Raw genomic sequence first — 144,179 nt, forward strand, 5'->3', positions numbered from 1 at the left:
AATTTTATTGATTTGGACAGGAACAGATAGACATTTGAACATTTTGGTTTACTTTCAAAAAGTACCATAACAGTGTGACTTGCCGGTCTGGTTTAGAAGCCAACGAATATGAGCGCTCTGACTGAAATTGCATAGTGTGGGAGACTTTCCTGCTATGCAAGCTCAGTTTGCATGGAACCCTCAAGGGGCCAACTTGAAGCTATTTTTAAGCGTTTGTTTGGAGAGGGGGGGTTCCCCCCGTGTTTGTTTTTTTTTAATTTCCCCAGTGTTTTTTTTTTAAATTTGCTTCCCATCTCATCTTTGTAAATCAGCTTTTGATTCCAGCTAATCTGCTTGAAAAAGGCTGTTTAAGGTACAGCCTTCTTTCAACATGATTGAAATAAATGTTTAATCTCCAGTTGAAAAGGGTTTGATTTGATTTTTGGAAAGAAAGTATCTTTAACCCCTTAAGGACACATGACATGTGTGACGTGTCATGGTTCCCTTTTATTCCAGAAGTTTGGTCCTTAAGGGGTTAATCTCACATTGGAATATTCCATATAATAAGAGACAGTAGTAGTAAGGCAGTTTCCTCTTTCATGTTCATCTTCACCTCCTCAATAGTCTGCTTTACTGCTTTAAACGAGGCATTACCAGTGAGAATTATTAGATAATCATGTGTCTTCAGAAGTCTTCTGTTGCAATCTCTTCATTATTAAAAGACTTCTTGTTGTCCTTTCTTGTCAGCCAGATGTTGGTTGTATTCCACATGATTTCATTTAGACACACTTCCCGGTTTAGGTTTTTAATCTAATTTCCCATCTCCTCTTTCTCTGCTTTCTTCTACACTTAGCCTAGCTCACGGTTTATCTCAATATTTCTCTGTCTGTCACTATACTATATATATATATATATTTTTTTTTTACTCTGTTCTAACCCCGTCCAACTTCATTTAGCATTGTGTATGTCTGTCTCACCCATTTTCCTGCCTACTCTTTATATTTCAGTAATCTTTCCCGTCCCCTTTTTTTGTCTGCTATCTAGATATTAGATCATATCATATCTCTGTTACATATATGTATCATCTGTTCCTTTATTGTTGATACATTGTCATGGTTTGGGTGGGAGGGGCTCAGAAGGCACGAGACTGCAAAAGGGGTACTGTCACTTTAAGGAAAGTCTTATTTGTTTCAAAAGCATCAAACAGGTATGGGAATCCAAAAGTTGAGGTCATGCAGGAAAACGTTTGGTCGGTGCAGAACAGGTTCAGAGTTCATACCAGTAAGAGTCAGTGCACAGAGAATCACTTAATGGTTGTACACAGTAGGACACAATTCTACAGATAGGAGCTCCATTACCATACAAGCAATGAACTGAAGGTTGGGATGGTTTTATAGGAAGAGAGAGGAGTGACATGCCCACTGGGGTGGGTCCAGTACGATTTACATTGCGGGGAAGTGAAATGTCCCTTTCTGTATATGGTGCCATACTGCCATCTCCCTGAACATGAGCACCAGGTACATGTCATCCAGGATTCCTCCCAGGCCTTATTCTGCACTTCCCCTGCCTTCCTGGAGTCAGGGCCGGCGCTTCCTATAAGGTGAACTAGGCAGCCGCCTAAGGTGCCACATAGTAGGGGGCGCCCTGCGCCTCATCGCCGGTGTTCTATCAAATTTCCCTACCTGTGAAAATTCTCTACCCTCGTCACTTCCGGTGAGGGAAATCAGCTGGATCCTGTGTTGCACATGCGTGCTAGCACTCCTGCTACTCCTCCACAGCAAGGTCCTGGAAGGTAAGTAATGTCCCGTGTGCCTAATCTTAGAGAATGTACTAACTATAATCAAAGTGTAAAACTACTAGCGTTACTTACCTTCCAGGACCTTGCTGTGGAGGAGTAGCAGGAGTGCTAGCACGCATGTGCAGCACAGGATCCAGTTGATTTCCCTCAACCGAAGTGACGAGGGTAGGGGATTTTGATGGAACACCAGCCCTTCTAATGCTGCAGCCGCCTGAGCGCTTTATAGAGAGCCTCAGGCGGCTGCAGCACTGCCTCTCTCTCACCTCCCCTTCCCTGTGTAGCGTGGGTGGCTGAGCTCCTCTCCGGTCCGCTGTACAGGAACATCTGTTTCTGTACCCAGCCGGACTGATAGGTAGTGCTCACTCAGTGTGCACTTCCTATCAGTCCGGCCGGGTACAGGAAACAGAAAATCCTGTACCGCGGACCAGAGAGGAGCTCTGCCATGCTACACAGGGGAAGTGAGAGAGACCCACATGGGGGGGAGTGAGGAGAACCTACATGGGGGGGGGGGGAGAGGGTAGTGAGGAGAACCTACATGGGGGGGGAGTGAGGAGAACCTACATGGGGGGGGGGGGAGTGAGGAGAACCCACAAGGGGGAGGAGGAAGAGTGAGGAGAACACACAGGGAAGGGGAGGGGGAGGAGAACACAGGGAGGGGGGAAGAGTCCACCACTGAGTGAGGGGAGGGGTGAGGAGAATGCCATAGCCATATGAACTAACATCAGTGCTGCACACAGTGTGTGTTTAAATTAAAAAGCCTGCAGGGACAGGCTATAGACACCAGAACCACTTCATTAAGCTGCAGTGGTTCTGGGGACTATAGTGTCCCTTTAATGTGAGGTAAATTAGAGATTAGTGCCACGAATAATATACTAGATTGCCTACTTACAACCAGATGAGGATGGTGATGGGCTCTGGCTGCAATTTGGCTCCACTGGTCTGGTGTAGAACAGGATCTCTGGAGGCTGTTTGTAACTGTGGTCACAAAATTCAATGTTCTGGGAGAATGGGAAGCAGCTCCATTTTTTGGGACCCCTTACACAGTTTAAGGTCGGGGCCCCCAGGGCCTGACGGTGAGTATGCCCATAAGGCCCACCCATAAGTCCACCTACATGTTCCACCCATGACTTTGCTCACAGGGAGTGGAGTGTGTAGGGGATGTTATGTGTTATTGTAAAGGATCTAATGTGTGTGCTTATGGAATGTAGTGTATAGGGATACCAGTTTGTGTGCAGTGGAAGCACTGTTTGTTTTTGTGTAAGGGATAGAAGGCAGTGTGTGTTTGTGTATAAGGGATGTATTGTGTGTTTCTGGTTGTGTGTAAGGGACGCATTGTGTGTTTCTGTGTATGTGTGCAAATGATGCATTTTCCTTGTGTAAGGGTGGTCTCTTTTCCACCCCCCTCCCTTAGTGGTCTTTGCTCTCTCCCCACCCTCCCTTAGTGGTCTCTCCTGCTCTCGGTCATAGAGATTTTCTCGTATGCCAATAATATTACGGAGGAATATCCTGCTTGGGGAAGTGTCCCCAGCAGGGCCAATTGCATTTGAAAGGGGTGGCAGCAAGAGAGGACCTTAGAGTTGGTACTACAATGTTGTAACTCCCACCGACTTCCGGGAATGACCGCGCTGGAAAGTGAGGAAGATGGTAGGTATTAATCTAATACCTCCCAAAGCGAGAAGCGTTGGAAGAAAGGCCACAGGTGCAGCATTCACCTTTCATAAATGAGCATTGTCTTCCATTTTGCACTTTGCATAAAGCAATCCGGAAGGACATTCTCTTGGCTGTATGATTAAGCACAATTCCTATAGAATCATAGCACCACACGCACTGCAATGGACTGTGGTGGCTATGACACTTTGCAATCTCTTTACAAATTTTAGGCCAACAGAGACGAGCAGAACAAAAACATTCTGACGCAGATGTGTTGGATGTTTTATATCCACTTCAGCTAGTTTTTCATAAAATCTGAAATCCATCTACAATTCTGCACAGATTTCCTTATAGGATTTTTCACTAAAATGTGAACTTTTAGGACATGAATGTGAATTTAACATTTTAGACCAAAATTGCATAACTGAAAACTGGGGTGGGGGGAGAAAAGAAAGAAAGTACACCCTCTTTGAATTCTATGTTTTTAACTATCAGAACATAAGAACAATCTGTTCCTTAGCAGGTCTTACAACAACTGGGTAAATACAATAACACATGAGGTATTAAACAGTATCATGATTTATTTAATGAAAACAAAGCCATGTGTGATATTATGTTGTGATATCTAAAACTATAGACTTCAAAGAGAGGGTGTACTTTCTTTCTCCAGAGACTGTATGTTTTGAGCCTAAAATAAGCTAAATCTGTGACAATAACGGAGTTAGATGATCCAGATAAACCAAGATATTTTTGCCCACATCCTGTAATTTCTACTCTATTCAATACACATTATGCTTAAAAGATTCCAGCTTTGTCACCAACAAACACCTATTTCCACAGGTTAACCTAACGGTTGCCGTGGTTACACCGCGTTCTACACAACCGGCAGTTCCATCGTGCAGAATAAGCATGGTTCTATTTTTTTTTTTTTTTGCCACCGCTAAGATGGCCGCTTGGGCCCACCACACGTGACAGGCAGCATGCTGTGACGGCCATCTTGGAGGTGGCGAGCTGCTTGTTCTCCTTGGCTTGTTTCTATCGGCTGGAAATGGACGCGAGCAGCGGTATAAGCGCCGATCCGGTGTTTAGGATCACTGGCAGCGCGTCACCCTTCGCTGCGGGCCCAGAAGAAGTTCTCCGGTACCGCTCACCTCTCGTGTCTCGATATGCCAGCAAGGAGATGGCCTTCAACTTTAGTGACAGCAAGAAATTCCAGACTTGGAGGCGACTCTGGCTGTGGCTGGCACAAGCCCAGCGGGTAAATAGGGCACGGGGGCTGGGGCAGTAAGGGTACTGGTCCTGGCATGGGCAGTCTGTGGGTAATCTGTGCAGTCTGCGTGTGAGCTTCATGGTATCTGCAACACCTGCCTGAAATAATAGCGTTGTGTCACTGCTGGGATATTAGTCCAGACTGACTTTGTGACTGATTTCTAAAATTTATGCAGGGTTATTCATTTAAAGCGGCACTGTCACCCCCCCCCCCTCCTCACAACACCTTTAACCCCTTAAGGACATATGAAATGCCTGACATGTCATGATTCCATTTTATTCCAGAAGTTTGGTCCTTAAGGGGTTAAAAAAAAATAAAAATTATTTTATAACGGTAGAATGTTTATGAAACACTCATATAGACTGTGTTGGAATTTCACCTGACAGCTGAAGGGAATTGGCTTTATCTATAGAGGGTCTTGCGGCATCCTCTATAGACCTCAATGCTGTACTCTCACGCATGCAGTGAGTCTCCATGGCAGAGATCATCAGTCTTGATTATTTCAGCCAATCCAGTGCTTTCCCATTGGAAAGCATTGGGAGGCAATTGCTCATTCACGGGGAAACTCTGCAACAATTGGTATCTTCTCATAGGATGAATGCATCTCTGTGAGGAGAGTTCAGCATCTCCATGCAGAACGTGGAGACGCTAAAAGTAGGTGCTGCAAACTGTGCAGCACGGGACTAGGAAGCACCTCTAGTGGCTTTGAGTGACTGCCACTAGAGGTGTTACTAGGCAGCAATGAAAACACTACCTTTTCTTTGAAAAGGCATTGTTTACATTAAAAAGCCTGCAGGGACATGCTATAGACACCGGAACCACTACATTAAAGGATCACTATAGTGTCAGGAAAACAAAGCGGTTTTCCTGACACTATAGTGACCTGAGGGTGCCCTCACTCTCAGGGTCCCCCTCCCGTGGCACTGAAGGGGTTAAAACCCTTTCTGCCACTTACCCTAATCCAGCGCCGGGCTCCCTCGGCGCTGGTGACCTGGGCTCCCCCGCCGACGTCAGGTCCCTAGTGGAGCGGAATGCACATGTGCGCAAAGTGCCACGCACGCATTCAAAGTGAAATGCTTTCCTTCAGCTTCATTGAGCTGAAGTGGTCTTGGTGGCTATAGTGTCCCTTTAAGGTATAGTGATTCTGGTTACTATAGTGACCCTTTTTAAAATAAAGAATTTTACTTGCCTGGAATCCTGCACTGGGCAAAGCTCCCAGTGCTACGTGGGAAGCCACGCCAGGTCCAATCACAGGCTTTTCATAGAGAAGCCTGTATGTCGACCATTTCGCCGACTCAGAGCGCTTACGAGCAGTCTGAGCCAGCGAGAGGAGGGAATCCTATTTTTCAAAGGAAATCCTGTTTTGGCAATAGAGATATATCGGGGAAGCACACAGTGGTTGGGAGGGAGGAAAGAGAGCAATCTTCGCCTTGCAGGAGAAGATATTTAAATTTCTACACTTTACATTTCTGGTTTGCCAGTTTCACATGTGCTGGGTATGTAATGATGCCCCAGCACACTCGGTTACTCAGAATGTGCAGTGTTTCAAGTTGAAACATTGCACATACATACTCCTACCACCATCACCACTTCATTCTATAAGTGCCAGGAATACAAAGCTGTATTCCTGGCACTATAGCTGAAGATAGATACAGGAGAAATATGGCAGTACCCGCAAGGGAATGAATCTACTTCAGCTTCTCCCCTAGCTGTCACCAGGGGTGTCACCTTCAGGGATCTTTGGAAAAATATATAAACTCTCTGCTATGCTGCTAGAAATCTGTGCTTGCAATCATACTTTAGATTTCCCTGCTGCTTTCATTATTTTTATCTAACTGCCCAGACTGCACCACTCCCTTTAACACCTTATCATTTTCTCATTGGGTTGTACACATTGAGGTTCGGCTCACACTGTGCTGTGAATACGCTTGCACGGTTCCTGGACTAGTTCAGATTGCTTTGTTTTTATAGCAAAATGAAGATAACATTAATATATAGTGTTTAGGATGCCTGGATTGTTTAATCCTATAAAAGTCCATTTTTTTTCTACTATATTACTAGCCAACTGTGTGCCGTATTCTCCCTACATGTGTTTAAGTTTAAAAGTTTGTTGTTCATCCCCTACATTTAAAGGAACACTATAGGGTCAGGAACACAAACCTGTATTCCTGACCCTATAGTGTTTAAACCACCATCTGGCCTCCCTAATATAGTAAAATCTTACTTGTATTTAAGTCTGCAGCTGCTTTCCAGTAGGATTGGCTAAAATTATCAAGGAGGCAGATCAGGGGCAGAGCCAGCACAAGTCAAACACAGCCCTGGCCAATCAGCTTTTCCTCATTGAGATGCATTGAACCAATGCATCTCTATGAGGAAAGTTCAGTGTCTGCTAGCAGAGGGTGGAGACACTGAATGACAGTGCTGCTCACAATGCAGCACTGCACCAGGAATTACCTCTAGCAGCCATGTGAGGATTGGCCACTAGGGTATCACTAGGCTCTAATGTAAACACTGCATTTTCTCTGAAAAGACCGTGTTTACTGCAAAAAGCCTGAAGGAGATGATTATACTCACCAGAACAAATACAACTAGAAAAGCTACAATTTCAGGGGAAATTGTGTGAAGTGTTCTTACCTCCAATAGTCTACAACTGGAGTGGGCGGAGTAACTGTTTTTATTTATTTAAATAGCACATTTAATTGCAACGTTGTTGCCCAAAGTGCTTCACAGTTGCATTAAAACATACAGTTATAAAAACATTAGCAGGTGTACAAATGGCCATGTCTATGACATCACTTTCTGCTCCAGCCTGGCACAGGTCAGAGTATTTTGGCGGTTGCCATCTTCAAACAGTCGTATTTTAAGAAGAGCTTTATATTGTGAGAATCAAAAGACCCAGACCTACATTTTGCATAGTATGTCTCTGAAGTATTAAAAATAAAGGCACAGTCGCAGTTTATAAATTGCCCTTCAAATTTAAGCTGCCTGGAGTGGAGTTTCAATGTATGTCAATGGACGGCGTGAGTTGCAAACAAATGGTCATATTGTGAAAACTATCAGGACTATGGCTTAGCTGTGGACATTTTTAGTGGCAGCAGGGATAGCTGAACGGTTTGATATAAGATTTGTGTAGGTGGCCCTGCAAAATGAGTGGTGGCAGTTTAGAAACCATGTCCTGATTTTTCAGCTTTTGCCAGCTCCCACTCTAGTTTTGAACCTTTTTGCCATTCATTCCTATGGGACCAATTTTGCCACAAGAACGACGATATTCCGTAAACCATTCGGCGAAACGTTCCACAAAGTAATAGCACACCAATTGGGAACAATCCGCACATTTCGGTATATTACTGTCTATGTAGTGTAAAAACTGTGGGAGGAGTTAGGGTGGTAAATTTGTCTATAATAATAATAATAATATATATGTGAGATAACATTAAGTGGTCTTGCTATGCAAGAACACTTAATTAGCTGTAGTTGTTCTGATGACTATAGTGTCCCTTTAAAGCGTATGTCACTTTTTAGTATTTCATAAAGATACATATTGCTTATGAAATACTGATCAAGAAAGCATTGGAATGTCATTGAATAATGAAAAATACATTTAAAAAAATGTAAATAAAATCTACCTTTGCTTCATGTAATGTATAAAACTCTAAGGGATTGTTAAACCAGTTTTTATGGAGAATTGACAAGGGAATTACAATATTAGGTTTGTTTGTAGTTTCATCCCAGATGATATTTATATTTTGAGTTGCTATATAATCAGATTATTGCAATAGAGTGACGGAATGGTTCCTTTATTGCAGCGGCTTTGTATTTTTATACAAGTTGGGGGTGGAATTAGCAGTAAGCTATCTCTAGTTACAGATTGGCTTCTCCAACCTCCTTAAATACCATCCTTAATGCCCCACTGTATTTTATGTATCTTTTGAAATTGCAATACTATATTCTTTATATTCCATTCATAGAAAAGTAAAAATTCTAAATATTAAATGGGGTCTGTTTTGATATTTAGAAATAATAGGTATATTGAAATGGCATGTTAGAAAAAGCCAGATGTCCATATCAATACTGAAGAGAGCAGGCAGAATATTCTATATTATTATAAGAGTATATAAAATCCCATTGTTATTGCAGAGCCTGGGACTTCCGATTACCGAGGAGCAGATCCAGGAAATGGAGGCTAATTTGGAGAACATAGATTTCAAGATGGCAGCCGAGGAGGAAAAGAGATTGCGCCATGATGTTATGGCTCATGTCCACACTTTTGCCAACTGCTGCCCCAAAGCAGCACCTATAATTCATCTGGGGGCCACCTCCTGCTATGTGGGAGACAACACCGTAAGTGTGACATCTTGACTATGAGGTCAATATACTGAAAATATAGTGAGCATTCACTACTATAGATACTCGTGTAAACAAACCATAATGGTCCAGCACCTTCTTATTTTTAACTCACTTTGTTTTGTGAAGTCAGGCTGTCTGGACATGGACACTTGCCTAACCTCTTGGACATATTTTAAAAGTACACACTGGGCACTAAAAGTGCAAGCATTCATCTGTGAGAGCCTTCGATTTATAATAATAAAAATAAACAATAAATAAAGGATATGTACACCTGATCCATTTGTAGAAAAGTAGATTCTCACTCAGCTTTAAAAACAGAGCAGAATCTCTTAATGAGTTTTTCATTTACTTCCACAACTCGTTTTTATTCTTATACAACACTAATGGAAGTACAGGGCTTGGAAATCTCTGACGTGTCCTAGACAATTATGGGATGACTATACGTAAATAATGATCGGGCTCTTAATGATAATCACAGTTTACAGACTCTCTCATTTTCTCCTTTGCCATTAGGATCTTATTGTTCTGCGGGATGGATTTGATCTGCTACTCCCGAAGGTATGGATAATGCCCGCCTTACAAAGGTTTTAAATTGCAGACCCTGATAAATGAGATGTCATGGTTTATGTGTGTTCTTTAAATGTACCTGTCATCTCTATTTTGTAGCTTGCTCGGGTTATAAGCCGCTTGGCTGACTTTGCAGAAAGATATGCTGACCTCCCAACACTAGGATTCACTCATTATCAGTGAGTATAATGGCACTTGGGGAAAACACCAGTTTGTGTCACTTGGCTTTTAGCAAAACACATTGTTCTTGTACTGATCAAAGGATGGAATGTAGATTTGCACAAATATTATAATCATACAGATATAATAAATCACTTGCTAAGCCAGATGGGACAACTTAGATGGAAAACTGTGTTTTTTGGGGTTATTCACAAAGCACGCTTCTATTGTAAATGTGTTGGACAGATTTGTCTAGTTTAAATTTAAATATTTTATATTCCGCTCTGAAAGCAATCCTAAACTGATGCCCTTGTGCACCCTCATACATCTGGTCTGAGGTCTGTGTGGGAGGAGGCAAGTAGAGCTTGCATGTTTGTCAGCCTGAGGAGTTCCCTAGTTAATTTATAAAAGTGACGATTTTTCATAGAAAGCAGCATTTTATAAACTGGGGTTAAACTAGGGTACTCATCAGCCATAAAGCACTCCAGCAAACTTTTGGGATGTTGAGTGGCGATTTAAAGTGTTACCCCTCCAACTAAAAACAGTAACCCTTCCTGGCATGGCCCCCCTCATAAAAGCTAAAAATCAACCTCAATCCAGCCCTGAAGCCAAGTTCTCCCAGAAGCCTGATCTTCCTTGTGTGATATTATTTCCACTTGGGCAACGCAGAGAGGGGCGGCGCCATCACTGGTTGCTTGCTATGCTCGTTGATGACACCAGCCAAATATCCTCATTTAATATTAGCTAGGCTGAAGGTGTCTTAAGTCTCCCTCCGGCAGCTGTGTGCTTTATCCAGACTCCAAGCGTCATAACCACTTAAAATCACTGAAGTTGTCATGGTATTTGGAGAAACACTTTAAGATTTAAAAAAAAACTCCTTTCTCCACTGTCACGTGTGTAGCTGTCCATATATGGATGTGTCTCTCTCTCTGTGCTGGTCAGCTTCTGGAGGGATAGCCATTTTAAAATCTGTAATGCTTCAGTATTTTCAATGGGCATGTACTGATATGAAGGTCAGATTATAACATGCCCCTCTCTTTGCAGGCCTGCCCAGCTGACAACTGTAGGAAAACGTTGCTGCCTTTGGCTGCAAGACTTGTGCATGGACCTACACAACCTGGAACGCGTCAGGCATGAGCTGAGGTTCCGTGGAGTGAAGGGCACTACGGGGACTCAAGCCAGCTTCCTACAGCTCTTCGAGGGAAACCATGAAAAGGTGTCATAGTGTTTAATTTCATGAAGAAATTAATCTAACTTCACATTGATGCAAAGGGAATTTCTCCATGTCTCTTGCAGTGATATTCCCTTATTATTCTGTACAGTTATTGAGCACTTTTGTAGGGACATTATGTAATGGAGGTAGTGGTAGATACATTTTTATTGGGTTCAAATGTTACTTTCTTCACTTGTCAGAGATTAAATAACCTGCATGGTCATGGTACTCTGCCACCTTGTGGTCACTACAGCCAACATCCAGACATTTTTTGTTGGGTTTCAAATCCCATGCATCCAAGCAGTGATTCGACAGCTCCTATATACATATAAATGCCATATGAATGTTGCTTTTGAAAGTCCATAAAACAACGAAGATTATTTTATGCCACGAATATACTTACCTTTCCTTAATACTTGCAAATTTGTAAGCACAAGCAATGTAAACAGTTACGTCCTACTCTTAAATAACCTATCCAATGGATGAGCGAAAGGGAGATCAAATTAAATTAAAGAACTCCCCCAAAAATGTAATTGCACATTTTTGTGGTGAAGAAAAAGTATGAACCTAAAGTAATTGCAAACATTCAAGCAGTGTGTGCAATCTTATATAGAGTGTGTGTGTATATATAGAGTACACTATATAGTGTGTGTGTGTGTGTGTGTGTGTGTATATATATATATATACACACACACACAAATACACTAATATAGAATAGTAAATAAATTCACTTACTAAAGGAGATGAGTTGCTGAGTTCTTTTTTTATTTATTTATTTTTTCACTATGTGGAATTCTCTCCCCCTCTCTCTCCCCCTCTCTCTCCCCCTCTCTCCCCCCCTCTTTGTTTTGAAATCCTGACACACTGTTCATATGAGAGAGATTTAATCCTAATGCTTTGCAGGTATATATACTGACTGAGATTTTTGGATTATCCCTTTGTTGCATATTCTGTTTAATTTAGAGTTTCTTATCTCTTGCTATATTAATAATATAGCAGGAGATAAATTCTTAATCAAACATGCATCAAAGGAGTTTAAACATTAGATGTCACTTTATAGAATGTGTTTACATGAAGGGAGGTTTGACTCATACCTCTTTAATGAACTCCTGCTAAACCCAAAGGCTACATTGTATTAGGGACTGCCTTGTAGCCTGGGCACTGTCCGAATTAACCATTTACTTGCACTTTAGCAGATTGTAAACCCAGCAGGATCCAGTTCTGTGCTGTTATGAGCCATCTGTTGCAGTGCATTTTGTTAACATCCCTTTTGATTGACAATGGTGTTTCTGTTGCATATTCACTCACCTGTGAAATGTTTTAAATCCATTTGAAAAGCATAAGGAGACCTTTTAAAAAACCTCATTCCTTGTTTGTCTGGTAGGTTACTTGATGGAGAGAAGTGAAGATACGCACCATGGTTATTGCATTATTTTCTGCCGTTTAGATATTGAGCACAATGTCATTAAGTCTGTGTTGTCTTTTCCACCAGGTGGAAGAATTAGATAGATTGGTGACCTGCATGGCAAACTTCAAAAAGTAAGTAGAAGCACCTATGTGCCCTGTGGGGCATGTAAGACAGTTAAGCAAATAGTCCTGATTCCATCCCACCCTTTTATATGGAAAGGGTTTTTCAACAAATATATATTTTCCTTAAAACCTAATTGACAGCTATTTTTTATTTTTTAATATATATGTAATCGGGTCCCACCCATCCCCTTTTTGGCTTGACACAGACCTCTTGGCAGGTCAAAACATTGCTTTTCGTTTTTGTTCCTTAAAATTGGCCTCTGGCTTGAACATCCTGAGTGCCTGGATATTTTCTGTTTGTTGCCACCCATCCCTTTTGACACATAAAAAAATATACTTTACATTATTGAGCATGTTTTGTGTTTAAATCATAAGAAGATCTTTCCTTTAGAGCATACATGGTGACCGGGCAAACGTACAGTCGCAAGGTGGATGTCGAGGTGCTGTCTGTACTGGCCAGTTTAGGAGCAACGGTGCATAAGGTAGGTGAATTGATCTGATTCCTGTTATTATTATTATTATTATTATTATGGAATTGTTCTTAATCAATACAAGTTTCCTTATCTGTTTAGCACCTGTAAAGTAATATATGTAGTTATGTTCTTTTGTTTTTTTAAAACCTCATTCTAAAAAGATAAATAAGAAATAAGTAATTAAGATTACTCTGGTTTTCAAGAACGTCCTGGGGATCTTACCTTAGCCCAACATCCAGGGGTTGTCAATTTGAAGAAATTATTTCTATGGTAATATTCAGGAATGCTAATTAGTGTTTGTGAGAAATGTGATTATTTGGAGTGGATTTACACGTACTTATTAATTTCTACATTTTACCAACCATTGCTTCCTTACTATTACAAGTTAATCACAAATCGGTATCATCTCCGCTTACCATTCTTCTAAATAGTAAAAGGTGAAAAATTAGAAAATTAAAAGAACATGACGTCCCTGCTTGTTTCTCCCACTTTCCCAGCTGCGGCCCTCAAGAACAATATCTCTGAGGCCGGCAATCTTTGAGAATTAGAAGGTCATTGTGTATTTGAATTGCTGTAGAGCACTTTTCTGAGCATGATTCAGATTGCAGCAGACTCTGATCCTTTAGTCCTCCTGGACATAATGACAATCCCACCACAATACTGCTCAAGCAAAGTTCATGTATGATACAGCGCATTCTAGATGATTAGAGAAGTACGATGATGTAATTTCCCACGCTAGAGGTCTTGGATCCTAGTCAGTAGGAATATAAAAGATGCGTAACATTCTTTTGAACCGGCCAAACTGAGAATTGACCTGAGCCATTCAATTGAAGTCTGGTTGTGAAGGAACACTCTGCTACTTCTCTGAAACCTTCTAAAGATTGAGCTCACCTCCCATGACTAGGATAAATAGTCTCCTGCCTGGCAGCTCTCCCAGCTGTAAAATATTATTATTATTTTTTTTTTTTTTTTTGTGTGAATGTGAGAAAGGCTAGCCCTGTAGATTAGTTCTGACATGGATATGATAAACAACCTCTGATTTGAAACTTGTACATATAAGGCGTCATGAAGCTGGACCGAGAACAATGAATTTTTTGAGCTGCTGTTCATTTTGAAGTCCAATATCTTTAAAACATCGTTATACATCTAGAGCCAGGCAATTAAAATTTTAGGCACTCGCTGAGTATCGACACTGCAATTACACTGAAAATAATAGTAACAAACAAAATTACTTCTAATAAGGGCGAAAGGAGGACAACAAATTGTTAAAGGTATATTTTTCTTTACGGTTATAGTCTCCACACATCACTTGCTAGAAAAGTCTTATCCATGTGTGTTTTCTAAGCACACAATTCTGCCAGCCTCTTGATTTATTGATCAAAATATATATATATAAAGCATAAACAGAGAGAGTCATTTTAAGTCACCCTCTGTTTCAGATATGCACGGATATCCGTTTGCTTGCCAATCTGAAAGAAGTAGAGGAGCCTTTTGAGAAGGACCAGATTGGTGAGTGCAGTTGTAATACTTACCTGGTGTGTCTGTAGGTATAAGATATAGTATTGCAGAGTAAACGTTTTCGTAGATGTGTTAAAGTATAAAGGTGGGATATAATGTCTACCTTTCATGGTGTCATGGAGCCTTGCTTTGCTTTGTATTTAAATGTATGCCCTAGTGAATAAGGAGGATCTGCCCAGTTCCTTTCATCGAATAGCATAAGTTTTAGGTAAAACAGGATGAAAATTCCCCTGGAACAAGGTACATAAAACTGGGTCTGGTAAACTCACCCAAACCACTTTGAAGTTTGACTTTGTAAATAGGCTCCTGTCCACAATCAACACATGTAGAAGGCTCACCAGATTAAATCATTGTGTGTAAAACCGATTAGCACTGTTCCACTCTGGCAAACTAGGGGATTGTAAATTAGTTGTCAGAATGAAATGTATACCTGCCACTATCTCAAGGAAATAAATGGCCAAACTTGTTTTCCTGACACTATATAACCTTTAGGTCCCCCCCTCCCGCTGGACTAAAGGGGTTAAAACCCCTTTAGCCACTTACCTTAATCCAGCGCTGTGCTCCTTCGGCGCTGGTGACCTCTCCTCCCCCGCCGACGTAAGCTCCCAAGTGGAGCGGACTGGGCATGCGTGGCAAGAGCCGCGCGCGTATTCGAACAGTCCATAGAAAAGCATTTCCCAATGTTTTCCTATGGACGTTCTGCACGCCGAATGCGATTTTCACGCTGACATGCTTCCACATCTACGCAGCCCCTGCGGACTAAGTCCCTCCAACTTTTTATTTTTTATTTTTCATGCCTTGACCTTCTTGTGACAAGCGAATGTTAATAGTGGTTTTTACAGCGTATAATGTAATGCTAAACACACACCTTACTGTTAAACCTATACCGTTCCTCTTGCTTATACAGCTATGTGCATGTAAGGAATAACCGTACTACAGGAACCTCATCTATGGCTAGCCAACAACGTAGGCTGCATAACACACTGTACATAGCTTCTGACCCAACCGATAGATAATAGGCAGCGGGCGATTTACTAGCGGAAGGTTTAACATATGTTGGAAACTATTTCTCGTGTTTGTATTTGTTATATCACCTGTGGCCTGTTATTTTACTTTTTATTCCCTATTTACTAAGCGGTTCAATGGAGGCATTTTGTGGCCCGCCTCTCTAGCAATGCCAATCCACTTAGGCTGCCTAAACTACCCTCTGCAGGACTTCTTAGCCTGCGAAACTTAATTACTAGCATACATTGCATATTTAAGCTTATACTAATCTATTCAGATTGTTATGCCAAATGCAGCCAACCACTAATATAACTAACATATATATTACGTAGTAACATCAGCTTGGACAACTAGCCTGCACTGTTCTCTATTACCATTGTAACCTGTATTACACTACTTCAGTTTTTTCATTATATTAACAGTCAGCCTTGATAGAACTCTGTGTTAAATGTTAAAAAATTTAAAAATGTGCAAAGTTTTTCCACTACCTACTTGATATAACCGTGTGTTCAACTTTACATACCCTGACTATTGTGGCACAGTGGGCTATTTGTGAATTTCCATGCACAAATAAAATAAAGAATTAAAAAAAAAAAAAAGCGGCATGGAAGCATAACGTTAGATGGCTCTCTGCCCTCTTCATAGCCAATGAGGTTGTTCAGGTAGCCAGAAGTTCTCCAGTTCGACAAATGAATTATAATTTTGAAGTACGGATGACTGTGCCTATATAATCCATTGGTGTTTATGCTCCTTCACTTTAAAAGATAATTTATACTATCATACTGCACCCTTATGCATTGTAACAGTAGTCGTAAAATGTTCCTATTTAAAAGTCTAAAATGTCCTTTTAATGACAATTCACTGTTTATTTCCGTGAGCTAATCATTGCTCCCTTTCCAGGATCTAGTGCAATGCCATACAAGAGGAATCCTATGCGGTCAGAACGTTGTTGCAGCTTGGCTCGTCATCTCATGACCCTAATCATGAACCCCCTCCAGACTGCCTCTGTGCAGTGGTTTGAACGCACACTGGATGACAGCGCTAATAGGTAATTCAAAGTAATTACTGTTCATTTAATTATGTCCACCTGTCTCAGGCTTGCTAGTGACTTGTGTTCCTAAAAGAAAAATGGAACATTATTTCATAAGGGGGAGGATGGGGACAATAATAGGAGACTATAGACTAAACAACACGGTTATCTGTCATACCATAATGAGTTTTGTTTCTTCCCAACAGGCGCGTGTGTTTGGCTGAAGCTTTTTTGACTGCCGACATTGTTCTCAGCACTCTGCAAAACATCTCCGAAGGATTAGTGGTATATCCAAAAGTAAGCTTATATCATTATGCACCCAATTGGCAAGAAATTGCGAGAATAATTTGTCGCTGATGATGACATTCCTTTAAAGTGTTGTTTTTGTTGTTAATGTTTCAGTGTAGATAGTTTATTTGGTTGTAAATACCAAGGATAAGCTAAGGTGGGTGTCCTGCCCTGAGATGCCTCCCTTTGATTGATGCATATCCAGTAGCCTCAACTCCTACTTATTCCTATGGCGGTGCTTTGCAAGGCCATCTAGCTAGTTACATGCTCACCTCAAGTGGTTGTAGTTGAATATAAAGGTACAGGTGATACAAGTAAAAAAAAAAAAAAAAAAAGCTGTGGTTCTACCATAGAGAGAATGGGAAAAATAGGTTGATTAAATATAACCTTCCTTACAGTGAGTCTGTCATCCACAAATCGTGTAGATGACAGGTTCAAATCCAGGTGTGTGTTTGTGTATAGGTATGTATGAATATATAAAATAAGTAGAGGGTGTAGTGCCTTGATGGATTTTTTTTTTTTTTTTGTAATTCTTTATTTTTGAGTGCATAGAGAAAAAACGGTTACCAGTGCGTTTGACATGCCCCAACAGCATGTGCTCGCTATTTAACAGTTAACATCGGTAAACAGAGGCATGGCATGGAAATACAATGCACATTTTTATATATTATGACATGAAGGCTAGTTGTGACTATAGATGGTTATGAGTTGAGAAAAGTAAATGTAAATGTAAATAACAACTTAATATGTAAGTAGTTAGCATGATACACAGATTATACCAGTTTGATTTTATGTATAGTAAGATGCCTGTCCGGTACAGCTGTCTAAGTATTAACAAACTATAGGCTGGCATATGCAAGAAAATAGGTTAAACAGGGTAAAACAATGTTTCTATGATGTCTACATGTTAGTTGCATCGCTTAATGTAAGATTGCTATGTCTGGACAAATATGGAGAACAAAGACTCATCTTAGCTTAATATGCGGTCCTCAATTTTGGCTACGGGTGATGGGATTGTGAAAATGAAAAACACTGAATTGGAGGTAGGCTGAACATGAGATGAGAAGTAAGAGCATAGTGTCAGCAGTTCAGGTAGGGTTTGATGCATGTCAGTTAGACAAAATAAATGCATAAAATAAAGCAGTAACTGAAATACAGAAAAGTTCACCCTATCCCCAGTTTCGTCTTCCATCCTACTTGGCTGTTGAATGTCCCAGTGATCCATAACTTGACACTCTGTATGCTCCAGGCTTCATTGGGAACCCGGTTCAAGCTTGGCAGGCTGCGTGTATCTCGGATACCGGTATGTCGATGCGGTTTGGTGTTTGCTGGGACTTGAGGTTTCTCCCTCCGTAGGTGCGCTTTGTGCTTTGGGGAACACCCCTTTGATGCTCTCAGCTTCGTTGTGGTGCGGTGGGTGAGCAAGTGTAGTTGGGGTCGGTTGTTCGCGCCCCTGGGCCTGGATTGAATCTCCCGTGAAGAGGTGGGTGTTTGCTTGAGGTTGGGGATCGTTTCTGCGGTTTCCTCCTGCTCGCCGCTTTGCGCAAGAGGGGAGCGTGCTTACTTCGCCGTTGAGTGGTTGTAGGCCCCGTCTGAGCTGCAAGCTGGCGCTGAGGGCCGCGTGGCGTTTGTCGAGGCGGACGGCGTACAGTGAGTGGTCGTGGGGCGCTTTGTTGCAGCCTGAGTTAGAGCTTGAGCCAGAAGTTTAGAAAAATCCTGTCAATGCTGGACAGGGCGCTTAGTGGTGTCGCATGGCTGTCTGCTGGCCGCCACGTGGTCTCCGCCATTTTAGGTTGGCCGCTCACCTCTCCAGCCCATGTCTCGGTTGTTTCTCTCGTGTTGGAGGGGACCCTCATGGGTGGTCCGGGATTACCCCCGCCGGACCAAAGGGGGGGGTTGCGGGGTGTCCGCTCGTGGCAGTTGGTTCCAGGCTGGGAGATCGGCCGCCTCTCCCGCCCGGTGCCCACCAGGCCACATGTCCTCACGGGTGCATTCTGCCGTCTGTAGTCCGCTCACAGGCCGCATCACCGGTTTCCTGTAAGGGTAGAGGACTGGTAAGTTGCTTGGGGTCCTGTGGTGTGGCTTGTAGCGGGACAGGGGTGCCCTTTCAACCATTTTTCCCAGGATTAGTGCGGAGCTCTAGTTAGGCACGTCTTCCCTCCATGACAGTCAGGCCCCGCCCCCCTGATGGATTTTCTTGATGTAAGTGTAGTCTCAAAGGTAGTGGGATATGTAAAAACAGAAGAATACAGCAGAATATAGTGCAGTACATCAGTACATCTTGCGTAAAGTAAGAACATAACAAATAGAATTTCACTTACAGTTTGTAGAGCAAAGGTAGCTCTATCTGAATGCGCTTGGGTGATACAATCCACTAGGGATATTCTGAAACATTGACAGTACCTTTGCACTAATAAAGGATATATTGCACAAGACTACAAGCTCTCTGAGTGCGTTTCTCTGGAACGTTGTATTGTGGCACGAAATAACACAGAAGCAATAACAGGACAGGAATGTGAGTGCCAAGCCCATGTTGGATGGATATATATTATATAGATATATATTTAATCTTGCTCTGCAAAGAGTCCCTGGAGTAAGGGTTTCCCTTCAGTCACTTAAGCTCTTCTGCCACTGCCGGCCGCAAGCGGGGGAGACCTAATGCGCACGCGCAAGAATAGCCGCGTGCGCATTATACCTCCCTATAGGAAAGCATTGCTTTCCTACGGGGATTCCGGCGACGCTCGGCGTCCTCATGCAGAGCGTGGGAACATCATTTAAAACACTTTTCGTGCTCTAAGAACACGGAAGCACCATCTAACTAGAGGTTTGATTAGCTCTGTAATCAAAACACTGCGGTTTCTCCAAACAGGGCTAAGGGAGAGGGGCAAGGCACCAAGACCACTCCAGTGTACAGACATGGTCTGGGTGCCTACAGTGTCCCTTTAATTTGGGCAATAAAGTATCCATGTACTCATGGTATCTTGTATATAGTTCCAGGATCCACTTGTAGAAAGGTCTCTCTTTCTCTTAATAAGTCACCGTGTTATGAACTGCACATCTCTGGAAAGTAGACCACTGAAAATCCCACTGATGCAACAATGGGTCCAGGGTGGCCAGACCCTTTGTAGATACAGAAAGAAAATAAAGGACCACTTCATTTAGGTTAATCCTCTCTGCAGTGCTTAGATCCTCTATTTTCTTTCTTTCTCTCTCTCAATTAGCGACTTCTCAGGATATTTACAGTCAATCTCCGAGAACCCAAAGCCAGAACCATGGCGCCCTTCCCAAGATGTCAAGACTTCTCTCAATTCCTAGCATGCAGATGCTATGTTATTTGGTTCTGGGACAGCTGCTGTCTTAGCAGTTAAATCCGGAAGGTCAAAAAAAAAAAAAAGACAGAATAACTGTTCAACTTCCTATTTGCTAGCACACTGAAATGTCATGCTTTTTAAAGAGTGTGACAGGTGTGCTTTAAGGGTAGGAAGAGAATGTGGGTAGCAACTCTTTTGAAAACACTTGGAGGAGTTGTTCCGATAGATTTATTTATTTAAAATTGATTTTATTTTTCTCATGATAGACCTAAAGTAGGGTGGTGCACTCATTTATCAGAAACCTCCCAGAACATTATTTTTAGAACTTGTGTTGGGGACAGTGTTTACATGTCTGAATATCAATCCGCTTTGCCCAGCAGTTCATTCTCATTAAGATAACATTAACAGTTATCTGCAGGTGAGCCATTAACTCCTTAGAATTAATGTACCGACAATCATTTAAATGGAAGAGAGAACACTACAGCATGTGACCGTTTTACCTTTAAATCACCTCCTATTTCACCCATTCTGACGCAGTTCCGAGCATATAACAAAATGGTGACAAAGTAAACATGAATGGAAATAGTTAAAGTGCATGCTGCAAAAAATCCAAAGCAACGTTTTACCAACTGCCCAAGAGCGACCTCCTGTAGTAGTTATAGTGCCAACATGCCTCTGTTTGTGTCTCCCATCTCTGTGTCAAACTGTTTTTAAATGCTTAGCCAATAGATGTCATCTAAACTTGAAAAAATAGATACAGTGAATTCGGAAGAGTAACTTCTGCAATAGCAATATACCAAACAATGGGCAGGTACGCAGCGGATCCTCCTTTTTTATCTAAACTGCTTGAAAACGCAGACTGTAGTGGTTATGGTGCTTAGGAGTTAACATTTGGTATCTACGGGCATTACAAGAATCTGATTCTTTCTCTTGGGCTTAAGTGCATTTTATTAAATGTATTTATCTTGTTAAAGGAATGTCTGTGATTTCTCATTCACAATTAAGTGATATTTTCATGTATGTACATTACAAAAAGTATTTCAAGAAAAAACATTGCTTAAAACAAAACAAATAAAATCTTCATAAGAGTAGTTGATTGTCGTGTATTACAGTCTGACATATGGTGTGGTGTTTTTCCTCTGTTCTGAGTTGGTATTGAAGCAGTAATGTTGGGCTATAAAATATGAATGATATTTCTCAGACCAAAATAGCATCTGTATAGCATTGCAAGAGATTATTTTGTTTGCAGCTTGGTTAACATAGTGGAACAACGATTGATAGAGCTATGAGCTGGGAAAACAGATTAACAATTTAACTTTTTATTCACTATACTCTGAATTGTAGTGAATTGATATTCAAATTGCAAAATGTAGGCAAAAACAGCTGTTTTGGAAAACATAAATTGGCAATTCCTCTGTAGTACAGCTTGGCTATTTTATTTTAAATGTTGCTGTTTGGATTTTCATTTGCTCTGTATCAGAGTTACGTGAATACATGCACACTGGGGCGTTCAGAATCTCAAATATGTCTTGGGCTGCTTTCATCTAATAATTACAGCATTTGGGATTTGTTTTTCCAAGATCTTGTTGCTGATGCTAACTTTTCTTGGCAGGTAATTGAGAGGCGAATCCGTCAGGAGCTGCCCTTTATGGCCACTGAAAATGTGATTATGGCTATGGTGAAGACTGGAGGCAATAGGCAGGTCGGTTCCATGCGGAGCGGTTTTTAATCTTTCTCTCCTTTAGAATCGTCCACAAAGAATAATATTTAGCACTTTTCAAGATCAGAATGGCTTGAGCCATCTAGTTTTGCCTTTGTATGAAACATTAATTGAGCACCCTCCACAGTGGGGCAGTCTTAATTCGGCTTTATTTATATTTACTGTTGTAGCCTCTAGGGAGGTAATTAAAATATAGAACACAAGGTAAAATTACCAAATGTTTTTAGCCATTGTATTTTGCAGATTTTCTGTGGACACCTCAAAAACGTCATGGTATAGATTGTTTCTGCAAGGATGTTACTTTGTCACAAAAGACCACCAAGGATACATTTTATGGCCTCTCCCACATCTATTGTCTGAAGCTTCTCCCAAAACCCTCACCATATTCCATGCCCTATGTTAAACCCTAAGCCCCAACATGGTCATGGAATCCCATTAGGACACCAAATCTTTGAAAGGACCCACAGTATGTTATTAATTAACATGCACAACTTCTGCATTAATCCCACACTACACTACATTAACAACACACTTGCAGCATTAAACCTGCTCCCACAGAAGTTACCCCCACAATGACCTGTATAATTAAACCCAAATATGGAACATTCAATAATCATTGTGTAATAGGAGCAGTTAAATCTCACTTTATAGTACAGGACTTGGAGCTACCTATGATATGATGCCAAAATAGGTCCTCCCAGTCCCCGAGCATGCAGCCTCTGCTTAACCATCATATACTGAAGACCTGTCTTTTTCACTATCCTCTAGGACTGCCATGAGCGGATAAGAGTGCTTTCTCAGCAAGCAGCTGCTGTCGTGAAGCAGGAGGGAGGAGACAATGACCTTATTTTGAGAATCCGATCCGATCCCTACTTTGCCCCGATACATTCTCAGTTGGAGCAGCTGCTTGACCCGAAGTCCTTCATTGGCCGGGCACCTCAGCAGGTCAGAATCATGATGCAGATTTTGTTATTGTTTCTGCAGCAGACATAAAACATAATTTAAAAAACAAAACATAGGTAAAACTTGCCAAAACAGGTGAACTTATAGCCATCACAAAAAAATGCATGAGTATCAAAATAACTTTGTGTTTTTAAAATCAATGCATAAAATTATTATTTCTAACTTCTTACACTGTACGTACATTGTAGTTGGTCTAAATTTTATCCTTACAACTAGTTGAAGGATTGTGGTGTTTTCGCGTATAGCAATTTACATCCATACACACAGGAAATATAAAATGTCAAAAAGGAAATGGTATAATTTCAGTTCAAACTTTCAAAACACATAAAAATCACTGCTTAAAATTATACATAGTTTACTTATAGACATAGAGCCGGAATGTGGGGTCACTTACCAAAATAGTTCAGATGTGGCTCAAAGGGCGTTTGGCATGGGGCTGTAAGCAATGTAAATCAGAACTGTGGGAATGCAGGTTGCCCTACACTCCACCAGCACATATACAGAATAGATTGTTAATTTTACCTGTGCTGAGTCTGCTTTAATTGTCTTGTTAGGTGCGGAAGTTTTTGAAGGAGGAAGTGATTCCCTTGCTTACTCCCTACCAGAGCAAGATGGATGTGAAGATTGAATTGGACCTGTGAAATGTGTGAATCAGAAATATTTATTTTGGAAATAAACTGATGGATTTCAATGCTTTGTTTGTTTGAATATTTTGTTTTCTGAAGTCATGCCTTCCGCTCTTACAGAAAAAATAAAAAAATCCCTACAAACACGTGACTTTGGTACTCCCGAAGAGTACAATGGTTTGATGTCCAAGTTCTGAACTAGAAGTAGTCCTATGGTTTCTTTTGAAATATGTCACAGGATATATGTGTAAAAGAATAAGTATTACCCACGTTGTAGTATAAATAATTTTAATTTAAAATAGCATTGGTTCTTGAATTCTAATGTTCATAGTAAATGGGTACATTTTCCCCATACATGTAAATGGTTGCTCTAACCCTATCAAACGTATTTTTCTTTTTTTTACTTAAAATGAAGCCTGTGATTGGACCATTTTATTTTCACCTGCTCAGAAGGCATGCATGTGCTCTGAGCCTGCAAAAGGAGGGAGGATTTAAAAATATAGACAAAGCGCAAACAATTATTAGAAATTACAATATGTGGTACAACTCAATGCTGCTCGACACATGAAAGCTGCTTCCTATTTCACCTTGAAAAAACGAGATTGGAGTAGAACGTGTCAGCGCTTCATGAAAATCTATCCTTAATTAAAAAAAGCAAAAGTTATTAAATAAAGCTACAGGTTGTTGTGGGTATAGTGCAGATGAATCTCCACAATGATGAGTATTTTGTAGTGGAATCAAGGATTTCGGCAATGGCAAGAGGGAACTCGTGTGGAAACACTGCACATACTGACTCCGAAAACCATGACCACTTCAAATCACTGACGTGGTTGGCGTAACCCTTTAAATTACGTTATTGTCCTATTCCCTTTCAGAGTCATTCATGTGTACACTTTGTACATTATTTTTTTATTTTCATGAATTATATGGCTACATCTAAGTCCTGTCCAAAGCACACTTCAGAATCTCTATTTTAATTTTTCTCTTTCCAAATCATCATAACTCACTGTAAGTCCTGCATATCTGTTTAGCATCAGCAAGTAAATCTATAATCAAACAACATTTCTTGTTTGTTTTATTATAGATTTAGGAACCAACCGCATTTTTTAAAAATGCGTCGGGCACATTACTGTATGATGGTAAGTCATAACATGTGGTACAATTTTCCCATTATTTTATAACAGAACAAACTGTGCATATAACTCTGAACAAAATGTGCAGGTATACTTGATCAATAGTGATATATCAAATACAAAGTCTAAATAGTGTGTATAGCTGATGACTGCTTCCACACTGATAACTGCTTCTGTCTGCTCTTTATGTCTCAATTTCCGTGCCACACAGGTCAGGCACATGTGCACATTGGTATTTCCTCCTGATGACGTCTCAAGTAGTGGTGCCCAGGGGAGCTGTACATGCATGTGCTGCCATGGGTGGAACGCAGATTAACTTTATGATCTTTGTGGAGTCAAAAACCATGAAGGCATGCAGTGTCCTTTGTGAATTGAGGAATCCGCTCTAGTGGCTGCCTGGAAGACTGCTACTAGAGGCTATCTCAGCCCTACAATGTAAATATGGCGGTTTCTCTAAAACTGCAAAGTTTTACATTGCAGGGTTAAGGAGATCTGGGCACTGCATCCAGACTACTTAAATGAGATGAAGTGGTCTGGGTGCCTATAATGTCCCTTAAAATATCTGTTTATTAGTGAGCCGAGTCTGACAGCTGACCAGACCAAACGTATTCAGCGAGAGCTCCCGTGTCTGGCAACTACTTGAATTGAGCTAAAGGCACAAAGCGATAATCGAGACCAGGGACCACTGCTGCACACGGCGGTACATCACACAAGCACCCCCGATTCTGGGCAGTCCGGCCCAAGGCTTGCGGCCTACACTTAAAGGAGCCAGGGTGAGACGGCCAATCCCCTGGTTCTCTGATAAAAGCGGAGACCCTTGATCCGTGCCTCCTGCCCCCTTTGGACCGGGGGGGGGGCTATCCCGGTTCCCACTGTTGGTCACCACTTCTCACCAAGCTGCAATGTCTTCTACAGTGAGCCCACCTGGGCCGAGAGCCGCCAGAGACTCACCCTGTAAGCATCATCCATGGAGACAGAAGATCCAACGCCGCATGCGGCGAACACCCCGGAGATCCTGCTGCAACCTGCAAGGGAAGGACTTGGACTCAGCTATGGGCACCTGAGTCAGTGGTATAGCGATGCAGGTACTCGCCACAGCCCGGGGCATGAGGGTTGCCAGATTTTCTCTTCCCGCTCCCCCCCACCCCCCTGCGTACTGACCCTTAGCCACACCGCAAGTTCCCAAGCCTAGGAGTGGGCTGATGCTGAACTTTGTCCTCCGGAACAAGGACTTGACTCAAACTGCTTGACCACAGCTTCAAACCCTTCACTCTAATGTCTTGATTTTAGCTTGACTCTCGTTCCCATGTCTCATGTTTTAACCATGTATTCTATTTATTATATTGGTTTACCGGGGAGAAGGCTTACCAGAGCTTTACCATGGCGCCCATCCGCCAATAGTGTGCCCACTGTCATGACTCATGCCCTCCACATTTACTTGATTACCCCAGGCATCGTAGTTATGCCTACCCCAGCATGCCCACTACCGGGGAAGGTGTGGGGCCGCATTGTTTACCCTCACAAGCTGCCCAGCCCAACATTCTGTAACCTCACTGCTGTCACACAGCCATAATACCTTCCTGGCTCCCCTAGATGCAGCAGGTGGCTCTAAACTTGGGCAGCTTCACCGTTATCTTCAGTAAGTTTAAGTTAACGTTAAAGGGACACTATAGTCACCTGAACAACTTTAGCTTAATGAAGCAGTTTTGGTGTATAGAACATGCCCCATGCAGTCTCACTGCTCAATCCTCTGCCATTTAGGAGTTAAATCTCTTTGTTTATAAAACCTAGTCACACATCCCTGCATGTGACTTGCACAGCCTTCCATAAACACTTCCTGTAAAGAGAGCCCTATTTAGATTTAGGCTTTCTTTATTGCAAGTTCTGTTTAATTAAGATTTTCTTATCCCCTGCTATGTTAATAGCTTGCTAGACCCTACAAGAGCCTCCTGTATGCGATTAAAGTCCAATTTAGAGATTGAGATACAATTATTTAAGGTAAATTACATCTGTTTGAAAGTGAAACCAGTTTTTTTTTTCATGCAGGCTCTGTCAATCATAGCCAGGGGAGGTGTGGCTAGGGCTGCATAAACAGAAACAAAGTGATTTAACTCCTAAATGACAGTAAATTGAGCAGTGAAATTGCAGGGGAATGATCTATACACTAAAAGTGCTTTATTTAGCTAAAGTAATTTAGGTGACTATAGTGTTCCTTTAAGGCTGCTATTCGGGTTTCTCATGATAAGTGACTACAGTAGGCATACACAATATTTTAGCCTACTTCAGATTACCCCACTAAAGTCTACCCTTACATACTACTGTGATTGGTAGCTATCTCATGCTTGGCTACTTTAGAATATTTAAGCGTGTTATAGCGTGCTACATTATATTTAAAAATGTGCATGTCTTCTCTAGAGCTCCTGATGTTACGCACGACGATATACTTGAGGATTGCTGTTGGGGCACCCCGAGCTTGTATTTATTATTATTCTGCACAAAAAACAAAACAAAAAAACACAATCTGTTTATTAAAAAAAAATAAAAAAATGAAATAAACATAGCATATGTTATTAATTACAGGCTAATTGTCAGTCTTCCCATTTGGTCTACGTCAGGGCTGCCCTACTTTTATAGCACTGTGCCATATGTCAATTTTAGGCATAGTCATTCATGCTTTATTTAACACCAATAAGGACATTAAACATTTTAGGCAATTATAATTTATGTTTATAACACTAATAAAAATGCTTTTAAACAAATTCCTAAACTCTTTTTCTAACTTGCAGGACAAATTATTATTTTTTTTTTATTTTTAATTCTTTATTTTTGTAGTGCATGAAAGTATAACAAGAGGGCTCGTCATGCCCCAACAGCATTGACAAGTATATAATCAGACATTTGTTAACAGTTGGTCAGCATGAGGAAAGATCGGCACAATTTTTATATAACATAAACAGATTTAGCGTTCCTGTCTAAGCGATCTATGCATAACATGCTTGTTGGCAGGAACTTTTCTAAAAATGCTTGAGAATTACTAAACTAAAAAGTTACCGTAGTAAGATAATGATAAATTCAAACAGGCTCATATCTAAGCAGGTTAGGTACACAAAATGCTATGATGCTCGGTAAGTTAAGCTAGTGAATCCACACTATACACGTATGTTGTGTCACGTTTTTAAGCTTTCAAGATATGAGAGTAGTCGATTGAGATGTATTGGTTAAGCATATGATTGAAGACAACATCGCTGGTCTGTCAATTCAGTCAGCTTGTGGCGTCTTAAAATAGTATACAGTTTGTGTGGTGTAGACTTAGATTAGTCGCTATATATAAGTAAGTTATGTATGCGCGGCATAGGCTAGGGTACCATTTTTAAAATAAAAGTTACAGTTACAGGCGAGAACAAAGCAAAACATTGTGTGGTAAAGGGAAGCAGCACAAACATATGGTGTGGCACAAGAACATGCTATGACACGATATTAGTATTGAAGGAAAAAACTGTACCATCCATGTTTGGTGTAGTGGTTGTTTTTTCCGGGCCAAATAAAGTAAGATAACTAAATCTCACGTGTGCTACGAGGACGATTGTGGGTTGTTATCTAGGGGTATGTTACAGAGGGGTATCTCTACTCTAGTGGCAGGAGTTGGAGAGGCTTGTTTAGGTGTGGGAGAGATTAAGCTACCAACAAAACGTACTAGTCGCCATGCTTGTGAGATTTTGTGAATGGGATACTATTATAATGTAATCAGGCGAACTGTGCCACTGGGGCCTACCTCGTATTTTTAAGTATATATATGTTTGTCAGGCTTTAGTTCCACTGGGAATAAGTAAAAAACAATAAAAAGAGTAAACTTGAGAACATATCATGCAGAAAGAAAATAGTAATACTGCATAAAAACAGGCATTATAAACATGCATAGTGAAGTCTCTAGCTTAGTAGGGACTTTACTGATCAATGATCTGTGTCCAGTCAGCCAATTCCCAAGTCTGGGAAGCAGAAACCCTGAAAGTGGGGGTTCAGTGAGGCGGCATGCAAGACTTCCCTGGGTGTGAGTCCCTCTCCGGCTTGTTTTCTCTGCATGATCTTCTGTGCTGTGGCGTGGTATTTTGCTGTAGCCTCGGGTTGCACGTGTTTCAGTGAGGCTGTCTCCTGTGTAGCGGCACGGCGTTCAGCCACTGCCTGGGAGAGAAGAGCTGTGTCACGCTGGTCCAAGGGTCTTTGCTGAGGTGAGTCGCTGGAGTTTAGGGGTTGCTTGGTGTCCCGGCTCCTGTGTGGGTGGGAGCGGGTGCGTGCGCCCAGGTTGCTTGGTTTGGTTTCCCGCCGTGGCGGGTTTTGGTGCCTGCGTGGTCGGGTGATCGCTTTGAATGCCTCAAGTGAGAGCCCATAATGGCGTCGGCGGGTTGGAGGGCGGATCCACGAGGCCACCACTCACGCTGCTCGATTGTAGGGAATTCCCCGATCACACAGTGCTGAGCAGAGGGCCAGACAGCGTCTGTCGAGGGCTTCCAGGAGGTGAGTGGCTGAATGGGTGCCTGTGTTCTGTCCCTTTGGTCTCTGTGGAGCGGCCATCTTGAGTGTGCCTTAGCAGTTCAGTACCACTGCAGGCTCTGCAGCCCGTCTGCTAACTCGTTCCGCCTGTTTAATGGGGGACCGAGATAACCCCCATCGGTCCGGGGGGGTGGGGTGGAGGGGTAATGGTAGATCAGCAAATCCGGTGGGGGGGGGGGTATCTGGTGCCGGAGAGGCCGCCTCTCCCCAGCTCCAACACCAGTAGGCCGCACCCGGCGTCTCGCTCCCCTGACTCCGACGGGCTCCAGAGAGGTATCTCTCGATTCAGGAGTGCACCCCCGACATGGGTAGTGCACCCCTATGAGTCTTTGGGCTATATAGCCGTCGATTATGCCCGTTATTCTGCTCGCCTAGCAGGAGCTCTTGTCCCCCACGTCTAGACAGCTATGCGGTCAGGCTCCGCCCCCCCTTGCAGGACAAATTTAACCTTTCTCCTCTGGAAATATTAAGATATATAGGGTTAAAAAATGTTCTTTCTTCAAATTTGCCTTTACAACCAGATGTAATAGATGTATTACACAATAATCAATTTAATTCACAATTAATTGCTACAATTAGCAAAACTTTGGATAAGGATAATATTTCAAATCAGATTGCTCCTTTTTTGTCCCATTACAAACTTGGTATTATGCCTGGCATTCTACTAGGAAGACCATGCATTGTATCAACCTACACAAACAGAACAGAATTTCAAGCTGACACAAAGATGGTATATGGTCCCTGCACACCTTGCAAAATTTCGTTTCAACTTCGATGGCGATGTAAAAAACAATCTGGACTGGCACACAAATCCATATCTGGTGTGAATGCCCAAATCTGGCCCCCATCAAAAAGCTATAGAAGAACATCTGCTAACTATCATCTCAGTAGAACATATCTTAACTGTAAAAGGCTTTTTATTCTACGTCGACCTACCCGTTACGTGCAGACACAACAAATACCTTTGTAGGAAGTATTACTTTACAGAGAGGGTAGTGGATGCATGGAATTGCCTTCCAGCTGAAGTAGAAGAGGTTAACAAAATGTGGGAGTTTAAGCATGCGTGGGATAGGCATAAGGCTATCCTAGCTAAAAGATAAGGTCAGGGACTAATTAAAGTATTTTAGAAAATTGGGCTGAATGGTTCTCATCTATCGTCACATTCTATGTTTCAATGTATTAATGTCTTTGCAGCAGTTAAAATGTGGCAAGCCAGATATTGGAGAAACAAATCTATCCCAACATAGGATGAATTAAAAACCCAAACAAATTTTCAATGAGATGCAGAAAAAATGTTCTATGATAAAGAATTAAAGGCATTATATATATATATATATATATATATATATATATAAAATAAAATTTGGGACCCATAGATTTATTACTATAGACCCAACATTACCCTGTGAATGAATTTAAACATATAAAGTTCCTTCCCCTTGTTGGCCATCCTTAATATCTGTTTTTGACATTTATACATTTTCTTTTCTTCATCTTTCTTCGCTAATGTCTAAAATCCGTCCGAAGTATGTTGTTTAATCCGTCCGAAGTATGTTGTTTTCTTAATCTTCTATGTCTATCTAAATATATCCCGCAGTATGTGTTTGTCTTTTAAAATCCCTTATTAATACCTGTGGGATATCTGAAGTATTGTTGTTCTATATATATATATATATATATATATATATATATATATATATATATATGAATGTTTTTTTATGCTCACATTAATGTGTGGTTTTATGTTTGTCCTCATATATATAGAAAATTAATAAAGATGAAATTTGGGGGAAAATGGTTTTAAACAAATGGTAAGTTAATAGAAAGGCTTAGAACTTTAACCTAGAATTCGTGCGATACTCCAAGAGCGCATGTTTGACATCACAACACAAATACACCCCTCAAAAATGTTTGTGAGGGGTGTAAAAAAACAACTTTCCTTCTTGCAGGGTTACTCGTTTTTCAGCTGCCATTTTTGTAATTGGACCTAGGACTCAGTGGTTCAGGAGAAAGCAACTGGGTCTAGTCCAAGGGTAGGAAACTCTCTGTGCTCCAGATGTACTACATCTCCTGTAATGCTGGCAAAGCATCAGGGGACATGTCCACAACATCTTGAGTGCCGAAGGTTACCTACCCTGGGTCTATTTCCTTACTATACAACTAGGGAGTAGTGTGCTAATATACTGAGCAATTGGCTGCCGTCTGGGGTGTACAGAGCCTTCAGGCAAATTAGTCATGGCGGTCTGTGTTTCTTGCTGCGATTGAGTAGTCATAGTTGTGCAGAGGATTGTCCCAACTGGTCCACAACAATAGGGGGCTTTGCCACCAGTGTAGGCACTGTGCTTAGGGATATTTTTGCCAACTACAAACTACTGCTGTGGGGCCAGACACAAATTCAAGAGGATGGGAGATGGGAAAAGTTAGACAAGTACGTTTAGCCATTTTAGCGTATTAACCCCTTAAGGACCAAACTTCTGGAATAAAAGGGAATCATGACATGTAACACATGTCATGTGTCCTTAAGGGGTTAAAGGGACACTATAGCCACCAAAAGAACTTTAGCTAAATAAAGCTGTTTGGTGTGTAGATCATGCCCCTTCAGTCTCACTGCTCATATATCTGCCAATAGGGAGTTTGTTTAAGTCACTTTGTTTATACAGCTCTAGTCACACCTCCCTGCATGTGACTTGCGCAGCCTTCCTAAACACTTCCTATAAAGAGATATCTAATGTTTATACTTCCTTTATTGCACAGTTTATTTCATTTAGAATTTCTTATTTCATGCTCTGTTGATAACCTTCTAGACCCTGTGCAGGAGCTTCATGTGTGTGATTGAAACTCAATTTGCAATACAGAAGATAAAAACATCTAAAGTAAGTTACATATGATTGAAAATTAAATATTGTTTTTTTTTAGCAAACTGTGTAATTCACAGCCAGGGGAGGTGTGGCTAGGGCTGCATGAACAAAAACAAAAGTGATTTAACGTGGATGGCAGAGTAACGCAGTTTCATGGAGTTTGACTCTGTGAAACTACGCTGGACGTCCTCACACTTTGCATGAGGACATCCAACGTGCTTAAAACCCCCCTATGAAAGGATTGATTGAATGCTTTCCTATGGGGAAGGTCAAAGGCACTCACAGCTTGCCACGCATGTGCCTTAGGTTCCCCCTATTGGCTGATGTCAGAGGAGCGCAACTCAGAGCAGAGGGACATCAGTGCTGGAATCAGATAAGTGTTTAATGGGATTTTTTTTTTATCTCTTTACATGGCCGGGGGATTCTTTGTATCCTTAACACTATAGTGTTCATTTAAGCTAAAGTTGTTTTGATTCCTATATTATCTGTTTAAAGGGATACTGTAGTACCAGTAATACAAAGCACTCCTGGCACTACCGATCCCTCTTCCTCCCCGCTCCTTCACGCCCAACTCAGTAAATAAAGCTTTAAAAACCTTTTATTTACTTACCTTATCCCAGCACCGAGGGTAGTCTAAGCTACGCATCCTCTTCAGTCCCGCAATGAGCGGGGTCTATGCACATGCGCGGCAAATGCCGTGCGCGCATTAGACTTCCACATAGGATTCAATGCTTTCCTATGGGGAAAAATCTGACACTGGAGGTCCTCATGTCCGATAACGGACCAAAAGTCTGTTACGATTACGGAAGTGACCCCCAGTGGTTGTCTGGTAGATAGCCACAGAAGGCAGACTTAGTGCTGCAATGTAAACATTGCAGTTTCTCTGGAACTGCAATGTTTATCATTGCAGCACTCGGTGCAAAAGGGTCACAGCACCCAGACAACTTTAATTAGCTGAAGTGGTCTGGGTGCCTACAGTGTCCCTTTAAGTCCTGTATTCAATCCACACCTCATTGGTTCTCTACACCCCTGTGTTTACACATACAGGTACTACACACATTCATATTTACACTATATACACAGTATTGTCACTTTTCCATTCCTCATTTCTGTAGACTTTGTGTTTTTTTTTTCCAAGGCCTGTTGATCTCTGACAAAACGTCTACAACTTAGACATAGTAATGTGCATGAGCAGTTATAAACATGTTGCTAGCAATCTGGCTGCTATCAGTCATAGCGGGAGGAGTTCCGTAACAAAAGACCAATACACCCCCTGCTGTTTCCCCTCTCCCTCCCACCCCCTATCCCAAGTTGATGAAGGGGTTAAAACCCCTTCAGAGACTTACCTGTATCCAGTGCCGATGTCCCTCGGCACTGGGTCAGGGTACACCCACGCTCCTCCCTGGCGGGGGAGACCTATTGAGCATGCGCGGCCGGCGGCAGGGGAGACCTAATGCGCATGCGCAGCAATGCCGCACATGCGCATTAGATCTCCCCATAGGAAAGCATTGAATAATGTTTTCAATGCTTACCTATGGGGATTTCAGTGACGACATTATAACACACTTTTTGTGTTCCATGAACACAGAAGTGTCCTCTAGTGGCTGTCTAGTAGACAGCAACAAGAGGACGACTTAACCCTTCAAGGTAAATATTGCAGTTTATGAAAACTGCAATAATTACACTTGCAGGGTTAAGGGTAGTGGGAGTTGGCACCCAGACCATTACAATGGGCAGAAGTGGTCTGGGTGCCTAGAGTGTCCCTTTAAAGACTCAAATACATGTATCTTATTGCTTTTTCAGAACCACTTCAGATTTAAAAATAAAAAATAAAAAAGGTGTGTGTGTGTGTGTGTGGAGTTATTATTTATTAAAAATAAACAACTGCTATCCAATATAGGCAACATTATCTTATTTATAGGGCCCTGTCATTAACAGCAATGGACTCCATTTCCCGTCATGCTCTGCCTGCGCGCACGCGCAGTGTCTCCCGTCGGCGCTGATGTCGGTCCCTCGCTGGCAGGTGCTTGCCGCGCATGCGCAGTGATGACGCACGGAGAGTCTGGAGATACTGGGGACCGCCGCTCAGTGCCAGGAGAGAGCGAGAGGGAGAGCGCGAGCCGGGCATCGAGAGACAGCGACCGGGAGACACCTGCCCAGGTAGGTACCGCTCCCCGAGCTCACACAGGAGGAGGGGTGGGTGAGTGGGAGGATGACGCTGCCAGGGTCACTGAGCTACAATAAGAGATGCCCGGATTAAAGCCTGCAATGCCAGCATCCCTCCTACTCCATCACCGCTCTATTTACTAAACTGCGAATTGTGACCGTATAGAATATCCACCTGCAGAATACTGGCAGAATGTGTGCTAATTGATATTAATTAATATAACTTCCCATTAATCCGTGCTGGGCTATTGTGCATACTTACATTGTCATATTAAAATAAAATAACCTGTCACCATCACTATAATAGGATAATGTCTACCTATCAGCATAGTGCTCGCCCCCTCCTCCTCCTCCTTTAGTTTTTTTGTCATTTGGATTTTAATTCAGTAGAATTCGGTGTTTAGTGAATAAGCCTTTTATCATTTAATTCCCTAGCCTTCCTTGCACGAGCATGGTGGGGGAATCTAAGACATTATCCAATGGGGTGGACACAGGATAGATTATCTGCTGTTGGAGAACCACAACTCCCATGATGGTTTGCCAGCCATAAGGGTGATAAAACAAATATTGGGAGTTGTAGTTCCACAACTGCTGGAGGGGTCTGTCCTAATGGAACCATGGGTAATTAATAGATTTCTGTGTGAAGTAAATATATGGAGACTGCCCTCATCCTTCTGTATATTAAGTGGTTAAATTGCTGCAAAAAACTACAAATTCTCTGCACAGGTGGATTATTGGGGATCTACTAAGGGGCAGCATGAATAGACAGAGGGAGCCATTGAGTTAGGAAAATGCAATGCTGATCGCAGAGTAATTAAGGTGTGTGCTTGTAATGAGGTTGTGTACAGGGTGAGAGACAGTTGTGACAATACTGCTCTTTTATTTGTGAATTCTTAAAAAAGGCTGCATCAGGGAGCCAATGATTTACACCCTTTGAGAAACAAGGGCATGTCTTCGTCTTGGATTTTATTTATTTGGCATTAAGGAGTTAATTTCATACTGGCTTGCAGTAAACATGCTTAATAAAGATCCCTAGAATAAATCAAGTACCATGGGGGAAAGGTATCAAGGTCACACCGTTGTCATTTAAAGGGCAAAGTGCAGAGAAAGGAGGGGGGAAAAAACAACAACAACAACAACAATAATATTGTATTGGTTCCCATGGCGATTGCTGCTTATTTAGTAATATGCCCCAGAATTGCTCCTGCTTTTATAGATCTACCTTTATATGACTTGGAGCATGACCGGCACAGACAAATGATAAATGGAGATGATCTGTTGCTATATCGTTATTATTTTATATGTTGCAGCTATGGTTAGAGTATTACCCATTGTCATCATCTGCTCTCAGTTCATTTGTATTGTGCAAGTTCAGTTTAGGCATCCTTTTGTCTTGTGAAATAGAAAATGGCTTTTGTGTATGGTTTAGTTTACAAATTAAGAGTGGGTGTGTATATTTAAATACTCTTATGAGTGGCTACATGATATAGGGCAGGGGTGTCCAAATGGTAGATCCCCAGATGTTGTAGAACTACAGCTCCCATGATGCTTTACGTGCCTTTAAAACACCTCTGGAATTACAAAGCATCACGGAAGCCGTAGTTTTCAAATATATGGGGATCTACCTTTTGGGCATCCCTAATATAGGTGTAAATAATATAAGTGGACAGAAATTGTAGGACTGAGTACAGGGCAGAGGTGGACAAACCCCAGCTGTTGTACAACTACTATTCCCATGATGCTGGGATGCACTATGGGAATTGTATTTCTTGTACAGCTGGATATCTTTTGTTTTCTCCTTTTCTCCATGTAATAATAATTTACGTAGGCACAGATTGCGCTGTCTAGATGTGTATTTAAACATGCCTTTTAAAGACAGATGGAGATGCATTGTCTAGCAAACCCTAGAGACAGCGGAACTTTTTTTCCAGTAATTTACTAGCACAGTGTCCAGACCCCGGCTAGTAATTGAGGCGTTAATAGGACCTCTGCCGTGACGTGCGATGTAGGAGCAGTCTGCTCTTGATGTGCGACTGAGAGTGACTCATATTTTAATCATTATGACCATGGTCTGTTTAACCCCCTTCAATGCCAGAGAGCCACTCTATTGCAAGTAACTGAGCGTGATACAGCTAAATTGTAATCTGGTTTAGTAACCTGAGGCCTCTAAGTGCAAATGGTTTTCTTTCCTTCTGCAATGATATATTTATATTGTATAGTTGTAAGATGGGAGATCTTGATGGACGCATGTCTCTTTTCAGCCGATATAACTATGATATCTGTTAGGACTATTGTGATAACAATATATTTGCCTGCTCTGATCCTCACCGGGTTATTATTCCAATTATGCACTTGAGCATGTTCTTAAACTGGAGACTACTGGCTGTGCCATTGTATGAAAAGTGCTGACTGTTGCACACATTAGGCAATGTTGCATTTTATAAGAAGAATCTTTTTTAAACAGCAATATAGTCACCAGAACCAACACAACCTAATGTAGTGGTTCTGGTGTCTATAGCATGTCCCTGTTGTCCTAGCACTGTAAACACTACCTTTTCAGAGGTAAAAAAAAAAGTCACTCAGACTAGAGGTGCTTCCTATCTCAGACACTGAACTCTCCCTATAGAAATGCATTGATTCAGTGAATCTCTAGGAGTAGAGGTTTATTGGCACTGTTTTGCTGCGCATGCGCAATAACCACCCAATACTTTCCTATGGGAATGCATTGGATTGGCTGAGATCATCAAGACTGATGATCTCAGCCAGCGGGGCGGAGCCAGCTGCAGAGGAGAAAAGGTAAGTAAAATAACCTTTTCACTCCACGGAAAAGATATATGTGAATCTAAATAGCCACTCTAGCACTATAGTGTCAGGAATACATGCTTGTTGGTCATAGGAAACCGGTAGCCATAAACTGGAGCCAAATGCAGAAAGATAAGTCCTGCGCTCACTCCCATCACTGGGCGGCTGCAAATGACTACAGTACACATCAGCCCCAATATATAGTAAAAACCAAAGAAAAACAAGTTACCTGCGCTCTATCCTTAATCCCTATGTATTTTTAAACAAATGGAGTTTTTTTAGTTGCCTCCAGTGGCCATGTGAGGATGAGCCCACCTGCCAACGTCAGACCTAGGGGGGTCTGCCTTGACGTTGGCAGGTGGGCTCATCCTATATATAATGTAACATAAGGATATATTAAATATTTGCTTTGCAGGCTGTTCTAGCATTACTTACTTTCTACACCTCAGTTCAGCACTCTCATTCCCAGAGGATCCGTGGGTACTAAACTGTTGTAACACCCACTGACTTATAAAGCAGGCAAGCTGACTTCACCATATTCCTCCTGCAAGCATGAGAAACGTTTATTGGTGGGAGTAGAACACTGATGGAGAGTAAGAGAAACACCTGGTGGGAGGGTACTTTTGGTCTACAGAGTCTCAGATCTTCTGTGTTGACGGCATACAGAGCTAATGTTGAGGATTGACTGACAGGTTGGGGAAGGGAGCACATTTTTAAAATGCAATACCTGAAAGCATGTTAAATACTAGAAAAACGTATAGATGTTAATTCAAGCCTAGATCGTGCTGGGTGTAAAGGTATATTTTGAAGTGATGACTTTTGCCCAATCCATTGCTTCTCGTGAACATCATTGGTGGTTCTGGCTTACCTTCAAGTGTTAAACACGGAAGGAGTGTCCATGGTGTCAGTCTCCTGGCTCTCCTCCTCTGCATGGGCTGATGAAGACGCTTTCAGTCTTTCACTGACCACCTGTTGTGATGTTTTTACTCTCTATTCGTAATGGGCAGCCATGTTAACTGACACGCTCAGCCTCTGAATGGCCCCCAAGCCAATGCTTCCCTGTTGGCACAGTGTCCGAGAGGAGAGAAGTGGCTTTGTGAATGCTACAAGACATGTTTGAATTACAGGAACCAAAGTTACTACTTTCTGTAAGTTGGTGCTTTCGAAATAAAAACGTTTACTGCTCTATTTGCTGATGCTAAAATTGGTCTGTTTACTCATATGGCGGTGTGAGTCACACTGAAAGCTTTTGGATGTTCACTTAATTTTTGATGTGGCCTTTACATTAGACATTTTCGATCAGTATTTCTTAGAATGTAATAACTGAAGAAATATCATAAGGTGCAAGATTCTGGTATTCACAATGTGAATGTTAGAGGGAGTAAGACAAAGTGAATAACAAAAACAAACTGGAAAAAAGGAATTCACCAAATCCTATAAAAGATAAATAAAATACACCATAAAATATAGTGTGGGTATCCAGGAGCTAAAATAAAATATAAAGAATAGAATTCAGATAGTAAATAGTTAGTGCATACAATCATCCAAAGTAATATGTAACCCTTGATGGAATATCCATAATATAAAATAACAAGTCCAGAATAAAATAGGAGTCCAAAATAATGGGCAAATCTTATGTGAAGTACCTATAGCATAAGTAACCCTGCTTGTGAAAACAACACCGGGCTGATGGTGCTTATGTCTTATCCTAGACTTTTATCATGAAAAGATATAAAAGATGATTCAGATCTATACCAGAGCAAATTAATATAAGGAACTAATTGTTCAAAATAGACTTGCAGTGGTGCCACAGTGTAGGATAAAACAAGTCACTTGATTAATGAAAAATGGATCAATTTATTGATTAAAAAATATGTTCCAAGTAAGAAATAGCGATTAAAAATCAGAGGATAGCAGATAGTCCAGTATATAAGGAGTAAAATAAGCAAGTAAACCTACAGTCCAGACCCTGATGGATGAGGATTGTGTGAGTGAATCTTTCCTCTGTATCCTGGCAGCCGGTGAGGGCGGCGTGCCTGTCACCGTGCGCTATTTTACTCCTTATATACTGGACTATCTGCTATCCTGTGATTTTTATCGCTATTTCTTACTTGGAACATAGTTTTTAATCAATAAATTGATCCATTTTTCATTAATCAAGTGACTGTTTTATCCTACACTGTGGAACCACTGCAAGTCTATTTTGAGCAATTAGTTCCTTATATTAATTTGCTCTGGTATAGATCTGAATCATCTTTTATATCTTTTAATTATAAAAGTCTAGTATAAGACATAAGCACCATCAGCCATGTGTTGTTTTCACAAGCAGGGTTAGGGTTTCTTATGCTATAAGTACTTCACATAAGATTTGCACATTATTTTATTCTGGACTTGTTATGGTATATTATGGATATTCCATCAAGGGTTACATATTAATTTGGATGTTTGTATGCACTAGCTATTTACTATCTCAATTTTATTTTTTGTATTTTATTTTAGCTCCTGGATACCCACACTATATTGTATGGTGTATTTTATTGAAGAAATATCATGCCCACAATTGTAGCACAGCAAATATATTTTACCCGATTGGTATTGAAGGAAAGCTAACCCAGTTGATTAGCAGTGAAGTTATAGTTTGGTAGAATGATATCTGTGATGCAGATTGTTTATTGGCACAGCCATTTAACTACCTGAAGAATTTTGCCTCCATAATTTGTTACATTAGAATGCTCCATCCTATATTTCGGTGAACAATGGATGTGTGTCCTGCATGTATTCGTTAAGACCTTAAAGGGACACTATAGTCACCAGTACAACTACAGCTTAAATAATTTGTTTTGGTGAGTAGAATCATATCCTTCAGGCTTTTTGCTGTAAACACTGTCTATTCAGAGAAAATGCTGTGTTTACATTACATCCTAGTGATAACCACTCCTCAGATGGCTGTTAGAGATCCTTCCTGGGTCATGGCTGCCTAAAATGCATCCAAATATTCAGTGTCTCCTCCCTCTGCATGCAGACACTGAACTTTCCTCATAGAGATTCATTGATTCAATTCACCTCTGTGAGGAGATGCTGATTGGCCAGGGCTGTGTTTGAATCATGCTGGCTCTGCCCCTGATCTGCCTCTTTGTCAGTCTCAGCCAATCCTATGGGGAAGCACTGTGATTGGATCAGGCCACCACTTCTGGTGATGTCAGCAGGCTGCTTGTTTTTTTTTTTTTTTAGGCATGCAGAGTTACAGCTTCTGGCTTGAAAACAATAAGATTTTGCTATATTTATGGAGACATGAGGGGCCCGCAGGGGCTAGATGGTGGTTTTAACACTATCAGGTCAGGAATACATGTTTGTGTTTCTGACCCTATAGTGATCCTTTAATTACAGTAATTAACTAATATGGTTCATTGACTAGAGGCAAAATTAATCTTAAAAATGTGTTAGGTGAAAGCAGTGTATATTTCTTTTTAAAATAACAGCAATGTTCTTGTATTTATTAGTGATCACACTCCAGTATCATTGACGTGAATTTAGGAAGTCTAATTCACTTATGCCCACTTATTATATTATGTTATATTGTTATTAGAGATAAATGAAGAAAAAGAAATTATAGCATATTGCAGCTGGGCACGTATAAGGTTTTAATTCACAGTAATTGTTTTGATTGAAAACAGTAACAGATTTAAAAGTGACGTAAATAGAATTTTTAGGTTGGATGAGTGAAGTAAATTACTGTTTGCTTCTCTGCCAGAACATTGTGATTTTTCAAAGAAAGTCTGCCTTATCACTCCCCATCTTTGCTTTTTTCCTGACATCAATCAGTTAAGTCAGGAAGGAAATTGAGATCTCTCTGTATTCCTGATGACCGCTAGGGTAAATTCACATAGTGGAATATACCGGAAGCTCACAAGGTGCTACTATGTCTCATGGCAAGGCTGCTATGCCATAAACGGTTCTGGCACAGCAAAACCTTGTAGGATATTAAGCCTGAACTCTCAACCTTTAATAAATAGAAAAATAAAATCAAAATCAGAACAATTTAATTATCATAACCGTAAGTGCTCTCAGATTTGATCTATGACTTCTTAACTAAATTTGTAGTTTCTTCCTTTTTAAAAAAAAAAAAAAAAAAAAAACTATGACAAAAATGGAATCAAACTTTTAAAAGTTAAAAAACCTTTAATGGCAATGTGTTATACACAGAGAATATAATCTCAGAAAGGGTCGGGCAACCTTTGATGCTCCTGTTGTTGTGGACTACATCTTTCATCTCCCCTGATGCTGTGTTAGCATTACAAGTATAAAAGCATTATGGGAGATGTGGTCCACAACATCTGGAGTAAAGTAGAAGTTTGGTCAGTTAGCTGGGTATTGTGAAAAACTTGTCTAATTTCTATATATATATATATATATATATATTTTTTTTAAATTCTTTATTTTTGACAGTGCAGTGAGATGTATACACATTTCAAAAGGCATGAATATATATATTACTAGACATACATTCAAGTAAGGTAAAGAGTTATTCATACTGCACTGTTTTTTTTTAAATAAGTCAAGAAGAACATAGTATAGGACAAACGTGTGAGGGTCTATATATATTTTTATTTTCCTCCAGCTGGCCAATGTTGGTCTAAAATGTTCAATTTTGTTGTTTACGGTCCACTCAGTCTTCACTTAACCCCTTAAGGACCAAACGTCTGGAATAAAAGGGAATCATGACATGTCACACATGTCATGTGTCCTTAAGGGGTTAAACCCCATATGTATAGTGTGGGATGAATTGTGAACTGGAAGCTAAAACCAATTGCCTAACATCAGTGTCAGTCTATTAGTATGTTTTGAATAGGAGCAAATCTCAGTAGCATGTTTCCATGTCTAGTGCAAATCCTCTGAACAAATGGGATGAGGACCAACTCCATGTGAATGTTAGTGGGTTAGGAAGAAGATTACTAAGCAGGGTCTCCACTACTGACCGTATAGTACCTACTGATTTTGTTTTGAATTATCTATATGATGTCTAGATTGTTTAACATGTGTTTTATCTCTTAATTGCTAAATAAACCCAACAGTAAAATTCTAAACCACTGCGGCAAATGTTCACGCAGTTGAGCTAATATTAGTAATAAATGTAATTCAAAAGAGCTAAAAAAAAATAAAGATTTAAACCGAACGTTATGACCACTTTACTATTGAAGTGAAGTGGTCATGGTGCAAGGTCTCTATGTACATAGTGTTTTTTAGTAGGAAATGCTGCACATACGTATATATTTTATGCTGCTGCTAGTGTATCTCCACCTCTGACAGCCTCCATTAGACAGCCCAGAACTCTTCTGTTTATATCCCATGCATGCAGGTTCATTTATTAGCTAAGAGCACTTGACCACAACCCTGAGCAAATGAATGAACGGGAAGATCAGAATCCGGCTTCTGCAGATCAACCCCCAGCACACGTGACGTTGGCAGCCCAGAACGGAGCAATGTCAATTCTGTGCATAAATTACGTCTGTTGTCAGTGCAAACCTTCCTTTTTTTTTTTTTTTTTAACATTCTAATTGATAGGGTGAACCTTTCCCCATATTCCCAGTATGGCACATTACACAGGAAAGGTACCCCTTCTCTTAACAAGGTTTTAGTAACCTCTTAATGATTTGTTTGCATTTTACTAAATGTATAAAAATTGGAGAGAATATTTTCCTTTCATCTTCCATTTACGCCACCCTTTACTTCTCTGCATTTACTTTACGTGCTCACTGCTATGCAGAAAAGTGTTTCCTTTACCAGCAGATGGGCGTTGCTTGCAAGTAAATTCTCATTATAAATAGTTTCATGGGTTTGAGTGAATGATATTCATGTGAAGGCAATAAGTTGCATTTAGTATATTCGAGCTGGCTGTGACATTGAGATGTTTTGACTTTGAGTTTTGCAATCTGTGCAAGGCACAAGTTGCCATTCAAGAGGGGGACTCACATTATCAACTCGCTGTGCTCTAATGTAGAGTATTTCAAAACATACATAGCAAAATTGTTAAGTTAACACATCCAGTTATAAAGAGTTTTTTTTAATTCTGTGTCTTTCATATATGAGCAGGTCAGTGAAAGACGGACTAATTTACTAACCAGTGCGGCTAATCCTGGTATAGAATGACACAATTACTCAACCAAAACGTGGGTATACTTAGACCATTGTGTATTATTTGCTAATATTATATTGTGAGCGTCTTGTTGGTTTGACTGACATGGAGCATTGTGCCTGGTTTATACTGACATAGGTAGTGTTTAAAGAACCTGTAGGAAGTCAGGTGACTAATTTTCCTTGCAGAGACCACAAAGGGCTGTTTTACTGATCCGTAACAATTGTAACATAGCTTTTTTTTTTTTCTTCTTCTTCTTGAGTTCATATAACATAAAACTGTAAGAACAGTCTTTACGTTAACATTTAAACCAAAATGTGCTATTTTGGATTTATACCTGTCTGAGTTCCTGATATCCCAAGTTAAACTTTTTTTTTCATTTCAATGATGACGATTATGGTGTAAAAATAAAAGTGGAAATCTGTAGTTATCTTTCAGTAACCTCAAATTATTCCCTACTTGCTTGAGGTAATGTTGAGAAAGCACCAAGGGGGTGCAAAACGCATCCAGAGCTTTATTACTCGACCTTTTCACTCTGGTAGCTGTGTGGGTGGTCTCTCCCCTGTCTGGAAGCTGCAGGTTTTTCGCTATATAATTTTTTCATTTTTTTTTTCCCCTAAGTTCGCTGCTTATACAATGCCACTTCAACACACCATGTAGTTTGTATGATAAGTCATACTTGTACAACCTGCAGTAATTACGAGGGCTGCCATGACAGTTTGATGCCATGTACTTATAGTCTACATATATTGTTTACTAATGAAAGTGATTTTTCTTTTTTCTTCATATTTCTGGTTTTCTCTGTGACTTTTTTGAGGATTACCCATGTTTGTGCGGACTATTGTTTGTCTTATGGGACTTATTGTTTAACATTGTGGAAAAGTCCAGCACCAGGGTTACATCTCATTCCCCCTTTTTTTGCATCTTTTAAAAAACTACTTTACTCAGAGATACGGCCTCCCTTGTGAATGGGATGACATATCACATTTGCTAATCTATTTCACATCGGCATTTTGCTCGAGGTAAGCTTACTCCCACTTGGTTTCAGGCACTGATAGATAAGACTTATTCAGACAGACCTGGATGATGCTTTATCTTCAGAGAGATTATATTCTTTTCTTTTTAAAATCAGTCTCTACTATGTGTTTATGGTTATCTATTGCACCAATCCTAATTGATCATATATGTATTTTTTTTGTCGAGTGGCCGCATTGTCACCTTTTATTTTTCCTTTTCTGTGCTTGACTCATTTGATGGAGACTTTGTGTATCTGTTTCACATATCTGTACTTTTTAGTTTTTTTTTGTTTTGCACATCAGTGGGGAAAATGCTGTGCTGCACTAATCAAATGGTCTCTGACACCATCTAATTGAGTAACCAAGTTTGAATTTGCTATTGGGGCGGTAGCACTGCTGGAAGGCAGCCTGTAAATCCTGATAACCATGCAATGTAAACATGGCACCCAGACCACTTCATAGGGATGACGTAGTCTTGGTCCCTATAGGTTGCCTATCATGATTTTACATTGTGAGTGGAATCATTGAATAATCACTGGTTTGGACAAAATGGCAGAATTTAAAGATGAATGGTGAGATTTACTTTCTGAACCTGTCCATCGCGGACGCCGGCATTTTCCTCTATCCGGTACCCTTCTGGTGCTTCAGTGCCAGGAGCCGATGTCACTGCTGTATTCTCGTGCATTTGTGAGATTACAGAATTGAGGTCTATGGAAGATCCCGCGAGACCGAGGGATCCTCCATGGACACGGCAAATATCTTTGCAGCCATCAATGGTGACGGTTGGGAAATTAACACTTCTAGACGTCGGTAGCTTCGCCCATTATCTAGAAGTGCTAGGCGTGGGAAAAATACTGAGACATAGTACTTCTTCTTTTGACTGGGTTGGAATTTCAGTGAAATATTTACGGTAATTCTTAACGAAATACTTATGTGGGGGTGACATTGTTGCTTTAATATGAGATCTAGATACGGATTATGAATCACTCATTGATAATATTACGTTCGCTCTTAATTGAAATCAAAGTACTATCTTAATGTATGATGTGTGTAGTGACATCAATGAAGAATCAGACAATCGCATATACATTTATTAGTTTTTATTAATATACCGCAATATACAGGCAGAAAGTTTAACATTCCTGCAATCCTCATGATTAATAAAACCTGGTTGATGCAGAGGAAGGCAAATAAAACCCCCGGTAGATGATGTCAAACAGGGGGAAAAAAAATTCCTTCCTGACCCCATTTATGGCGATCAGTTTAATACCCTGGACCAACCACCTAATATGTTTAACTGCATATTGCTGAATATATTATACTTATATGCAAATCAAATGGATGCAATTCAGATAAGAAGGATCCTGCTCATAAAGCTTACATTCTAATATGAATAGTACAATACAGAGAAGGAAGTCCCTGTTCACAGAGCTTACACTCTATCAGCTGTACAATACAGAGGGGAAGGTCCTTGCACACACAGTTTATACTCTATAATATCAACAGTACAATACAGAGAGTCCTTGCTCACAGAGGTTACACTCTAATATCAGTAGTACGATACAGAGCGGGAGGTCCTTGCTCACAGAGCTTAAAGTCTTATACGAACACTACAATACAAATAGGGAGGTCCTTTCTCGCATAGCTTACACTCTAATATGAACAGTACAATACAGAGAATGAGGTCCTTGCTCAGGGAGATTACATTCCAATATCAACAGTTCAATATGGGGAAAGAGGACCCTGCTCACAGAGCTTACACTCTACCATTAGCAGTACAATATAGAGTGGGAGATCCTGCTCACAGAGCTTGCACTCTAATATGAATAGTACAATATATAGGGGGAACTCCCTACTCACAGAGCTTAAACTCTAATATGAACAGTACAAAACAGAAAGGGTGGTCCTTGCTCACAGAACTTACAATCTTACATGAATAGTGGAATACAGATAATGAGTCGCTGGTCCCTTGTTCGTGGTCCCCGGACCCTGGTTTCGTGGTCCCTGATCCCAGGTTTCGTGGTCCCTGCTCCCAGGTTCCCTGGTTTCGTGGTCCCCGATCCCAGGTTCCCTGGTTTCGTGGTCCCCGATTCCCAGGTTCCCTGGTTTCGTGGTCCCCGATCCCAGGTTCCCTGGTTTCGTGGTCCCCGATCCCAGGTTCCCTGGTTTCGTGGTCCCCGATCCCAGGTTCCCTGGTTTCGTGGTCCCCGATCCCAGGTTCCCTGGTTTCGTGGTCCCCGATCCCAGGTTCCCTGGTTTCGTGGTCCCCGATCCCAGGTTCCCTGGTTTCGTGGTCCCCGATCCCAGGTTCCCTGGTTTCGTGGTCCCCGATCCCAGGTTCCCTGGTTTCGTGGTCCCCGATCCCTGGTTTCGTGGTCCCCGATCCCAGGTTCCCTGGTCGCTTGTTCCAGATCCCTGATCGAGGTCCCCGATCGTGTTCCCGGTCCCCGATGGCGTTCCCGGTCCCAGGTCCCCGATCGCGTTCCCGGTCCCAGGTCCCCGATCGCGTTCCCGGTCCCAGGTCCCCGATCGCGTTCCCGGTCCCAGGTCCCCGATCGCGTTCCCGGTCCCAGGTCCCCGATCGCGTTCCCGGTCCCAGGTCCCCGATCGCGTTCCCGGTCCCAGGTCCCCGATCGTGGTCCCCGGTGCGTCCCCTGGTTTGTGGTCCCAGATTCCCTGGTTTGTGGTCCCAGATTCCCTGGTTTGTGGTCCCAGATTCCCTGGTTTGTGGTCCCAGATTCCCTGGTTTGTGGTCCCAGATTCCCTGGTTTGTGGTCCCAGATTCCCTGGTTTGTGGTCCCAGATTCCCTGGTTTGTGGTCCCAGATTCCCTGGTTTGTGGTCCCAGATTCCCTGGTTTGTGGTCCCAGATTCCCTGGTTTGTGGTCCCAGATTCCCTGGTTTGTGGTCCCAGATTCCCTGGTTTGTGGTCCCAGATTCCCTGGTTTGTGGTCCCAGATTCCCTGGTTTGTGGTCCCAGATTCCCTGGTTTGTGGTCCCAGATTCCCTGGTTTGTGGTCCCAGATTCCCTGGTTTGTGGTCCCAGATTCCCTGGTTTGTGGTCCCAGATTCCCTGGTTTGTGGTCCCAGATTCCCTGGTTTGTGGTCCCAGATTCCCTGGTTTGTGGTCCCAGATTCCCTGGTTTGTGGTCCCAGATTCCCTGGTTTGTGGTCCCAGATTCCCTGGTTTGTGGTCCCAGATTCCCTGGTTTGTGGTCCCAGATTCCCTGGTTTGTGGTCCCAGATTCCCTGGTTTGTGGTCCCAGATTCCCTGGTTTGTGGTCCCAGATTCCCTGGTTTGTGGTCCCAGATTCCCTGGTTTGTGGTCCCAGATTCCCTGGTTTGTGGTCCCAGATTCCCTGGTTTGTGGTCCCAGATTCCCTGGTTTGTGGTCCCAGATTCCCTGGTTTGTGGTCCCAGATTCCCTGGTTTGTGGTCCCAGATTCCCTGGTTTGTGGTCCCAGATTCCCTGGTTTGTGGTCCCAGATTCCCTGGTTTGTGGTCCCAGATTCCCTGGTTTGTGGTCCCAGATTCCCTGGTTTGTGGTCCCAGATTCCCTGGTTTGTGGTCCCAGATTCCCTGGTTTGTGGTCCCAGATTCCCTGGTTTGTGGTCCCAGATTCCCTGGTTTGTGGTCCCAGATTCCCTGGTTTGTGGTCCCAGATTCCCTGGTTTGTGGTCCCAGATTCCCTGGTTTGTGGTCCCAGATTCCCTGGTTTGTGGTCCCAGATTCCCTGGTTTGTGGTCCCAGATTCCCTGGTTTGTGGTCCCAGATTCCCTGGTTTGTGGTCCCAGATTCCCTGGTTTGTGGTCCCAGATTCCCTGGTTTGTGGTCCCAGATTCCCTGGTTTGTGGTCCCAGATTCCCTGGTTTGTGGTCCCAGATTCCCTGGTTTGTGGTCCCAGATTCCCTGGTTTGTGGTCCCAGATTCCCTGGTTTGTGGTCCCAGATTCCCTGGTTTGTGGTCCCAGATTCCCTGGTTTGTGGTCCCAGCTTCCGTGGTCCCCGACCCCAGCTTCCGTGGTCCCCGACCCCAGCTTGCGTGGTCCCCGACCCCAGCTTGCGTGGTCCCCGACCCCAGCTTGCGTGGTCCCCGACCCCAGCTTGCGTGGTCCCCGACCCCAGCTTGCGTGGTCCCCGACCCCAGCTTGCGTGGTCCCCGACCCCAGCTTGCGTGGTCCCCGACCCCAGCTTGCGTGGTCCCCGACCCCAGCTTGCGTGGTCCCCGACCCCAGCTTGCGTGGTCCCCGACCCCAGCTTGCGTGGTCCCCGACCCCAGCTTGCGTGGTCCCCGACCCCAGCTTGCGTGGTCCCCGACCCCAGCTTGCGTGGTCCCCGACCCCAGCTTGCGTGGTCCCCGACCCCAGCTTGCGTGGTCCCCGACCCCAGCTTGCGTGGTCCCCGACCCCAGCTTGCGTGGTCCCCGACCCCAGCTTGCGTGGTCCCCGACCCCAGCTTGCGTGGTCCCCGACCCCAGCTTGCGTGGTCCCCGACCCCAGCTTGCGTGGTCCCCGACCCCAGCTTGCGTGGTCCCCGACCCCAGCTTGCGTGGTCCCCGACCCCAGCTTGCGTGGTCCCCGACCCCAGCTTGCGTGGTCCCCGACCCCAGCTTGCGTGGTCCCCGACCCCAGCTTGCGTGGTCCCCGACCCCAGCTTGCGTGGTCCCCGACCCCAGCTTGCGTGGTCCCCGACCCCAGCTTGCGTGGTCCCCGACCCCAGCTTGCGTGGTCCCCGACCCCAGCTTCCGTGGTCCCCGACCCCAGCTTCCGTGGTCCCCGACCCCAGCTTCCCTGGTCCCCGATCCCAGCTTCCCTGGTCCCCGATCCCAGCTTCCCTGGTCCCCGATCCCAGCTTCCCTGGTCCCCGATCCCAGCTTCCCTGGTCCCCGATCCCAGCTTCCCTGGTCCCCGATCCCAGCTTCCCTGGTCCCCGATCCCAGCTTCCCTGGTCCCCGATCCCAGCTTCCCTGGTCCCCGATCCCAGCTTCCCTGGTCCCCGATCCCAGCTTCCCTGGTCCCCGATCCCAGCTTCCCTGGTCCCCGATCCCAGCTTCCCTGGTCCCCGATCCCAGCTTCCCTGGTTCGTGGTCCCCGATCCCAGCTTCCCTGGTTCGTGGTCCCCGATCCCAGCTTCCCTGGTTCGTGGTCCCCGATCCCAGCTTCCCTGGTTCGTGGTCCCCGATCCCAGCTTCCCTGGTTCGTGGTCCCCGATCCCAGCTTCCCTGGTTCGTGGTCCCCGATCCCAGCTTCCCTGGTTCGTGGTCCCCGATCCCAGCTTCCCTGGTTCGTGGTCCCCGATCCCAGCTTCCCTGGTTCGTGGTCCCCGATCCCAGCTTCCCTGGTTCGTGGTCCCCGATCCCAGCTTCCCTGGTTCGTGGTCCCCGATCCCAGCTTCCCTGGTTCGTGGTCCCCGATCCCAGCTTCCCTGGTTCGTGGTCCCCGATCCCAGCTTCCCTGGTTCGTGGTCCCCGATCCCAGCTTCCCTGGTTCGTGGTCCCCGATCCCAGCTTCCCTGGTTCGTGGTCCCCGATCCCAGCTTCCCTGGTTCGTGGTCCCCGATCCCAGCTTCCCTGGTTCGTGGTCCCCGATCCCAGCTTCCCTGGTTCGTGGTCCCCGATCCCAGCTTCCCTGGTTCGTGGTCCCCGATCCCAGCTTCCCTGGTTCGTGGTCCCCGATCCCAGCTTCCCTGGTTCGTGGTCCCCGATCCCAGCTTCCCTGGTTCGTGGTCCCCGATCCCAGCTTCCCTGGTTCGTGGTCCCCGATCCCAGCTTCCCTGGTTCGTGGTCCCCGATCCCAGATCGTGGTCCCCGGTGCCAGGTTCCCGAGCGTGGTCCCAGGTCCCCGATCGCGGTCCCAGGTCCCCGATCGCGGTCCCAGGTCCCCGATCGCGGTCCCAGGTCCCCGATCGCGGTCCCAGGTCCCCGATCGCGGTCCCAGGTCCCCGATCGCGGTCCCAGGTCCCCGATCGCGGTCCCCGATCCCAGATTCCCTGGTTCGTGGTCCCCGACCGTGGTTCCCGGTGCCAGGTCCCCGATCGTGGTTCCCGGTGCCAGGTCCCCGATCGTGGTCCCCGGTCACTGATTGTGGTCCCAGATCCCCGATCGTGGTCCCCGATTTCAGGTCTCCGATTACAGGTCGCAGATCCCTCCTGGTCCCTGATCATGGGACCAGGATCCCGGCTCTTGCCTTATAGGTATGGGGGGTTGGGGGGGGGGGGCAAGGGGCTCTGCCTGCAGGGGGTGGGGCCCATTCACGTGGTCATCTCCCCCTATAAATACCCAAGCACTGCAGTTGGTCAGTGCTTGGTAGTTCTTGTGCTTGCCTCAGTCTCATAGCTTCCTGGTTCTCGTTCCTGATCCAAGGTTCCTGATTCCTGGTACCAGATCCTTGATCCCTGGCTCCTTATTCCTGCTCCTGGCTCCTGATCCCTGATGAAGAATAGAATACAGAGAGTAAGGTCCCTCCTCGCAGAGTATTTTCCCATATGAAACACAAAGCATTTTTTTTTTTTTTATAATTCTTTATTTTGTCAATGACAGACATATGTGGGTTATGCAGTTATATGGCTTGCGCAGAAGCCTCAATAAAGTACAAGTGGTTTACATAATCAGCCATTTAGATCATACGTATTAAACATCTGTCTGTCATCGTTTTTCGATATTATAGTATGAACAACACTTAGGAACAGTGATAACTTTAGCTTACAACTTTTGACCAAATAACAATTTTACAACATTAACGTTCTGTTGCAATGGTGCGGGTGTGTTGAACGTATAGGCCGAGTTACCGGTGAGTTCGGCCTGGAATTGAGGGAAGGGGTGGTGGAAAACTGTTGGTCGGAAGGAGGGGGGGGGGGGGGGGAGGAGGAAAGGGTGGTCTTGGGCGTCACTCGTGACTACTTAGTCGTCCGTGTAATTATCCCATGGTTCCCATACCTTTGTGAATGCTTTCATGGTGCCTCTCGTTTGGGCCGTTAATTTGTCCATGAGATGGCACTCTTTGATTTTGTTGAGCACCGTGGACAATGGTGGGGGGGTGGGCTGCAACCAAGTTTGGGCCAGTGCCTTTCTTGCAGCTAGCGCTATCTTGTTGAGTAATTGTTGTTCTTGTCTGGGCAGATCGTCAAGGGGTCTGGCTAGGAGGAAGGTCCAGGGGTCTAGGCCTATTGGTCTATTTAAAATCTGCGATACAAGCTTCTGGATGTTTTCCCAGTACATTTTTATCGTGGGGCAATACCACCACATGTGTGCATAAGTCCCCTTCTCTCCGCAGTTATGCCAACAGAGATCCGTGGGTGTTTTCTTCATGTGATAGAGTTGGACCGGGGTAATATACCATCTGAGCATCGTCTTATATGCCTGTTCTTGCATCGTTACACAGATGGAGGTTTTGGCATTAGCTTCCCAAATATCTTGCCAGTCTATACCCTCTAGGGTCTCCCCCAAGTCAGTTTCCCATTTAACAGTGTATTGCAGGGTCCCCCATTCCCGTGTGGTGGAACAGAGGTGGGAGTACAGCTGGGTGATTAAGCCTCTTTGATATTGTTCCGCTAGGCAGATGCGCTCAAAGAAGGTTGGAGTGGTTTTAGCGGCGGTTTTCACCGTCGCTTGGGCTGCGTAGTGTCTGAGTTGTAAATATCTAAAGAAGTCGGCTGGCTTCAAGGTTGTTCTGGATTGTAGATCTGGGAATGCTACTATCGTGTCGCCGGTGTATAGTTGGTGCACCCTCTGGAGTCCTGCGTGTTCCAGGCCCCTAAAGTCCCGGGGTCTCATGCCTGGTGTGAATGCCCTGTTACGGTAAATTGGGGTAAGAGGGGAAGTCGCTGTGGTGAGTTCGTATTTGATGGCATAGGTGTCCCATAATTGGATAGAGTTGGTGATGGCCGGGCACGCCGTTCTCAGGAGCGCTCTGTGCTCCTTTGGCGTCCAGATGTAGAATTGTGGGAGGTCGGATCTCATTAGTGCTGATTCCAGATCTACCCACCGTCTGGTCTCTGGGGGGGTGTGCCATAGGGCTATTTGTGCCATCTGGGCAGCTATGTAATAAAAGTGAAGGTGGGGTAGTCCTAACCCTCCTCTCGATCTGGGGCGATACAGTATGTTGCGGGCTACTCTGTGCCTCTTATCTTGCCATATGAACCTGTCTATTGCTCGTTGTAGGGGGATGAGGTTATGTTTCGTGATGGGTACGGGTAGTGCCTGGAAAAGAAATAAAATTCGGGGCAGGACATTCATTTTGATTGAATGTATTCTCCCTATCCAGGATATGGGTTTATCCGCCCAGGTCTCCATGTCCGAGATGAGTTTTTCTATCATAGGTGTGTAGTTTAGTCTGTGGAGTGTAGTTATGTCTGTCGGTAATTTGATGCCCAGGTACGAAAGGCATGTTGGTGTAATACGTATGTGGTGTTCTGAGGTGATTTTGTTTAAGTCCGGTTGTGTGAGGTTTATTGGGAGTGCACTGGATTTTCTACGTTCACTTTGTATCCCGAGACCGTCCCGTATGACAAAGCATTTTTTTAATGAGACTCTTCATTTCTTCTCCTCCTCTCCTCCATGTCTTACCTTCCAATGGGTCTCTTACCGTAAATAGACTTGTATTCTCTACAGTTCGATTTAGAACTGCAATATTTCCACGCTAGAAACCTGTTTGGAAACACACATTTTTTATGCTTTCCTCAGAGATGAATCTTAAACCAACTGACTGGTAAATTTTTGCACTGAATGATGAAACAAAGATGATCTGGAACACTTGAGATGGCTCCATTGTGATGTCATCAACCTCTCAAACCTTTTGATATGATGTCAAAAATGGCTGTGTAACTAACTTTTTGTATAGTGAATTATGCTGATAGCTTCCCTCCTACATCTCAAATTATAATGTTTTTTTTGTTTTTATCCATATAAACTGATCCAGAAACAGAATGAAAATAAGTAAATAAAGAACATTTTCCTTTGTTTTAATTATTTTAGGACATTTAAATTTAACACATCTAACAAACATCTTCATAAATGTGTGTTGAAACCTCTAGTGACACTTTATATACACTTAAATGTATACACTTTATATACACTTATATATATATGTTTACAAGTAAAATAATGCGAGTATAACTTTAAAATTCTTTAAAAATTAAAACACAACGCATGCTTTACATGTATGTGATTTATCAAGTTTATATCGAAGTATTTTACACGAAAAATATGGGTATTGTCCTGGGTGTTATCATTGCTTTTTAAAAACAACAAATTGTATTTTATTAGAGTTTGGATACTCTGTGGTATGAAAGTGATAACATTTTTCTAACAATAAAAATCATCTGTTAGGGCTGCAATGTTGACTATATAGCAGTATTGCAAATAATGACTATGAGCAAACGGCTGTAAAGAAAACAAAAACATTTTACAGTAACCTAAACTATGAACAATAATCAGTAACATTGCGGAGCCAGGAGGATCCGCCATTGCAGAAAGTGCTATGTGTTTCGTTTGTCTTGCCCTGTAGCTTGACAGCTGCGAAAGATCCAAAAGAGAGAGAGAGAGTACGGCAGCTACATAACAGAAACTAGGAATGTCTCTTCGTCAGTGTCGGCACATATAAACTTTTCTTTGGCCCCTGGTTGCTTTTGGGCTTACGCTGTGACTGATTGCCTTCATCCCTGGGTTCACCTTTGTCTGCCTCTGGTACGTTCAACTGTCAGAGGAATACCATTTGGTCATCTGTGGAGGACAGGGTAAGCATCTGGTCTCCCCGTGGCTCTGTCAGGGATCCATCTGCTCCCCACCTGTATCTTACTCCTGCGTCCCTTAGTTGTTTGGCAATTTGTGCCAGCTGTCTCCGTTCCGCAAGTGCTGTGAACGGGAGATCCCCATATAAGGCCACAGTGCTATCCTTCATTTGCACAGTGCCCAAGACTCTGGAGCGGGACATGATAGCGAAACGGGTCGTCACGTCCTTCATGACTGCTATAGTGTCTCTGGGTGCATCTCTGGCTGTTGCAGCTTTACGGATTCTGAACGCAGAAAGTATCATGTTTGGCTCAGTGCCTCCTTTAAGGCCCATTGCGGACATTAGGCGGTAGATGTAAGGCATCCCCTCCGACACTTTCAGGCATTCCTCAGAGGCGGATATTCTGCCTTCTGCGCTGTGCCTCCATTGTTGTGACAGTCCGCGTGAGTTTCTGCCTGTGAGGAAATATCCCACATTGAGTCCTGTGAGTGCTGTTGTTGGTGCTCCCTTGCACTTTCTCGTGCTTCCACTGCTGTAAGTCACTGTTGGAGATTCCCCACCTCCTTCTGAGTGCTTAGCAGGTCAGCTTTACATACTTCCTTCATTTCTGTTTAGAGGTCTCTTAGGCCACTTTGTCGCAGGGGCTGAAAATGGACCACCGCTTCCGCCGAAGGCAAGGTCTGACTCTCCCTTTCATCATGTGAGTCCTCTGAGGCCTCCTCCTCACTGGGAGCCTCGGGCGCCATCTTGGCGGGAGCCGGTGGATTAGGCCTCGCAAATGAGAGCCGAATATCTGACATTTTGGGCGTCTCAGGAAGGCGACATTTTTCATTTTTGTGCCCAATTGGTGTCGCTGTGTGGGAGGCGTGTGTGTGGCCGGTTATGAGAGCTGTTTATAGGGTTATAGGCTTACTTTATTGGTCGCGGATATGGAGTTCCACATACACACGTCTTACTAGCAAGTCATGTCCCCCTAGCATTGCTTTTAATGTACCTATGACACTGGGGAGAAGCTTCCATTACCCACATTCTGGTAACTGATACCTCATTTCATGCTTGACTGAATTTAATTCCCCATAGCCTAGCCCATGTGGGCAAATCCAACATTAATTTACATGAACAGATTAGTGGACATTTTTCAGTTATATGAAATGCTCAACATATGAAGATTAAAGCCTCTGCTGCCAAAGGTGTAGTGAGTTTTGTCATGCCTAGGGCAGCACAAAACCAGGATACACCACTGCTTGCAGCTCCGCCGTGTCTCCTCTCTCGAACATGGAGCGTTGCCGCGGTTACCATGCCAATGCTCGGTTCTCGTGAGAGTGAACTCTAGCCCAGGAGCTGCAGGCTGCAGGTTCACTCCCCACTAGAACCGCCAGGGATTCTCCACCGGACCACCAAGGCTTTACAATTGATATCCCCCCTCCCTGGACAAAGGTAAGAAGGGAGGGGGGAGGGGGGATATAAAGCATATTTTTTTTTAAATTAAAAACAAAAAAAACCACATTTGTTTTAATCAACCCCTTCCCCCAACTACACACACACACACACACTGCCCCACAGACCCCCATAAATACACTTCTCCCCCATACACACACTGCCCCCACTGCACCCCCCCCATAAACATACTGTCTCACATACACACACACATACACACACACACACACACACTGAACTCCTCACACACAGCACCGCTCACACATGCACTGCCTCCCGTACACACACACACACACACACACACACACACTGCACACCTCATGCACACTGCCTCCCATACCCACCCTGCATCCCTCACAAACTCACTGCCTCCCATACACACATACTGCACCCCTCACACACACACTACTAGAAGCCCTATCCTGGTTTGACTATTTATTCTGGGAGGGCGCCACGGCACTCCTGGCACCATAACCACAACAGAGAGCTGTAGTGGTTATTGTGCCTGGATTGTTTCTTTAAATAATCTATGAGTACCCCTCCCGAGAGAAGGCTCTGGATCCGCCCCTGCACTGGACGTTTTAATACTATGCATGAGTATATCCAGCGTCACCGGAATCAACATAGAAAAGCATTGTATAATGCTTTCTTATGGGGGAATCTTAATGCTAGCGTGGCCATTGCATGTGCATTAGGTCTATGCTGCCGCCTGATGTTGGCGTGGGAGGAGCAGAGGCGGACCCGAGCCAGTGCCGAGGGACAGCGCTGGACCCAGATAAGTAACAAAAGTTGTTGGTTTTTTTTAACCCCTTCTGCACTGCTGAGGGGGGGAGGGAAGGAGAGGGGGAAGAGAATGGTGGGCACTATAGGGAGCTATAGTGCCAGGAAAACTACTTTGTTTTTTTGCACCATAGCTTCCCTTTAACCCCTTAAGGACACATGACATGTGTGACATGTCATAATCCCATTTTATTCCAGAAGTTTGGTCCTTAACCCCTTAAGGACACATGACATGTGTGACATGTCATGATTCCCTTTTATTCCAGAAGTTTGGTCCTTAAGGGGTTAAGGGGTTAAATATAAGGTTAGGGGTAGGATTAAGTGCAGTATTAGGGTACCAGGTATGCATCCAGGGTATCATTGTACTCAAGGACAGTAGCCAAATACAAATGTGGGGTATTTGCAGTAGTGGGATACATGTGATCTGTGAATTTCCACAAAATACTTGTGTGGGGGGAAAACACACAAAAAATTAGCTATTTTAACCTAGGTTTGTGATTAAAATGGTTAAATGAAAAGTGATCTTGTTGCATAGGCTGAGGGATGTACTTTCTACAAATATATAGTTTGTAAACCGAGGTCCCACTGTACTTTTGTATATTGATTTTGGATCTATTAACTACGTTCAAAGTTGCCAAACTTTTGCTTTAAAACCGTAATTCACCCCTTGCAGTATTTGTTCTATAATTTCTAAAACATATAATTGAAATCCTGGACATTTTGAGCTCTTAAACATTCAGAACTAATTAATGAATCTGTTTTGAGTTTATTTTAATTGTCCGAACACATTTTATTAAATGTAAAACTGAGGGAAAAAAACTTTTCCATGTCCCTTTATGTTATGAGTAAAGACTTATTCTTCAAAGTGAATCTTTTATACATCCTTATTGTTGCAGCTGACCCAAAAAGAAGACTACCATTCTCCCATCTACATTCTCCCTGTGTTAAAAAAAAAAATCTTTAATTTATAATACCCATATCACAAAAGCTCTTAATGTGTAATCCCGTTACATCATCCAGGTTTAGGGAGTGTTTGTGATCTAGAAGCCAATCTCGGCCCCCCCATTGATTTCTAAAGGGACAATGCCTTTATCACATAAATCCTGCTGAGCGTAGCTTTAAAAGATCATGAGATATGCAATTCTTCTGTCACAAGGAATTTCATCCACGATAACATGATATAAAGCTACTTAGCCGTCTCTTTAGAGCCCTTGTGGAACTTCTGTTAACAAGCTTCTGCTAGTAGCTTCATTCATGTTTTTGGTGAATGAAAGTACTGAAAGCCATGAATGTGGTGGCAGTCCATTCAGAAAGAGGCCATGTTGTTTATATTGTTAATCTTGCGTCATTCTCATCCCCATCCCGAAAAGGGCGTATGTACAGAGATGCTTCACCCTGCTTGAGTGTATTTAATGCTCTCGGACAGTGGGATAGATAGTCCCTAAATTTTGATTGCCCTGAGATTGTAAATAAGTAAGCATAGATTCGGGAAAGGCTTGCTGTCAGCCTTTTTATATAAAAAATTTAACTTTATTACAAGCCAACAGGTGACATGCCACTTTCTGGCAGCAGTATATTCTGAAATATGCCCTTTCAGTCTTGCGCTAGATCCTGATGGTGTCAGAGCAGGGTGGCTTATCAATCTCTGCCTGTCTACAGGGCATGGAATTATCCTGCATGTTACCTGTTGTCATTTTTACTTTGTGGACAATGGAGATAAATTGGCTTCCCTGCATCATGTAGGAGGTATTTAAAATGCAACATTGACAGCTGTATCTTCCTCAGATATTCCCTGTCCTGCAAAGAGAGATGCAACAGATAAAACAAAGCATGTCCCATTTACTGCCACCTGTTAGGGCAAATGGCTAAAGTGGGAATGTTTTACCTTGTTATGCCCATTCCCACCTTTCTCCAAAAACTTGCATAAAGCAACTTGTCTTACCCACGTCTATTGGAATGCACTGCAAGTTAAAATCGAATTTCAGTTTTAGCCCGAAACGGCCAATTTGGAAACATTCTCCAAGATGGCCTTGCTAGATATGTTGCCTAAAATTTTGAGATTCACTTTGAAATACCAACAATTCAAACAATCTGGCCTAAAAAAGATGTTCCATGGTTTAGTGAATGTCCCTGTGTGAGTTTCCTTTAAAGGCTACGATGACGTGACAAATACTTTGGCTAGTGAGTCTAAAGGCTTTGGATTTACCAAGGGCGGCCTTCATTGTGAACTGGTTAAACTGCAAATAAGCTGCCTTAGGGAAGGGTGTGTGGAGGAGGGGGAGCCAGGTCCTGTCTGACAGGTGGTGTTTGAGCTGAATTTAATTTCCTTTTCTGTGTTGGACTACAGGTGTTTTCCCAATATCTGGCCAACTTTGTAACTCTTCAACTGGATCACTTTTCTGACTCATTTCAAAATTAAGGTACTTTGTTCAGTAAAGCTTCAGGGCTGTAATTAGTAATTCTGTAATAATGCAGTCATACAAAGGACTAATATAAAAGTGACAAAAGCCTGCAAACATAAATTTTTTTTTTTTTTTTTACTTTAAAGTTTTTAAAATAACAAGTTATTACTGATATTTTGATCTAGATGTGGCAAGTGTGTTTGTCACCACTAAATGCAGCGGTCATCATTCAACTTTACAAAAATGTATTTTTATTTATTTTTCCTTTAATTGTTTTATTTATATCAACAACCTCCATGATTGAAGTAGGTTTGTGGTCCCTTGGATCACAGTGCCAGGTTAATATAAGGCAAAAATAATTTGTATCCTTCTAAAATATTTTGGAGTGGTTTGCTGCCAATTTGCTGCATTGTATACACAGTAAGCCTAAGGCAAGTGCTCCCCAGCAGAATGTTGAATGGATACAACTAAAATAAAGGGAATTAATTACTGAGGACAGGTCCGATGGGATCCCCACCCTGGTTAATTAATTCCTGTAAATTCCTTCCTCTAGTTGTGCGTTGTGTATTGAATTAAGATGATGTATTCATGTCTTGCACTGAAAGGGTTGACGAAGAGCTGTAGGTTTTTCTGCAAGGGAAGAAGGGGGAGGAGAGCAAATATTAGGAGCTCTCACACCAGGATGTACAGCTGAGGGAATGTTTTCCTGTGTTGTTATTGCAGGAGCAAAAGGAGGAAAGAGGGATTTGAGCATCAGGCATTTGTGATGGGACATTAAAGCAAAGGTGAGCATGGATCTAAGGAATCTAAGGAAGTGAAGGGGGCACTTTTTACCTTATGCAATTACAGCACCTGCTTCCCACGTCACCTGTGTAAGCATTGAGTAGCAATGGAACCAGGAGCACCTGTTCGTGATCAACGTACTCTACTGTTCCTCTCTTTCGTCTACTAACTTTCCTTCCGTTTCACTAGATTTTCAGCTTCAAGGGTAAATACTTACCATCTGATTGTTTTGTGGTCTGTCAGTGATTTTTCTTCTGATTGTTGAGAAAACAAAAGTTTGCAGCTGCTAGTTATCGACTATTACATTGTGACAGCTGCTGGATCACGTCGCCCTAAAATGCTTTCATGGGGGCGAGTTGAACTCTATAAAGCTATGGCTATGCAGGCTAATCTCTTCTGGACCGCACCTGTCCTACCTGTGAGTTTCCAAATTAGTTCTAATGACACGTCATTGACTCCGCTCAGGAGGCTTGTTACCACTATGTAGAGTTACAGCCTCGAGCACCGCTTTTCATTTATTTAATTTTTTAGATGTGCTGCATGTGTACCATGTGCGTATACTTTTTCCGTTCACCATTATTAATATTCACAGCTGCAACAATCCTATCTAATTTACGTAATGGCAGCCACTAAAACAAGGATATATCAGCAGCTGCTTTGCTTGCTGTCCGTAACATTTGTCGTAATAGACGTATAAATTTGGAAAGCAATGCTCTATGTGAAATTGTAAAAACTTTATTTCAATACAGATTTATTTGTATTTTCTACTTGTATCTTTCTGTTGTCAGGGTTAAACTCTACTGAGTTTTTTTGTTTTTTTGTTTGTAGAAATTCATCATGGGATTGCACATTTAAGGCCAAATTGAGAAATTAATATATATATATATATATATATATATATATATATACACACATTTTTTTATTTGTCAGTTTTGTTGTAAAAGTTACATTTACCTCAAATGTCACCATTTAGTGGATAATTTCCATCAGGGTTATTTACTCAAGTCTACATTGTTTGTTTTACTTTTAGTAAATAGCCAAATTAGGAGATTTCCCTCCAGCAGCTATGTTTGCAGTATGACTATGATGGCCTTAAATATGATATTCACTTTGTACCCAAAACAATTAACACTTCTGTTAATAATCCTGGTTAATTCTTAAAGAGGCACCTTTCTCTTGAAGTATGTCAAGGAAGTGCAAATGGAATTTTAACATTTCCATAGTTATGTTTATTTAAACTGATTTGGAAAGGAAGATGGCCCTGTAATTCTGAACTGGATGTTTTGGTTATTTTTTTTATTTTTTTTTTTAGTTTAGTCTTAAAGTTGCCTAAAGGCCCATCTTCGGTGCTGTTGTATATGTACTTGTATCTTTAAATATACGTTCCCTTTGAGAATTTCATTATGCTTTGTCATTGCATACTCTTTGTTTCTGTAGTTGCACTTTTAGGACTTACTTTTCCCATTGCTATTTATGTTAGTTTGTCGCAGTAAAAGATTGTGCCGTGTTCTCTAAAGCCCTCTGTAATCAACGCGAAAGCTAAACTGGTTCAGGACAGGCAACAGCTGATAAACGTGGGCCGATGATACTGGTTTATATCTCCCACACCTCTTTTCATCTCTGCTTACAAACACGTTTCCAAGGAGATGATAGACCATCAAGAAAAACCAGTCTGACTGTTCTTAAGAGCATTTTTTTGATTTTATAGCACTGTCTTGTTTTTAACTCTTTCCACTAACATAATATATTTCATGTCTGTTCCCTTTTTCCTTTTTTATTAATTATTTTTGTTCTTTATTTTATTCTTAATGTATTTTTATACTGGATACTGACCAGACTGTACGTCTGCAGTGAGGACAAGTAATGCAGAGATAGAGGGTCATTGTGCTGGTTATTAGAATGGCCAATCTTAACAGATGACTCTGAAACGATGTGATTAAACAGAACCCTATAAAGGTGAGCGGAAATAGCCAAAGTTTAAAAAATAAATGTAAAAAAAATCCAGAAGTACGCAGACTGCACTGGTCAAGGTCGTGAGAGGCAGGACTGGGTATCCACACAAAGCAAAAAAAACAAAAATGCACTAGAATACAGAACTGTGGTATTGGGCTATGAAAATCATAAGTGGGCCATAGGAACGCAACATAATTGCATTTAAATATCGAAGTGTTCTGTGGAAATTTGGCCGTGCAGGAAAACATTTTTGTGCATGTGGGGCAGCAATCGGGGCTGCCATTTTTATGGAAGTGAATTTTGGCTTTATAAAGACATGCAAAATTAGCACTGTCCGGAGGTCTGCTAGAGGTAGATGCTTCAGTTGGGACACTGACCTATATGGTTTAGGTTTTTTTTGTTTTTTGTTTTTTTTTACATTCTTTATTTTTACAGTGCATATCGAAAATAACATACAAGCATGAGGTACCCCGACGGCAATCCTCAAGCCAATTTGCAACACATATAACAATGGGGTAGACCAGTATGCATGCACAATTTTACATTTTTAGTCTCTTATAATAGGTTATGTCAAAACAGGATAGTTCGATGACTTAGATAACATTATAACATTTTGCCATTGTGGAGAAACAGGTATAAAAATTAAAAGTAACGGCTAAAATGATAAGTGGCATAAGTGAGCGGGTCGACATTCAGTATTGTTGCGACATTACAGTGTAGAATGGATTGTTCTGATAGCCCTATTGCAATTTCAGGATCTTAAGTCAGGGCCCTAGGTAGGGTGTTTTACAGGGAACTTCTCTGCTTGTAGGCGCTATAGTTAAAGGTGTGAGTGTAGTGTAGTAACATGTAACATGCGATAACAGTGCAGGAGCATATTGCATAATAAGTGGACACAGTTAGAGAGATGTGCTCATTAAAGTCAAACAGAACAATTAGATTAGTTAACAATATTATCAACGGAAGCTTCAGGTGCCTGCCTTAGAGTTAGTGGAAGTGCATCAACATATAGGCGCGTAACTTATAGGTTTAGCTAATACTCGGTGGGGAATCAGTGTTGCAGTTGGGGCTATGGTTTCGCGGTCCAGGCAACACATTGGGTTTGTGGCAAGTATGTCTCCCCCTAGCCTGGCTAGTTGTAGTGCGATACCTTAGGTTATAAGAGATGGGGAAAGTAAAAATGAGGGAGGGTGCCCCCGGGGGTGTGGAGGGGCTCGTAGGATAGGGCCCTCCGTGAAGATCCCTGGGTAGGTTCTCTTCTGAGCCCCAGGGATCTTTGTCCAAGCACGTGTGGCCAGGTTGTATAAAGTAAAAGGGGATAAAATAATGAAGTAAAAAATATGAAATATAACTGCCTGCTTCAGATGATAGCTATCTCTGCCTGTGAATGCGTTTCATGTCATCCCATGAGCCCTACCCAATGCACCAACATCAGGCCTCCGTGGGCGCCACCTACCACACCAACATCCGACACCTGGCGAAGCCCCCCACAATGAGCTCCCTGGTACAGCGGGCACTCGAGGGACCCCCCCAGTCCATGAGACCTCTGCACCTCCACTGTCCCGGTAGTGTCCCAGTGTGTCAGACGTGGCACCCCCATGGGCTCCCTTAATCGCCGGCCACTTCTTCTGAGCATAGTCCATGCGGCCACCGGTCCGCCGCGGCCCCCCACAGAACAGCCCGGTCAGGCTCAGCCACCGAGAGCAGCCTCTTCCAGGTCTCCGGATCTCCCTGGGGTAGGGGTCATCACTGTCTGACCAGGACAGCTTGGTAGTCTCGATTTCACCCCCCGTCGGCAGCCCCCCGGTGTGCCTGCGTGATGCATGAGCCGTCTCCTGGGTGAGTATCTCGGGTTGTTGTATCCGTTTCTTGGTAAGGCATGTAGGGGGTTATAGCTGTGTGAGTACTGCCTCCTATGCAGTGGCTGGTGACATGCGGGAGCTGCCTTCCACTTCCCTCCACTGCAGGCTGATGATCCTTAGCTTGTATGTGGCATCCTGCAGTGTAAATCAGGAAGCATGTGTAGTGAACTGGTGACTGGGATAACCCCCCCCCCCCGGTCCGGGTGGGGGGCCGCAGCACAGCTTCTCCGGTCGCCTCTTGCATGTTGGGGGGGACAGGCGCTGCTAAATAGTGTGTGTTCATGGAACATAAGCAGGGCTTTTCCAGGTTTAGCAGTAGGCCGCAGGTTCGTGCCGTCTGGTAGGCCCAAGCTTTCAGATTTCTCCTATTTATAGGGTCTGCGGCTGCCGTTTGGGCTCTGCGTGATGCTGGCTGGCTTCTCTAGTCAAATCTGGTATTTTATCTGGTCTGTTTGTGAGCTGAATATCTGTATTTTTTCGGGCTTAGGACCGGAGCTGCATGAGATGGCTTCCTTTCAGCTCGACGGTCCGGTCCCGCCCGCCAACATATATGGTTTTGATCAAAGATAGTTAAATGGTTGCTCCTGAGGTCTTGCTAGGAGTCTTCCCCTAGGTCAGTGGTATAGCAGTCACGGAAATTTTTATTGAAAGGGACTCAGTCACACAAATATATTTAAATAACTAATATATCCCTTTACCAGTAGAGCTTATTAAATGGTTTACTCTGCTAAACCAGATCATGGATTCTGTAAACGATATTAAACAAGTTATAAAGATTTCTAAAATTTAGTAAACATTCAGCATCTGTAACCTGCTTGGAAGCAATATTTTGTAACCACTAAACCCTGAAATTGTTATACTATAGATAAATAATTAATAAAATCTTGCATCAGTCTTATGATTCTATATAGAAATTCTGTAACAAAAACTGTATAAACCCAAGCAAGATATTTCTGTTTTTCTGAAAACTTGTAGACAGTTACCGAATGCATGGACGGGTACTAGAATACTTGAACAGTTGCTAATTAATTTCCTCAGCCTTTAATCTCCGGTAATATGAAATGCACATTTCCATATTGTTTTTTTTGTTTGTTTGTTTTTAAAAAGTTAATTTCAACTATGTTGGAATTTCACTAAAATAACAACTCAGTCAAAATATGTCATAAAACAAAGTAGGGACTACTTTGTTTTAGTGTTTTTCCTATGCTTTACAAAAGGCAAAGCTACCTTTTTGTTAAAGGACCACTATAGGCACCCAGACCACTTCAGCTCAATGAAGTGGTGTGGGTGCCAGGTTCCTCTAGTTTTAACCCTGCAGATGAAAACATAGCAGTTTCAGAGAAACTGCTATGTTTACACTGAGGGTTAATCCAGCCTCTAGTGGCTGTCTCACTGACAGCCGCTAGAGGCGCTTCTGCGATTCTCACTGTGAAAATCACAGTGAGAAGATGCTGGGCGTCCATAGGCTGTCTTATGGGCGGTTTGAATGTGCGCGCATGCGCATTCGTATATGAAGTCGGCATGGGGAGGAGAGGTCGTCAGCGCAGGGGGAGCCCGGCGCTGTTGAAAGGTAAGTGGCTGAAGGGGTTTTAACAAAAAATAGAAATAAAGGGGAGAAGAAATAGGTATAGGGATGCTCAAAAAATCACCAAGTGTGTCTCACTCCAGGGAGGGGGGCTCTGAGGGTGGGGGGGACCTAATGACCCTATAGTGCCAGGAAAACGAGTTTGTGGTCCTTTAATCCTTGTCAAGCCCTTCATAGCTCATGACAGCTGAGGGTATAAAGGCTCTTTCTATGGAGGGTTCCGCTATCTTGTGGGATCAGTGTTGTAGTCTCACACATGCTTGAGAGTACAGTGCTGACATCGGCTCCTGGCAGAGTAGTTGCCGGTAACTTTAAATGACATTTTTGAAGATGAAGATGGCGACGCCGCGAGGGATAGATTCAGGTGAGTAAAAACTATCTTCCCTTGCATCGCCAGGCCGCTGCAAAGCAAACTGAGCAGTCACCATCTGTGATATTGGCAAAATAAGGTGATAGAGCCACTTTAATTAAGAACTTGTGGAGACAGTATGTTGTTCTATAGTGATCAAAGGTCCTATGTGACAGAATCCTATGTTTTGTATTTACAAATGTTGTGTGTATGTCTTTTATTTTGTTTTTGCAACGCCTGCATTCACCTTGAAGCTGCTTTTACCTTTTCCAGTGTTTATTTAAACATTATTGTGGACTCAAGAAATGGAAGGTGATAAATGTTCCACCTAGGTCAGCAATTGCTAACCATAGCACTACAGGTATATGTAAACTACAGGCAAGTTGAACATCCGGTACCACCAAAATTATCATGAAAACTCTTAAGGATTTCTCCACTAAACCTCAAATTGTAGTGTATCGAGGACCGAATTGAAAACTTCTGCCCAAAATAGTATGACTATAACTGAGTTGGACAATTCTTATAAAATTACTTCTTTGGCCTATATTTTTAAGTTAGATTTGGGGGTTTATGGGGTTATTTTTGCATTACCGTTATACCAGTCTTGATAAAGTTTAACTTGTTTGTACGTACGGTATGCATGAACTCCATTGACCTGATGACTGTTCCCCGCTTCCCTCTACTGTAAGTTCCTTTGATATTTGCAGGCTGTTATTTTGCTAATATGTTGCTCATTGTCCAATTTGCTACAGTGTTTTTAAATTGCCTATAAGTAGGTGTATACAATTGATTTCATTCAATTCACTCAAGTGCACAGTATACTACTGGAATGGAGGCTGGTTTTTGTTTCTTGTTATGAACTCTTGAATGGACAGACTATCCCTTTTTAACTTGCAGTTTGGTGGTTTGATGTTTTGTCATTTTACCGAGCACAAACCTTGTTGGCAAAGTGCTTTTTCACATTGCTGAGGGATAGCAGCAGTGTATTTGCAGTGCTTTTATTTCAGCATCAACAGTAACCAGCATTATATACAGTTGCAAGAAAAAGTATGTGAACCCTTTGGAATGATATGGATTTCTGCACAAATTGGTCATAAAATGTGATCTGATCATCATCTAAGTCACAACAATAGACCATCACAGTCTGCTTAAACTAATAACACACAAAGAATGAAATGTTGCCATGTTTTTATTGAACACACCATGTAAACATTCACAGTGCAGGTGGAAAAAATGTGAGCCCTTGGATTTAATAACTGGTTGAACCTCTTTTTGGCAGCAATAACTTCAACCAAACGTTTCCTGTAGTTGCAGATCAGAGGTGCACAACGGTCAGGAGTAATTCTTAACCATTCCTCTTTACAGAACTGTTTCAGTTCAGCAATATTCTTGGGATGTCTGCTGTGAATCGCTTTCTTGAGGTCATGCCACAGCATCTCAATCGGGTTGAGGTCAGGACTCTGACTGGGCCACTTCAGAAGGCGTATTTTCTTCTGTTTAAGGCATTCTGTTGTTGATTTACTTCTATGCTTTGGGTCATTGTCCTGTTGCATCACCCATCTTCTGTTGAGCTTCAGCTGGTAGACAGATGGCCTTAAGTTCTCCTGCAAAATGTCTTGATAAACTTGGGAATTAATTTTTCCTTCGATGATGGCAATCCATCCAGGCCCTAATGCAGCAAAGCAGCCCCAAACCATGATGCCCCCACCACTATACTTCACAGTTGGGATGAGGTTTTGATGTTGGTGTGCTGTTCCTCTTTTTCGCCAGACATAGTGTTGTGTGTTTCTTCCAAACAACTCAACTGTGGTTTCATCTGTCCACAGAATATTTTGCCAGTACTGCTGTGGAACATCCAGGTGCTCTTGTTTTGTTTTGTTTGGACAGCAGTGGCTTCCTCTGTGGTATCCTCCCATGACATCTATTCTTGTTTAGTGTTTTACGTATTGTAGATTCGCTAACAGGGATGTTAGCATTTGCCAGTGACTTTTGTAAGTCTTTAACTGACACTCTAGGATTCTTCTTCACCTCATTGAGCAGTCTGCGCTGTGCTCTTGCAGTCATCTTTATAGGACGGCCACTCCTAGGGAGAGTAGCAGCAGTGCTGAACTTTCTCCATTTATAGACTATTTTTCTTACCGTGGACTGATGAACAGCAAGGCTTTTGGAGATACTTTTATAACCCTTTCCAGCTTTATGCAAGTCAACAATTCTTAATCGTAGGTCTTCTGAGAGCTCTTTTGTGTGAGGCATCATTCACATCAGTCAATGCTTCTTGTGAAAAGAAAACCCAGAACTGGTGTGTGTTTTTCATAGGGCAGGGCAGCTGTAACCAACACCTCCAATCTCATCTCATTGATTGGACTCCAGTTGGCTGACATCTCACTCCAATTAGCTCTTGGAGATGTCATTAGTCTAGGGGTTCACATACTTTTTCCACCTGCACTGTGAATGTTTACATGGTGTGCTATTAGTTTAAGCCGACTGTGATGGTCTATTGTTGTGACTTAGATGATGATCAGACATTTTATGACCAATTTGTGCAGAAATCCATATCATTCCAAAGGGTTCACATACTTTTTCTTGCAACTGTAGATGAGTGGGTTTCAACCTTTTTTCACTTGTATCCCTTGGTAGCCCATTTCCATAAATTGTATCCCTCAGCAAAATGTTTGTAATTAATATAGTTGCTATTTATTATTATTATTATTATTATTATTATTGCCATTTATATAGCGCCAACAGATTCCGTAGCACTTTACAATATTATGAGAGGGGGAATGTAACTATAAATAGGACAATTACAAGAAAACTTACAGGAACAATAGGTTGAAGAGGACCCTGCTCAAACGAGCTTACAGTTTATAGGAGGTGGGGTATAAGACACGTTAGGACAGGAAATATCAATCAAATAGGGTGGGAGTGAAACAGAGCTGGAGGAGAGAGTAAAGCACTGCCCTATAGGAGAGAGCAAGAGACAGGTATGTGAGGTAGAGTTTACTCTGGGAGGCCATAAGCTTTCCTAAAGAGATGGGTTTTAAGGCACTTCTTAAAGGATTGAAGACTAGGGGAGAGTCTGATGGGGGTAGGCAGGCTATTCCATAGGAAAGGAGTCGCCCTCGAGAAGTCCTGCAAGCGTGAGTTGGCCGTACGGGTGCGAGCAGCGGTCAGGAGGTGGTAACGGGCAGAGCGGAGGGAACGAGGAGGGGCATACCTATGGATCTGTGAAGAGATATAAGATGGGCTAGAATAGTTCAGTGCTATTGTTTCAAATGTATAAGTTTTTCTCTGCCCCAGGCTTTCCCAGCTCCTCATTTGCCCCAGGCTCTCCCTATGGCTGGCTTCAAAGTCCAACGTTTATGGCATTAGCAATACTTATTTATTTACAGTGGTCTGCAATTGAATTAACTTTAATGCAAACCGAGAAGATCCTTCCGCACACAGTTTGCCTTAAAGCAAATCCGGGACTCTACATGCGGCGCATGTCAACAACAGTATGTGACGTGACGCACCTTGTGCTGAAATCCTTCTCCATATGAGCCCCTCCTTCCCTGGAATAGCAGGAGGTTGTCGTAAATTGCATCGGATTCTTTAGTGCTGAGCCTTTGCCAGAATGGGAGGCTGGCTGTCTCCTTCCTCGGCCAGACCATGTCCAAAATGACCGACCATTTATTCCACCTCTGGTTGCGCCATTACAGGGAACTGATCCGTACCTCTGGGGGTACACGTACCACATGTTGGGAAACCACTGATATAAACGGAAGGTTCTTTAGTTTTCTTTATGTACTCTGAATATTTCCCATGATGCTATCTGCCAGCATGAAGGTGGTCTGAGTACCACAGGAAATCAATCCACATATCTCTGCAGTTTGACTGAAGTTTGAAGATCGTGCCGTTCTGTGTGTGTTTTCGTTCAGGGTGATGTTATCCATTGTTGCGGTGGGTGCGGTAGGGTGGGTTCGGGCAGTGGTATTACTCGGGTTGTTAGGGAGAGTGGGGGGTTCTGTTCCGATTGTCTGTCAGTCGTCTTCTGTCGTCTGGAGTATGTGTTCTGAGTCCTATCTGTGTTGTGGTGTTCGTCAGTGTCAGTTCTGAGTTCTAGTTGGAATCCCTCCTTTGCTGTCTCTAGGATCCAGTGCATCCATATGCTCATGTAGGTCCTAGGGGTAGTATTGTCCGTCATGGTCAGCTCCTCTATCGTCCTGAGTTCCTTTATTTGGCTAAACCAGGTCGAGAGCGGGGGTGTCACTGTTTGTTTCCAGAATTGGGGGAGCACTCGTTTTCCCACATTAAGTATTCTAATAGTCATGGACTTTTTGTATCTAGAGTGGGGAACTGATGTGTGGTGCAGGAGCATCGCTGCCGGTTCCAGGGAGGGGGGTGCATCCGTGAATTTCTCTAGCATTTTGTGTATCCTCTTCCAGTATGGCTGGATCAACGCGCAATCCCACCAAATGTGTTTCGTGGTGCCTACCTCTCGTTCATAGCCTGGAGTGGTCTGGGTTTATGTGGTGGAGGAGATGTGGTGTCCTATACCAGTGTGTTAGTAGCTTATAGGCTGTTTACTGTGTGTGGAACAGTGGTGTGTGAGGTAGCAGATGGATTCCCAGTCTGCTGCCGAGGGCGGCCTCCCATTTTCCCATGAAGAGGGGTGTCTCGGATGGGGTTTCTGATTGTAGCATGGAGTATAGGAAGGACACTCCATGCGGGAGTGGGTCTGGGTGTGAGCTGACCACCTCTATTGTGGTCCGGTCTCTGGTGAGTGCCGATCCCTGTGGCAGGGAGTGGACAAAGTTGGTTAGTTGGGCGTACCGAAAGTGGTGCATAAAGGTCGGGGGCGTCTCTCCTAACATATCTGTTAGTGTTTTACATTTCCCTCCTTGGAGGATGTGGTGTAGGCGTGGGGATTTGTCTGGGAGGATGTGTTTGAGGGCTCTTGGGTCTAGTCCCGGGGGAAAGTCCTCGTTGTGCGTCAGTGGCAGGAGGGGGGAGGGGTATGGTGACATGTTCCCCTTCCTCGCAGCCCTCCTCCACACTCTCAGGGTGTGTCTCGTGTATATAGACATTTCGCCCCATTCAGCCGCGTCTCGGCCCCAGGGAAGTCCTGAGACTGGTCTGCCTGCCTCTGTTTCTTCCACCATTTTCCATAGTTTGTACACTCCGTCCTTAGACCATTCCATTATTCTCTGTAGGTGTGTGGCCACGTAGTACTGGTGAAAGTCTGGGAGGGCTAGTCCCCCTTTGTCTTTAGGTCGTGTCAGTGTGGAGAATTTCACTCTAGGCCTCCCCCCGTTCCATACGTATCTTGTCATTTCTTTTCTGAGTGAGTTAAAGAAGGGGCCTGGTATTACGATGGGAATGGCCTGGAGGAGGTATAATAGGCGTGGGAGAAAGTTAATTTTTATGACCTGTACTCTCCCGAGCCACGAGATGTGCGGATAGGACCATTCCCTCAAATCTCTTTGGAACGTGTGTAGTATGTCGGCGAAATTGTCCCTGAACAGGTCTCTACTCTGCTTGGTCAGCCAAATTCCCAAGTATCTAATTTTATGTTCGGCCCATTGAAAGGGGAAACTACGTCGTAGGGGGTCCGCGCGTGTGGTGGGGACGCTAACGTTAAGGATGTATGATTTACTGTAGTTAATTTTCAGGTTTTATATATCGCCAAATATCCGCAGGTCCTTCTGGATGTTCGGGAGGGTGATTTCGGGGTTGGTCACCACAAAAAGAAGGTCGTCCGCGTACGCTGCAACTTTGTGGTGTACTTGGCCTGTCGTTAGGCCTGTTATGTCTGGATTGTGTCGAATGTGTGTGAGAAATGGTTCCAGGGCGAGAGCGATCAGGACCGGGGATAGGGGGCACCCCTGTCTTGTGCCGTTATGTATGGTAAAGGCTTCAGTCAACGCCCCATTGACCAGCACCTGGGCCTTTGGTTCTCGGTATAGCGCTTTTATCCAGTGTCGTGTGTGTGTGTGGTCCCAGCCCCATGTGGGCTAGCGTTTCGAAGAGGTATACCCAACACACTCTATCGAAGGCCTTCTCTGCGTCCGTGGACAGCAAAAGAAGGCCTCTGTCTATTTTCCTACCTCCGTGCATGAGGGTGAGTGCCCTGATGGTGTTGTCACGTGCTTCACGCCCCGTCACAAATCCCATCTGGTCAGGGTGGACCAGAGATGGGATATGTTATGTAAGACGCATCGCCAGGATCTTGGCCAGTAGCTTAATGTCACAGTTAATAAGCGAGATTGGCCTGTAGCTCCCGCAGTGTTCCCTGTCTTTGCCGTCTTTGGGTATAATGGTGATGTGGGCTGTTAGGGCTTGTGTGGGGATGTGGTTCCCGACTCGTATCGCGTTGAATGCTTCCACCATGGGTGGGTATAGGTCCTTGGCGTAGGTTTTATAGTATTTTGCCGGTAAGCCTTCCGGCCCTGGGCTTTTGCCTGGTTTAGTGAGTTTGACCGCCAGCGCTAGTTCCTCAATTGTGATGGGTTCGTCAATTAGTTCTGCGACATCTGCATCCAGGGTCGGTATCGGGTGCTTTGTCAGGTAGTCTCGAACCGAATGACGAAGGCGTGCCTTTGCCAGTTCGGTTTTTGGTTGTGGGAGTGTGTATAGCTCTGTGTAGTATGCGCGGATCGTTCTCATGATATCAGTCGGGAGACGGTGTAGGGTCCCCTGCTTATCTCTAATCCTGTCGATGTATGTGTGTTGTCTGTTTCCTCAGCATCGCAGCAAGGAGCTTGCTACACTTATTCCCATGTAGGGTAAAGAAGGCCTTATGTCTGAGTGCCTCCCTGTGGTGTTTGGAATGTAGTAGGGTCGCTAGATCCCTCCTCAGTTGCAAGAGTCGGGTTTGGTGTATGTGGTCTGGGTCTCGCTTGTTTTGTTCGTCCGTTTTGTGTATGTCGTCCAGTAGGCCTGCTAGTCGGGCTTCGGTTTGTTTCTTTAGTATCTCCCCCTGTTGGATATAATTACCCCATATCACGCTTTTGTGTGCTTCCCAACGTATTGTCGGTGATGTCTGCTCCGCCGTGTTGGTGGTCAGGTATTCCCTAATTTTGTCGCCTATGAGGGTCGTGACCCCCGGATGGGAGAGTAGGTATTCGTTGAGTCTCTATTTCGGGGATGTGGGGCGGAAGAGTGGTGATTTAAGTTTAAGAGATACAGGGGCGTGATCTGACCACGTGGCTATTCCGATCGTTACGTCGGTCACCAGTGGGAGGTCGTAGTGTGTGGTGTATATGTGGTCTATTCAGGAGTATGAATTGTGCGGGTGAGAAAAGAAGGTGAAATCTCTTACGTCTGGGTGATGGGCTCTCCAACAGTCGACCAGGCGGTGGTCACGGAGTAGGGAATTAATGCTCTGGAGTTGTTGGTTTGGGATATGGGAGGCGCCTGTTGAAGTGTCTCATGATGGGTCTAAAGCAACATTAAAGTTCCCCCCCCCCCCCACCCCCCAGTATGAGAGTCCCTTCTTTGAACTCCTGGAGTTTGTGTCTGTTTGAGGAAGCGATAGTGTGTTAGGGGCGTATATGGTTGCGAACGGGTACTGACGATCCGCTATTTTCCCCTTGAGGAATAGATATCTGCCCTCATCGTCCGATAAGCATCCCCCCTCCTGGAACGGCACCCTCTTATGGAAAAGTATTGCTGTCCCCCTAGCCTTTCCCCCTTGGTAGTCACTGTAGTATCCTTGCGTGTAGTGTTGGTTAGTTCATTTGGGTCTGGCCCCCTTCTTAAAGTGCGTTTCCTGTAACATGACTATGGAGGCCTTTTGTTTATGGAAGTCTCTTAGTGCTCCTGATCTCTTCTCTGGTTTGTTCAGACCTTTTTGAGTTGATCGTGATAATATGTAGAGGGGCGGGGGTCAGCGTCATGTCGTCTGGTCAGTTCGCTATTGGTAGGTACTGTGTGGGTGTCTTTATCCAAAGTCTCTGCGGTATGCGTTTACTCGGTATGTCCCGTTTGTCGTAGTCAATGTGAGGTCAGGTTGTCAGAGGTTAAGGTGGGGTAGGGGAAGGGGTAAGGTACCGTGGGAGGTTTGGAGGTTCCCTGTGACCTCCAGTGGTCGCGTCACGGTCACATGACCGCTAGGTGTAGACGTCGGGGAGCCTCAAGCCACGGCACCACCAGTGGCACACGTGGGCAGCTCCCCGTCTGGGTGACGTCTCCCATACTGGGCGGTGGTTGGGTGTCTCGTGTCGGTGACTTAGCGGTACGTCGGGTCCCGTGTCATCCCTGTGTGGCTCCCAGGTGATGCCTCAGTGGGAATGTGTTAGTCTTCCCCGCCTCGGGGTCTGTTGGCTCAGGAGCCGGTGTGTGTTTTTCATCTTTGTGCACAACATTTCTGATCATATTACTGTAGAAAGGCATGAACAATAACCGTAACATTTAGATTAAATTCACAACAGGTGATAACAATTAACTGACAGCTCAATCATATTGCGAGGCCATACACTTTCCTCCCCCATCCCCAGTTCCCCCAGTCTCCCGCTGGCTAGCTTATCTAGCATGAGTAATCATGTCCCTCGTCCCTTCGAGTTATGTACCCTATCTCTCTCTAGGTTTGGGGGCACCCTTAGCCAGGGTCAAGGTGGAGGCACTAGTTCCCCAGAGTCGTTGGGCTTGTTATAGTTATTCTGGGTAAGCCTGCTTGAGTGGTCCCTTATATGCCTATGCCCCCCTCTCCCGTTTATGTAGAGTGTGGCTGCTCAATGGGTGGTTCTGGGCGTTGTGACCCGGTTTCAGCTGTCTTCCCCCACCTCCTTTTGTTCAACCGGTGCCCCCACCCCGGGTGTGCCCCGCCGGGCCCAGCCTGGGGGGCGGGCTCCCCCCAGTTCCCCTTGACATAAGTATGTGGACCAATTTTTGAGCGACTCTCATTCTCCCCTTGTGTCATCATTAGAAGTTCATAATCAGTCCAGTAGGCTACAGGGCTCCGCAGAGCCGGGCACCTGTGCCTTCGGTGCGCCCCCAGGTGCTTCTCTGCTATTGTGACTGGATGTGTCTCCCGTGGGAGGTATACTTGCGGTTCAGAGGGGTCTGCGCGGTGTGTCCAGTGTCTCTGGTCCCATTATTCGGAGAGGGTAGTGTGTATCTAGTCCACGGGTGGTGCTAGGCGGGTCCCTGGGATGGTAGGCAGGCAGTGCACGGTCCTTTACATGTTGGCGCCCAAAGGGCGCGTGGTCTGCTGTCTTGTTCTTCTGGGTCTGGTGGGCTTCTGCGTCTGGCGGTGTGCCTCGGGTGAAAACACGTAAGGGCCATCGGATCCGGCCATGACCGTTGTATGTGCGGTAGTGTAGTTCCCGTACAATGTCTCTTACATCGTCGTCGTTCTTCACTGTGAAGGAGCCAGTGCTTGTGGTGATTTGTATTCCGGTGGGGAAGCTCCATCGACACCTGATCTTGTTGGTCTGTAGTATGTGTGTGGCCCGGCGGTATGCCAGTGTCGCTGGAGATAAGTCCGGGTACAGTTGTATTTCCGCGCCGTTGTGGAGGATTTGTCTTTTATCCCTAGCGCTTTTCAGGATGTCTTCCTTCACTTGAAAGTGCATTAAGCAGCACACTACGTCCCGTGGAGGGGACTCCGGTGGGCCTCTGGGTCTGAGGGCCCTGTGTGCCCTAACTAATTCAATAGGCGTTGTGTTCGGCCGCTGTAAGAGGGAGTTGAAGATTTCTGTGAGGGTATCACGTATTGGGGTGGTCTGGTCTAATTCCTCCGGCACACCTCGAATTCTGAGATTCTGCCGCCTGCCCCTGTTGTCTAGGTCCTCCATATGGAGGGCCATTTGGCGCAAATGCCCTTCTTGCCGCTGTATTATGCTCATCCTTACACAAATAAAAGGCATTTATAATGTTAAATCTGATCACAGAATGGATTACAGAAAAATATAATTTAAGTCTCTTCTTAACAAGGGTTGTTGACAGGTCTGGTAAAACATTTTAGAGATCAATTATTACACAAGAATCTGTATAAAACAGACCCAATCACTTCAGTAATGTCCAATGCTGGAAAATGCATGTTCTGGGTGTGCCCCCAATCCTCATTTTTTTTTTCTTTTTTCTCAGAAAATAATGTATGGCTGGTTTTGTTTATTTTTAAGTGCAAACCTGTTCTGGATGACTGGAAAATTATCCATAAAAGCACAATCCTTTCAAAGGGCATGAGTGATTTTCTGAATATTCTGCTAAAAATAGGCTGCAGTTTTAATAATTTACCACAAGTTCCCTGTAGGAATAAATTTAAATACATTTTTGGTACCTACTGAGTTATTCACTATGTGTGGATCGTCGGGATTCCACAATTAATTTCAAAGCATAAACAAATACAGCCAAACTGTAAAAAATTCTCTGAGTCAGCTATATTTTTAGTTCAGCTATTTTTGACTAAAATGTAAAATTCACTTTGAGTTCCCAACAATTCACATTTGACTGTAAATTAGTCCTGCCAGGTTGCAAGGGTGACTGTTAATCTTCAATTGCTATTGGATGTTTGATGTTAAACCCTGATCTTATCTCACTCTATTTTTATTATACCATTCTTATACCACATCTTTTTTTTAGTTATCGTTTTGAGTCTTACCCAGTTTCATGTTCTATGGAACTCGTGTGGTATAAACCATGAAAACAACCCTTCAAAATGGAAGGAGAAAGTAGGCCTAAATGAAAACATGGTGGGAATATATTACCGTACAATATGAATACAGTCTATCAGCATAGATTGACGTTTTCAGAAGGAAATGTGTCTTTAAAACATTTCAGCTGCCGTGTCTGTCACCTGTTGGTCACTCGACTCCCTAGCATTATCTCTGACTTCACATTAAATCCAAATAGGCCTCTAGCTGGTCTCCGTGGTACCTTGTTTTGAGGACAGATGATACTTGTCCTATATGAGCTTACTGTTTGACGCTATCTGATTGATATTGATATATATCCTATATAAAATCCAATCCTGTGTGAATTTCAAGCCTTTGATGACAGATGTGAATTAAACAGGTTAGTTGGCGTTTATCTGCTATCAGAAGCTGTACGTCTATTCCTTATCTCCTCATGTGTTATTCATTGTTTGCTGATGTCATTTGTGTGCTCTTCCGACACAAAGCTGATGTTTTAATATCTGAACTATTCTTTAAAATATTATCCGTACAAGAGGTTTCCATTTATATCCTGTAACCACACACTTGCATTGACGGCCATTTTTCAATGTTTAGGAATAATAGCAGCAAAGATAAACTGTGTGTTTAGAAATTACAATTTTTTTTTCTTTTCCCCAATGGCATCAAAGCTCTGTAAATTCCTCAATCTCTTTAACATTTATTGCTGTGAACCATACACTCAGCCTGTGGGAAGACGTTGCGTTTGCAATTATAACGTGTCTCCGGATACTTGGAATCTTACAGAGTCTGCATATTAACCACATTTATATTTTGCAATAAAGTCTTTGAAAAGTAAACTTTTGATGATCTCACGGGTCTGCCGTGTACATATTTATAGGTGTGGAATATGCTAGTCTGTGAAAGCTATCCAGGCCTGCTCCACGGGATACTTTGTCACACAATGGGTCTTTATCGGAAGATTAAATGTCAACTTGACCAAATGACACAGTGACTGGCTGCAACTGTTCTTTTAAAAGCACAGGTCCACTTAGTCTGCGAGAAAGGTAGAACAGTTGCATCAAATAACTCCCCACTGCATGAATAGCATTACTATCAGAGCTTCATTACAGTATTTACATGCTAATTAAGTGCAGGTGCTTTCTTCATTGAATGTGGTGTTTACAGTTAAATAACAAGTTTGTATGTATATGAAATAGGGAGGCATTTATTGTGGGACATTATGCCATTGACGTTTATGCTTCAGCAAGATGTGTGTGTTTGTTTTTTTCACCCCAGGTGCTATTTTTGTGTAATCCCTATTGGTTCCTCTGCCAGTGGCCTTGGAGCCTGAGGGTTCTGCTCAGTATCTTAGCTGGTCCTAGAACTGCACTCTTCTGGACAGAGGTATGTCCCACCTGTAATCTTCTGAAGCCATTCTCCCATCTTAGGGCTTATAGCTTTGAGTGCTCCTATCATGATTGGACTACTACTGCCTTCAGTTTCCACATCCTTTTTAGTGCCTCTCTCTATTCCTGGTATTTGTCCACCCTCTCATGTTGCTTCATCTTGAAGTTCATGACGTCCTTGTGTATTGCCACATCTTCCACCACTGCAGTATTCCATTCCTTGACTACCACCACCACCACAATGTCTGGTTAGTTGGACAATACTTGCTTGTCTGGACTTTCCACAGGATCTTCGCACCGTATCGCTATGGACTTATAGCCCCAGCAACTTGGTTGTGACTCTTGGTGTGTGCTGTCCCTGCAGACATCTTGCACTAATGTTTTAGGTTGTCTCCGGGACTCTTTGCATATTCTGCACCTTGTATTCTGTCTGCTGTGGTGTGGTGCTTTCAGGGCCGTCTTTAACAGCTGCCCCGTTTGCCCTCTACCCACAACAATTTATTTTAGGATCACTGATCCAAAAATAAATTGTTGCAGGCAGTGGTCCTGCACACTAAGGGGGCAGCAGCATAGGGGGGTCGTGCCCCCTTCCTTGAGCCAGCAGGGAGATCAAAAGATTTCCCTGCCAGCTGTTACAAATTGACTCCCTGGTGGTCCAGTGTGCTGCTGGGGCTGCCACACTCCCACACGGTTCCGGTGCACTGTGAGTGTCAGATAACAGGCGCCGGGTTCCCAGCATGTTTTTCACAAAGCGCCGGAACCGGGAGGGAGTGCGGCAGCCCCAGCAGCACACTGGACCACCAGGAAGCGAACCAGTAGCACACTGGACCACCATGAAATGAATTATTGCCTCCCCTGCCTGCACAGAAGGTCAGCAGGTTTGGCAAAGCCACAAATAACCCTCTAACCCCCTAACCCTGTCTCTCTAACCCCCCATTCCCGTTTCACAAGCTCCTCTAGCCCTGTCTGATGGCTCCCCCCAGCCCTGTTGCTTGCCACTCTCCCACAATCACTTAGAAACCCTCAACACTCACATTTAAACCCCCAACCCTGTCACTCTCACTCCCTAGCTGTGGCATGCTCACCTACCCTCACACCTACTATCACTTACCCAACGGATGTCTGTGTATGTATCTGTGTGTCAATGTAAGTACCAGTGGGTGTATCTCTGTGTGTGTGTGTGTGTAGCTTTGTGTCTGTGTATTTGCATGTCTGTTGCTGTGTGTGTCTGTGTATCTGTATGTGTATCTGTGTGTGGCAGTGTATACACTACCGACAAATGCACACCTGCATTCAAAAGCCAACATTCACACACACATACTCCTTACAAAAACATGCTTACATTCAAACACGCACACATTGCTCAGTGCTAAATACAACCCTGTAAGGATGTGCAAACTGTAGATTCCAAGCTAGCAAAGCATTGTGGACTTGTACGATGTCAGTGTATATGTGTGTGTTTTAGTAGGTCTGTCAGTATGTGTGCCAGAGTGTGTATCAGCATGTCTGCCATTGTATGTGTCCGTATGTCTGTTAGTAACACACAGATTGCATTCCAGGGAGTGGGGAGGCAGGGTCCAGGGGGCCCAAGCAAATGCTTGACGAGAGTCCAACCGCTATTAAAGACGGCCCAGGATACTTCTATTGATCTGGTCCTGAGTGCTTGTCCCTGTTCTTCTAGGGTTAGTGCTTCAGTGTACCTTTAAAGTCTTCTTTTTGCAACCCCTTGGTAGGATTTTTTACATCCATTATCTGCTGATGGTACATCCCATCATAGGGTTTGTCTTACCTCTTCCATATATGTATCCTTAATCTGTTGTCTCAGGCATTCCCGTAGCAGTTTATCTTTAGGAGCCATCTTCATGATGTATTTGTGGATACTCCAGGTGAGGTGACTGATTGTAGACACACAATGTAAAGCTTTCTTCATGTCCACTTATCATGATGATCTGTCTGATGGCTCATCACCTTGGTATATGCCACATTTGATGTTCAGTAGTGTAATTGCCCTGGAATTGGCTCCTAGTGCTGATCTACAGATAAATAAAAAGTTATGCATTTTGGAATAAGGAACCCTCAAGTCACTTATACATGAAATAGGGATAACATTAAGTGAAATTGAGGGGACAGAGCTTGATCATTATTCTGGACAGATGTGGTCTTCTCATTTCACTCGCTCTAAACTGTGCTAAAGCAAAGAAAAGTCGGTGTAACCCTCTACTGCTGATACCTAGCAATGTCAGGGAGTCACCGGGTACCTGTTGGTGCACTTTTGTTACTTGCTGCAGCGGAGCTCCGATATTGTCCCTAGACTGTAATGTAAACACTGCATTTTCACCGTCAGGAACTGACTGTACTCACCAGAACTACGTTAACCTGTAGTAGTTCTGGCGACTATAGTGTCACTTTAAAATGAGTCCTAAATCATCGATAGGGGACATGCTAGATAACATTAGGTGACCAGGTACAATGGTTTCTTTGTATAACCATAGTTTAGTTTCTGATCTGTAATGCTGGTCGGGCTTACCTTTTGTTAGTCAATATCTGATAATGTTTCCTTAGTATTGCAGTGTTTCTTTGCTATATGCCTCAATCATAGATTGGGGGGAGGGGGGAAGAAACATTACATGAAAAGGATAATTACAGGTCACAAACGAGGCAACAGTATGCAATGTCGGTCTGCTGTGGCAAAAGCTAGTTACGGTGCTTTTGTAAATAAAATGGGGTTTTGATTCATGTGATCCAAATAAAATTTAGCTTTTTTTTACTAATCCATGGTAAGACCCCCACCTTGAATATGCGGTGCAATTTTGGGCACCAGTTTATTTATTTTTTTGTTTGTTTTAAAGAAGGATATTGCAGGACTAGAAAAATGCAGGGTCAAGCTAGAAAACTAGTAAGGGGGATGGAATACATTAGTAATGAGGAATGGCTTGAAAAACGTAATTTGTTTTCTTTAGAAAAAAGCGCCTTAGAGGGAGATATGGTAGCACTATACAAAAATATGCAGGGTCAGTCCAATCTGTTGTGTAACCTGTTATTTAGCATAAATATACAGCACACAAGAGGTCCGTCATTGAGGCTGAAAGAATGTGTTTTCGCTTAAAGCAAAGAAAACTGTCTTTTAAAGTAAGAACAGTAAGCATGTGGAATTCTCTGCCTAAATAAGTTGTGTTATCAGATGCTATATATAATTGAAACACAGGTTTGGATATTATTATTGTTGTTGTTTGTTTTTGCTTAAACAGAATATTAACCCCTTAAAGGAACACTATAGTCACCTCAATTACTTTAGCTAAATAAAGCAGTTTTAGTGTATAGATCAGCGTTGCCCAAACCAGTCCTCAATACCCACCAACAGTCCAGGTTTTGTTAGTATCTCCATTGGAATACAACAGGGAATTCCATAAATCCTGGAGTGTTGGTGGGTCATGAGGACTGGTTTGGGAACCACTGGTATATATAATTCCCCTGCAATTTCACGGCTCAATTCACTGTCATTTAGGAGTTAAATCACTTTGTTTCTGTTTATGCAGCCCTAGCCACACCTCCCCTGGCTATGATTGACAGAGCCTGCATGAAAAAAAAAACTGGTTTCACTTTCAAACAGATGTAATTTACCTTAAATAATTGGATCTCAATCTCTAAATTGAACTTTAATCACATACAGGAGGCTCTTGCAGGGTCTAGCAAGCTATTAACATAGCAGGGGATAAGAAATTCTTAATTAAACAGAACTTGCAATAAAGAAAGCCTAAATAGGGCTCTCTTTACAGGAAGTGTTTATGGAAGGCTGTGCAAGTCACATGCAGGGAGGTGTGACTAGGGTTCATAAACAAAGGGATTTAACTCCTAAATGGCAGAGGATTGAGCAGTGAGGCTGCAGGGGCATGTTCTATACACCAAAACTGCTTCATTAAGCTAAAGTTGTTCAGGTGACTTTAGTGTCCCTTTAAGGACACAACTTCTGGAATAAAAAGGAATCATGGCAGAATATTTCCGTCATGTGTCCTTAAGGGGCTAAAGGATATAATTGTATGCAAACAGGTTGTTGATCCAATGAGAAATCTGATTGCCATATGGAGTCAAGAATTATTATTATTTTTTCTGTGTGTGGCATTATTGGAATTGTCTACAATAGTTTTTTTTTTTTTTTTTTGGCCTTCTTTTGGATCTACAGTAATGGAATTCAGAGTTGAACTTGATGGCCTGTAGTCTATTTTTTAAACCTAGACAACTATGTACTATGTAGTCTAAGGCTGTGCACTGATTTTTGTGTATTCAAATCTCATGTCTTCAAATCTCCCACTGATTTCTTCAAATCTCATGCTAGATCATTATTACGGTTTTGATATTGCCAATACAGAGGGATGGAGATCTCCTTAGGACAGCAATTTATAGCGCTATCCATTGTTTAATTTTGGATCTGAAAGCCGTGGGGCTGTGGGCCTATGACACTTCTGGCCAATTCTAAACACAAAAAACACGTTGCAACGTTCACATTTGTCTGAGGCCACACCCCTAGCGGTGGGCAGCCTGTAGAGGCTATTTTTCATGAAGACCTGTGAAAATAAAAGGTCTTTAAGTTATGTGTCCTCACACCCAACATGATGGCATAGTGAAGCACTGGATTCAATGCTTCTTTGAGACGCTTTTGACTGGTGGAAGATTGTGATTGTCTCAGACATTGGATTGGACCAAATATAAATCCCTATTGATGACTTCATAGGAAGTGGAGTGACTGCTCTGAGGAGACTTGGGCTAGAGCTGGTGCTAGAATAAAGATCTAAGTAGTAACCGAGTATGCTGTTATTATATTTGTTAGAGTTCCTTTAATTCACTCCCTCTAATTATTGAGTAATGTTTTTGAAACACAAAGGAGGAAAATTTTCAAGGGAAATGTAGGTACTATTTTGGGACAATGGGCTAAATATGGGGCCCATGGACACCAGTAGAATGTCTCACAGAATTTAGCACTTTTCCCCCGAATAGCACCTGTTTTGCCTCAGTTAAAATAACTCCCTCCTTCCCCCAGTATCTATTGAGAGTAGTCATTTGAGTGTAGTTTCTGAGATGGGCGTGTATTACCCAACCCGCAGCTACAGTGTTAATCAGTTACGTGTCTCATTTCTTCTGTCCGCAAAGTGGGCCATAATACAATGAGTGAATTGTTTCTCCTGAGAAGACTTATTTTAAGAGATATCTGTTGAATAATTGACCCCACCCCCACCAGGCGATGTACATGGTGAAATTTCAACATTCAGATTTTATTGTAAAAGAAGCAAATGCTATTTTGAAGTGTTAGTGGGTCTTTGGCCTCAGTAACGGCATTTTATTGAATGCACTTTTATTTATTTTGATCCAAATGCAGCATGTTATTACAAAGATATTGCTATTATTAAATGTTTTTTTTTTTTTTTTTTTTTAAAAAGCTCATTGTATTTAAGTAGTCTTATCCTTGCCATAAAATGCACAATCTAATTTCTATGGTGAGACAGAACAAGACCAGAAAGCTTTGTTTTCCAAGTCGAGATACCAACTTAATAGTAAAAGTCAATGTCAAGATGCATTCCATTTGCTGGGGTGATGTTGAACAGTTGCAGAATGAATAACTGTATTATTTAGTGCTTGTTTATTTACATCTTAACATAGCGATGACTAAAGGCTCCCAAGAGAGCCAACATAGAACATGTGTGTGCTAGTCCTTAGGGTGACACATTATTAAAACAAAAATGAACCTACAGCATAGGAAGGAATGTGAATATGTACACTTGTAAACAAAGATACTAAAAATTATTTGTGTTTCCAACAGAGCCTTCTTAGCCTGCCATACGCCCGTGTGTATTTATGCCAAGTCCACGCCTCATGATCACTTACAATTCACCTCCTGATCTTCTTGGGACAACTACTTGAAGATTTTCGGCTTTTATCACCTGCAGATCACTCCGCGGGATCATCAGCTGGGTCGGCATCATTTAAACCGGCACAATGTCTGGTAAGGATAAAGGATTTGTTTTTAATTTATCTGCAAGGGCTGGATTTACATCTCGGGTACCTTGGCACAGAAAGTCGAAATGCCTCCCTTGGAGAGAAAAAAAAAATGCGTGGGATGCGGAACACTTTTTATTTGTAAATACTTTGTACTAGAAGAATACTGGCAGTAGCACTCATGTAAATAAAATGTATCTTAATTACTTGTGTCACTGCCAGTGGTGCTTTGGTTTATATTATTATAGTTATGAATGTCATAGAGCCAAAGGCCTTCTGGCATATGCCATTACTTTACTTATGAGAGCCACTGACACACATTTAAAATGTAAGCGAAAACAACTGACCGTTGAACTCCTAAGTAAAGCTTAATATAGGCCAGAAACTGGCACTAAAACAGTGTTGTATCAGTCCATAGGGAAAAGGAACTGGAGACTCTCTATCTTGCTATGTGTGGTGTCAGTGAGTGGCCAATTGAGGTGCTGGGTTGAAACAATTGGAGTCATCCAATCTCTGGTCAGAGAGCTGCTGGGTTGACGTCATAAAGTGCTTCTTCCTGTTATGTTGAAGATGTTATAGACCAGGAAGCCTATTCAGAAATCTGGCTTTGTACAGTGTTAAGTGAGAAATCGCGTTAAGAGTAAGGCTCAGTTTCACAGCTCTGTAGCACCATGGTTTGCTGATGCCATCCAAAGTTTAAAAACTGAATTTTAGGTGAACATGAGTGCTTTATCATTATGGTAGAGTGCATTGAAAGGGTTACTAGTAAACACAGGTAATGTACAGTCCCACCCACCATGTCTGACGACACAATAATGATATCCTTGTTATGTATCTTTAAAGGTATTCAAAGTAAGATTGCTTGAAGTAGCAGCTTCTGACTTTGCTATAAGGCAATTGTTTGAATGTTGATTGTAGAGTGAGGTACGCAATGGGAAGTCCATTACAATATAAATATATATATATATATATATATACACATATATATACACATATATATATACACACACACACACTATGTATTTTAAAGTTGAATTAATGGACTCACACCCATTGTAGTCTGTTTGTAATGTATGATTGTGTCTTTTAATATTGTTTCTGCTGGACATGTAATATGTCTACTCTCCTACTATCCAGAAACTATATACTATCTTTTAGAATACTTTTTCTGTTGTTATAGACTTTTTTTTTTTCTTCCTTTATAATATTTAGGTAGCTACACGCCATATCCAGGGGGTCCCTTCTCAGCGCTCACAGCCAGCATGTGGCCACAGGACATACTAGCGAAGTACACACAGGTAAGGTGAAATGTATCCGAATATGATGAACACTAGAAATACTATATAAATCATTTTTCAGAGAGGAAAAAAATTACCAATATTTTTTCTGAAGTTCAGTCTTATCTATTGTTGTATCCATCATAGAAATATGGCTAAATGGGTGATAAAACACAGGTATCTGTATGATTTTTTCTTTTTTTTTTATCACATTCCCAGAATGCAGTGCAACATTATGTAAATTAACTTTTGTCCTCAAGCTTAGATGCCAAAGCCTATTTCTGAGAGTCCTTAACAAACAGCATGGTGTGGTTCATTACATTCTAGGGCAGTGGTAAAGACTTTATACTTTCAGTTTTCTATATTCTAAGTGGGTTAAAAGGAACAATTAGTCCTGAAATAGCAATTGTTATTTCAAGACTATAAGTTCCCTTTGTCCACTGCGCATTGGTAATAAAAAAAGTTTACTCATCTTGTTTCCAGTGCTGGGTCTTCTCCACTTCCACCTCTGGTGAGGTCAGCATCCTAGCTCCTAGCGAATTAATGGATTGGAACTAGACAAGTGCAACCAAATACTGTGCTCCTCCAATCAAATGCTGCTATTAACAGCATTTAATTCCCAGGCCAAGTCTTACTCTGTTTGGAGGAAAAGGGACCACTATTGGCTATCAAGAAGACGGCCACTAGAGGGTTGTTTTACCCTGCAATGTAAACAAACCGTAGACCTGTAGATGTCTGCTTTAGTATTTTGGCAATCCTTTCCTAAATTTTCCCTTCAATTTTTCTTGGCCAAGGTTCTCTGTCCAAAAGTCAACTCTTAAGAGCAATAAATATTACAGTAGTTCATGCTGCCCTGCGATTTTTACTATTTTTGAAAGTGAAAAGTCCATGTTACTATTTTGTGGCCCACGACATTTAGAAATCATTTGAGTCCTCATGTTCTTAAATTTAAATCGCTTAACTTATCTCTGTATACAAAAGGCACTTCCTTTTATAAATGTATAATAGATGTAAATGGGTATGAAACATGGGGATTGTTGGCTTTACAGTTCTGTTTAAAAAATAACCATTGTTTTGTCCACTATTCAGAAGGAGCAATCTGTGGAACAGCCAGAATTCCGCTATGATGAATTTGGTTTCAGAGTGGACAAAGAAGGTTCGTGTTTGGTCAGGCTATTGCCCTTGTTGTGAAATGGCATAGCAATGCAACAGTATAGCAAAATATTTCCGTATTTCAAGCAGCAATAGATATAATTATTGCAAATTTCACTTATATATATTTACACATTTTTAAATGATGAAAATCAGAAATAGTCCATATAAACAAAGAAATAAAATAAAGACATGAAGCACTGACTGTGTGCTAACAAAATAAATAATAAACAGCGATGCTAGAAAATAAACTGATAAAATACATTTCTAGAGTCAATGAGATTGTGAGATTTGGCAGACAGAACCACACTGCCCATGGCTTTCATGGTACATCTTCATCCGATTCCCAATCCCTTTTCCCATTGCAACAAAGTCCGCGCCGAGCCCAGGGGTTCTCACAGCACGCATCCTCTCTGCTTGGCCCATTTTTATATCTCCATGTGAATTTGTCAGAATTCAAAGTGAAAAATAAGCCACCTGAAAAAATATTGGTCTTGTTGAAGTTCTCCAATTTTGTCTCAAATTAGAAATTTACTTTGAATGGCTGACCATTTACTTTAGTGAATATCACTGTATAACTAGTTTTTCTATTTGCATTTTTAGTTTCCTCTTTCTTCAATGCTTCCAACCATCCCCGGTCCCCACATATAGTCATACATTGCTCCCTGTTTTATATCTGTCTCCGTTTTCAGCTGCTGTCTTTTTGTTGTTGCAGATGGTGCGGAGCCTAATTCCAGTAAGCTTTTGAGTATCCCACTCACAGAGGACCCTCAGCAGAGATTAAAGTGGCAAGCCCACCTTGAATTCACTCACAATCATGATGTGGGGGACCTAACATGGGATAAGATTGATGTTACCCTCCCGCATTCAGACAAGCTGCGCTCACTTGTACTAACTGGAATCCCCCACAGTATGAGACCGCAGGTATTGCATTTGTCATGGGGTGGGCATCCGTCAAAATGGGTTAAAGTTACTTGGTAGTGAAACATTTTAAACTTTGGTGTTAAAAAGTTAGTGTCACACAATACAACAGAGAATTTGAAGTTGTCTGAGCTGGACTGACGCCTGCTCCTAAGACCTAAGCTATGGTGTTATTGTTAAAGTTCACAACATTGGCATCTGTTCTCTTTGGTGTGCCATTACTATGGTGGTCTCTTGTAGCAGTGATTACTAAACTATGCAGACTTTTTACATTTTTTTTGTACTGAATCTCACATTATGCCTGACCGAGTCACAAGCATCTGCAGGGTCAAGTACATCCATTGCGATCTTTAACTGTTTGTTTGTTTGTTTTTTTATTCATTTTTTATCTTTATTTTTATGTAGTACATTATTTCCCCCCCTTAGCCTGGATAATTTTAGTTTCACTGCTGAAACACATTCTAACACTCCATGGCAGTTTAGTTAAATCACAGTTGTAAGGCTCCTAGTGGATGTTGCAGGTCAATCTTACCGTAATTTCCAAACTCTGGATATTGGTAGTATAATAAAATACATTTGGTATTAAATTACATACACAAACAGTGGCAGGTCAAAACACTCGTGGAGGGTACCCTTACTTCTGTCACCAAGTTGCAGATAAAAACATATATTGTAAGTGCAGGACTTATAACTAACAGTGGAGCACTGTTTTGGAAGGAATATCTTGCCGTCTTGCTATAGTGATATATGTGACGTCAAAGCAGCAATGTTTTTTATCTTAATCTCTAGATATTGTCTGCCTTGCAACTAAACTAGGTGGCGGTTTTCCTGGTTTGCATCATTTAGAAAGAAAAAATACACTAATTTGCTTTCCATCGCGATTTCTTCCCTAGCTATGGATGCGACTTTCTGGTGCCCTGCAGAAGAAGAGGAATTCAGACATGACATACAGAGATATCGTGAGGAACAGTTCAAATGATGAAAATCTGTCCGCCAAACAGGTAACTGGATAGGTGACTAAGGAATATCCGTTTGATTGTTGTTGTTTTTTTTTTTTAGGAGTTCAAAGTGAATTTCAAATTTAAGTCCAAAAAAGTTGAATTGGAAAAATTCTTCAAGTCGCGGTCGATAGAATGGCTATTTTGGCATAAACCTTAAAATTCACTTGGAATTTATGTCTCTTTTTGCATTTTCTACAATGTAAAGTTTTACAAGGAGTAATAAATATCAAGGTGATTGGAGTTGGCTTGTATAAGTGAAGAATTCTAGAGTTTGCCATCCCTTGACTATCGTAGATTCCACATTTCATGACTAAACAAGTTCTGTTTATTCTGTTTGTTTCAGATTGAAAAAGACTTGCTTCGTACTATGCCCAGCAATGCTTGTTTCTCCAACTTACAAAGTGTAGGTGTTCCTCGCCTCAGGCGAGTCCTACGTGGACTGGCTTGGTTCTATCCAGATATTGGATATTGCCAGGGTACAGGCATGGTAAGTCTGATAGAATGGGTGTGCTGCATTGAAAACGAGCGTTAAACTTGTTCTTTCTTTTTCAATCATTGTCTGTCCCTCCATTGACAGGTGGCCGCCTGTTTGCTGCTTTTCTTAGAGGAAGAAGATACATTTTGGATGATGAGTGCTATTACAGAAGACTTGGTTCCAGCCTCTTATTTTAATAACACGCTGGATGGAGTGCAAACAGACCAGCGGGTGTTGCGTCACCTTATTGTGCAGTATCTTCCACGCCTGGACAAGCTGCTACAAGAACACGACATTGGTAAGGATTATTATATGATCAAGGACTATTAAGGACACTACTTTTCTTTGGGAAAATGCTCTAACCTGACACTTGTCATGCAGTCCTTCAAATTATGGCAAAATGTGTTTGTGTATGACTGGTTTCACGAGTTTCCTTTATCTGCTTTTGTTGGATTTTGCCTCCTGTGTTCTAACATAACGTACATTGTCTTCTCTCTCCATATACAGAGCTGTCTCTCATCACTCTCCACTGGTTCCTCACTGCGTTTGCTAGTGTTGTGCATATCAAGCTGCTGTTAAGGGTTTGGGATTTATTCTTCTATCAGGGATCTCTGGTTCTATTTCAGACTACATTGGGAATGCTGAAAATGAAGGTAAGAGCAACACTGACCACTTTTGCACATTTTGTTTTCTTAAGAGTTTCTTGAATATCTCCAGGGATCCATCTGCATCTCTCAGTTCCTGTGTATCTAATAGAAAAATAATTACTCCTTGGTGTAAAACTGTGTAACTAATAGCATGTAGCATTGCATGAATTGATAAGAGGTTCCTAACAAAAGCTAGTTATTGGTGAACTGTTTTTTTACTAAAATACACAAGTTGGATAAAATCTCCATTATAAGATTTTTTTTTTTTTTTTTTTTAAATTTTTGAACATGCAAATTGTTTGTTTGGTGCTTCCTTATAACCTGAGTGAATTGTTTTAATACAACATTACCTCTTCACCTGTGTTTAAGGAGGAAGAGCTAATTCAGTCTGAAAACTCTGCATCCATCTTCAATACTCTGTCAGACATCCCATCGCAGATAGAAGATGCAGATGTTCTACTGCGAGAGGCCATGATGATTGCAGGGACTCTTACAGAGGTCATGATTGAGGCTCAGAGACGCAAACATCTGGCATACCTCTATGCTGATCCAGGACAGATGCACAATTCAAAAGTCTCCAAGGTTAAAAAAATAAGTCTCTTTTTTTTGTGTGATGGAAAAATGCATCCATGTAACCAGAATATTGTGTTTTATACGAACTATGAACAATGTCCACTTATAAAGTCTATACATTTGCTATCAATTTGATATGAAATGTGTGTGTACCACTTTAAAGACCATTTAATTTCTATAATTTGCTTACCGTTATGCACTGTATAAAAGCAATGAAAAAAGGGGAGGGCCTCAAAAACTACGTATATTTCTGTTCTGATCATACTCAGTATGAGATGGTACTTAAAGCACTGTACTTATCCACCCCTTTTGTATTTGGTCAGATTACAAGAAGACCAAGTCAGCGCAGAAAATCGGGGATATCCACGTTATTGTTTGGTAAGTAATTACCGGTACTTTACACACCACACACAAAGTAGCTTCTCATCTACATTATTTTCTGAGTTATAGAAATTCCTTCACATATATTTTTTTTAAGAAAAATTTGAGGGTAATTACCTCATATTTACCTTTTAATTAACTAGATTGTAAGAGCGTTCAAACAGGGTCCCCATCAATCTGTTGTTCCTGTCATGGCCCCAGATTTTATATTTTTGGATAAGCTTTTCAAATTTTCAAATGGTTTAATGGTAAATGGTTTAAAAGTTTATTTTAGCAGAAACTTTAAAAATTATTTAATATTTTGATAATTTTTTATATTGAGATATATATCATATATATTAAAGAAATGGAGCACTTCACAGGGATTTTTAAATGTGTATTGAAGAACAAATCTTTGTTCTTCAGTACACATTTAAAAATCCCTGTGGAGTGCTCCATTTCTTATTTATGTGCTGGAAGCACCCGGGTATCATTTGATCTATATACAATTTTGATGGTGAGTGCCAGAGATTGAAGATATAGATATATATATTACATTGAAAAGCTAATCTGGAATTGAGGCCAAAGTTTGTAATAGTCTGCCTCCTTTGTTATTAAATTCCTCCCTTTATCTTGAAGAACGCTATTACCCTGCCCTGATGTAATTTTACTCCAATACATTACGCAAAAGTAGAGTTTTAAATAACAAAGCTGTTGGCTACATAAAGATCAATGCGTTCCTCACAACAACTTGTATTGATCCAATTGCTTGTATTTTGCAGGCGAAGATGATATCGAGGCCCTAAAATCCAAGAATATCAAACAGACTGCTCTGGTAGCAGATTTACGGGAGGCAATCATGCAAGTTGCTCGGCATTTTCAATGCACAGACCCTAAAAACTGCAACATTGTAAGTTATTCCAATATCTGCGTGCCCCAGATGTCTGCCAGGGTCATTGATCAAACATCTTCTAATAGTCATTAATTGTTTAGCCACTGACCCACTAATAGGGGTTTCTGAACACTCTGGGAACTAACACAATTTAAGTGTATTTGATAGTTTTTTTTACTTCTACTCATCACATTCAAAGGTCGGCTGAAAATAAAAGTTGTGTAACGACTTTAATTGTTTGTTTGATAAGTGTTGGAGTGTGTTCCTTTAAGTGGATGGTTAAAAGATGTGTATAACTCAATGGATAGGGTTGGGGAAGACCGTGAATAATTTGTGCTTTATCTTGAAAACTTTCAAACTTACTTGTTCCTAAAATAGAGAATTAGAGAAAATACCAATGTTTTTCATCAAAATCCAAGTTTGAACTCTGTTTTTGTTCCATTTACAGGACTTGACAGCTGATTACACGATGGAGAGCCATCAAAGAGACCATGAAAACTATGTATCTTGCTCGAGGAGCAGGCGCCGCAGGGCTAAAGCTTTGTTGGACTTTGAGCGCCATGATGATGATGAACTTGGCTTTCGCAAGAATGATATAATAACGGTAACTTCTGGGGATCTGTGAAGGACTTTGATAACTCTTCTTGAGGCTTTACATTCTTTTAATACATTTCTTATAACTTTCAGATAATTTCACAGAAAGATGAGCATTGCTGGGTAGGGGAACTTAATGGACTACGTGGTAAGTTAAAAATTGTCATCACTTTTATCTACGAGCTGGAAGTGAAAACCATTTTTAAACTCATGAGAAATATATTCTTCTATCTATCATCTGTTCTTGTCCTATAAACCCCACTCCAGCAAGGGGGGAGGGGGGGAGATGTGGGGGTAAGGATGCTATGTTATCTGCATTACTATCAGAGGGCAGGCTTATAGCTGCAGCTATTTTTAAATTCACAACATTTTAAGATACTGTGTGCAGGGACACAGTAGCAACGACTATTGCCTAATAACCTGTACAATGAGCATAGGTTGTTATGGTGATTTTAGTGACCTTTTAATTCTCCTTCCTCTTATCTCGGCAGACTAATTTTACATGTTTATTTTGCAACTCACAGTCCCTCTATTTCCTTAGCTCTCTCTCCTAGTGGATGTACTGTTTTTAGTTTCCAAGTTGGCAAGCACTCCATTTCTGATTTGTTCAAACATGTGTCAAGTTCACTACAGAACAAGGCAAACAAATGAAAATCTTTTGAACAGACTCTCAGAAACATAACTTATGTTCTAATATATCCTGCCTTGTAACATACTTTTGTTACAAACTATGGCTGGTAGTAATCAACATGTATAATCCATTCATAACCTCCCACACTTCTTTCTGATGTTAACACCTGCAGAACGCAATCATTTCAAAGGTGCGCTATAGTCAGCAGAACAACGACAGCTTATTGGATTTGTTCTGGTGAGTAGAATCATTTCCTTCAGGCTTTTTGCTGTAAAAACTGCTGCGGAATACCTCTATTGGCCACTCCTCAGATGGCTGCTAGATTTGCTTTCTGGGTCAGTGCTGCACACTGTGCAGTACTGGCATTCAGTGTCTCCACCCTTTGCATGGAGACACTGAACCTTCCTCATGGAGATACATGGATTCATTCTCAGCCTATCCAATGCTTTCCTATGTGATCGGCTCAGACAGTCACTTCAGATGATGTCAGCTATGCAGGCAGATCAGTGGCAGAGCCAGTAGCAGCAGCAGACTGGAATAAAAGTAAGATTTTACTATATTTAGGGGAAGAATGGGAGTCAGGGGGGGCTAGGTGGTGTTTTTAACACGATAGAACAATATTACAGGTTTTTGTTTCTGACCCTATAGTGTTCATTTAAATATAGTTTATTCACTAGTGTCCTCTGCTATGCATGTGATATGGTAGGGTTTTCTGCCTACTGCATAGAAGACAATTTGAGCACAATGCAGTGTATTTGAGGAACTTGAATACCTAATTCTACTGTAAACATATGTTCTTGACCTAAGCATGTTGTCCATTGTAGATACTACAAATTGTTAATTAGCTACTTGTGATTAACATTAAATCTTATGTCCTGTTTGGAGTAGCTTTGTTTTTCCTTATTGTAGGTCAGTTTAGAGGAGGTGGATAAATACATATGAAGATTGGTTTTGCCATTATTTTTATTTTTAGATACACTTTGTGTATATTGACATTTACAATATTTTCTTTTCTATAAGACATTGGTTGGCTTTTGTTTTGTTCAAGTTTCTCATACATATTAAGATGACATCTATGGTCATTTGAAAAACCCCACGGCAGCATCTGTGGGTGCATCCAACTAATCTGGTCTCATACTCTTAACATTCTCAGTATGGTGATACTAATTCACAATAAGCATCCCTCACTGCAGAGCAGCATTGACACTTAAAGACACTTAGCCATGTTTAACATTTTGTAACCCATTTTCATCTGCAAATTATCCATTACATCCTTTTATTGCTAGCTACATGACAAATATATACATATTGTAAGTACAGTGACATATAATGTATTCGGGCCTCAATATTTCCACTAGCCTTTGGTGAATAGAAATTCATGCCTCGTTGAGTGTGCGTTGGACCCTTCAGGCTTGTAGTGGAGACTAACTTTTAAGGCCTCGCCAGTAGTATAGGACTTAACATTTTAAGCCCCTAAATATATCGGTTTATTTGACAAGTCCTAAATGAATCTACAAATAATGAAACATTTTTATGAACTCTTTCAATGTAAATGAATTTAAAATCGTTATGGGCGTCAGTGTGTATTGAATTCTAATCATTTGATGTTTGTTCTTTGCTATGCATATTGCTTGCATTTTAGATCTTATTTACTCACTGCTAAGAAAATCACATCTAATATATTTTTTACATGGGGATAAAAATAGAAAGTCTCTGTACAGTCAGCAATGTTGCTATAGAGATATGTTTCCAGACTTCACATGTCACACATGCTACTGGTCTGAAGTGATATTATTTCATGTGATGCAGTGGGAATGGCTGGCAGCTACATCATACCTGTGTTCAATTTATGCTGTTCAATTTACTGGAACTGCTTACGTCCTATATAAGTTGAAGCTGTCACACCCACGGAGTTGCAAACCAACCCATGTATTTTGCCATGTTATGTAAACTGTTTCATGAGTTGGCTTTTTTAGGTGACCATGCCACTTTAATCACCCTACAGAACATTTCTGTTCATAGCTGTTCCTCTTTTCCATTGCTTCCAGGTTGGTTTCCTGCAAAGTTTGTGGAGATACTGGATGAAAGGAGCAAAGAGGTAAGATTATATCTAGAACCGGTTAAAGGAAAAGTGACACTTAGTTCTTTTTATGGATAGTGCCCTGTAAACTTTGTATTTTTCCCTTTTGTGCTGTTTTTTTTTTTTTTTTACTTTCTTTTTCTTGTAGTTTTAAGATTATTAAATTGTCAATCTTCGCACCAAACCCACTATATCTTAATTTAATGTTGTTAGTGCATAAATGCTGCCTCTTTACATTTGGCTGAAAGTATGTTTCAATTTTTGAAGGACTTCACATTCAGTGTCCTCACACATAGCACAATGACGAACACTCCTAATGTAGATCAGCTCGATAAAACATTTCCAGACTCCTCTCCCTTGCTTTTTTGTAAACCGTGGAGTGCACGCAAGCGTCATGTTCCCGGGGTGACTGCTTGACTGTATGGGCACATTAAGTATACTCTACTATAAAGTGCAAAGGACAGGATGTTTGGTAGCTGCAGTGCTTGACAAACTAAGACTGCGAGCCCCAGGTCAGCCAAAGTCATATGTTTTATTGTAATAATAAGAGAAAAAAAAATCATTCAAAGTTATCCTAAGTTACTATTTATGGCATTGTAAGATGCCAGTCCTTTTTTTCTAGAATGTCATCTTTTAGCAGAGCAGCCATTTCATTACAAAACATACAGCATCACTATTTGTTATTGGGTTAATATCCTGTGTCCAATCATTTGAAGGTCAATGAGCCATGCACGGAACGATTAAAAAGATTGTCAATAGCTGAAAAGATTGAAGGCTTTGTTTTGTTTGTTTATACATAATAAATGCCAGTAAAGTACAAAGCCTTGGGAGGTATTACATAATTTCCCAGGCATTCATTTCGTGAAGATTGTTTTAACATTGACTGAGTGTTCTTTCTCCCCATTAATACAGTATTCAGTCGCTGGTGATGACTCTGTTACCGAAGGTATTACAGACCTGGTTCGAGGAACGTTATGCCCTAGCATTAAGGCGATATTTGAGCATGGACTAAAAAAGCCTTCTCTGTTGGGTGGTCCATGCCACCCCTGGCTTTTTATAGAGGAGGTAAGTTTCTTCTAACCCTAGTGCATTGGAGTTGATCTTTTGGCATATTTGTTTTGGTGAGAGGTACAGCACACAATTGTTTTCTACCTTTTAAAATTTTGTTTGAATCCATTAATGTTTTCCTCTGCATGAAGGAAAGTCTTACCCACCTCCAGCACTCTCAGACAATAAGTCATACAGAACGGCAAAATTGACATTGGTACTGCGTTGACAGTGTTAATGCCATATTATCAGTGCATCAGAGGAGGGGACAGTCTCGAAGAGCCATTTTAAGCATTAGAATTCATGGGACATGAACAGAGGACTAATCCACGCCTCGCAATTAGTCAAGAACATCTAGGAACATAAAATGTCTGTAAAAAGATAATGTCCAATGGCTTCAATAGGCTTCTGTGAAGTCCCACTGGACTCTCCTAGAACATCTTTCTCCTGAGTCCTGGATCTTGCAATATAACCGCTGCTAACAGGAAAACCGGTTTGGCAGCTGTGAATATGTCACCTTCGTGCCCTGCAAACATACCTTATTATATAATTATTTTAAACAAAAAGTGAATGTTTTACTCTATCATATTTTAGCTGGTTATTGGTGAAAAGCAATATTATTATAGCCTATTCTATATTTCATTTAATCATTGTAATAAATTGATTTTAATATATTTTCTTTTTTGCATGAAGATAAATGTACCTTTTGCTAAATAAGCGTGCTCCTTAGAATTTCTTCTAACATCTTTTTTTCTAAGCATGGTTACTTGGCTACATTAGATCATGGGAATACTAGAAAAGGATACATTGCAAACGTGTGTAACTGCAAATGGGTGTTTCTCAAAGGAACACTATGGCGTTTGGAATGTAAACATGCTACAGGTTCCTTCTATTTAATTGACCTCCCCCAATAAAAAAAATTATTTTTACTCCCCTTCAAACGCTCACTGTGCTGCCGCCCCACCTCTTCGCTGAGATCATCAAGATTGATGATCTTAAAGAATCAAATGCTCCCCCATAGGTCGTCCCTGCACTGCACCAATCAAATGCTTGCGGTTTTATCAATTTAAACATTGTTATATCCTGTAGAAATGCATCAGTGTGTGATCAATAGAAACATAGAATGTGACGGCAGATAAGAACCATTCGGCCCATCTAGTCTGCCCTATTTTCTAAATACTCTCATTAGTTCCTGGCCTTATCTTTTATCTAGGATAGCCTTATGCCTATCCCACGCATGCTTAAACTCCTTTACTGTATTAACCTCTATCTATTTTTCAGTCCTGTTTATTTAATTTTGCTTTCCTATTTGCCTCCATCCCCTATAGTTTATCTGCTTAATTGATAACTTAAATTGTTTTTGTTAGTGTTAGTTATTGCACTCATAGTCCTGTCAATTTATGTTCAACTTTTATTACTTTCACCTATCTGATCTTTACCACGCCCAGTTCGTGGTCCTCTTTTGTTCTTTCTCTATACTGCCTCTTTCGGCAAACTCATTAATTCATTTGGATTCCACTACCACCTGTATGCTAATGATACCCAGATATACCTCTCCTCCCCTGACCTCTTCCCTGCTGTCCTACAACGTGTCACCAATTGCCTTTCTTCTATCTCTGGATGTCATCCTGCTTTCTGAAACTCAATCTCTTTAAAACTGAGTTTCTTATTTTTCCTCCTCATAACACTGATCCTCCTCCTTCACTCTCCCTGCAGGTTTGACGGTACCTGCCTCACCCCATCCTTTCAAGCTCGCTATCTTGGTGTCATTTTTGAGTAACTTCTATCTCTTAATTCTTCCTCTTACTCTCTCCTAGAGCAACTCTCCACTCTCACCTCCAGTTCTGCCACTTATCCACCATGTATATTTGCTGTCTTCCTCTATACCCTTCTTATTGTGTTTTTATACCCCACCTCCTCTAGACTGTAAGCTTGTTTGAGCAGGGCCCTCAACTACCTATTGTTCATGTTACATTTTGGTATTGTCTCATTTGGTAAATTCCCCTCTTATTGCAAAGCGCTGCGGTATAAGCTGGCGCTATATAATACCAATAATAATAAAATCACTTCATCCACTACCCTCTCAGTAAAGTAATACTTCCTGATATTATTTTTAAACCTTTGCCCTTCTGATTTAAGACTATGTCCTCTTGTTGTGGTTTTTCTTCTTTTAAATCTGGTCTCCTACTTTGCTGTGTTGATTCCCTTTATGTATTTAAAGGTTTCTATTATATCCCCCCTGTCTCGTCTTTCCTCCAAGCTATACATGTTGAGATCCTTTAACCTTTCCTGGTAAGTTTTATCCTGCAATCCATGAACCAGTTTAGTAGCCCTTCTCTGAACTCTCTCTAAGGTATCAATATCCTTCTGGAGATATGGTCTCCAGTACTGCTTACAATACTCCAAGTGAGGTCTCACCAGTGTTCGTTACAATGGCATGAGCACTTCCCTCTTTCTACTGCTATCCTGTTTCTCTAGTCACTAGTTCAATAATCTATGTTCGGGGAAGTTTCCCTGAACATAGATTCGCGGGATTCCATTTGCGACTAAGCTATGTTCGGGGAAGTTTTCCCAAACATAGATTCGCAGGATTCCATGCCCTAGTGAACTGGTCTATGTTCAGGAGAATTCCCCCAAATGTAGACCTGCTTTCTAGCACATGCTTGCTATTGTTTCCCCCAAAATAAGACACCCCCCAAAAATAGGCCCTATTGCTTTTTTGGGGGGGAAAATAAATAAGATGGTAATACTTCTCCCTATGCAACCAAGCATTCTGCTAGAATTTCCTGTTGCTCTATTGCATTGTCTGCCTACCTTTAATCAGAAATAATTACCCCTAAATCCCTTTCCTCAGGTGTTGAGATTAGGGCTCTATCAAATATTCTGTACTCTGCCCTTGGGTTTTTACGTCCAACATGCATTATCTTGCACTTATCCACATTAAATGTCAGTTGCCACAGCTCTGACCATTTTTCTAGTTTACCTAAATAATTTGCCGTTTGGCTTATCTCTCCTGGAACATCAACCCTGTTACATTTCTTAGTATCATCAGAAAAAAGACATACCTTACCATCAAGACCTTCTGCAATATCACTAATAAAAATATTAAAGAGAATGGGTCCAAGTACAGATCCCTGAGGTACCCCACTAGTGACAAGCCCATGCTTCGAATATACTCCATTGACTACAACCCTCTGTTGCCTGTCACTCAGCCACTGCCTGGTTAGCACTTGTATGGTAGACCACTAAGCTCTTTTAATAACATTGGGTGTGTTCCATCAGGCCCCATCGACTTATTTGTCTTTACTTTTGAAAGTTGAAATAGAACCTCTTCCTCTGTAAACTCACATGTAGCAAATGACTCAATTGTCCTTTTTCTTAACTGAGGTCCCTTTCCTTCATTTTCATGTTTTGGGGGGCAATTGAATTGATGTTATATAACCCTTTTGCCCCCCTACCTGTAGTTTAATTACATCCTAGCAAAACCTCTGAACTGCTCACTGTTCCCTTTTCAGAAAGATTCAAACCATCTTTTTTGTACAGTTAATTTCCATTCCAAACCGAGCTACCATGAGAAATGAAGCCAAATCCTTGCTCCCGACACCATTCACCAAGCCATAAGTTAAATTCCCTAATACGCGTCCGCCTGTTATTCTAAGTGTTATGCACAGGCAGAACTTAAGAGAATGACTGTGGAAGCAACCTGCCGTGTATCATTGGCAAAAACACAAAAAACTTTCTTTACCTCTGAAACCTCATTGCAAGCCAAGTCATTTGTTCCCAGATGGACAAGTACATCCAATTCCCCTTCCTGCTTTGCGTAACCGTATTAAAAACATCTCCTGTCTCTTCGAGCAGTAGTTCCAGGAAGACCTCTTATAAGGCCACTATTGTCCAGCTCCACACCTCTTATGATATAATCCCCCAACAACTACTACTTTCTATCGGGCCTCACCTTATCCTTTTTGTCAGTAGTTTAGCATTATTTCCCTGTTCATTTATTTAATGAAATTACAGTACATCTTATGTCCGAAATTATCAAAGTCTTTCTTTAATGAGCAATATAACTTTATTATGTTTTTCTTTAAAAAATGCCTGGTACACTAGCACTGCTTTTCTGACTGATCATTTCTTTTACCTAGGCTGCCAGCCGAGAAGTGGAGCGAGATTTTGATTCCGTGTACTCACGCCTTGTCTTGTGCAAGACTTACAGGTAACTAAAACATGTCCACACATGTCCAACACAGCTTTCTCTTGTATGATGCCAGGATTTGCTTGCTAATGAAAACAAGGGATTATGCTTTGGCAAGTGTGAAGACTCTAAACCAGGTTTTGCTAAAAACTATTTATTGTTACATTGGGAGTAAGTGTTCCATGCTTTCACCTAATGTTCAATAATCCAAGGATGAATGAACCACAGGTTCTCCAGTATAAAAGTCAAAAAGGGAAAAACCTGAAGTGTACTAAGGCACCTCGGGAGGGGAAGGCAGTGAAAATAAAAGCAACCTTTACTGTATAGTATGAGTTACACATGACTTAAACCGCAAACATAAATGTATTTAATTGTTGTGGTTTAAGTAATCTGTAAATCATATTATACAATAAAATGTAGCTTTTATATTCACTGCCTTCCACTCCTGAAGTGCCTTCGTACACTTCCGGTGTTTCCTGTTTTGGTTCTATGAGTGTTGATTGTAGTAAGGTTATCCCCGTTATTCAGAGAAGTGCAGTTACATAGGATAGTTTAGCACACAAGTTGGTTTAAATTAAATGCATGAAACGTGGTGCTAGTTGATATGCTAGCAAATGTATAGATTATCATTAAACACTCTTTAAAAATTCTACCCCTCTTTGTGTCAATCTTGGGTATAGACCTTTTGATACCGGTGGCATTAGATCTAAGCTGAGGATTGTGTGATGTGAGGAGTAGGAGAACCATTCTACTGGTGGTTCTCATTCTTCCTCTGACATATATTACTGAAATGCAGATTGTAACAAAATATTTTCCAGGTTGCTTAAGTTTGATAAAAGCACTGAAATGTTGGACTTGGGTCTTGATTTAATAAGCTTTTCAAATGATTCAATATGGATAGAAACTTGGTACAAGTCATGGAAATGTGTAGTTACTAAAAACTGTAAATATATATATATATATATATATATATATATATATATATATATATATATATATGCATATGCATTCACTGAAGCTGCCAACTACAGTAATATCAAATACACCATTTCATTTACAACACAGTCCTAGAGAACGAACGATAGGCTTTGTATGATATTGCCGATGTTTATATCTGTATCTTAGTTTGTCAATTTGGATTTGACCTTTTACAGGTTAGATGAAGACGGGAAAGTGTTGACCCCAGAAGAACTACTTTATCGGGTGAGTGTTTTTTTTTTTATTCTTTATTTTTGCTGTGACAAAAAATACATAGTTGCCTGCAGTGACACAACAGCATATACAAGCTCAAACACATCATAAGTAATGCTATATAAGCATGGCGTCTGGAAGGTCAGCACAATTTTTAAATTAATAATTAAGAAGGTAGGCTTGTTGTACTTGAATAGAAACTAAAGCTAGGGTAGGTAGCAGAGAAATCAAGTAAATAAACACATGCAGGGAGGCCGCTGGGTTGCCAGTCGCCCTGTTAAAAATGGTTATTTAGTGTGAGAACAAGAAAAAGCATTTATGGTTATGACAGAAGGTAAGTTAGGATCTTGTTACCCACTATGACCGCTTTAGGTATTGATTGTGACACTAATCCTCAAGCCTAAAAGAAAAATATCAGCATGACATATAATAAAAGCCTATATCTTTTCTTCCCAAATGAGAGAGTGTCCACAGTACATGAGTAGGTCATCAGAAGTAGTCACCCGATTCCACAGGCAGGCCAAAGTAGAGAGTCCAGTTCCACACCAGAAATCTTATCTCCAATCTTCCTCTCCAAGTGTGTCAGAGCTTGCGTCCTCTCCACTCAGTTCAGGCAGGCCTGGAGCATTTGCGGTCCCTCTGGATCAGGTTGGTAATGCTGAGGTTGAGGGGGGCAAGTGCTCCGCATTCGGCGCGAGCGCACCAGCTGAAATGCCGCCAACCCCCGCCTCGTCCCTCCAACCGCCACACCGGGCCCACTGGAGCGGTGAGCCGGCTGCTTGGGTAAGGGGTGACTTGATTGCTGAAGGACTGGTTGAGCTGCCCGGCATTCCAGTGTTCGCCAGAAGGCAGCAAAGATAGCGTCCAGCCTGGTCTGGATATCAGCCTGGGCAACATGCGGACGGAGGGGACACGTGGCTTCCGCCATGATTGTTGAGGAGTACAGTTGTGTCCTGTTCCTCTCTCAGGTCGGGGTGGCTTGCCTGAGTGGGACCGTGATCACCCCTAGCGGTCCAGGGTGGGGAGGGGGGGGGGGGGGTAACAGCGTGCTTGCCTCACGGGAGTAGTCGATGTGTCGCTCCGGAGCGGGGGATTGGCCGCCTCCCCCGCCCGTTGCCCACAAGGCCGCATGCCCCTGTTGGTGTGGCAACAGGGTTCCCGATGAGTTGCCGACCTCTGCAACATATTGAGCAGAGTAAGTGATGAGAACCGCACTCAGTCCCAACGGCCAAGGGTGCTCCAGAGCAGGACCAGCAATCCCAGTACAATAATCCAAGAAGAAAAAACTCACAGGCACTCCAACTTCAAGCCGCAGGCAGATTTATTATGACAGAATGCAACGCAACGTTTCGACCGGAAAGGTCTTTTTCAAGCTCAGCTTGAAAAAGACCTTTCCGGTCGAAACGTTGCGTTGCATTCTGTCATAATAAATCTGCCTGCGGCTTGATGTTGGAGTGCCTGTGAGTTTTTTCTTCTTGGACCTCTGCAACATGTCTCAGCCAGATCAGGAGTCTGATGAATTGCTTGTTGCTGCCCAGGTTGTGCTGTATGGGGCTGTGAAATGCTTTTTATTCCAAGTTTGTGGAGTAGCTTGAGGGAAACACTTCTCTCCTCCATGACCGTCAGGCCCCGCCCCCCGGGTGAGTGGTTTTTATCAATTCATTGATTATATATTTTCTAGATACAAAACAATCATAAGCTGGTTAGTCAATGTATTCCCCTATGTTTATAGTTATCCACTGGTATCCATTACATGATATTATACATGCATACCTGTATACATCTATCCATGGTGTATAGGCCATTTCCCAGCAAGGTGGAGATAAATGAAGCATGCGTTTGTTCTTGCATATTGTGTTTTTATTCATTTATTAATTCTTTATTTTGGTTGTGCATGGATGGTACATGATGGCATTTCATACTGTTAAGCAACATAAACAATTGTGAACATGTAGTGGGAAAACTAAACAGTAGAGCCTATTCTGCACATTTTATATTATTCAAATTAGAGCGTCACAGTGCTAGTGCTGGATCATAGAGGGTTAACAGACTAGAGTTTGAGATATTGGCACTGGTTGCATAAACTAAATTTGCTTGAGGGGACTATGCCCATGAGAACTAGACATGCAAGTTGTAGGTAAATATAAACACTAATGTGTGTCAGAGTAGGTAATAATGCATAGTCGAGTGAGGAGGTACATGGTAAGAGGTGCTTAGTAAGAGTGAGCTATGCAGAGCTGGTGAGGAACCACAGCAGAAAAGTTATAGTCATTTAAAAAAGGCTCGTACAATGTAAGAGTGGTAATAGTAAACGTAAATGGCCTTGTGTAGGCACTTTCAAAGCCAAATGTATAATGGCACATAGGATACATGTCAGCAAGGTGTGGCCCGGGTGTAGTCACCATCTATTAGCCGATACCCATTCTGGAGATCAAAAGCACAGTTCCGACCTGAAGGCCACAGGAGTGGTGCAGCTGCAGATCATTGTGTTGTGGGTTGGCAGGCAGAAGCCGGCGGCCGTCTCTCTGGCTTGCATATTGTTTGATGTCTCTACATTTGCATTTATTAGGGGGTGCAGTCTGTGAATGTCAGTCATGATTCTGCTCACGCACAGATGGATGTAAAGCTTCGTTCTCTCATCTGTATTGGGCTCAAGTAAGTATACTCCATGATAATCTCACTGTTACATGCTTTTTACTTTGGGCAGTGCATCCTTGTAGAGTAGCCTCCGATACAGATCTTAATTTTTCTTAAGCTTAATTTTGCTGTAGGTTCTTCACCTGTTACCAGAGATTCCTGGTATCTGATGAACCTTACATTGAAAGTCTATTTGATGTTATCATGAAAGGGTATGTTAACTGAGTCATTAACAATATGTTTGAATTTTGCCTTAAGCTAATTGTGGATCTAATTGTTACAGTGAACTTGTGTGTTATTGTCAGACACAGGACCTAACCCATAGTGTTTCAAAAGTACAGAAAGAGCTGTAGCTCAGGTTACAGTAGACGGTCACACTTCTGCCTTATGATTTCACAAATTAAAGCTAAATAATACAGAAATGTATGATACAGAGACCATCTCTAATTAAGGAAATCTAACAGTCATGATGTTTTGCAAAGGATATATTGTTATCTCTACATCAAGGCATCTTTCTTTTTTAATGTCTTTTTCCTGTGTAACAATACTCATATTGTGTTGTCTATTGGAAACTTCAGGGGTTTTTTCCCCCTCTTACCATTACAAAATTAACATGTTTGCATCACAATACGCTGACCTACAAACCTAACATTCCAATAACCAAATGGTCCTAGCATCCAGTTGTTGCGTAACCTCATTTATGGAAATTATTGATCATTATTAATTACATGAAAGCATTGGATTCAATATTTTTACTAAACATGTTTACAACTGTAACGGATCACCTGGCACCCCGACTGAGTACCTCCGTTGGATGATGCTCCTAGCGCTTCCTGAGGGCTCCAAGCACTCCAGCCGACACCATAACCACCGTGGACTCCTTCAGAGAACAGGACAGGAACAAGCTCTTACAAGAGCTTAGTAGTGATTTAGCAAGGGAGTATGACAAGCATAGCAATCCCTTGTAGCAGATTCCCCCAATAAGAGACGGCACTCCAAATTGAGGGTGAAGTAGAACTGACTGTACTGGCACATACAGCCTCTTTTATTCACAATCTACCACAGGGTTTTACAGAACAACCAATAACACACGTACATTACAGAAAACACTCCCAGCAATTATACACAAAATCCTCCCCTCTGCCTGTGATATAATTATGGTACACAATGGGTTAACATAATTATCACAAGCAGGAAAAATACAGTTTTTATACATGTACTATAACTTTTAAAAATATACGTCCAATCTTACATACTCAGAATCCGCACACTTTAAACATAAACACTCTAAACATAAACACTCTCAAAAATCAGACAAATCCATACAGTAGATCAAAAGTTAGCTGGGAGTCCTTTATGACCGCCCGCAAGCACATTTTCCTGCCCAAAACAGTTCCATATATTTGGGCTGTGCGGTCGGTCTATTTTACACAGAAAAATGACTAAGTCCCATTCGAATCTACAAATGGGGCCGTTCGTGCATTTAGCTTAGTATAGCAGTGAGTTCAAACTCAGCTGCAGCTGAAAATGGAGTGTAGGAGAAGGTAAGGGTCAGCGGTGTTCGTTGAAATGTGTAGCCGATTTCAGTTCCATGGATTTGGCTACACATACCGCTGACCTCGTTCGAATGAACAAAGATGGCCGCCGTCACGTGATCGTTTTTCGAATAACAGCCACTTCGGCACTTCGGCTGCATCCGAAGTGCCAATTTAAAGCTGCAGAACTGCTCCAATACAATTTAAAGGGGCAGCAAGTCTTTTAAAATACAATCTGTTAAAATAGTCTTTAATAGGCAATATCTTCCAGGGGCCATAGTCTTAAAGGGGCATTGTTCCCAAAAGTCACAGTATGTCCCCAGATGGTTCTTAAAGGCCCAGCAGCAGCATAATAAAATACAATATGCCCAAATACTGTATTTAAAGGGCCAAATCTCCCAGGGGCCATAGTCTGCAGGCAGGAGGCGGGCAAACAGGCTTCTCCAATGCCCAGTGGCGAGGTTTGTTTCGCCACAACAATGATGGTAGTTTTTCAATGGGATAAATTTGGGGACAAAATTCTAAAAAATAGTCACCATAGAAACCAGTGTACAATTCCTGCTGACTGTTCCATATTTAATAATTTGCTCCAGAACTGCTCTTTATAAATTACTCTGTGTAGTGATACATTATTCAGAGTTTGTCTGGTATGTTAGCCTAAAGGGAATGAGTGCTAACATTTTATCATGTTAATAACACAATGAGCTGTACCTGCTTTGATCAAGTACACTTCACCTGTTTGCAACTGTATTCTTTGTGGCTTATTCTTTCCTTTATTAATCTGATGTAATTCTAGCAGTCGTCTGCCTTAGGCTAACATGCCTGTTGTAAATACGTTGGCTTTACCCGCATTCTCATGTTGGTGTCAAGTACACAAAAATAACATAATTGACAGAAGTAAAACAGTCTTTACTATAATACAGTCTTTACTATAATCAACTGTTTTTAAGAGCAACTGGAAATCAGCATTTTCATTTGTCACCTTTACAGACACACACACACACTGACTCACTGTTAATCTCTATCCACATGCTGTCCATGATCTACCTGAACTGAAATAAGTATGGCACATGTGGGGTGCCCATTAAAGGAGACCTGTTATGCCTTAAACCACTTATCCTCTATGGAAAGAGCATGACATTTCATCTATACATTGTGTTGGCAAATTTGCTAGCAAATGTATAAATTGGGAGTAAAACCTATGTAAAAATAGTTCATTCTCGGGGGGCGTGGCCGACAGAGTTCCAACACAGACATTTTTTCCCTGAGCTCCAAACTGGGCCTAGGGGAAACCTGAGACGTAGAGCCACATAGAGATGAAATTTTGCACCAAAAAAGCACCCCACACAAGCAGAGACAATGGGCAAAAAAACAAGAAAAACTGTCAGATATTCGGCTCTCTTTTGAGAGACCGCGGCAGTCTAAAATGGTGCCAGAACCAGGAGACGTGCCAGAGCCGTCAGAGGCCTTGTTGGAGAAGGAAGATCCTCTCACCTCTCCCCGCTCTGGGGCTACGACCCCCACCTCTGATTCGGGCGACGACGAAGCACCCTCCATAAAAGGAGACCTGAGGAGGCTCCTGGTTGACCTCCGGAGGGTCTGGAAAGAAGACCTCCAGGTGGCCCAGGCAGAGATCGGTGCAGTCCACAAAAAGGTGAGGGAGCTGGAAGGGAGAGAGGCTGACAGGTCCAAACACATACAAGACACAGATGACAAACTCAAAGGACTTTCCACCTAAGTTCAGCACCTCAACAGAGTGGTGACCACCTTAGAGATGTGCCACAGAAAGAAAAACATACGACTCAGGGGCATGCCAGAGCAAGTAAGCACAGAGACACGACCCCGTATTTTTATGAAAGACATGCTTACACACATGGTAATTGAAGACACCCCTGCAAAGCCTATGATAACATCCGCATTCAGAGTGAGGATATCGGCAGCGGCGCCAAGTGGCACACCCATAGATATTATCGCGATGACTAGAGATATTGCAGCGAGATCGGTGATTATGACCCGTTCGAGGGAGATGGGGATGATACAATATAAGGGGCACACTGTCTCTATATATGCAGACATCCCGTTGTCAGTCCTGGTAGAGAAGAGGAAGCTGGCTCCAATTGCTAGTCGATTAAGAGAACACTCCATGAAATACCGCTAGGGAATAGAGGGGTCCTTCTTGGTAGAGAATGGAGGAGAGACCATTATGCTGACGTCAGCGGAAGATCCAGAGCCACTCCTTCAGGCACTGGGATTGTCTCAACAACCCATGAGGAACTTCTCCAGAGGCAAAAAAAACTGTCTGGGACTGTGAAACCAGGAACAACAACGCGACTACACAACCACCATAGACCATACACTTTGGGAACACTGACTAGTCCATGCCATATCAGACACCTCACTTGATGCGAGTAGGTTCCGTGTGTGCCGTGGTCTGGAGACCTACCAACCTCCTGCTCACAAGCCGGGACTTACCTAGCACCAATAGCTTAACCACTGGGTTCCAAATACCAAGTTTTCAAAGGTTGCCATACCTGTTGATCCCAAGAGTCAGCTCATTCCTGTCATACCACCAGTAGTTATGTTGTTATAGTCACCTAATATATTGCTTACTATAAACTGTTCATTTATCATAACAAATTAAAACATTTGAAAACGATGTTATGTTAATTCAATAAAATATAAATTGGAAAAAAATAAAATAAAAAATAGTTTATTCTCCCACTTCTCAGTCAAATCTTTGGTATAGACTATGTTCCGACGATTTTACTGTGAAGGGAGAGCATAAAAATACAAAAACACAGGAGGTTCCATGTGCTGCCATTGCTATGGAAATTTAAGCCAACCCTGCTATCACTGGGCAGTGGGCATAAGAACGGAGTGACGCCAGACACCGACATGTTGGCAACGAAGTCAGCATTACAGAGGAAGAGGAAGTTTGACATAATTGTGGAAGCATTCCCAAGGAGGGCAAATGGGGGGGGGGGGAATCAAAGTGTACGACGGACTAGAGGTGGGTGTTACTTGACGAGTAATACCCACATTCACGTAACACCCACGTGTCTGTGCTGGAATGGAGGTCAGCAGGGTATATCGCAATATTTTACATTGAATACATCATGTATGTTTTTGATATATGATGTATTCAATATATGTTGGAAGCAAGGGAAGGGAAGTAATTTTTTTTGTTTCTTTCCATAATTGGTTCACTTTAATTCAGAAGGGAGACTGTAAGTGGTCTCTTTTATTCAACAATCCTTTAGAGCAGGGCTGCCCAAAAGGTAGATCCCCAGATGTTTTAAAACTGCAGCTTCCATGGTGCTTTGTCATTCCAAAGACATGCAAAGCATCACGAGGGTATAAACATCATGTGGGAGTTTAGATGAACCCTTCACAATAATTGTGAGGTGCCCATTCCCCTGATTCCTTAGACTTGCCACTACTGATGCACTTCACAGCTTTAAATCAGAGTTCTAATCAACTGTGAATATTTGGTTGATGCTGATTTGTGACTATGATATTCTCATATTTTTGCTCTGCACATGTCTTGTCTTGCAGCGAGCAGGTAATCCACTTGTGGCTTGAAGTGCTGTGTTCTAGCTTGCAGACCGTAGAGAAGTGGTACCAGCCGTGGTCCTTCCTCAGGAGCCCAGGTTGGGTTCAGATAAAATGTGAACTAAGGTACGTGTCATGAATAAAAACTTGCAGGGTTACTCGCTAATGTGAGAATTGTTGGGAAATCAAAGGGAATTTCAAGGCCAAAATAGCCAAACTATTTTTCCAGGTTGGGTACTTTAGCCTTAAATTTGAAATTCACTTTAAATTTCTGACAATTCTTTGTTTATTGAATTTTCATGTTGGAAACATCTGACCCCATCCCAAGAAAAGTAGAAACTTGAGAATTTTGACCAACTAGTGGCTTATACAAACTGTAGGTTGGGCATGGGCACTGGTTAAAATATTTGACATGTACAGAGTTTAACCCCTTAAGACCGCAGGACGTTCTATGCCGTCCCCATTTTAGTGGGTCTAAAATCCGCAGGGTGGCATAGAACGTCCTGCGATCTTATGTACTTACCCGGTCGCCGGCGATCGCGGTATGGGGGACTTACCTGGGAGCCCAGGGAGTCCCCCTCCGTCCTCTTCGGCCGCCCAGAGCCATGTGATCGCGAGGACCCCGCGATCACATGGACGGCATAGCCGTCCAAGGCAGTGCCAGCAGGGGGAGTGCCTGTAATGACAGGTACTCCCCCTGCTGTCTGAAATTCAAATAAAATCAGTTAAAACAGTGTAAAAATAAGATTATATATACTTAGATCATATATATTTATTATATATATGATCTAAGTATATATATACACATAAATATACATACACTGTCTACGTGTATTTTAATATTAATATATACATAATTATATATATATATAAATATCAAAATACACGTACAATGATATTGATTAAATATATATAATTTTCATTACATATATATTTATATATAATAAAAAATAAATAAATATATAAATACGTTAAAAAATAATAAAAAAAATAGATAAAAAATATATAAACATGCGTAATTTCGTTCTAACTGTATTTTAAAATTAATATATATATTGATATCAAAATACATGTAGAACGAAATAATATATATATCTATATACATAAGTATATACGTATATATCACTATATATATACACCTCTATATAAATAAAAATAATAAAAAAAAATTATATACATATATATACACACATATATATATAATAATTCTATGCATATATTTATGTAATAATTTTACATAATTAGGTCATTTTATTAATTACAATTTGCAGGACCTGCCTGACAACCCAGGCCGAAAGTTCAGGGAATTACATTTTCTAGCACTATATTTAACCCTGTAACTTTCCAAGACACCATGAAACCTGTACATGGGGGGTACTGTTTTACTCGGAAGACTTCGCTGAACACAAATATTAGTGTTTCAAAACAGTAAAATATATTACAACGACGATATCGTAAGTGACAGTGACATTTTTTGCATTTTTCACACACAAGTGGCACTTACACTGACGATATCATTGTTGTGATACGTTTTACTGTTTTGAAACACTAATATTTGTGTTCAGCAAAGTCTCTTGAGTATAACAGTACCCCTCATGTACAGGTTTTATGGTGTTTTCAAAAGTTACAGAGTCAAATATAAGGTTTGCGTTTCAGTTTTTTCACATTAAAATTTGCCAGGTTGCCTTTGAGACCTTATGGTAGCCCAGGAATGAAAATTATCCCCATTATGGCATACCATTTGCAATAGTAGACAACCCAGGGTATTGCAAATAGGGTATGTTCAGTTTTTTTTAGTAGCCACTTAGTCACAAACACTGGCCAAAATTTGTGTTCAAATTAGTTTTTTGCATTTTCAAATATTAACACTAACTTTGGCCAGTGTTTGTGACCAAGTGGCTACTAAAAAAGACTGGACATACTCCATTTGCAATACCTTAGGTTGTCTACTTTTTCAAATGGTATGCCATCATGGGGGTAATTCTTATTTCTGGGCTACCATATGGTCTCAAAGGCAACGTAACCAATCTGGCGAATTTCAATGTGAAAAAACTGAAATACTGAAACTTCCCAAAACACCATAAAACCTGTACATAGGGGGTACTGTTTTACACGTGAGACATCGCTGAATACAAATATGTGTATTGTATTGCAGTAAAAGCAAACAGTATTTTGACATTCACAGTTAGAATGGCACGTAGAACTAAAAAAAAATATTTTTTTCATATTAAATTATGTTCCATACCTAAATATTTGATGTTAAACGAAAGCCCTGTTTCCCCTGAATAAAATGATATATAATAAGGGGGGGTGCATTTAATATGAAAGAGGTGAATTATGGTTGGACAGACATATAGCGCAAATGCCAGGTTTTGTTTACGTTTTTTTTTTGGATCACAACTTGTACATTTGGCTGCAGTCTTAAGGGGTTAAAAAATACATAAACGAGTGATGTTTATGACAATACTTCATGATACATGTGCAATAATGAAATCTATTCTATAACTGTGTTATAGAATGTCTCAATACGAAGAACGCAGAGTAATCAGTGTATTGCATTTGTCAGCTAAAATACAGATATGTAAACACATTTTTGATGCATTTCCCGAAACCTGGCAAAAAAAGAAAAAATGAAGAACTGCAAATATGGCAATGAAGCACAATGCAAAGCATGCAAGCTCTCTTTCTGCAATGTGGGGTGCTGTATGCTTCCGTCTAGTAAAGAGCTTGTGTTGGTGTAACAGCAGCATATTATAAATGTCTGTACCTTTTTGCTGCCCTTTTTTTATACCTTACTGAAAGAAGCAGATCTTGTCAAACACACCTCGAATTTGACATACGCTTTGACATTTAGTATGTCCTTCGCATTAATGTTCGTCTTTTGCCAAATGTCATGTATTACTCATATAATCTTTTGAAAAACACAGAATGTTCTGTCACCATTCATTTTACCACATTTGTCCTTCCATTCTATATAGTTTAATCAGCAGATATAGAAAATGCAGCTAACAAGCAAAAACGTAGAACAATTAAAAAGCTAAACAATCTCTAAAAATGGGACATGCGTCACTTTGAGACAACTGTCTCATTTAAAAACTTTAAAGGACCACTCTAGGCACCCAGACCACTTCAGCTTAATGAAGTGGTCTGGGTGCCAGGTCCAGCTAGGGTTAACCCATTTTTTAATAAACATAGCAGTTTCAGAGAAACTGCTATGTTTATAAATGGGTTAAGCCTTCCCCCCTAATCCTCTAGTGGCTGTCTCACTGACAGCCGCTAGAGGCGCTTGCGTGATTCTCACTGAAAATCACAGTGAGAGCACGCAAGCGTCCATAGGAAAGCATTGTAAATGCTTTCCTATGCGACCGGCTGAATGCGCGCGCAGCCGACGGGGCGGAGAGGAGGAGGAGAGCTCCCCGCCCAGCGCTGGAAAAAGGTAAGTTTTAACCCTTTTCTCCTTTCCAGAGCCGGGCGGGAGGGGGTCCCTGAGGGTGGGGGCACCCTCAGGGCACTCTAGTGCCAGGAAAACGAGTATGTTTTCCTGGCACTAGAGTGGTCCTTTAACTTCGAATGAGACAACTGTCTCATTTAGAAACTTTAACTTCGAATTAGACAGTTGCCTGACTCTGCAGCTTGGAAAAAAAAAAAATATACAGGTAAATATTTTTTTTTCCTTCAAATTTATCTGCTTTTTTTCATGCTTTCCACACCCACTCCCAGGGGCACATTGATCTAACCAACCAGTGTCCTATGCCTAGGAATGCTGGAAAGTTCAATTTGGACTGATTTACACACATGCAGTTGCAAGATATCTTCTCTTCATGCAGAACAGGCACCGACGTCCGGTTCCTATCTCATGGTACTGCACAATAATGCCCTGTTTCTATCTCATGGTACTGCACAATAATGCCCTGTTTCTGTCACTACTGGACTGGTTTAAAACTGAGATTGATGAGTGAAAGAGAGGGGTGGATAGGCTAAAGAAACTTCCTTAGCTGAGACGCTTGCCCAGCAATGCAAGTTTATAGTAAGTTTTTAAACCTGTACTACATACTTTTCAAAGTTGTCTTGCTTTATTTTGATTTATATATTTGTTTAACCCCTTCCCGACCACGGATGTACTAAGTACGTCCAACAAAAACTGTCCTCAAGGACCTTGGATGTACCTAGTACGCCCGTGCGTTTCTAATTAATTACCCGATCGCCGCCATTCCCCCGCCGGCGATCGGTGTTCCTCTCGTTCTGGGGGGATAGTCTGACAGCTCAAACGTCCCCCCTCGACAACTCAGGTCCCTGCAGGCCATGTGATCGTTCTGAAAGAGCTGTCACATGGCCGCAATAGGCGTCCATAGTGCTGCCTGCAGGGGGACTGCCTGAACTGACAGGCAGTCTCCCTGCATCTGTAAAAATAAAAAAAAAGTTGGTAAATGTAAAAAAATGTCATACTAAGTGTATTTTTCTTATTAATATATACATATTAATATATATATCAAAATACACTTAGAATGAAATTATATATGTATATCTATGTATATATAAAGAAATAAAAATAATAAATATACATATGTCCATATACATAATTACATATATAATTTCATAAATTTACACGTAGACTTCAAATATATAAATATGTATTTAAATTCTACATATTTATGCAATATTTTTTACATAATTAATTTTATTGATTGCGATTTGGGGGACCTGCCTGACAACCCAGGCCGAAAGTCCTGTACATGGGGGTACTGTTCTACTCAGGAGACTTCGCTGAACACAAATATTAGTGTTTGAAAAAAATAAACAGTGAAACATATCACAGCGATAATATTGTCAGTGAAAGTTTTTTTCATTTTTCACACACAAATGACACTTTCACTGATATCATTCATGCCTTCGAGGACACCTCGGGGCAATTTTTTTTAAAAAACTAACCCAGTTGCTGAACTAAATCTAAGAAACCCCCTTTCTCCTCAAATCTAAACTTCTAACTAAAAAAGAAAAATAATAAGAAAAAGGAAAATCCCATCAACCAAAGTCTAAAAACGATCAGATACAAATTACTTGTCTAATGTGTACCCTCTGATGAGCCTGTTGGCGAAAGGCTCACGTCAGGGGCTCTAGGACACCCATCAACACATTAGACCAGCATTTTGTATCTGATCGTAGACTTTGGTTGATGGGATTTTCCTTTTTCTTAGAGAGTTTCTTAAATTTAGTTCAGCAACTGGGGTTTTTTTTTCGAGGTGCCCTCGAAGGCTCAAAAAGGGCTTAGACTTTTTAAGGTAGTGATTTAGAAGTCTTTGAGATATATGGTAATTACTTTGTAGTTATTTAACTGTATTTATTAAGAATATCATTCATATTATATACCTTTCTCTACCTTATACTATTGTGCTCGAGACATCAGATTTAGGACAGCTAGCCCTCTCTCCCTTACCCCTTTTTTTACTCTTTTACCTTTTTTCTGTTCTCTCTAATTTTAGAGGGAAATTAATCATGATTATTTTTAGGTTTATACTTAATAAAAGTTGTTTTATATATAGTTCTGATACCTTCACCATCCAATATCCTGTTTTCAACACACTCCTATTTCCTTTTCTTTTGCTTACTTGTATCATTTAGGGTTACCCCTTTTTAGGAGTGATTGTTAGTACTTCATTCCTTGCCTTACAAAATGTAAAAAGACTAAAAATCTAAAACCTTATTAAAAGCAATTTTAAACTAACTAATGTCTTTATGCTTCTACAGGGTTCTCTCAAAGTTTGCTTTCAGTTTATCTTCTGACTGGGAATTGCCTGTTAAAAAAGAGGTAGGTTTAAAGAAAAACCTGGGCGCCTTATAGTTCTATTGAAGAATGTGAGCTATTGCAGACTTTGTCTAAAATTTAGGACATCGTTTTTGTAACATTTTAACTGCTAGGTGCTCTTATATTATATCTCATAGACCTTTGCAAATGTTTACTGTGGATACAGTCATGTGTGTTTAGCAATTTATATTAGTGGGTAATAAAGGCTATTGTCATCTCTTTGCAGACATTGAAGAGTAAATGTGTGTAGCAGAAAGTACTGGAGTAGTGACACAATCTCTGATATTAATATAGTTTGACAATTGATTAACATGTCCAGGCTTGGTAGACTTTTACTTTTAACTTCTCAATAAGTTAAGGTCCATTTGAATTTTATGGGATTTGACTTTTATTTTCCTTGCTTACTCAGGAAAAAGAGAAAAAGCCATTGAAGGAAGGGGTACAGGACATGTTGGTAAAACATCACCTTTTCAGCTGGGACATTGATGGATGATGAAATGTAACTTTTGTTCTTCACATGTTGCAGAACAGAGTCCTGGAACCTTATGGAGCTCCTCTCCAAACTGCACTTTTCTATCCTGTTCTACTGCCAAGAACTCCAAAATTTCTCCTGTTCATACTAGTACATGCTTTGGGTTAACAGTCCAATCTGAATGTAAGAAGTTCTTATGGGAGACATTTGGACAAACATGACCATATTGAGATGGAATGGAGCTCCAGGGAAGAAATAGACATTTATTTTTTCCACCTGGATTAAAACCTTGAATGGTTTGTGTAGGCTGTCTTCAGCCACAAGTTCATCTGTCCCATTTTATTTTTATTTTTTTTATTATTTGCAAATGGATTGGGTGTTCCATAATCCTGTTTTGTTGAATCCACTACAGCTGTGTGTATATATAAATATATATATATATAAATTAGTGTATATTTTGAGACCGATGTGAAGAGTTTGCTTTTGTTAAGACCTCCTCCTACCTCCTCCGCCTATTTTCTTTTACCAATGAACCAACACCTTTCAGACTCTATAAATGCATGGCCTCTTTATTCTTTTAATTACACAGGGCCCGTGCTTCATGAAATGTGTTAAATGTATCTATGACGATCGGTGTGTGACTTGACACTAGAGAATTGCCCGCGCCATATTGACCCATTACTCTGTATCTCTAAATGAGATGTACAGATAAGGACCAGAATGCTGTGAAATATCTTATCTTTGATTTGTAACTTCTATAAAGGTGTCTTTGAATGTCGGATCAGTCAGTATTTCTTAGCATTTTTTTTTTTTTAAATCCTCCAGCACAGAATGTAAGGAAGGGGATACAAGAACAATGCTAGGCTTTATATTATGTTTAGTCTGACATTCAAGGAACGACATAATTTCAAATGTCTGGGGTAATCTGTAAGGCAAATTTGACAGTAAAGCAAAAATAAAAAAATATATATCATTGGAAAATATTGCTTAATGATTTAATGGGGTAAAAATCCTGCGTTCTATATTCTTGTGATTGACTGTTACCCACTATGACTCATTACCCCCAGTTATATATTTCTAACCAACCCAGATGTTAACCCTTCAAACACGAGGAAGTAAAAAAAAAACAAGATTAAAAAACCTCACAGTGAATGTGCTTCACTAGTGCAAACAAATGTTCAACCACATCTGGACCAATCAAGCCACTTGATAAGAGCAAGAGGGCGTATATAAGGAAGAGGAGGTATTCGTGGAGACCTCCCAATTTTTTGTATTTTGAGAATGGTCATGTCATCTGACCTCCCTAGTTGGTAGGAGACCATTTATGTTATGTATACTAATACATAAGAATATGTATATGTGTGTGTAAGAGAGAGATTTGGTAATTAATAGGTCAGATTATCAGTAGCGTTAGAACCATCCTACGTTGGGGTAATCATTACCCTGTGCCTAGCTTTAGCATTCATTTCTGGTGACACATATGTTCATACACATGCAGGTAACTGTTTTTTTTGTTGTTTTTGACCACTTAACCATTCACTAAATCTACCCAATAATAGTAAATAAGGTGGTGGACTGCTAGACATGATTCAATTGGGATTCTTACCCCTCAACCTTGGCTTCATTAAAGGGATATCAAAGTTAAACAATGCCCCACCCCGGATTTGTGGTGCTTATGTTTTTTTTTTTTGTGCGCTTATAACAATACAAGCTTTCCTTGCCACAGTAATTTTAGCACGTACAAGTGTAAGATATAATAGAGAACTTTTGTGGGGCTTCTATGAAACTGCACAGTCTTTTGTATTTGAAGTACAATAGTATGCATGAGTGGGAGTCAGGAGAGGAGCTGAAAAGATTGTGCTATGCATGACAACTGATGTTATGTATATTAAACATGAGGTAAACAGGCTAAACCACTTACTTTAAAAAGTAAGAGAAGAGAAACCAGCTTAGTTGCATGATATATGCTAGGTGTACAATGGCTAACATGAGATTACGGTATAGCATGTTACAATTAATAAGTGTGAGCGTGAGGTTAAGCTGTTGCTTGTCAACCGCTGGGCTCCTCTTCTGGTCAGACTGAGGAGGGCTGCTTTGCCAAAGATACAAAGGGGTCAGTGTCCACATTGTAGGCCAGTTTATGAGGAGGTAAATAAGGCTGTCAGCCAATACCCATCCTGGGTGTACCTTTCACATGGTTGTGTAGTCCACTTGGGTGTGTAACCATGCAATGCGAGCCTTTATGTGATACTTCCACCACAGCACTGTGTGGAGTCTGCTCTCCTAGATGGTATGAGATGAGGCAGGCCATCCAGCTGGGTTTTCCCGCGGTTACTGCTCCCAGCCCTCTATGAGGCAGGTGTCTCGGGCCTGTAGTTCCGCCTTCTCCTGGAGGCTGTATCTGGAGCTAGTAGGGTCTCCATGAATTTGCTGCCTCCACCGGTGTATGGGCAGCTGCCCGGACGTCACTTCAGGCAGGATATGTGTAACATATTATTCTATTCTGGCTTGCTCGCTGCCCGTCAAATCCTCCGGTTCTACGGCCGGAGGCGAGCCTCTGAGCAGGGACCCCAGAGGCCGGCTAAGCCTTGAAGACCCGCAGTGTGTATTGATGCTTCCAACTCTCTAGTTGGTCCCAGAACCGCTGGCAGATGGCATCAAATCACACAAAAATAAATTCAGCGCGGAAGCAAAGTGATAATAGTCCAAAAGCAGCTTGCACACCAACGGAGTCTCTCTTTTCCGATCAGAAAACTGGATAAAAACAGGGGGTAGGTGCAGCGCTTGAGTAATCCTTGACAAGGTATATGTGAAGAGAACCAGAGTTCTTGACAAGGTTCTCTCCACATATACCTTGTCAAGGATTACTGAACCTACCCCCCCTGTTTTTATCCAGGTGGCATCAAATGCCTCAGAGAAGCCCTCTTTCCAGCTCAGCGCCGGCACTTGCGCTTCATGCTTGCCTCTGTCAGCCATTTTAGATTTGCCGCGTGGTAACGCTCCCACAGGAGAAGTTCTGGAGGAGGGTGCCAGTACAAGTATGACAGGATTCAGGTTTTGTCACCCTCAGTCGCTTTAAAGGCAGATTCAGGCTGGAGCTCAAATGATTTGCGACTTTCCAGAATGGCGTCCGGCCCTGCCCCGCATATGGTTCTTTTATATATGTTCTAAAATATTAATAAATCAATCACTTTTAAATATATATTTGTAAGCTAATTAACCTTTGTAACCATAGATTCTTCTGACCAGAAGATACTTTGCTGCTAGCCCTGTCATTTCTGACAAAATCATGGATCCGCTTTCGGAAGGTGGTTAAAGGGTTACTCCAAGCACTATGACCACTTCAGTGATTTGAAGTGATTATGGTGTTTAGAATCTGTATTGCAGCATTTCACTATGACAGCATGTAGTAATGATTCATAGAGAATCATTACTTCATCAGAGGCAGTGCAGGGATTGGTAGTGTCATAGTTATTGTTCTATGAACTCTATCAGTGCACGTTCTCAGCCTACAAAATTAAACACCAGAGTTTGCTGGGGAACACTGTTAAGATTATAAAAACTTTGCAGGGTAACTAAAGAGCTCATTTTAGGACTACCCTTAGCCTAAAATTAATGTGAAAGTGGTGACAAAGTAATATTAAAAGTGCAGACAAAAAGGCACAGATTTGAAGTGCTACACTTACTATAGCCTGCTGAAATTATGATGAAAACACTTTCAAATATATCTAAAGCGGTACTTATCACTGCAGGAATACTAGACACCAACACATCTCCTTATTCATTCTGTATTTTCACACTTTAATATCTCTTTAATTTTGTTTAAAAATAATTGTTGCTGCTTTCTGCAGCATAATTCTACCCCCTTAGCCATGCCTCCCTTTCACTAAATAGTGATATTTCTATTTATCAGTGAAATGGCCAGGTCATTTAAAGGCTAATGCTGTACAACAGGGTAACCACTAGATGTCACCAAAGGATTACATTGCAACTTTATTAAACATGTAATCCATATTGTACTTCTAAACTGAATTATTATTGTATTCTTGTTCATTTTTGAAGCAGCAAACCCATAAAGGCAGGGAGACTGCTCCGAGACAGCAGTGCGACAAGCATGGGCCCTCTTAATATGCCTAACATGCACTGATCCCCAGAGTGCTTGGGGGCGCAGGTGGAAGGGAGTAGGCCAGAAGGTATGAAACAAAGGCAGGCACACAGTGAGCTGGAGTGTGGTGCCTTCCTACCACCATAGCGAGTGATACTGCCTTATAGAGGGTGAACGAGGGAGATTGCCCGGCTGTCTGATGCTAGGAGGGGCATCAATTTAGGGCAAATACAGTTTTCAAAAAATATTTATATATATATATATTTAGTGTTACCCACTATGACACATTACCATCATTAATATATTCCTAACCAATACAGACTTTAACCCAGTGGTTCTCAAACTAGTCCTCATGGCCCACCAACAGTCCAGGATTTATGTATTTCCCTGTTTTATTCCAATGGAGATACCAACAAAACCTGGACTGTTGGGGTGGGTCTTGAGGACTGGTTTGAGAAACGCTGCTTTAACCCATCAAACAACGTATGTGCCTCCAACAGGCATAACACCATAACCACCACACTATGGTATGTGGGAGTAGTAGGGTACACATTATGGCAGATACAGTGAACTGGAGCAGTGCCTGCCTCCATACCTTATTCACAGTGAAAGTGTAGGTACACTAAAAACTGAAACGGGGGTGTTGGTTAATGAAGACCAGGAAAAGGCAGGAATTTTAAATAACTATTTCTCCTCCGTATATATTAAGGAAGAACCCATGGCAATAGATGTGCAAATGATTGCTACTAAAAACGTGCAGAATAATTGTAATTGGTTAACTCAAGACAAGGTGCTGCAGCAACTTAAGAAAGTTAATATAAACAAAGCTCCTGGGCCTGACGGTATCCATCCACGTGTACTGAAGGAACTAAGTGTAGAAATAAGTGAACCTCTGTTTTTAATCTTTCAAGATTCTTTTCTTGTGGTTCCTATATTCAAAAAGGGTTCAAAATCCTTGCCTGGAAATTATAGACCTGTGAGCTTGACTTCTGTGGCTGGTAAAATATTTGAAAGGTTATTGAGGGATAATATTCAAGAATTCCTTGAGAAGAACATGGTTATCAGCAAAAATCAGCACGGTTTTATGAAGCACAGGTCATGTCAAACTAACTTGATTGCTTTCTACGAAGAAGTAAGTAGAAGTATAGATCAGGGTGTTGCCGTGGATGTGATTTTTTTGGATTTTGCCAAGGCATTTGATACAGTTCCTCACAATAGATTAGTGTTCATACTCAAGGAAATCAGTCTAGATGAAAATGCTTGTTCTTGGGTAGAACATTGGCTTAAAAACAGAGTACAAAGAGTTGTCGTTAATGGTAAATTTTCAAGCTGGACAGAGGTGGCAAGTGGTGTCCCTCAGGGGTCTGTTCTGGGACCCTTTCTATTTAACATGTTTATATATAATCTTGAAGACAACATTGAAATTCATGTTTCAGTGTTTGCAGGTGACCCAAAACTTTGTAAAATAATACAATGTGAGCAAGATATTACTTTGCTGCAGAGGGATTTAGATAGACTGGAGGACTGGGCACACAAATGGCAGATGAAATTTAATGTTGAAAAATGCAAAGTTATGCACTTCGGCGTAAAGAATACACAAGCAACGTATACCCTTAATGGAAGTGAATTAGGGATAACAACACACGAAAAGGACTTGGGAATTGTTATAGACAACAAACTATGCAACAATGTGGAATGTCAATCAGCAGTGGCCAAGGCCAGTAAGGTATTGTCATGCATGAAAAAGGGCATTCATTCTCAGGACGAAAATATCATTTTGCCTCTTTATAAATCACTGGTAAGACCACATATTGAATATGCTGTGCAATTTTGGGCATCTGTTCTAAAGAAGGATATCATGGCACTAGAAAAAGTGCAGAGGCGGGCTACAAAATTAATAAAAGGAATGGAACATATCAGCTATGAAGAAAGGTTAACAAATTTAAACCTATTTAGTTTAGAAAAACGTCGCCTGAGAGGGGATATGATAACATTATACAAATATATTCGGGGCTAATACAAACCATTATGTGGAAATCTATTCACAAACCGGACTTTACATAGGACACGAGGCCATGCGTTTAGATTGGCAGAAAGAAGATTTTGTCTAAGGCAAAGGAAAGTTTTGTTTTTTTACTGTAAGAACAATCTGGATGTGGAATTCTCTGCCTGAAGAAGTGGTTTTATCAGAGTCCATACAGATGTTCAAACAGCTACTAGATGCATACTTGCAAAAACAGAATATTCAAGGATATAATCTTTCAATGTGGGGTAATAACTGCTTGATCCAAGGATAAATCTGACTGCCATTCTGGGGTCAAGAAGGAATTTTTTTTCCTAGCTATTTGCAAAATTGTGCTTCAAACTGTTTGATTTTTTTTTTTTTGCCTTTTTTTGGATCAACAGCAAAAAAACAAATGTGAGGAAGGCTGAACTTGATGGACGCAAGTCTCTTTTCAGCTATGTAACATTGAGCTGGAGTCAGGGAGGGATCACTGGAAATAGTCACCAGTTCTATAATGTGTGCCATGCCTACCACTGACTGTGCCAGGAGAGAGTGAGACTGAACAGGAGGACTTGTCACCATTATTGGAGAGGTGTCTGCTGTCGGGATTGGACCATAATGAACAATAACATCACTCAAAGGAGGCTGCATCAGGCTGGCTGGGCATAGTAAATTGCCACAATTCACTATGGCCAACAGGCACTACCAGTCCTCCTATACACAAGGGTACCTTCAGTCCTAGATCATGGCCATTACAGGGTACAAGAAGAGGAGGTCTGTCTGCCCTCCAACCGCTGGTGTCCTTGGCCATTAAATGCAGAAGATAGGCTAGTATGCAGGCCAGACTTTGAGGATGTGAAACATTTTCCGACCATAAGGGAAGAATTTGGTGCCATTATGGCAGGTCAGGTGTCCAGTCAAAGCGACCTATGCTCGTACTGTAAGAAAATTGTTAATTTTTTGTTTGTTTAAAAACTGGGCATACTTTGTTCGCAGCTGCAGAGATCATTAAGGGGAAGAGAAACAGCAGACCCTCATTAAAGAGAAAACACAAATTTTTACTCTACACACATTCATAATCAAAGGTGTAAGTTTGCAAGTTAAAGTGCTCACCAGAAAAAAAAAAAAAACAGTTTAAGTTTTTACTGCAACATAATCTCGTGGGGAGCTGTCCATCTGCTCCTACTGACAAACCTCCACTGATATTATCTCCAGCCTCCTGCAGTTCACAGCCCTTTATGTACAAGTAGTCCTTGGTCATGATCATGGTACTAGTTAATATAATGAGTAAACTTCACTCCCTCCTATTTAACATTTACAGTATATGTGGTAAAAGATGTTAAAGGAACTTTAAAATTAAATTTCTAAAATCTTCCATGTTATACCTGTCAATATTGACAAATTAAAGGAATAATCATAATTTTTAAATTTGTAGCTTATATAGTTTATTTTTAAGAAAATTAGCTTTTGTTTTTATCGTTTTTTTTTTTATAATGACCTTAAAGAGTTTTTCCAGCCACCATGATGACGTGTACTTGCTTTTAGAAGTGGTTATGGTTGTAGGAATCTGTATGTACAGCGTTTCCAACGCACGTGACTTATCGATACCAGAATTTTGTCCCAATGTCAATTCTGTGCAAAAAAAATGTCTGCCATGAGCATGCGCCGTGCCAGCCTTTTTCTTTGCAGGTACAGCCTTGGCATCCCCTCTCTTTTTAAATTGAGAACACCCCACTCCCCTTTAGTGCATTATTTTGTTTTCCCCTGTCCTCCCTCCTCTCTATGAGCGAGTTTAAAGGTCCACGGACTGTGACTTCGGACAGGGCACTGAAACTAGCGCAGGAAGCTTTGCCAGGCACTGCATTCCAGGTAAGTGTATTCTTTATTTTATAGGGCTTTAAGGAGGGGGAACCACATAGTTAATGTGCGATAGGACATTGTAAATGAAACACATTTTATTAAAAAGAGGTGGCATAACTCTTTCATGAAAACCTCTTGGAGATTGGAGATAACCTGCCACACACATCTTTAAATCTATTTTGGAGATAATTCATTAAATGTAAACAACAAAAATGCTAAGAACCGCTTCTTTAATCTATGACATGTCCTCCAAATGACATGGCGTTTAACAATAATTCAGAAGAAAGTATAACATCGCTGAACAGGAAAATGTCCAACACAAACTCTTTAGTTTGTGTCATTTCCTAAAACTAAAGTGAAATTCAACAATAGCAGGAAATGTATTGGATCCTTTTCAAACATCCTCTCTCTCCCAGCTCTGTTTTTACAAAGGCATGTTACAGGAAAACAAAATCGCTCAAATCAGGCCATGTGATCACGAGCCACTGTGTCCACTTTCTGAACTACAGCAAATGCATTCACAACATTTACAGAGAAGCAAGTATAACAAGACACATGGCATCGAAAATGTAAGTATTTTTCTTCTGAATTCTCAATGACTATGAAGTTGTGTAAAGACTGTATACACTGCCAAGCTTAAGATACATTTTATTAGTGTTTTACAGAAATTGTAAACTTTAAAAAAAAAAAAAAAACTCTGAAAAATGTTTATTTTAAGGTTTGTCCGAAAGGGATGTATGCCACTCGTGTTAAGGTCTTGTTGGATTTTTTGTGGCCCACTAACACATTTTAAATGTTCTAACGTTATATATTTTCAATGCTCTGTTTCTTATTTCTCTGTGCTGAATAATTATTCTTATATGCTGTTGTTTTTTTAACCCCTTAAGGACACATGACATGTCATGATTCCCTTTTATTCCAGAAGTTTGGTCCTTAAGGGGTTAAGGTGAAAAACTTTGAAAAAAGGGAATTGGGGGCACACCTGGAACATGCATTTCTCTGCTATGGTGCTGCTGTAGAGACCAAAATGTAAACAAAATACAGATTAGGGAACAGCACACACAAAAATAGATTTACATTACCTATCTCCGCAAACCATAATGGGGGTTCAGTTACACCATATGTCTGTATCGTGTTAAGTCCACCACAAAGCCACAGTACCCCAATATCGGTGGATCCTACATTAATTCTAACACGGGAATAGTGCTAAAAGAGCTAATGTGCATTTTAATAATCTGTTGTAATAACATAGTGAATATAAATATAATGCAAAATTATTGTGATAAACACAATTCAGAAAAATATTGTTAAAACTAAACAATTAAAGTGATAGTGCTTTGATGTATATACTAACAATGCATATCCTATATCTGCTCTATATCAAATTAAAATTAGAGTTAAAGTAACATTACTATCAAAAACCTCCTCACATTTATAATCTCCTGTGGTCACCTCCAAAGGAGCACCTGAAGCTTGGGAATTCATGTAGAACTCACCAATATTGGGGTACTGTGACTTAGTGGTGAGCGTAACACGATAGGGTAACATGGTAAAAACTGATACCCCATATTTGTTTGGGGTGATAGTTGATTCTAAGTAGCCTTGTAAAATATAAAACTATTTGTGTGTGTGCTGTTACATAATCTGTATTGTTTTATTAAAATGTTTTTAAAGAAACACTTTTGGCACCTTAAGAACTTTAATCTTAATGCAGTTGTTATGGTCCCTGGAGGTCCTGGGTGGTGTCTTACCTTATCTTACGGGGTTAAACCATTTACAAACCATATAACCCCAAAATGTTCCACACAGCACCCATCCTCCAAGGCCCTCTGCCACCTTCAAAACTTCGATGCAGACACCTTGACTGGGTGCCAGTGGTAGGCTGAGAGTCTTCTTATTGCGAAACATGTATAACAAAGAACACTGGGGATTTAACCATTTGTAAATGGTTAAATGACTCATTAGTGAAATCTAAATCCTGGATCTCTGAATATGTATTACCAGTTTAACAGACATATATAAGTTACAGAGTTGATGTTGGAAACTTTTAGGGCCAATTAATTCAGGTTGTCCTGCTTGGCCATAAAAATGAATCTAATAGAAGATGGATAACGGGACTAGATATATTTCTAAATGATTTCACTGTGAAATGGGAGTAACCTCATTTGACCTTAGCAGGAAAACATTCAGCATTTATCGATATGCCTTGTCTAACCTTCTGGACCACAATTAAGATTACGCTGCTCATCTGCCTGCCCTGTCAGCAAACTGGAACTCTCTCTCTCTCTCTCTCTCTCTCTCTCTCTCTCTCAACTTTTGTGTACAAGCCCAAAGTGTTTGCACTCCAACTTGACTTTTTTTGTGATATATAATATAAAGACTGGATTAGTCGTATTAGTCCAGTATACAAGATGCCAAAATATCAGAGTATTACAGTATGCAATGAGTTCTTTTATTTATTTTATTTTTATTGGACTAACATAATACCTAAAAGACTATTTTAATTTTTGTATTAATTTATTTTTGATAGTTTAATCTATATTTAATCGATATACTTCCAAAGCAAGCATGCATTTACTGCTGCATATTTTCAAAAGAGTTTGCAAAAGCTGCAATTCTTATGTCTGCAAACTCCATAAGCCCTCCCCTTTATCCCGAGCCCTTTCTCTGTGTGTACTGGGAATATGATGATACAGAGTCTTCTGGTTCTGAGCTATGGGTGTGCATGTGCAGCGAGGGGGGTAGCTTGAGAGGATCTAGGAGCCATGGAGGACCAGGTAACATGGCTCCCTGAGAACACACGCATAGTTACTCTAACACAGGGGTAGTCCACCTTTTAATACCTACCGCCCACTTTTGAATCTTTGTTGATGGTAAAATGTCCTTACCGCCCACTTTTGAATCTTTGTTGATGGTAAAATTTCCTTACCGCCCACTTTTGAATCTTTGTTGATGGTAAAATCCACCAGTGCCGCAGTAACTAATTTTATAGTGCAAGTGCGTTTTTTGTTTTTTGAAAGGAGGGTTTTTAAAAAACAAAAACATATGCACTTAAATTTGTCTATTTTATTAAAAAAAATTCTCTTTTCTATTCTATTGTTTTTCTATGTGTGTCTGTGAGGTGCAGTGTGTGTGCGTTAGTGGTGCAGTGTGTGTGTTAGTGGTGCAGTGTGTGCGTTAGTGGTGCAGAGTGTGCAAAGGGTGCAGTGTGTGTCTGAGGTGCAGTGTGTGTGAGAGGCATTTTCTGCAGAAACCACCACCGCCCACCTAAAATCCCAAACTGCCCACTAATAGGCGGTAGGGACCAGGTTGACTACCCATGCTCTAACAGAACACGCCTGCCACTTCCATTAGCTCAGAGGAGTCAACAGAAGGCTGTTTTACAGCAGAGGACGTGTTTCTAGGTAAAATCCCTTCAGCCACTTACCTTAATCCAGCGCCGGGCTCCCTTGGTGCTGGTGACCTTTCCTCCCCGTCCGACATCACTGGAGCCGAATGCACATACGCGGCAAGTGCCGCGCGCGCATTCAAAGTGTCTATAGGAAAGCATTTCTCAATGCTTTCCTATGGACGCTCTGCGCGATGGAGGCATAATATGCCTCTAGTGGCTGTCCATAAGACAGCCACTAGAGGCTGGCCTTATCCCAAATGTAAACATAGCAGTTTCTCTGAAACTGCTATGTTTGCATCTGAAGGGTAAAAACCTGAGGGACCTGGAACCCAGACCACTTCATTGAGCTGAAGTGGTCTGGGTGACTATAGTGTACCTTTTAAGCACTTAAGCAAGCTGCAATGCTTTATGTGATGAGTGGTCCTTCTAATAAAGTGTAGATGTGTGCCATACAGCACAAAACCAAAAACAATGATCGCATCCCCTAAACAATTTTCTTTAGCAATAAGTTAAATGCAAAGTAAAAGCAAAAAGAAGCTTTGTAATTGTAGACACGCAGAAACATTTACTGTTGCTTTTTTTTTTTTTGTATCCTAAAAGCCACGTTTTGTTACTTGATGCCCACGTTTTGTTACTTGATGAAGCAGAGGTTTATGAAAAGTAGAGTGTGGACTTACTATTACACCATATGATGGATTCATGGATGTGTTATAAACCATGTATTTAACCCATGTTCACATTGACTGTGAATGTATGTCTTAATTCAGACTTTTATTTCTGCAGGTTGTCCACCAAGAAATGCTCACTCCTGATTGTACTGGTGATTGTCAGCTGGGTGGCTTCTGTTGTAGCACTTCCAATTACTGAATGCCCTGACCACTGTACCTGCCTTCCTCTCCAGCAATACATCCAGTGCCATAATATCAGCCTTACACAGCTACCATCTCAGTTTGACAACAATACAATGGAACTACATCTGCAAAACAACAACATTCCAGTCCTTAATAACAGTTTTGTACAGGACATGCCTCAGATCAGGAGCCTCCACCTCAGCAGTAGTAATATTCGCATCATTCAGTCCGGTGCCTTCCAAGAGATTAATAGCCTTGAGTATTTGTATCTGGACAGTAATGAGTTGAGTTACTTTGAGGAGGGCTCATTCTACAATCTGAGCAACCTGCTATACCTGCACCTGGACAAAAACAAGGTCACCTACCTGCATCCAGGTACATGAGCTGAACTGTATTTAGAATTATGGCCCAAGAGCAAACTAAGAACACAGGCTACACATTTATGACATGGGCAGGTTTTATATATAAAATGTATTTTTGTAATAATATGTATATCACTCCGTAAATTCAAGAAAGAGAGAGGGTTTCCATTTATATGTGTGTCTCCTTTTACACATATACAATGCTTTATTTGAGGATCTAATTTTTATACAGGACAATTCAGTGGATTATTCAACCACGTATGCTCTTTTTCTTTGCACACCCTTTAAAAAAAAAATAAAAGAATTCTTAATTTAAGAATTGGCATTTCTGCAGGTCCATGGCCATAGCAATAGTCACCATGAGATACATCGTACATTCATCAGTTAATACATCTTAGCATAGAGACATTACATTCATCAGAGTAATATATTTTAGCATAGATAACATTACATGTCATCTTTACAATAGTGTAGTAGTAAGTGATATGGTACACTCTTGGCGTAGCTGGCTTACATATAGAGTATTTAGCAATGGCAGTTTGTACCAGTGCCATATTCCGCCTTCTGCCAGTTTTTTTGTTTTATTTTAACAGTAAACAAAGGAATATTTTACAGAGTGAGAAAGTATAGAAAGGAAGATCTTACCGGAGAACAACTAGGATATCTCTTATGGGACAGTGCACAGTAACTTAGAGTATCGCTTACAGTGAGAACATTCTTAACTGGTGGTCTGTACTTTGCACACCCTTTTATACATTTTTTTAATTTTATTTTTTGGTTTTTAATGGCACTTTAGTTTTGTTAGCTCTTTTATATTGCTTTTGGTATTCATTTTGTTTTGTTTTTTTGGCTTAGGTTGGATCGATGCTTATTTCTTTTTCAGACATAATTTGGTATTACAGTTTCTTTGGCACTGCAAAAATGTCTAGAGTTCATAAATGATATTACATTGTGTCCTCTTTCTGCAGGTATATTTGCAACCCTGAAAAAACTCAATTCTCTGTCCTTACGTTACAACTTGCTGTGTGAATTATCTGATCAATCCCTATCTGGTTTAACCCAATTGCGCCGGCTAGATCTGGGTTTCAATATGATCTCCAACATATCTTCTAATTCTTTTTCGGACACGAAAAGGCTTCGGAGACTGAACCTAGAGTGGAACAGTATTACAGAAATTCCTTCCTCTGTCCGATCATTACGTGCTCTTCAGATGCTGCAAGTAAGTGGTAATAACATCTCAAGGTTGTCCACCACTTCCTTTTCAAGAAAGCTTAAGTCTCTCACCGAGCTCTACTTGGACAACACAGGCCTGAAAACCGTGACTGTCAGGTCTCTTAACAGACTGAACAGACTGGAGGTTCTTGACCTGAGGAACAATAGCTTGCAGTCTCTTGCTACTAGTCAACTTAAGACCTTCACAAAAATCTATCTCACGGGCAATCCTTGGAGATGTGATTGCTCCATCATTCCACTTCACACAAGACTTAAACTGGTAAATGAGCAGGATCCAGAACAGCAAGCAACATGTCTGAACCCTAAGGAACTGGAGGGCAAGAGCCTCATCACTCTGGCAGTAAGTTATACTATAGCTTATTTTACAAAAAAAGTTGCATATGTTCTAGCTGTATTTAAAGGGACACTAAAGTCACCAGAACAACAACAGCTTATTGAATTTTTTTCTGGTGCGTAGAACCATTACCTTCAGGTTTTTTGCTGTAAACACTATCTTTTCAGAGAAAATGCAGTGTTTACATTACAGCCTAGTGATAACTTCACTGGCCACTCCTCAGATGGCTGTTCGAGATCCTTCCTGGGTCATGGCTGCCTAAAATGCATCCAAACATTCAGTATCTCCTCCCTCTGCGTGCAGACACTGAACTTTCCTCACAGAGATTTATTGATTCAATGTATCTCTATGAGGAGATGCTGATTGGCCAGGGCTGTGTTTGAATCATGCTGGCTCTGCCCCTGATCTGCCTCTTTGTCAGTCTCAGCCAATCCTATGGGGAAGCATTGTGATTGGATCAGGCCACCACTTCTGAGGATGGCAGTGGGCAGGTCTAAAGGAAATGGGGACAAAGCATGCAGCTGTACACTTGAATACAAGTAAGATTCTACTATATTTAGGGAGGCATGAGGGGACCAGGGTGGCTAGATGGTGGTTTTAACCCTATAGGGTCAGGAATACATGTTTGTGTTCCTGACCATATAGTGCTCCTTTAAGGAATTATCAAAGAAACAGTGGAGAGATACATTCAATTTGAATCAGACTTTCTCACAAAACAGGCTCAGTTGTGTTTGGTCATGTTCTATTCTAAGGATGTAAAGAATATAGCAGAATTCTTCTATCTATAAATATGTGTGGTGTATATTAGTTTGAAAAAAAAAAAAAAAGACTCCAATTATTTTTTAATCCAAGCTTAAAGTACCACTAAAGTCAACCAGACTTAAATACACCTCTATTGGCTGTCAAAATCGGTGCTTGGCAGAATTAAGTGAGGGAGTGCGACATTTGACCATGGAAGTGCATCTTATCCACCAATGGATTAGACGGAATCACAGAAGATGTCTTGCTGATGACTTCGGAGGGGGAGTTAGCAGTTGCAGCCGAGGAGTTTTGGCACTGGAAAGAAGGAGAGTAATCTTTGTTTTATCAGCGGTGGACAGTGGTCACTGTGATAGAAGGGAATCTATAGAACCCCCAAAAATATTTTATTTTCTCGACTAAAGGTTTCCTTCAAAGGAATAAAACAATGTGTTGGTATAACTATTTAGATTATTGCCCACCCCAGAAGTAAGTAAATAAATCTTTGCAGGACCTCATCTAGGAGGCTTCCTGAATGATTCACTAAAGGTGGCGTTAGGCAGCAGTGTATAACACGGCCTTTTCACAGAAAGGTATTTGCATTGTTGAGCCTACAGGGACAGGAAGCAGGGGCGTAACTAGGATGATCTAGATCCCTGCGCAAGATTCAAAGAGGGACTTAGAATTGTGTATATATGTAGGAATTGCTGAATGTGAGGAATCTGAGGATGTTGCAGTTAGCTGAGTGTGTATTTATAATTGGTATTTATATAGCGCCAGCTTATTAAAAAAAAAAAAAAAAATCCCTTACTTGAAAGCTGGACCTCTGGCTACAACCTCTCCCTCTATTTCACATAAGGGAGAATAGACAGAAATCATGCCTCCACCGCTGCTGTCTTCCTCCACTGCCCAGTCTCCTCATTGACTCTCGTCTGACAGCTGAAGCTGCACACTGAGTTTTCTTTAGTGTGCGCCTTCTGCTCCCAAAGACTGGACTGTGGAGACCAACAGTAAAAAGGGCTGGGGGAACTGGGCAGTACAAACGCCAACCCCCAACTGTCAGTAACTTAATAATTGTTTGGTGCATTTCCCCCAGGCGGAGGTCCAGGGCTAGGCCACAATATCGACCGTTTCGCCACTGGCACAGACAGAAGATGTATCAGCAGGGGTTGACAGGGCAGCTGGATCCCCTGGAGTGATAGGCCCGGTCGCAACTGCAACCCCTGTGACCATGGTAGTTCTGCCACTGACCGGAAATGTCTATAGTGGTCTCAATTTATACCTTTTCACCCTTAGCTGGTAATTCGAAATAAGCCTATCAGGATCGAGCGTGAGTAGGTTTTTCGGGCGCCAAACTGCCGACCGCCTATTATGTTAATGAGCTTATCGGCTACATCCAATCACGAAAAGACCTAATACTAACGTCAGTAAAGTGGAATATTAACTCTATAGGTGCACAATGGTTTAGATCTACCTATAGAGATAGCTAATTATAAGCAAAATGCTTATTCAAACAGTACCGCTGGTATGATACCATACTCCATAACCCATACAATTTCGGATCATCCGTTAATTATATATCAAACGGAACTGAAAGAATAATGGGAACTACAGATAGTGCATACTTCAAAGTAAACTCCATCAAAGAATCACAGAATAAGCTTCAAATAAATATTAACCCATTACATGTATTCAGAATGATACCTTAGAACCGATCTCATAGTTAATTGAAAATTTAACCCTTTCAATGCCATACCTGAGGTTGGCATTTAAGGGAATACTTCAAGATATTATGAATCTATACAGGGGATCAAGTATTAGATATTATTAATCTATATAGGGGATCATAATGTTACAGTGAAAGACCGTGTATTAAATTGCCATAAGGTATAAGTAGCTACATATGTATCTTATTAGGTATTGACTCAGTTTTAAATATTAGCAGTATTTCAATCCTTATGGGGGAAATGTATAAATACTAGGTACACATATCTAGTGCTACCCTCGTTAGTTGTATTTAAATTATAATACTTTGGAACGAATGCCAAATCAAACTGTAAATTAACCCAGGTATAGCAGACATAATAGCTAAAAGCTATGTCTTTACTCATGATTCTGAATTAGCGAATGTATGTGGTGCCAGCGTTCAATAGAGGATAAGGATCTGAGAAGAATAGATTGAAGCTTCATATTTTTAAATTTTTTTAAAAGTACAAAATTTTTGAGACCCGCTTCATTTAGTTTCCACTATGTTCACTGAATGTTAGTCAGCCGATAGGAATCAGCAGCTTGACGCTGCTAAGTGTAATTACCATAGGGGATGGTAAAACTATGCTGTACCTATTTACATATTTACAAAAATATATTCTCCATATAATGTAGCGTGCTCAATACTTGTTAGTGGTGGGATTTAGTCGGAGATGAAGGATGTATAAGAAAATCCTTTGTTACGGCCTGAGGGGGATAATGTCTTAAGTCTAAAGATCCAATAACTCTCCCGCTGTAAGAGTTTTGTGACGATATCACCCTTTCTTGGACCCAGTTTAACTTTCTCGATACCATTGAAGCGTAGACCCTGTGCCGAACCTCCATGTTTGATTTTAAGGTGACGTGATATTGGTGTGTCAATGTGTCTGGAGGGATTCACTGAATTGATGTGTTCAAGTATACGGTTTTTAAAGGGTCTGAACGTCTTCCCCACATATTTCAGGTCACAGCTGCAAGTAAGAAGATACACTAATCCAGAGGTTTGGCAATTAAAAAATGTTTTAACTGCATGTGTCTCAGTGTTTGCTGAATTTGAAAAAGTTTTCGATTTCCTCCTGATGTATCTGCAGGCCTTGCAGCGGCCACATTCAAAGGTACCTACTGCTGGAGATTTAAGCCATGTAGTTGGACCCGCAGATACAGAGAGATGGCTTGGTACCAAAAGATCTTTAAGATTAGGGCCCCTTCTAGCTGTAAGTGAAACATAGGGGGTCAGGACCTCTTTAAGGTGATGATCTTGATATAAGAGGGGCCAAAATCTCTCTAGAGTCTGTTTGACTGGGTCCCACTCAGAGTCAAAGGTGCCAATGCACCTGATGATATTCTGAGTTGTATCCTGCTTAGAGTTTTCAGTGAGAAGGTCATTTCTCTCTATTAAAAGTGATCTCCGATATGCTATCTTGAGGCATTTATTCGAATAACCTTTCATTTTAAATTGAGACCTGAGGGTTTGAGCTTTTAGCTTAAAATCCTCAAGAGAGGAGCAATTCCTTCTTATCCGAAGGTACTGCCCAATTGGTATTCCTCTCTTCAAAGCGGTGGGATGATGGCTGTCCCAATTAAAAAAATTGTTAGTAGCTGTGGGTTTTCTGAAAAGGGTGGTAGAGAGATGATTATCATCAGTGGACTCTAGAGTGATGTCCAGAAAATTGAGTTTATGTCCACCCATCTCATGAGTCAACCTGAGATTGATGTAATTTATATTCAATTCCTCTACAAAGCTGTCGAACAACTCCAAAGGGCCAGTCCATAGAATCAGGACGTCATCAATGTAGCACTTCCACAATTTGATGTAACCCAAATATTTAGTGAACTGCGAACTAAAGACCACGTTTTGTTCCCACCAACCCAGGTGGAGGTTAGCATACGAGGGGGCACAAGTTGTCCCCATTGCTGTACCACTCACCTGGTGGTAGTAGGTGCCGTCAAACAAGAAGTAATTGTGTGTAAGGATAAATTGTAAAAGTTGCAAGACAAATTCACTATGATCATTCAAAGAGGGGTCCCTAGTTTGAAGAAACCATTGTACATTCCTAATCCCAATTTTATGGGGGATGGAACTGTAAAGTCCCTCAACATCCAGACTACATAGGTTCACATCTGGAGGCATTGTCATGTCTTTCAATACATTTAAAGTCTGTTTGGTGTCTCTTAGATAAGAGGGAAGAGTCTTAACGAAATCGCGTAAAATGCACATATTCACTACAATTCTGTGTGAGGTTGTTCCTGCCTGATACTATCGGTCTCCCAGATAGTGTCGCCTGCTGTTTGTGAATCTTGGGCAGTGCATAGAAAGCCGCTAATGTAGGCTGTGTTCAACATGAATCTGTATTCTTCAATCGTTATTAAATGTGATTGAAATGCCTGATCCAGAATGTTTTTAAATTCATGTAGAAATCCATTTGTCGGATCTGAACTTAGAATTACATACGGTAAGTATTCTCAGCATCAAGGATTTTTTTTTTTTTTTTAATTCTTTATCTTTGTTGATGCATTGAGAAAGTTACATACATGCAATCGGTTTCTGTATACATTGTTTTGCATGAGATGTTCTGTCGTTTCCATAACACAACTTTTACATATTTAGGGTTACAGAGGGTATAATAATTGCAGCGTTTACAGTTCGTTTTCGATTGTGCATCAGTTTTTTTCTTTTTTTTTTTATAACCGGTGGGGGTGGGCTGGGTAGCTTCGTCAAGGGGTCTAGTCAGTAGTAGGGGCGTCTAGTCCATAGGTGTGGTCCGTCTGGGGTCCTTGGTCTGTGCCGTCAAGGCCATCGGTGCCTTGTGATTGCTAGCTGGCGTCTGCTGGCTGTGAGGCCTGTGGCGATGGTATTGAGATTTTTGGTGTGTGGGTAGGGGTGGGGTGGGAGTGGGGGGAGGCGGGTAGACGAAGGGGTGGAGGAGAAAAAAAAAAGGGGGGGGGGGGATGATCCCCAGTCAGGGGTAGGAGGTGTTTAGAAATCACTTCTTGATGTGGTGCACCTATTGCGAGTGAGAGAGGTTTCGTGCCCTGATGCAGAAATTGAGAATTCATAGAACCATGGGTCCCATATTTTGTGGAATTGTGTAGTTTTTTTTTTTGTTTTTTTTTTTCAATCTTTGTTTTATTATGGCATATGCGTTATGGGGTACAGAACAGAAAGGGGAGGTACATAGGGATAACACATGTGAATGGTAACAAGATGGTTCACATTACACTCCCAAGAAAGCCTGCCATATTTTTCTTTTTTTAAACATGAATAATCACAGCGTTTCAAGTTAGGTTAAGCGTCACAAAATAAAACATCATTAACTAAGGTAAGAGAGTGAAGTTTAGTAGGTATCATTATAACATACGTTAATGCTGGCAAGCTGGTTTGTGTTTCACTGCGATCGTTACTTATTAAAACATTTCGATTAATTATAAGAGATTTATAGGCGTTTCAAGCATCACACTGTTCCTAAGCTATGCATGGAATTACAGGCTTCAAACAAGCATTCCCAGTACATATACAAGGTTACGGATAGTTACAAGCTGGAGACCAAGTGTATGGGGGATAATCCCCTTTAAATGCTAGGGTCAGACTAGTGGGCAAGATATGTCTATATTAGTTTACAGCAGGCTCTCAATTCTAGCAAGCAATTAGGCCCAGGTTTACCCTGCTTAACATGAGATTATTTAACACGGTTCCCTGTAGGCAAGGCAGTCAGTCAGCGACCTATTGTCATTAACTGGACATGAATTCAAAGCAAAGCAGACTGTAAATATAAAATTAAAATATAACGTGAAGTGGCATCAGTTCAGATTCATCTGAGGGGTGCTTGTTAGGTAAGACCTGGTCTGGAATTGTGTAGTTGTGTCATGCACCATCGCGGACAGTTCATCCATTTTTATTGCGTCTGAGATTTTCCTCTTTATGGTCTCGATGGTCGGTGTGTCTGGGCTACCCCATTTTTCCGCAATTGCCTGTCTAGTTGCTAGGGCTATCCTAGCCACTAGCTTGTTTTGTGCTCTGGGAATGTCTGTGTGTGGTTTGGATAGTAGCCATATCCATGGGTTGAGTGGGATGTCTGTGTGTAGGATGTCAGAAATCAGGGCTGCGACCTGTTGCCAGATCTGTGTTATGGGGGTGCACTCCCACCACAGGTGGAGGTAAGTCCCCTTGTTGCCGCAGCCTTTCCAGCATGCGTCTGATTCCAATCTGCCCATCTGTTTGAGTCTCAAGGGGGTGAGGTACCATCTCATTAGGGTTTTATATGCCTGTTCTTTGTGGGTGACGCATATGGAGATTGTGGCTGTGGCCTCCCAGATATTTACCCAATCCGATGGGTCCTCTGCTGGGCCTAGGTCCCTCTCCCAAGCCGACACGTAGGACAGGGCACCTTCTTTTATACTGAGACGCAATTCCGAGAATTACATTACCTCGGAATACGACTCATCGGAGACTGAGACGCAATTCCGAGAATTACATTACCTCGGAATACGACTCATCGGAGACTGAGACGCAATTCCGAGAATTACATTACCTCGGAATACGACTCATCGGATGACTGAGACGCAGTTCACCTTCTTTTATATTCCGTACGATGTGGGAATAGAGCATGGAGATTTGGCCTCTTTGGATAGGTGTTTGCATACATTGTTTCTCAAAGGGTGTTAGTGCTGAGTTGCTTGCTTGCTTGTTTGATTGCTGGTGAGTCGAGAAAGCTTCTGATCTGGATATATCTGAAGTAATCGTAGGTTCTGAAGGGTGTTGTTTGTGGTAGGTCTGTGAAAGGTATCAAGTGGTTGCCGTTGAAGAAGCGGTAGATGCGTGTGAGGTTGTTGTCCGCGTATCGTGGGAAGTCTCTTGGTGTCATCCCAGGTGGGAATTGTGTGTTGCGGAACAAAGGAGTTAGCGGGGATAATGGGTTAGTGAGGCCACATTTGTGTACTGTCTTGTCCCAAACTTTGATGGTGTTGGTCAGTGCTGGGGTCGTCCTGGGCATGGGTGGTCTGGCTTCTTTCGGTAGCCAAATGTATAGAGAGGGGGAGTCGTCCCCGAACACGTTGTGTTCCAGGGCTACCCAACGTTTAACCCCGTGTGGGGCGTGCAGGTTTTGGGCTTGTGCGATTTGTGCAGCCTGATAATAATAGGTGAGGTGTGGTAGGCCCAATCCCTCTAGTCTGTTGGGGACGTACAGGGTTTGCCTCTTTATCCGTGTGCGCCTATTTGACCATATGAATTTGTCGATCGAGGACTGTAGTTTTTTTAAAGAGCATCAAGGATTTTATGGACCATTTAAATATAATTACGGCTATCCATTACCACCGTGTTCCCCCCCTTATCAGATGGTTTGATGATGATTGACTCATTTCGTTTTAGAGAGTCTAATGCTCTCCTTTCTAGATGGTTTAAGTTATTCAAACGCCTTGTAGAGTACAGATCTTCATCCATCTCTTTGCAGGTCAATTCAACAAAGAGATCAATGTATGTAAATTCTGGGATGTATGGGGTAAATTTACTTTTTGGTTTCAAGGAGGTAAATGGGGCTAATTGTTTGTTGGATGGATCGTTACTATTGAGGAGATCAACCAGGTTGTCCAAAAGATTCATATCCTGCGTCTCAAGACCTAACCTGGTTGCTCGTTTCGTCTTTTGAATACAATGAAATTTGTGTAGGGCTTATTTGCGTGCAAAGAGGTGAATGTCCTTTGTCCAACAAAACTTATCAAATTTGGGTGTAGGGACAAAGGACAGTCCTCTCTTAAATACTTGAGTTTCAAGGGTGGTGAGTTGGTAAGAAGACAAATTGATGATCAAACTTTCTTGTGTCAATACGCTTTTCTCCGTTTAACCCTGTGTGGATCTGCTTCTTGTACTTCTCTGCGGTCTCTCGTCTAAATAAAGATGTAAATATGTAAATAGGTACAGCATAGTTTTACCATCCGCTATGGTAATTACACTTAGCAGCGTCAAGCTGCTGATTCCTATCGGCTGACTAACATTCAGTGAACATAGTGGAAACTAAATGAAGCGGGTCAAAACATTTTAATCATTTTTAAAAAAATTAAAAAATATGAAGCTTCAATCTATTCTTCTCAGATCCTTATCCTCTATTGACCGCTGGCACCACATACATTCGCTAATTCAGAATCATGAGTAAAGACTTATAGCTTTTAGCTATTATGTCTGCTAAACCTGGGTTCATTTAAAATTTGATTTGGCATTCGTTCCAAAGTATTATAATTTAAATACAACTAACGAGGGTAGCACTAGATATGTGTACCTAGTATTTATACATTTCCCTCATAAGGATTGAAATACTGCTAATATTTAAAACTGAGTCAATACCTAATAAGATACATATATAGCTACTTATACCCTATGGCAATTTAATACACGGTCTTTCACTGTAACATTATGATCCCCTATATAGATTAATAATATCTAATACTTGATCCCCTGTATAGATTCATAATATCTTGAAGTATTCCCTTAAATGCCAACCTCAGGTATGGCATTGAAAGGGTTAAATTTTCAATTAACTATGAGATCGGTTCTAAGGTATCATTCTGAATACATGTAATGGGTTAATATTTATTTGAAGCTTATTCTGTGATTCTTTGATGGAGTTTACTTTGAAGTATGCACTATCTGTAGTTCCCATTATTCTTTCAGTTCCGTTTGATATATAATTAACGGATGATCCGAAATTGTATGGGTTATGGAGTATGGTATCATACCAGCGGTACTGTTTGAATAAGCATTTTGCTTATAATTAGCTATCTCTATAGGTAGATCTAAACCATTGTGCACCTATAGAGTTAATATTCCACTTTACTGACGTTAGTATTATGTATTTTCGTGATTGGACGCAGCCGATAAGCTCATTAACATAATGGGCGGTCGGCAGTTTGGCACCCGAAAAACCTACTCATGCTTGATCCTGATAGCTGGTAATTCGAAATAAGCCTAAGGGTGAATAGGTGTCAATTGAGACCCTGACAAAGGTGCACTACCGAAGCACCGAAACGCGCGCCGGGTTCCTTCTTTTTCTTTCTATCACTATTATTTCACTAGGGCACTCTGTCGATATGTGCAGGTAACCAACACATCTAAGTATGGTTCTGCACATAAGTACACTCTAATTCATTCTCTATTTTTTCACCTCCTTTAACTGGTTTTGACCTGCTATGTGGGTAATATTACACTGTAGGCTAACATTATGATATAATACATTGCATCAGCATAGACTTTAAACTTAAAATTGTTACTGTGTTCATCTGACTCTGTGATGCAACTGTAGCAGCTTTGATTGTGGTCGTGCTGTAACTTTTGTAGACATTTGTCTCTGAGCCTGTTTTCCTACCCACTCTAGTATACTGACATTTACAAGGTAGCCTTTGTATGTGCATTATAGCTACCGATAGTGTCTCTTATTTATACTAGTTAATAGCCGTCTGACTATTCTCCTAGTTATTTTTGCATGTCCTTTTCCTTAGGGATTTGATTATTTAACCCCTTAGCTCAGACATTAGACCCTACGCAATATTATTAAAGTCTGCAGCCTGTAGCAGTGTGGGGGATATAGATTTTTTTGTTAACTAGGTTATTTGGAGGTGTAGCCATTAGGCTAGATTTTTATCACTCATGGGACTCTGACTATCTATGAACATTAATGCTGTATTGCAAGTTACTTCTTATTCATTTATATTATCACAGACTATATTTTAGTTTTTTCCAGAGCATACTCTAAGCTTCTGGACTTTTCATCCAGAGGCTGGAGTATTCTTTCTGTGTTTCACTTCACACTGATGTTATTGCATTTACTTAGAATTGGTTTTTGTGCTAATGAACCAAATGTGTGTAGACTTCGATTAAATTAATTTACTTTTTTTTTCCCAGTTATCTATGCTTACCTGTCCAGCTTTCGGAGAAACCATTACGACTACAGTTCCTGTTACCCTTTTTGAAAGCAGAATGACAGAGCCATCTATCTCAGCCATGGCAGTCACCACAATGGCATACAAAACATCCTCTAGTAAACATGTCTCTCATTCTACAGCTAGGAGTAATGTGGAATTTGATTTACCTGATCCATGTCTCTCTCATCAGATTTCTAATGTTTTGGTTAGAGCTTTGGGGGAAGAAACTCTTGCAGTGTCATGGTCAGTCACTGGGGAAATTGAACAGGTTGACTTGCGTTACAATGCTTCAGAGGGTGAACTTTCACTGCTTATTATTGGGGATTTCAAGCAAGCTCAACTCTTCAGTTTAGATCCAGGTACTATGTATAAAGTCTGTATTGTGCCCCCAAACAATTACAACTTGAAATGTGTTAGCCCAAAAGACCAGCAGTGCGGCCTTGGTAAAACAGGTGGAGTTCCTGAGCAGGCACATCAAGTCCATTCTCCACACCACACTACCACACTACCACATCTCCACTTGTGATCGTAGGGATGTCCATAGGTGTGGCAGTGCTCGTTGTAGTTGCCATAGTCATTATATACACCCTACGGCCAAGCACCGTCCGTTTCCAACGTTACTACAATGAAGATGAGGCCAGAGAAAGGCAAGAATCTGACCCATATAAATTATCCACTGTGAATGAGAACAGAGATGAGGATAGACAAGTTTATGTCACTGCATCAAGTTTATGGGAAATCGATAATGAAAAGATGGATTGTACCTTGGCTGAACCAATGCCCTCATCTGTTCCAAAGTATGGGGTGCTGTAAATTTCTACCAAATGTACGAATATTTTTTACTACCGATCAAAGCGTATTGTGAGATTGTAGTATTTTACACTGGCAGATTTATGAACACATTGCTATTTTACAATGCTTACCTTGGGTGAAAAAGTCATGGAATCCCCACAGAGTTTTAATAAAGTGTTGAAACAGCAAATACATTTTAATTTATATAACATTATCTATGGCTTGGGGAGATTTGTGTCATATGGGAATACCATATACAGGGCTCAAGCCCTACATTACTAAAGAGGCCTAAATATTTTTATTCGTAAATGGTAATTGAGTGGACATTTTGAGGCATTCCATATAGATAAATGTACAAGTAATTAAAAAAATAACTTTATAAATATACAACCTTTTCTTACCCCTCATTTATATAGAAATTTAAGGAAATCCCTTGAACACATTTTCTAACTATCCTAACAGATGTCTAACCGGTATCCCAGTCAATGCACACAAATTTGAAATAATAAATTTCAGAAAATGCGGCAGGCCGAAAGCGCGCATAATTCCTGGCTATCACGGCCACCATGTGCTAGTACGAATAGAAATGAAAATGTATGAGTGTAATATCTGCCTTAGCCATACATCCAATGGTAGCTTGGTTGTGTGTGGCCAGTGACGATCATTCAATGTTAAACTGCTTCCCCATAGGATTGGCTAATACTGTCAAAGAGGCAGATAAAGGGCAGAGCCAGCACAAGCCAAACACAGCCCTGGCCAATCAGCATCTCCGCAGATCTATTGAATCAATGCAGCTCTATGAGGAAAGTTCAGTGTCTGCATACAGAGGGCACACTGCAGCACTGCCCCAAGAAGCACCTCTAGTAGTCATCTGATGAGTGGTTAGTTGAGTTATCACTAGGCTCTAATGTAAACACTGCATTTTCTCTGAAAATACAGTGTTGCCTGCAAAAAGCCTAAAGGGAATGATTCTACTCACTAGAACAAATACAATAAGTTGTAGTTGTTCTGGTGACTATAGTGTTCCTTTAGCTATGGAAAGTTCAAAACTAATAGCATGGGCATAGTTTCAGAAGTAAATAATTACAGCTAGCAATACAACTCCAAGACACAACACCTCTGCAGTTGGCTTGTTCATGTAAAAGCAAATTTTATTTTTGACCTAGAGACATTGCATTCAACTAGAAATGTACCATATTTGGAATGAACCAAACCCAGATTTGTTTTTTTTTAGAATATAATTATGCACCATACATTTTTAATGTACAAATACAAAGAGCATTACTGTGCAGATTAGAATGAAACTGTCAAAGTAACCACTCGTTTTACAAGAGGAGGTCAATATGAACAAGTCAAACTACTTTAAACCAATGTTATCCATTTCAGTAGAATAGAAATATTAAACTTCAAACTTACATTCTGTTAGGATACAATTTCTATTGCAATGTGGACTCTTCACCTTCCCTCTTATTTTTAATATATACAAAGTTCTATCAAGTATCTTGACTGGGAAGGATACAATGTTTAAGGTATAATATATATGTATATAAAATTTCCCAGGCATCCTGCATTTTGTAACCTATTGTTCTGCACTCATAATATTCTTGCTCAGCCACTTTATCTTAATGAGTCTATTGGCAGGGAAAACATTCTTGTTATGGTAGTGCATCACACAACAGAGTCATATGTGGGCACAAAACACATCCACAAGGGATCCCCTATGAGTTCTGATTTCCTTTTCCACTTTTCCTGAGGTTTAAATTAAGTTAGCCACATCAGCAAATAGGATAGAGAGGGAAGTGCTGTTCTTCAATGGATGTAAACAAAAAGACTGGCAAACAGTTAGGGAGAAGAAGGAAATGCCCTCCAGATAAATGTTCTGGAGTTCCCTACATAGGTTCTTGTATTAAATCCCCTTCTCACCAGTGGGATTAAGATCGTGTGTTGGTTGGTCCAGGGCACGTAGGAACAAATTATAAGTTATGGAGGGTTTGTAGGAGTGTGTGTCGAGATAGGGGGTTGGATTCCAGGGCACGGTTAGGCCTGCAAAGAAAGTAAAATTATTTAAAAGTATTTCATAAAAACACAAAATAAATAGATGGTCATTAATAAACAAGGCTTGTTGCACAATACATAAACAAAAAGATAATCTGGTTATGTTATAGGTTCCTACAAAAATTATAATTTTTTTTTTTTTTTAAATCAACCTGGACAATACAACCATTTTTTTATGATTTAAAAGGAACAGTCCAAGAAAAGCCACGAAGAGAGCCCTGATACTACCCATTTTAAGTAGTCAAATCATTTTAGAATGAGGTAACAGACATGTGAGATGCAGGGTTTAGCTTGGTGGCTGAGAACAATCAGCTTAAACTCTCAACAAGCTATGCTTGCTGCAGTGGTTTAGGTGCTTGGAGTGTTCCTTTAACATCGTTTAGCAAGGTGTTACTTACTTTGAGATGAAAGCCAGAAGGATAGGAGCTAGGGGCTTTGGGAAATAATCCTGCTGTACTACATGGTTCAAGGTCAGTAATGGACCATTCAACTGTGGGATAGTTTTAATCTTGTCTTCACTCTGCACAGAACAGAAAATATGTTTAAGATAGTTTCAGATGTATTGATAGAAGAGCCAACACTAATGCATATATTTCAAATTAATAAAAAAAAAAAAAAAAAAACAGGTAAAATGAAAGTTTCAAATGTTGAAGTTTCGCTACACGGTGTGCTTTGCAATAAATTGGAAACCTAATTGTAAAATGTTGGACAAAATAGCATATTTGGTAAAACATTCCCAGCTTTGCTAGACATATCTAGCCTAAAATTTGGAAATCTAGATATAGTGCTCAGCAATCCAGGTTTTCTTATATTTAAGAAGCATAGAAGACCACAATAAACACAAAAACAAAATAACAAAAGTCTATAACAACCTATCACAAAAAATAAGATGCAGGGAAAATTGATGTTTAGGCACTAATCAAATAATTTACATTTCCAGGCTTAGACATAAGTAACACTGAAGAGATTTCTGTGACAAAAGGATCTGACCAAGGAATGCAGTTGTTTAATCCAAATAGACTTGAGAGCTACAGAGTCAAATGATAAACAGCAAGACACATTCTAGATTTTGGCTTATTGATTAAAAGAAAGAAAAAAAAAAGATTTAATCTGTATCCGGTCTTTCCAAATGAACAAACAATATATTTGCTCTTGGGTATTGCATACCTAAAGCCTCAGTGACACAAATAATTTTAATTGTAGATAACATATGAATCCTAATAATATTTCAATTAGGTGGAAATGTTCTGAGCACTAAATCAGGTGAACCATATTTAACCTATTCCTTCCAAAGACTAATTTTCATAATTAATTGTACTTTACCTTAAGAAGACCCATCTGCACAAGTAAGCTTGTGATGAATACATCAGGCTGGAAAATAGAGCTCCCAAAAGCCTTCTTCATCAATCCATCTAGAAAAGACAATTGAACAAATGCATAAACACACACTTTAGGGAAAAATACAAAAATAAGAAATAAGAAATAAGACACATACCAACAGTTTCTTCAACAGCAGACTTCACTGCATGGTCATCTCTGTACACTGAGGAAATTTGGATAAAAGCCTGTACTACCTTTTCAACATTTGAAACATCAGTCTAAAAAGAAGGGCAGAAAGTAAACAGTATTATTTTGGACATCTTCCAAGCTTATCTTTCTGATCAATTCATTTTGTGTAAACCTTTGTCTCAAACACTTGTCTGGAAAACTTCCTTATAAAAACACAATAGTTTATATGGAGGAGGAAGAATAAAAACCTCTGAGAGAATGTTTAACAAGGCATCAAAGGAAACATGGGTGAGAAGGCAGGAGGACATGAAGCAGATGTTTGAATGAGGCACAGAAGGAACTTGGGGGCCTGTAGAGCAAATCATGCAAAACCATTTCCATTCCAGTTACCAGGTGGCAAAAAGCCTATGCAAAATAGCGTTGCCTAGAAATCAGAGGATTTAAAAAAAACTATTGGAGCTTGTACCTACACAGAGTGCACCAACATTCAGACTCCGAGGTAGTTGATTTGGTATACAAAAATGTTGCCTCTATCTAATTTTGAAAGGAGCAGAAAACTTAACATCCAAGAAGGAGGATTGATTTGAGAGCAGTTCAAAACTGCCCATCCCAGCTCACAGGCTTGGATTTTCTTTTAAGGTGCAGAGTTCAAGCATGTACAGAAAAAGAAAAGAAAATGGAAAAACCAATCCCTAACATTTCCCACCCCAGGAGTGGAAAATATAAAGTAGGCACGCTGCTGCAGTGTCTTAGAGCATAATAGCAAGGACTAGTATATGTGTTTCTCTATAATAAGTACAACTTCATATTTAACTACAAATTCTCAACCAGCAGTGAATAAACAAAGGAGATCAGATAAGAACCATGATTCAATTACACGATATCAGTATCTAAGGAAGCCATCCATCAACCCTGCTTTCACATGTTTCCATCACATTCCAATTCAGAAACAGTCTGACATAACCAGAATGACTAACATAAGACTCAGCGAGCTAGTGCTAGTACACTGCCAATAATTAGCACAAAATACAAAAAAACAAAACAATAATATCAATATGAACATGTATCCCACGTCAGAGAACAACCAAAAACAATAAGTGGATAAAACATGGGCTTACAAATATTTAACAATATTAAAAAAGCAGTGAAATAAAAAATTAGGTGTATATCCCTTTAAAAGGCAAAATATTTGGATGTCTCTTGAATGTGCAAAATATTTTGAGCACAACAGAAGACTTTTTTTGTATATAGGAGCAAAGTGCAAGAATAACAGTGTAACCTATCAA

At 41.4% G+C, this 144,179-nt stretch overlaps 3 protein-coding genes and 1 pseudogene across 6 annotated transcripts in view; 3 read left to right on the top strand and 1 right to left on the bottom strand.

Moving 5' to 3' along the window:
* Positions 1-4,424: 4,424 nt before the first annotated feature.
* ADSL (adenylosuccinate lyase) lies at positions 4,425-23,512 on the top strand. The gene is made up of 13 exons (XM_063426401.1): positions 4,425-4,685; positions 8,835-9,038; positions 9,558-9,602; positions 9,711-9,790; positions 10,815-10,986; positions 12,476-12,522; positions 12,905-12,995; positions 14,426-14,495; positions 16,410-16,557; positions 16,746-16,836; positions 21,751-21,840; positions 22,627-22,803; positions 23,376-23,512. Exons 1-13 carry the CDS (start codon positions 4,476-4,478, stop codon positions 23,460-23,462), a joined length of 1,512 nt encoding a protein of 503 aa, XP_063282471.1. The 5' UTR covers positions 4,425-4,475; the 3' UTR covers positions 23,463-23,512.
* A 10,520-nt stretch (positions 23,513-34,032) lies between these two features.
* SGSM3 (small G protein signaling modulator 3) lies at positions 34,033-114,985 on the top strand. 4 transcript variants are annotated; one of them, XM_063426403.1, is made up of 22 exons: positions 34,033-34,146; positions 82,794-82,976; positions 84,182-84,267; positions 85,336-85,402; positions 86,114-86,322; positions 87,213-87,320; positions 87,664-87,807; positions 87,898-88,093; positions 88,303-88,448; positions 88,812-89,024; positions 89,339-89,393; positions 90,158-90,285; positions 90,716-90,871; positions 90,955-91,009; positions 93,541-93,590; positions 94,485-94,637; positions 98,762-98,832; positions 99,966-100,014; positions 102,572-102,657; positions 107,730-107,852; positions 113,472-113,532; positions 113,939-114,985. In XM_063426403.1, exons 2-22 carry the CDS (start codon positions 82,970-82,972, stop codon positions 114,020-114,022), a joined length of 2,247 nt encoding a protein of 748 aa, XP_063282473.1. In that variant the 5' UTR covers positions 34,033-34,146; positions 82,794-82,969; the 3' UTR covers positions 114,023-114,985. The 4 variants fall into 4 exon arrangements, with proteins under 4 accessions (XP_063282473.1, XP_063282472.1, XP_063282475.1 ...); XM_063426402.1 differs by lacking the exon at positions 34,033-34,146 and adding an exon at positions 59,102-59,233; XM_063426405.1 differs by lacking the exon at positions 34,033-34,146 and adding an exon at positions 59,278-59,436.
* A 7,425-nt stretch (positions 114,986-122,410) lies between these two features.
* Positions 122,411-139,534, top strand: LOC134568769 (chondroadherin-like; annotated as a pseudogene).
* Positions 139,535-140,454: 920 nt separating this feature from the next.
* Positions 140,455-144,179, bottom strand: part of RANGAP1 (Ran GTPase activating protein 1) — a 33,935-nt gene continuing 30,210 nt past the window's right edge. The window contains exons 13-16 of the mRNA XM_063426407.1: positions 142,880-142,982; positions 142,708-142,796; positions 141,783-141,904; positions 140,455-141,372 (exon numbers count right to left, since the gene is read on the bottom strand). Of these exons, the coding sequence (XP_063282477.1) occupies positions 141,303-141,372; positions 141,783-141,904; positions 142,708-142,796; positions 142,880-142,982 (384 nt within the window). The 3' untranslated portion in view covers positions 140,455-141,302. The remainder of the gene's footprint in view (positions 141,373-141,782; positions 141,905-142,707; positions 142,797-142,879; positions 142,983-144,179) is intronic.

This window comes from Pelobates fuscus, chromosome 7 (genome assembly GCF_036172605.1).
Source record: "Pelobates fuscus isolate aPelFus1 chromosome 7, aPelFus1.pri, whole genome shotgun sequence".
NCBI lineage: Eukaryota > Metazoa > Chordata > Amphibia > Anura > Pelobatidae > Pelobates > Pelobates fuscus.

Excerpts from the sequence above, each read along its gene's own strand:
- SGSM3 (XM_063426403.1), top strand. Across the intron at positions 89,025-89,338 it reads ACAATTCAAAAGTCTCCAAG|ATTACAAGAAGACCAAGTCA; the intron begins GTTAAAAAAATA and ends GTATTTGGTCAG. Across the intron at positions 100,015-102,571 it reads CAGAAGAACTACTTTATCGG|GGGGTGCAGTCTGTGAATGT; the intron begins GTGAGTGTTTTT and ends TGCATTTATTAG.
- ADSL (XM_063426401.1), top strand. The coding sequence starts at position 4,476 with ATGGACGCGAGCAGCGGTATAAGCGCCGATCCGGTGTTTAGGATCACT. Across the intron at positions 14,496-16,409 it reads TTTTGAGAAGGACCAGATTG|GATCTAGTGCAATGCCATAC; the intron begins GTGAGTGCAGTT and ends CTCCCTTTCCAG. Across the intron at positions 16,837-21,750 it reads GATTAGTGGTATATCCAAAA|GTAATTGAGAGGCGAATCCG; the intron begins GTAAGCTTATAT and ends TTTTCTTGGCAG.